Raw genomic sequence first — 144,179 nt, forward strand, 5'->3', positions numbered from 1 at the left:
GACAACACTGGTAGTGTAATCTGTGTTTAACGTATTTTCAGTTTAATCCAATATTTTCTCCACTGTATTTACTAGCAATACAAACTGTGCTGAAATGATCTGAATCATTGTTCTCTGTGCACAACACATACAGCTGGGAAGTGTGACCTTTGGTATAAATATTTCATTTTATAAACTAAAAAAAAAAAAACAAAAAACAACCCAAACCCATGTGTTTCATTACATAGAACCCCCATTCCCCATGGGATGCACTATTTTTTATCCAGTGAGACAAGGCTTTTTCCAATGTCAACTAAGGGAAAAGAATCAGGGTGCCACAGGAAATAAAGTATAGGATCCACAACAGGAGACAGAAGGTTTTCTGACCACGCTTTAATCATCTGACTGACTGGATTGATTCTGACAACTATTAGGATGGTAATATAGGTGCAGGGTGACATCTACTCGAATTGTGTTAATAAAAGAAATTGGTTTGTTAGCTGCCTCAACTCTGCTCCTTCCTGTCTCTTAGTTCCTTCATTTGCCCAACACAGGCGATATATGATAAACATTTTGTGATGTTGCTTCCCTGCCTTCTTCACCTTTATGGCAATGGTAAACACCTATGCCAGGCCCTGGAAGATAGGAGACAAGGGTCTCAGCAGAAGCTTCTTTAAAAATAAAACCATTTTAAATCAATGCTTTTGCTTCCAATGTTTTGTTCCAGCTGTTGAAAAATCCACATTCCTCAAGGTAATCCAGACAGCCTAAGCTCCTTTTTTTGGGGAGTACTGTGATAACCAATAAGACATTGTAAAAACTTGTTTATCCAGCATTCTATTAACCAGAAATGTGTTGACTGCTACTTGGATGCATCTACAGTATAATAATAAGTTGTGTTTATAAAGACAACCTTGAGGAATTGCTATCATCTATGATTCAAAGGCAAGTACTTGAAATGCCTTCTGAATCATCAACAATGATTTTCAATGTAGTCTGTTATCCGTTTGATTTTGATTCTTCTGAAAATTGTAATAATGTATTAGAAATATAAACACTATGACCAGAATACCCCAATCACACCAGATACCAGAGTTTACTTTATGTATTTACATGGTCTATGTATATCACACTGAAGGATCAAGTACAAAAGAGAATTTAGCAGATTTATAGAATTTACAGAACAGTACCTTACTCTTATAAAAAACAAAGTCAGCTTTCAGAAGCTTACCTCTTTTGCTCTTCCTTAAAGAACGGACTATTTAAAAATCAGTGAACTCAAAAACCTCTAAATCTGTGTGGCAAAGTTTAATTTCCTATACTGACTTTTATAGGATCACATTTGGAACGAAACAAGATGGAGTGGGAATTGATGTATACTAATGAAAGAAAAGAGAGTCATTCTAGAGAGAGCATAGAATAGATTATCACTTAGCTCCAAAACCAGGGATGTCCAAGGAAACACTCCAACAAGATCTTGTACATAGGGATTCAAAACAGGATTGTGCTCTTATGGGTTGTGAAAATCATCTGTGATGCAAGTGTCAATCCCTTTTGGCCTAATGAATCAGGGTTTCTAAGCATGAGAGTAATTTTTCCTTTAGCAAAGTTTTTTTTTTTTTTTTTTTTTTTTAAAACAATTTCAAATGTACAAGTGATATAGGTGCAAGGAAATCAGTGCACTGGTGAGGAAAGGGATGAGTTATAATATACTGCTCTACCCTAGCCAACAAATCAGTGTGCAGAGAACACACTAATAATATGAAGAGCTCTGTTATGCAGGCTCAACAATAGTGCAAAAATCAAGCTGGCAGTCCAAGTTTTTCCTATGAGATCCAGTATAACGGAATGTACACTCTCATAAAACAGGTTTAATGGAAATGTTTTAGCCATATTACCAACCTAACTTAGTTGATGTAGTTTTCCTTTCCTTTGGAGGAACATGAAATCTATTCTCTTCCCCTTGAACCTTATTATTTAAGTTGGGACCTTTAACTATCTTTCATTTGCATCCATGAAAAACATCTTGGGAATAGAAAATGTTAAGAAAAAAATGTTATAGTAGCATATCAGTCTGATGGAGTGCACAATAGTGAGGGGGTATTATATATAGGATAGGAAGCATCAAGGCCTATTACCACTATTGGGGAAAATCTCCTCCTGGCCCAGGATTCATCAATAGTACTTTTCTAAACTATCCTTGATTAGGGAAGCCCTTGCTGGAGTGTCTGGGGAAGAAGAGAATCAATTATTTTAGTATTACAATTCTTCAGGTATTTCCACGTAGAAAGAAGTGGCAAGTTGAGGTGATTTATGTTCCAACAGTACAAGACCAGCAGCAGTGGCTCCAAAGAACAACTGCCTCATTAAGATGCTGAATTGAACTGAAAGCCTTGCATTGTTTTATGTCTGCACATTTAAAAACCAAAGCTGGCTTCCAACTATAGTATAAAGTGAGCCCCAGATAACTGCCAAATGGAAGATTTTAGACCTAGACCACACTTTTTGACTAGTGAAATCCTGCCCACTTGGGCTGGAATTTTACTACCAATAATAATACTAGCCAGTACAGGCGGTTCTCAGAAGGATGTGGCCTATCTTGAGGAACTTCTACTTCTCATTTTATTTTCAAATGGAAAAAAGCATTTTCAATGGTATTCTGATTTTCCAATGGGCTAGGCATTTTATATGGTTATAACAGTTCATAATTTGCTCTAATGTTGTCATAGAAATTGTTAGGAAGCATGAGTAGCTGGTAAAAAAAACAAAACAAAACAAAAAAACAACCTGACTTCTCCTAATGGTAACCTAAATCTGTAGTTCCAAAGAGGTAGGCGGGGGAAAAAGAATATGGTATGGGCTTGTGAAAGGCCAGTTTCAGTTGCTTTTATCTCTTTGCCATTCTTATTCAGAAGTCTAGTATATAAAGTTAGTCAAAACCTGAGCGAACAAAGGGATGTATGGTACCAAATTAGTAAAAGCATAACAACAGTCCAAAAAGAAGAGGTGACCCCAGAAACTCATTCTGAGCCAGTTCCATAGATACTTGGAAGCTCACTAATGAGTTAATAAAATGGAAGGAAGGTGGTAGTCTTTAGGTTCTTAACTACCAATTTCAGGATGTAGGGTTATGACTCAAAATTATGGCCATCAGAATCTACTCTTAGGTGTTTTAGGATCAAAGGGACAAGAACTGCGTTCAACTATACCAAAAAAAAAAAAAAAAAAAAAAAAAAAAAGATAACTGATATATGGCAAGTTTATAAACTGAATGGAATACTGGAAGAAACTCAAGAAGCTTCTCAACACCTTATTGGTGCTGACTTTACACCAGATACTGAAAAAGAGGGAAATTCTTCCTTTCCCTCCTTTATTTCCGTCCCCCTATAAAAAGAATGGCCATTCTCAGATACAAAAATGATATAGGGTACAGTCTTAAAAGGACTCAACATCAACTTGTATCAAATTTATCATTACTACACTTAGATTACTAAGCATTCTCAATTTATACAGACAGGATAGCTGTTCAAGAATAATGGTACCTAATTTCTTCAAAGTCCAGAGAAGAGTTTTTCTCTTCAGTAATAGAAAAATATCAACTGTTGCTTTCTGAAGTGCTCTAACATAAATAGGCAAGTTAGTCCCAAGTTTTTCAAAATGATAGCCTTAGCATATAATTGGAGTTAAGGACAATTTCATTCATGATCAGTTTCAAACTTACTCAGTTATTTAGGAAGTGATTGTTTCCAATTTGAATTTCTCCAAATAAGGACATTTTCCAAAATCCTTCCCCTCCCCCCAAAATAGAGCACAATTTTACTAACAACATGAAAACTGTTATTTGCTAACAATGCCTGAACTCTGTGAGTGTAAGGGAGTAAGGAAGAAGCATCTTACATAACTTTTGAATCTGGATATTTAAAATTAGTGAGTTCTGCTTAACATTTAGGGCAAAAACTTAACCAGCGTGACTAAACATTTGAATATGATTTAGTCAATGAGAACTCCCAATAAAATGGACTTTGGTATTTTATAATATTACTGTAGAACACATGGACTATTTGAATAATCTTTCTTGCATAGGAATAATGGAAAGAGCACTCGATTTGGGATCAGGAGATCTGGGTTCTTTTCCTGACTGAGCCACCTAACTATGCAACCAGGGGCAAATTAGTTAAATCTCTCAGAACCTTGGCTTCCACATCTATAAAAGGGGGAGCCATAATATGCTCTACCTACCCTAGAAAGTGCTTCACAAACCTTAAAGCGCTGTACAAATGGGAGTTATTATTGCAAAATTTTATGTAAGGCATCCTAGTGTATGGGGGAAACAAAGCAATGGATGAGAAATCCAGAGACCTGTAGTTTAGACCTAGATATGCCCCTAACTCACTGTATCACTGTATGATCATGAGACAGCAATATCGTGTGTCTCGTTTTTTACATCTGAAAACTGAGAAGGGCTGGAGGAGATGATCTCTAAGAGCCATTTCAGTTCTAAGAATTTATGATTAGCTAAATACACATGGAATGTGTCTTACCAAAAGGTAAAATGTTCCTTAAAGTGAAAAGGAAAAAGTTGTGAATCTGAATACCATATTGGTATAAATTTCATAACCCTAAAAGTAAATTTTTAAGAGGAAAATATATGCATATACATTAAATGATTTTAAATTGTCATACTAAAAATCACCAACCTTTGTGGGAGAAACTTAATTTCTTTTCCCTTAAAAGCAAATAAATAAGTTTTGCCACACAAAAAATGTAAGACAAATCAAAATAGGGATATTTAGAATGGCACATAACCATGGGAAGTGGGACTTTTTAAAGGTGTGATGGACTACCCTAGATGGTCATTTCCCCCTTCCCCATTGACAGCTTCCTTCTTTGATTCTATTCTTAAATCAACCCCTAAACCAGTTGCAAAGCTAGGGCTTTAGCACATCCAACTGCCTTTCCTATTACTTTTCTACTCTCTAATATTAAGCTCCATGGAGTCAGAGGCTTGAGACAAAAAGCAAACTCTTTGGTTAAGACACTGTGACAATCCTCTTCTATCATCTACCCTAAGTAATTCTTTCTGGCCCTGGGTAAAAAGAAAAGGAAGATAATGTGCTTAAGCTTTGAAGTAAAATATTCTCAAGGAATTCAAGGCAGGGTTGCATGATAAAGGAGAAACTTCCAGTTGTTACTTATACTGTAAATAGGTACAGTTGTCGTGAACCTCATTAATATGTTTAGGTCAATGGGGAAGCTGTTGATACAGATTCTTCTGGAAGACCAATGAGATTTAAACTGTCCATGGTACTAACAGCCTAATTTTAGCACACATATAGGTTTTATATAAGCCATAATTTTCCTGTCGAGGTAGGAGGATAGAAAGAAAAGAAATGGCCTGTATTTGGAATACAGAATAGGTTTTTTTCCTTTTTATAAGTATACATCTCTGAAAATTATAATGGAAGTAAGTGGGAAAATAGAATGCAGTAAACAAATTTTCATTTTACCTTTAATGAAGATCTATCGTATAAAGTGAGGCAAGCTGTAGTGGACAGAACAATGTTGCTTCTGATGAGAAATACAGTTCAGGAATCATATCCATAACATTCATATCATATGTAAGCCCGCAATACATGAACTCAAGCAATGGCAGCTTATACAACTAATTAGAAACAAAATATAGTTGACCCTTAAAGAAACTGCAATTTCAGTGCCATTTATTGATTGTGCTTTCTCCCCTTGCCTCTCCTTAGACTAGATGAAAAAATCAGATTGTAGTTTTAGTCAATGGCCCTTAGAGCTCTCCAGGCAGGGGTGGGAGGAACCAAAAACATTAAAAAAAACTAAGTTCTAGTTGTATAACAAATTGACAGTGTCTGACTAGAGCCCTAAATTGACTAGAGTCCTGAAACTGCATGGCTGAGGTCCTCAAGTTTCCCCCTGGGAGGAGGGCAATAAGGCTGGCCCATGCTGCCAAGCACATCTCCAGTCTAGGCAGTGTATAATGAATAAGTGATTAATCATCAGTAAAAGACCCAGGACCCTTAAACATAGCAATGTACCTTTCTCCAAATCTTGTTTTCAGTACTTTCATGGAAGAAGATCCTTCTAAAAAAGAGCATTCTTTAAAGGAACAATTTTGCTGACCTAACTTCACACCCTTGTTCAGGGAAAAACCTGAAAAGTGGCATAATCACTTCCTAGAGTTTTAACTTGTTTTCTCTTCCTAAAAAAAAAAAAAAAAAAAAAAAAAAAAAAAAAAAAAAAAAAAAAAAAAAAAAAAAAGAGGAAAGAAGACCTTCCTAACTAGTATCACTCCAATACTCCCAAACACAATTATAAGTTTATTTTTAAAATGCTAGGGGTAAGGGTAATATAGCAAGTAGTAGTATTACTGGAGTGCATAACAGACCAGAGTAAACCTTTCCCAATTTACCACAGATCATCACTGATCAAAGATAACCATAGAGTTAGTAAGGAAGAAGTTAAAAGACTCCAGTGTTAGGAAAAACTTTAATTCAGGAATCAAAAAATTTTGCCTCCTTTTCCCGAGGTAATGATGCTTTGTTCTTTACATGTCTGATGTGAGGTATGGACTCCAAGGAAGAAAAAGTTAAATTAATTTAGTTACATATTGCATGTACTATACTGGGCAAGTACTGGGAAGAATGACATTACAAAAATATATTAAAGAAAAACAGAATGCTTTTTTTCTTCCTCTCATGTTTCTTTTAGACCTTGTTTCTTTCCAATGGTGACTAAAATAACCCAATTTGCTTTCCTTTTAATTAAAAACAGCATTCCCCTTTCTCTGGTCAAAGACCTAAACCTCCAACTAAAACATTGTGGCCCCTTACAATTCTAGCAATATTCAGCACAATTCTAAATTTCATTAACAGTTGGTATCAAAGCATGAAAAGAAAAAAAAACAAAACATCCAAGAAAGCACTGTGGACTAAAGGTCTTTTAAAAGAGAAAATTCTAATAATCCCCTAGAAAACATATATCTTCAATTAAAAGATGAAAAAACAAGCTTGTGACAGCTAATCAGTGATGGAAGGAAAACTCAGTACTGAACATTTGACTCTAATATTATAGACCTAAGATAATATTCCACTGGGAAAAAAAAAAAGTTGCAAAATAGGAATTCCACTCCTAATAGGATTAGGACAGGTTTGGATGGAGCATGTAGCAGAAAGGTATCGGTCTTCTCTTTACAGGATTAATAACACCTCATTCCTCTGATTCACATTTGTTGAATTCTAATTAGCTTCCCCACTTAAATCTTAAAAGTAAAGGAAAATGTACTCTTCTTTTCTAGGGCAGAATTCTAAGTTCTAATTCCAACCCAAATTCCCTGGCTCTAAATAATATTTTCCTGGAAAGAACAGTTCCCTGAAGTTCTGGATGCCTCAAGTGGGATAAAATGCTATGATAAGACAAACATTTTCAATCTGATTCTTACAAACAAACAGCTCCATCAGTCAGGACAAACGTGAGAGGCAGATGCTAAATAGCAGCACGTGTAAGAACTGGCTCTGGTGATGTTGACTGAATACCCTAGAAAGTCCCAAGAAAGTAAAAGCTCATGGACAGGAAGATGTCCTTCACTCACCAAGGCTGGCACACTGGCCCTGAGAGGCAACGACAGTTGAGTCTCCTAGGAAAGACAACCTAGTGGAGAGTTGGGGGAAAAATCAGAACCCAACAGGATTTTCAAAATGATCTGATCTTCTAGATGAACCTTAGAGACGGAGCTACAAACCCATGTATGGGCCTGAAAGTTTTAAGTCCTTTGTAAAACTTCAAAGAGCTAAACGAACTTTAGCTATTATTACTATAGCGAGCTTTCAGAAAAGTGTGTCAAACTCCTGAACATATTCCTTCCCCAACAGTACATTAGGAAGTTGAAACCAAACAGCATCTCAGGTACCTTAACCACCTGAGCCAAAGAATTGTGTGTGTTGTCTGTGTGTATGAGAGTGTGTGTGTGTGTGTGAGAGAGAGAGAGAGAGAGAGAGAGAGAGAGAGAGAGAGAGAGAGAGAAAGAAAAAGGAAGAGAGAGAGCGACAGAGACAGAGGGAGGGAGAGGAAGAGGGGAAAAAAGGAGAGGGAGACAGAGAAAGGAGAGAGGCAGAGACAGGGAAAATACATCACGATGATAGGTGCAGAGACAGGGAAAATACATCACGATGATAGGTGCAGCAGTGAAAAGGAATCCTCTGGAGGTTTGCAACCTGACAACTGACACACCCAGTTATTGTGTTAATATTCCAAGTGCTAATAAAGAAGGGAAAGGGCATCTTACTCAAAAAGGGACTGAAGGAAACCACTGGCAAAATGATGCCCATGGTTTGCTGACACTGACTAGCAGGGTGGCGATTCTGAGGCCTTAGTGAAGGCATCTGGGCCATATGAGCAAGGAGAGACCACCCCTGCCAGCCACAGGGGCCCTGGTTAGACCTGCCAGCCACAGACACATGATGGAGTAAAGGGGGGAGAGCACAGAGAGGGCCGTGGTTCTGAGCCGGTTGCAGGTGTGAGGCAGGAGCAACGACACCTTGTGGAAACAATTTTAGCAGCCACCTCCCACAGCTGTGGAGGACCCCATTCTCAAGGCATCAGCCTCTTCTCCTGACCCAGTCTCCCCTTCGGATCACAACTACATGTCCAAAGAGACGGGATCCTTTCCCCTAAAACTCCTAGAGGCTGAACCCCTTTGTCCAGTGCCAGAGCCTCGCAGCCACTCCAGTGTTGCGGGCTTCAGGGAAGGTCCCTGACCCCTTACTGAGATGAGACCCGTCCCTGCCCAGGATGGACAAGCCCACCCAGCACCAGAAGAAGTGGGTCTGACTTCTCTCTCTGGTGCAGCACACACACGTTACCTGATTTTTCAATGAGGGCGATTTCCGACAGGCCGCCTCTCCAGCTTCTAGACCCTGCCTACCATCCCCAGCCCCGCTTCTTCCCCTCCCTGCCCGTTGTGTATGTTTGTAACGTCTGAGATGAACCTGTAAACGTGAGAACTCAGTGATCTGAGGTACTTCACAAGAACTCACTCAAGTATCAGTCTTTCATCTGTGTGAAAGCAAGAACACAGGAAAACGAGTCCCTCCTCTCCCTCCCCACCCCGACGCGGGCCTTCCCGCCAGGCTGGCAGTAGCTACCTCTGGACCACGTCACTGATCTCCTGGACGCACGACAGTAAGTTATTAAGGACGGGATGCGTTCCGGGCAGGCCAGCGGCGGCGGAGGACACCTGCAACTCCTGCAGGCTGAGTTCCAGTTTGCTCACAGCTTCCCGGAAAGCGAACTTGTTGCGAGTCTGTGGGATGCAGTCCACGTAGCCTGAGCAGTAATCCAGCAGCTGGTGCCCGGTGTCCACCAGCTGGCTGTTGGGCATGGGCTCCGTAATGGCACTGGACAGCAGGTCTGCGCATTCCAGCAGGGCTTCCTTGCTGATTTTGTCCGCCGAGATCTTCTCGGCCGCCTGCTTGGTCTTCCTCAGCGCCACTTTGGTGCCTGCCGTGCCGTTGGCCATTTTCGCCGGTGACGTGGGACAGGCGGACAGAGGCACTTGAGGTGGAGGCATCGCGGGCCTCCCGGCTTTCGTGCCCACAGGGGCCGTGGCGGCTGCCTTTTTCCCCCCTTCGGGCACTTCCGATCCAGGAGGCCCTCCGGCAGGGGCGTGCTGCTCTTCCAGGAGGTCTGGGCACGGGGGCGGGTGCTGTAAAAGCCTCATCACCGGGGGCGGGGGAGGCGCGCACTTTGGTTTCACGCGCCGGGGCCGGTCCTTGTCGGGGGCTGCCGGGGCCTGATGCTCCGAGAGGAGCTTGAATCTGTTCCCCTGCGAGTCGGTGCCGATGAGCTGCACGTCGGCTGGGGCGTGCTTCAGGGTGGGGGAAATGAGCACTGGCACTTTGTGGTTGTGAGTGGTCGGGAGGCCCGCAGCGGCCTTGGCCGGGGAGGGCCAGCCCGGCCTCTCCGCGTCCTCGGGGAGCCCCGCCATGGCCAGCCTGGCCACACCGTTCTTCTCCTTGCTCTTAGGGAGAGCGCTGGCCCCTGAGCCTGCCGCCTCCCTCTCTGCCGCCGCCCCGTCCCCCGAGGCAGCCCGGAGGGGAGGGGCCGCCGCACTCCTGGGCAGCAGTTTGGCTTTGGGTCGGTCTCGGGAGAGGGCGGTACCTTCCTCCGCCACCTGCCGCCCCGCGCTCTCCTCTGGCTGGGAAGAGGCGGACACCGTCCTTTCCAGCTGGATTTTGGACCTCTGGCAGTTCCTGGGAAGAGTCATGGACATCCTGTCCTGCTCCGGAAGCCCTGAGGACATGGAAGACGTAGAGTTGGATCTTGGAAAAGGCTTGGAAGCCTCGTCTCCAGCGGTGGGCTTCCCCGCTCGTAATCCCAGTGTCTTTTTGATTAACCGAGGTGTGAAGAAGCCGGTAATGCCTGACCACCCACCCCCCGCGCTTCCACTCCCCCCCCCTCCACCTTCTCCTTCACTCCCGTCCTCGCTACACAAAGTCCTCTGGGCAAAACTGCCCCCGGAGCACTTGGGAGGGACCAGGTTTGTCTCTTGTTGGGCAGGAGTGAAAGCAAAGCCATCGGCGTGCTGCAGAGAAGCCCCGGAGGAGAAGTTCCCAGTGAGTTCGTACTTCTTGTGGGGCTGATTCTCCATTTCACGGAAGGAGCTGCTGCGCTTGGGGGGCGTGGGGGCGTTCCTCTTCTTCATGAAGGAACTGAAGAAGCCCCCTTTTCGGTCCCTGGTAAAAGTGGTCTCCTTGGCATCTTCCAAGAGGCTGCTGGGTGATTTGTCTCTCTGTTTGCGGGGCAACGCTGGGGATCCGCTGGGCGGCTGTGCGCTTCTAATGAACCCTGAAGAAAATGGCCGAACAAAAGTAAGCAAGAGCTCGGTCTATACCCTCAGGTATAGGTCAGGTGGGTGACAATACAAAGATGCTACTGTCTGCTTCGGGGGTGCCTGCAGGGTGAAGGCTGTGAAAGTCCGGGGCTGGATTCCCAGAAATGTGAAAGGCCATGGGGAGGAGGAGGAGGAAGGGCTCCTTCTCTATAACATCACTCTCTCATACACATGGACAAAGACCACGCATTTGGCACCACTGGCTGGGCTCGAAGTTACTCTTTCCCCAGAATAAACCAGGGGCTTCTTACTGGACATCTGGAATACTGTGATTAGGCAGACCAAGCTGGGGGAGGGGGATGCTCCTCATGTAGGGGCACCTAAGATGGGCACCATCCTTGCTCAGTGAAGACCCATGCAACCCAGGGACATAAATAAAAGTCCCCTGCCCCAGTCTTATCTGGACTGTGTGCCTCCCTCTTCTACCTGGTGCTGAGCTGGAGGCTGAGGGCTCTGCAGAATCTGAGGTTCCATCTATATTCTCTTTGTTCTCTGCCTGCTTCTTTAGGGTCCTGGTCTTGGAAGGAAGTATGGGTAACCGAGGCAGGTACGGCACGATGGATGAAGAGGAAGCTGTTCTCCCGAGCTCCTCAGCTACCTCTGTGAGAAGACACAAGGGTGGAGGAAAGGCCAACATGAGCAGTGTGCTAAGCAGGGAAAGGGAAAATTGTTTTAGGGAAGGCTGAGGGAGTATTATAGAGAGGAATCCTCTCCTCAAAGTATGATGACTGAATATTTACCCAAAATCAAGTAGGCTGGGTTATAATGAAGAGGGATGATTAAATATACCTTTATAAATGTCAGGAACATGAAGCAAAAGAGAAAAGAACAGAAAGGGACAGGACCAGAAGGAGAGAAACTAATTGAAATGAAAATATGAGGCAGTTAAAAGATTAACTGGTGGTAAACTCTTGGTTCCTACATTTGTGGCCTCATCTCTTGCACAGCCACAGAATTTATAGAATACTCAATCTGGTTTATCACCTTGTAACAATCTCAAAAGTAATTCACTTAGTTCATAGCACATAGCCACCCCCTCCAACTAATTTTTTAGGCTTACACCTGCACACTAAAAAGAAGATGGATACAATCTCTTCCATTTTATGTAAATGAAATAAATTAGGCTCTTAGAAAACTGCTTGCCCTCTCAATTAGTCAGCCACAGCCGATCTTTTGATAGAAAAATGCACTTTAGCAATGCACTTTATAAGATGAAACTTTACTTTTATTGTATACAATCAAAAATACAGAAGCAGCATCATTTGGATGACAGTACAGTCAGCAAGAATTCAACAAAGTGAAATTTTGGAATATTTTTATAATTTATAAATTTTTACATTTTTCATTATTTTTTGAAATATTTCATCAGATGGACCTGGTTCTTTTCAACAATGAGGTGATTTAGGCCAATTCCAATAGACTTGTGATGGAGAGAGCCACCTGCATCCAGAGAGAGAGGACTCTGGGGACTCAATGTGGATCACAACATATTATGTCACCTTTGTTATTGTTTTTTGGTTGCTTGGTTTTTTCCTTTTCATTTTTTCCCCCTTTTTGATCTGATTTTTATTGTACAGAATGAGAAGTGTGAAAATATGTTTCAAAGAACTGCACAACTTAATATTGGATTACTGGCTGTCTGGAGGAAAGGGGAGGTAGGGAGAAAGGAGAAAACTTTGGAACACAAAGTTTTCCAAGGCTGAGTATTAAACTATCTTTGCACATGAGAAGATGCCATTATTATTATTAAAAAGAATACCATGCTGGAGAATTTGATTTGGACTTTTTTTTTTTTGTAATAGCAACTGGGGTTAAATGACTTGCCCAGAGTCACACAATTAGTAAGTATAAAGTGCCTAGGGCCAAATTTGAACTTGGGTCCTTCTGACTCTAGAACTGATTCTCTACTACACCAACTAGAGTTAGCCTTACTTTGGGTAAATTTTTACTGATTTTTTTTACAGCACCTAAATTTGCCCTTGTATCCACTTCTCCTCCCCCACTCCTGAAAGATATTCCATTTAATAACTTCTTTTTTTGAAAGAAAAGAAAAAAAATCTTGATAATATATGTAATGTTCCTCCTCTGCGGACTTGTCACTCCCACAGAGAATTCTGTACTATGCTTGTGCTTTGTAATTTGACAAGCTTTGTGGGTTTTTTCTTTTTTGATCATTTCCGGGTTTTTTTCCTATTGACATGGTGGCAATCATTATATCTATGACTTTTAAAACATTTTAAAAAATTATTTATGTAGTATTTCTCTCAAGCTATATTCAAAAACTTTTTCCCTCCACATTTTAAAAAATAAATTTATTTGGAAAAAAAAAGTAAGAAATAAGAAAAAACAAAAAAGGAAAACAAAACAAAATAAAGCAAAACAAAAGAGAACATTGTCATGTGCCTACTAGAACATCAGGGAGGATTCAAAATATATAACAACAAATTATCAGATCAAGAAAGTGTATATATTATTAGAATAAATTATATTCATGAATGCCCATTTTTTTCTTTACTTCCTTGTAAATTATTATTTGTTTCTCTGCTATGCACTTTATTTATTCTTCCCATTTCTTTCATTCCCTTCCACCAAAGCAAGCTGTAGCTTAAAAGATATATTTATGTACACATATGTAGATATATACATACATACACGTACCCCACCCACACATATACATCTTCCTATTGCTAATGACTCTTATTAAATTCTGCTCCATAATTTGCCTTGCTATTACTTAGCCTCTCTCCAAGAGGATGCCTCCTTTGTCTTCTCTCAGCCTTTGTTTCCCCCGTCCCCATTCCTCCACCTTTATTTCTTTATAGATTTTGGGGGGTGCTATACTCTTCATGGTATATGTGTAGTGTTGCCTATCAAATCCATTCTTGATGTGAGTAGGTTTTCAGAACTATGAGCCCTCCTCCCCGCTCTAATATCTGTGTCTATTCTTCTTCTGCACCTTATTTGTATAATCTGATTATTATTTTTACCTTAATTCTAACAATCTTTCTTTTGAGCTAACTCTATTGTTGATGTACATCTTAAACATAAAGTATACATTTCCCATGTAAAAAAACAAAACAATATGTCCATGTTTAAATAATTTGTCCAGTGGTAAGTTTCTCAAAATTAATCGTTCATATTAACTCATGTTAAATTTTCTGTTAAGTTCAGGTTTTGTTAACAGAAAGATCTGAAAATCTGCAAGTTCATTGAAAAATGCATTTTCCCCTCATTCAATATTATAGATATAGATAGATATATCAATATAGATATAGATTAAAATATGTGATATTTTTGGCCACAGGTCTAGTTTCTTTTGATTGTCCATAGATATGATTCCAGGACCTTCGGTCTTTTATTATAGTTGCTGATAGGTCTTTAACAATTCTAATTGTAGCTCCAGCGTATTTGAATTGTTTTTTCTTGTTTCTTGCAAAATTTTCTCTTTGATCTGGGGATTTCAAAATTTGGCAATAATATTTCTATGTGTTTTCCACAAAGGATCTCTGAGGTAGTGATTGGTGGATTTTTTCTATTTCTATTTTCCCCTCATTTTCTATCACTACAAGACAATTTTCTTGAATTATTTCCTGTATTATTGTGTTAAGATTCTTTTTTTGACCACAATTTTCTGACAGTCCAATTATTCTTATGTTTTCTCTTCTTGATCTGTTCTCCAGATCTGTTGTTTTTCCTTATAATTCACATCCTGCTCTATTTTTTCATTCTTTTTTTTTCTTCTATTTTTTTTTATTTTGAAAAAAATTTCTTTACATTATCCCTTGCACTCACTTCTGTCCCGACTTTTTCCCTCCCTCCCTCCCTCCACCCCCTCCCCCAGATGACAAGCAGTCCTATACATGTTAAATATGTCACAGTATATCCTAGATATAATATATGTGTGCGGAACTGAACAGTTCTCTTGTTGCACAGGAACAATTGGATTCAGAAGGTAGAAATAACCCGGGAAGAAAAAGAAAAATGCAGTTTACATTCATTTCCCAGTGTTCTTTCTTTGGGTGTAACTCCTTCTGTCCATCATTGATCAATTGAAACTGAGTTAGATCTTTGTCGAAGAAATTCACTTCCATCAGAATACATCCTCATACAGTATCGTTGAAGTACATAATGATCTCCTAGTTCTGCTCATTTCACTCAGCATCAGTTCATGTAAGTCTCTCCAAGCCTCTTTGTATTCATCCTGCTGGTCATTTCTTACAGAACAATAATATTCCATAATATTCATATACCACAATTTACCCAACCATTCTCCAATTGATGGGCATCCACTCAGTTTCCAGCTTCTGGCCACTACAAACAGGGTTGCCACAAACATTTTGGCACATATAGGTCCCTTTCCCTTCTTTAGTATCTCTTTGGGGTATAAGCCCAGTAGAAACATTGCTGGATCAAAAGGTATGCACAGTTTGATAACTTTTTGGGCAGAATTCCAGATTGCTCTCTAGAATGGTTGGATTCGTTCACCACTCCACCACCAATGCATCAGTGTCCCAGTTTTCCTGCATCCCCTCCAATATTCATCATTATTTTTTCTTGTCATCTTAGCCAATCTGACAGGTATGTAATGGTATCTCAAGAGTTGTCTTGATTTGCATTTCTTTGATCAATAGTGATTTGGAACACTTTCATATGAGTGGAAATAGTTTCAATTTCATCATCTGAAAATTGTCTATTCATATCCTTTGACCATTTATCAATTGGAGAATGGTTTGATTTCTTATAAATTAGAGTCAATTCTCTATATATTTTGGAAATGAGGCCTTTATCAGAACCTTTAACTGTGAAAATTTTTTCCCAGTTTGTTGCTTCTCCTCTAATCTTGTTTGCATTAGTTTTGTTTGTACAAAGGCTTTTTAATTTGATATAACCAAAATTTTCTATTTTGTGATCGATAACGATCTCTAGTTCATCTTCGGTCACAAATTTCTTCCTCCTCCACAAGTCTGAGAAGTAAACTATTCTATGTTCCTCTAATTTATTTATAATCTCGTTCTTTATGCCTAAATTATGGACCCATTTTGATCTTATCTTGGTATACAGTGTTAAGTGTGGGTCCATGCTATTTTCTCATTCTTTATAGTCTGTTTTGTTATTTCTTGATTTCTCATAGCTTCACTGGCTTCCCCTTGCCTAATTTTCAAATTTTTCTTTTCGAGACTGTACCTTCTTTTCTAGTTGTTAACTTTTTCTTCATAAAATTCTTGTTTTTCTTGGATGATTTTTTAAAAAAGTTTTTCCTGGATGATTTTTAAAAAAAGCTTTTCCTTGATGTCTCTCATTTGATTTTTAAATTCTTTTTTGAGTTCTATAAATTCTCCCTGGGCAGGAAACCATTTCACCTTACTCTTTGGGACAGAAACTTTTTTTTTTTTTTTTTAAACTAAAGTATTATCCTCTGTTTATAAGCCCTGGTCTTCCTTAGTCCCATAATATGTTGCAATGGTGGAGTTCTTTCTTACCTCTAATTGGGGGGGGGGGATAGTGCCCCAATCTTCCCTTCAGTTCTCCACTCTGACCAGGAACCCCAAAATAAGAGCTCCACCCTCTGCAAGTGTCTATAGCCAGCAGCATTCCTGTCCCGCTGCCTCTGTACTTAATGAGTACTGCTTCCTTATGGCTCAGGTTCCAGCTGGGCTTGGTGTTCCTAATCAGCCAAGGTTTTTCCTGGACTCAAAGACTCCACAAACAGTCCAGGAGGCGAAAGTCTCTGTGGTTCCTGCAGAGGCTCCAGCCATATCTAAAGGTCCCTGCTTGATGTTTCTGCAAAGCTAGCCTAAAGGTCTTTTCCCTTCAGACAGATTAATCCCAGGATCTTTCTTTAGATCTTCTCAGGTTACATCAGGAGGACCCCTGTTCTGTCTCAAGAATCCTTGATTTTTTACCTGTCTATGTTGGCCTTGAGGCACAATATTTTTCTATTTGTGGAAAAAATGAGGAGAGCTTGAAATTTACCAATCTTCCCCACCAAATTCCCAGAATCCTCCTTGGTGATGATTTTCTTGGCACTGTTAACTTCACTCTTCATGCTTCTCAGTTATCATGTTCATTATCTAGCACACTATTATCACATCCCATTCATATTCCACAATGGTTTATCTCTTTTCTAATCAGTGGTCATCTACTTGTTTGCAATAAGCTACCACAAAAAGGGCTGTAATATTGTGGCATATATCGACCATTTTAAAAAATGAATTATGTCCTCGAGTAAATGACTTGACCCAGAATGTCTGGGTCAAAGTACATGACATTTTAGTAACTTTATTTGTGCAGTAGATGATTTTTAAAAAGTATTTGTTACAGGGGCAGCTAGACAGTACTATAGTGAGTAGAGCACTGGCTCTGGGGCTGAGGACCCGAGTCCAAATTCAACCTCAGACATTAAAAGTAACACATGCTCATTTCCTTAGCAAAAAAAATTATATATGTGTGTGTGTGTATCTTAAATTGGAAGTTGATTTATGCTAGAGTCCAACTATTTTAGCTTATATTCTAAAACCTGTTATAGACTCAAGAAAATCATAGTACTAAGTCTGAGCCAATTGGAAATGGAAGCACAAGAAGAGAAAAGGTTGAAAAATACATTTAGCAATCAAGGTCCAAAGGACCAATGGTGCTACCTCCAAATGCTGGTCACCTATCTTTGGATAGGATAGGATAAGAGATCTTTGGAAGGAAGGTCCTTTTGTTGATGGCACTTTTCTTTCTCTTATCATTTGAATTATAGTAAGGGAAACAGTCCAAATTCAGTTTTCTTTTCATTACTTTTTATTAGTTCCTTTTGAAGATTTCTTTTGTTGTGTACAACAATGACTATCAGATTAATTGAGAAAATGTTTTTGAAATGTTAATAAGATCTTTATGACTTTATGAATTGTTTCTGCCTCTGGGGTGGTGGCTGATTGGAAGATATTAAATGATATCCTTTTTTCTTTTTGTTCCTGTCCCTTAAATGTTGCCAAATGAAGGAAATTATCAAACTGATTCAAGAAATTACTAAATTAATTTTGCAGTAAAACAACTTTGAAGTTAAAGATCTAAGATTCAAAAAGAAGTGCCTTCTTTTTGCTCCCTCAATAAATAAAAACCATCATCATTAACACAATGGAAAAAGTGCTATCTCAAGTCTACAAAGATCCATTCTTTCTGATGCAACATTTTCCTTACTGGAACCAGAATCCTCACCTTCAGAAATGCTGGAATCATGAAACATAGTTTCAAAAGCTTGATGTGTCTCAGCAAAAGAAGGCCTGTCAGAAGGACTCCACTTCCAGCCTATATCACAGGAAAGAGGATAAAATGTTTAATATTTACTGCAATGACAAAGAAAAACCAGGGCAGGAGTTCTTAATCTATTTTTATGTGCCATAGATCCTCTTTTGGCAGTTTGACAGAGCTTATTTATCCTTCTTAAAATAGTTTGGTTTTTTTTTTTTTTTTTAAATCTTAATGAAAGAAAAGAAATGCCAAATTTCACTTGGAGGTTAGCAAAAATAAAATTTATAGATCCTCTTCTTAAATCTACCTATAGATCCCTGAGAGGAGCTGATATTCATGCGTTTCCCAGGTTAAGAACCTCCTGAACTTGGAGTCTGAAAAACAATGGCACATGTATAAGAAAGGGAAAAATTTCATTCTAAAGGCTTATTTTCCCTGGGGAAAACAGAAATTATTCCAAGTATCTCAGTGCCCTTCATTTTTAGAAATAATTCTATTTCAAGTTCTTAGTAGGATTTCAGCTTAACTAAGAAGGAACTCATAGTTACTACAAGCTAATACAGTAGAATAGGGGATGCCTTTACTTAGTGAGGTAAAAACTTTATGACCTGTGTTAATACAATCACAGCTTAGTTTTTCATCACTAGCCCTCCCACCACTGCTTAGTTTGACTAGGTTCACTTTTTTTCAGAAAAGATGTTAATTACAAATTCTTTCCAATGGCTAGACACACAGTCATGTGGCTGGCTGTTTAAAGCTTTCTCTTTATTTTCATCTTGAAAGCCTAAAGAAAATCTTATCTTTCTGTTGAAAATGTCAACTTTCTTCAGGTTACCTGGGCCACCTGGCATACAACATGTTATGATGACTTATGAATTGATTGGAGAATGGCAAAGGCCTACCAAATAAAGAGACTAAGTAAAGCAACTTAGGCAAAATGCTCTAGATCCCTTCAATCATCTTGAGTTACTGATTTAAATATTTCAAGACAAAACAGGCAAAAGTACTCACATGCCCTCATAAGTTCATAGACTTTTGGTGGACACCCTTCAGGCTGCTCCATTCGATATCCTTTCTCCAACAGATCATAGACCTGAGAAAGGTCAATACCTGGATATGGTGACATCCCATAGGTTGCAATTTCCCATAACAGTACTCCAAAAGCTATATAAGGAATTTAAAGAACAAAATAAGTAGATATACCTATTTCTTGATACACTACTTCTTACAAGTTAACTTGACTGTCACTTTTGGGGGACTGGGAGGAGAGATGTCATATGCTATTGTTGACCTCTTTTATTGTTATCTCACTATTACAGTATTTGCTAAAGCAATTACTACAACTACAGGAGAGAAAACAACTTTTTTCTTCAACTCCCAGGATGAATTTACAATTTTTGTGGAAGGAGAACTGTGTAACGCTGGATTTCTCAAAAAGTATGAGACAGAGAAGATAAGCTATAACACAAGGGGATGGGTCATCATCAAATTACTTTTGGACTACTGCTACTTCATCTATTTCAATATTGATAAGGCATTCACATTCCTTTAAAAATCTGAAGAGTGTCTTTACATTTTGAGTAACAATCCTAGAATTTTCAGTTAATTTTAAAGTTGGAGGTACATTTCAGACAAAGTTCCATTCAGGAGAAGGAGTCTGGTGGTGTGAATCACAGGGATTCTTGAGCTTGAGATCACCCATCAATATCCTATAGCTCTTTCTATAGACAATTTATTCCACAACTTTTTTTTCCCCCAATTAGTTATGCTTCCTAATATAAGGGGGAGGAGGTAAGTCAATTAAGGTATCAAAAACTGTAGCACAGAGAATGAAAATTAATTGGCTACAGGCAGTTGGACCTAAGATAAGAATCTACACTCAAGTTTTTTTTATTTTTAATGTCACTGAATATATTCCTGATGGGATAAGAACTAAATAGAAGTCAGGATCATTATGACTATAAGAAGATACCTTTACAATTTTTTCTGAGACAGAAAAAAAGTGTCAACAAAGTCCTAATAATCAACAATATAAAATAGTAAGGGAAAAAGTTTATTTTTACAGAGGCTCTTTAGAACTCTGATGTAATTACAGAGACTCTGTTGGATAAAGGAAAATGAGAATCTCCAAAAATCCAATGACAGAGAAAGGAATAGGTTATTTATGAAAAACAAGAAAATTATATATTTAGGCCAGAAGAAATATCTTTTATTCTTACCCCAAACATCTGATTTAATTGAGAAAGTATTATAGGCCAGACTTTCTGGTGCTGTCCATTTGATAGGGAATTTCGCTCCAGCATGAGCAGTATAGGTGTCTCCAGTCATTAATCTACTTAAGCCAAAATCAGCAACCTTGACTACATGATTCTCTCCAACTAAGCAATTTCGAGCTGCTAAATCTCTGTAATAGAGAGAATACTGATGTGATTACATTTGCAGGTGAAAAGCCTTTAATACTTAATTCAGAGTCTTCAAAACCAACAACTTTGAGAAGATACTGACAGCAATGTCATTCTTATGAAAAACTATTGTAACACAAAATTATTTATAACCCTAAGAAATTATCAGGTGATTATGCTCTTTGGCGATTCCAGAGTAAGGCTAAATCCCTAAGAATAATTCCCCTAACAAGCACAAAATGTGTTTGCTGTGCATGTATGTTCATTATCAGATACTATTAGTAATATATATTTATCATCGGGCAAGATGACCTGAAAGACATCTATGAACCATCCCACCATAAAAGGTAAGGCTAAACTGCTACATTACACCACCAGGAGGAGCAAATGGACTAAGTATGTAATCAAAGGCCAAGGGAGTTCTAGTTGTTACCAGGCCTTGTCTAATGAATGAATCCTCCTCTGAGGTGTTCTACCCCTTTGGGAGGGGGCTGATCGGCAGGCCTGCCAGCTGACTCACCGGTGGATGAAGTTTTTTTTCTCCAAGTATTCCATGGCCGAGGAGATTTGTGTGGCCATGTACAGCAGCACCACAGCGCTCACCTCCTCCCGGTTGCACTCCCGCAAGTAGTCGAGCAGGTTTCCATATGGCATGTACTCAGTTACTATGTAAAAAGGTGGTTCCAAGGTACACACACCTGATAGGCCAGGAAAAGCCAGGCAAAGTCAAAAGTCAAGAACGTTTTTTAAAGAGGATGGCATAAGGATTGATTTCAAATCATTCCAATCAAGGAAACAACATGTGAACTCCTGGGTTACTTTTCAAACTCACTTCTCGTGTGCCTTTTTCCTCTTCTCACAAGATACTTTTGATCCTGACATGACTAAAAAAAAGGATGTCCTCTTTTGCGTTGTGGAAATTCACTGGTTTTATGGGGCTTACAGAAGCCGGAGCAAAGGCAGATGGGCAGAATGTGACTGGCATTCTTCACATCCTCAAAATAATAAGTGCTTTAAGGTTTGAAAAGGACATTTTAAATGTTATTTCTTTGTGTGGTAGGTATGCAGGGTAAATCAATTGTCCACAACCACACAGTGTTAGAAGGGGAATCAGAACCAAATCCCCAAGACACAAGTCCAGAGCTTTCTCACCACAGGACATTGTTTGCCTCTCAGGTCACTGAGTCTGCCCACCACCCACACACATGGATTCTAACAGAATGCTTCCTAAAAATGGCCGCAATTATTCTACTCTATATTGAATTACAGGCTGTGAGCTCATCCTTAGCAAAAGAACTTTTAAGTATATACGGATATTAATGATGAAACAGACATTTCAGCCTCAAGTCCTTTCTACATAATTTTGGATTGGCAGTCCCTCTCCTTACCCCTCTCTCCTGGAATCTCATTTGTAAAAGACCACTCAATTGCCAAGACTTAGTTCAAGATCTTTTGAATGTTACCTTTGTTGGTTCCCTTTGGTTTGTATATGGTTCTATATGTTTTATATATGCCTACAGATGTACATCTCATCTCTCCTGCTAAAATCTTATCAGGACTTCTCCTGTTAAAAATCATTTTTGTCATTGTATACTTAGCACCTAGCACTCGAGATGCTTCATAAATACTTGCTGATTGATCAAATCCCTGTAGACCAATTTCTTGGGTTTTTTTCTTGAGTGAATTTTCAGTATCACTGAAAAAAATGGAAAGGGCTCAAACAAGATGGGGGTTGTTTTGGATTTTTATTCATTTCACTGGTTGAAACGGTAAAAGCACCCATTACTAAGTGGCCATGATGAGTCTTTCTGTATTTGCACTCATTGTGAAAAAGCAAACAGTCCATTGCTGGGACAGTTCTACCCACATACAAAAAGGGTTAATTTCTGAGGCCATTTCTGTTTGAATTAGGGAGGACAAGAATGATGGAGAGAAATATATCAAATGTATCAAAAAGAGAAATAAATTGAAAATAAGTGGAGAATAACTAACTAAAGGAAAAACGAGAAGGACATAATATAAGTAAAAAACACTCAAGGGGAGATTATTTTGTGTCAGTACAAAGGAGAGAGTCCAGGCTTAGATGACTGGGTGTAGCCCAGTTCCTCAGCTTTGACATCTTACTTTTTCCCAGCTCAGCTCAATTTGATGTTTCTACTGATTCAGGCAAAAATATGCAATGTTGAGTTATTTTTATGAATTATACTAACATCCTTTAAGTCAAGACTATTTTTTAAGTGATTTTTAACAAAACACATAGATTCTATAAGGAAACCTGAATTACTAGCTTTTTTTTGGGAAAAGGACCCATTCTGAAAATTTCCTTTACATTACTTTCAAAGAGACATATTAGAAATTATAAAACAGAGACTAAAGGATTTGGAGCAATCTGGTAAAAAGATAAAAAAAAGCTTACCCAGCAACTGTACTAGATTAGGATGCTTGATTTCCTTCATCACAGCAGCTTCTTTTAGGAATTCCTCCACTTCCATGGTATCTTCCTAAAAAGAAAATGTAGAGGGAAATACCCTTTTTTAGTTTCTAGTGGCCAGCTCATTTCTCTGCCACTTTACCTCCAAACTTATGTAAAAACCAAAATAAGAAATGAATTCTGAAGACATGAATTCCAAATACTTCTTTTAGTTTACTATAGGAAGAACTACTCCTATTGATAAGAAGAAATGGCCTTGAGTCTACCCAACATTAAAATGACCTAAAAAACTCCAATTGATAGATAAGTGAAGGGAAGCAATCATAACCTAAAAATATCCAAATCAAAGGGACTATTGTTTTCCAGCATTCTTTCTCCTTTCTTAAGGAATTCAGCAGCTGGCTTACTGTCTTCTCCTCCTCCCCAATTCCTGTCTTGATACTAGCAGACTTCAGTATTCATAGAAATAGACATTCAAAGTGTGTATCTCTAAATCTCTAATTCCTCAGCTTCTTTAAATTCCATGACTTGCTCCTTTCACTACTACTCACACAATGATTCTCACTATTACCTAAAATATTCTATTTTCCTCCTTTAAAACTTTGACATTTCTCTATATTATGTTAACCTTCCATCATTCCATCTCTCCCAGGTAAACCTGTTTTTCACTCTCACTAAGACCTCTAATTCCACTACTCCTTAGAGTTTTCTCCAGACTTTATTTTCCTCCCTTTCCAACTTCCATGTCAACTCAACATTGCCCCCATCTTCAATTCCTTTATCCCAGTGCCTTACCAACATTCAATCTTTGTCAAACCTCAACACTAGATTATTCCCTTTATTTGCCTCCTCTAATTCGCTCTCAAGTGGTACTAAATGGAGATGGAGGAAACTTCACAGCCATGCTGATTGGGTACTATAAAATTATATTATTCACTTTAACTAGATCCTTACTGCAGCAAAACAATACTGTTATTCCTCCTTAACTGATTCCCAATCTCAATTCCCACAATTGCTATTCCAAGCCTTCTTTCCTCAAGCCTCCACTTTGACCCTTATATCCCAACTAAGGATAATGATTTCTACTTTACTGAGAAAACCAAGATCATCATTTTCTTTTTTTTCACCTCAAAATTCCTTGAGAATTCTTTTTTTTCCCTTTCCTCACTAATGACCAAGAGGCTGTCTTTCTCTTTGCCAAAACTAATTTTTCAACATGTATCCTTGAACCTATCCCCTCCCTTTCTTTCAAAAGATTGCAACCTCAATCGTTCCCTCCAATTTTCAATTTCTCACTACTAGTTTTTCTACTAACCTCTAAAACAGTCAAATCTCCCCACCCCCCCTTTAAAATTTCTTTATCAGACCCTATCTTTTCAAGTTATCATCCTACTTACCTTCCTATCTCAAACTCCTTCAAGAAGGAAATAAGCCTCCATTTTCCTTTTTCTCATTCACTCAGTAGCCCTTTGCAATCTTGCTTTTGATTTCATTACTCAACTGGAATTGTTCTTTTCAAAGTTACCAACTCTATGGGTTTTCTCAATACTAACTTCTTCTAGTTTGTCTCTTATGTGTCTTGAGTTCTCAGTTCCTTTGGCAGGATTATCATCCATACCATGCCTTTTGTGTATTCTCCATGGCTGTACCCTTTTCCTCTACTCAAACTGCCACAGACTTAGCTATTATCTCTATGCAGATAACTCCAGATACATACAATCAGTCCAAGTCTCTCTACAGAGCTTTAGTTCAACATCATCACAGGTTGCCCATTAAATACTTTAAACTCCATGCTCTAGAGATATCCCAAACTCAACATGTCTAAAATTGAACGCATTGGTGAAATGAACAGGACCAGGAGATCATTATATACTTCAACAATACTATATGATGATCAATTCTGATGGATGTGGCTCTCTTCAACAATGAGATGAACCAAATCAGTTCCATTTGTTCAACTCTGGGAAATGAGTGTGAACTACTACATAGCATTTCCAATCCCTCTGTTTTTGTCTGCTTGCATTTTTGATTTCCTTCTCAGGTTAATTTTATATTATTTCAAAGTTCAATTCTTGTGCAGCAAAATAATGTATGGATATGTATACATATATTTTATTTAACATCTATTTTAACATATTTAACATGTATTGGTGTACCTGCCATCTGGGGGAGGGGGTAAGGGGAAAAGTTGGAATAGAAGGTTTTGGAAGAATCAATGCTGAAAAATTACCATGCATATATCTTGTAAATAAAAAGCTACAATAAAAATAAATAAAATTGAACTCACCTAATTTCTTGCCAAACCTTCCCCTCTTTCAAACTTCCCTATTTCTAACAAAGTACCATCATCCTTCCAGGTTCACAACTTTGACATTGTCCTGTACTCCTTCTCCTTCCACAATGCTCATATCCAACCATTTGTCAAATCTTATTGTGTTTCCCTCCCTTTTGCTCAATTCAACCCATAAGTCAAGCTTTTATCACCTTTTTCCTGGACGATCACAGTAATTTCCTGATTGGTCTTCTTACCTCAAATCTCCCTCTACTCTAAACTATCTTGAAAACTATTGCCAAAGTGATTTCTCTTATCCACTGATGCAGTCACCTGATTCTACTGAATCAATTCCAGTGGCTTCATACTGTTTCTATGATACAATGTAAATCCTTAGAAGACACTGTTTCATTGTATTTGTATTCCCAACACCTAGCACAGTGACTACCATATATAGGTAACTTCATCAATGCTTGCTGACTAATCAACATGGACAAAAGTAAGAAAATACAAAATACGTACAAAGTAAATAAAAAGTAATTTTTTGAGGGAAGAACAATAGTAACTGTGGAAACCACCTTCTTATAGAAGGTGGCATCTTTAATGAGCCTTGGAAGAGAGCTATGAATTCTAAGAAACAAAGCTAAGGATGGAGGGCATTGTGGCAATGGGAAACAACCAGGGCAAAGATGCAGACATAGAGGTGGACTCTGGTCCAAGGGAAGAGCAAATAGATCAGTTTGGCTAGAAAGCAGAATGTGGGAAGGAGCATTATTTCCTGAAAGACCAAAAATGCAGATCATGAAGGGCTTTAAAACCAGACAAAGGAATATATATTTTATCTGACAGGCAGTGGGAAGCCACTAAAGTTTCTTAGGAGGATAATGGCATGGTCAGACCTATGTTTCAAGAATAGGAACTTGCCAACTGTGTGGAATTCAATTTAGTTAGAGATTCCTTGTATTATTCATTGAAAATTAGTTTGCCAGCTATGTTGAGTACTGATTGAAAAGAGTAGGCAAGGAAGACCAATTAAGAGGCTAGTGCAATAATCCAGATGTAAGATAATTAAAGGCCTGAACTAGGGTGGTGGTTTTGTGAAAAGAAAATGGGATGATTTTAAAAAATAAAAGATGCTGTGGAAGTAGAATTGGCAAGACTTGGTACTGATTGGGTATGGGGGAAGAATAAAAGAGAATAAAGTTTTGTAGCTCACTCCTGAGTTGCCAACTTAAATGACTGAAGGATAGATAGCTGAACAGGTTTGAAAGAGGTATTGTTTGGAGCAAAGAATGGATATGCTAAGCTTGAGATACCAACAGAACAGAGTAGCCACTTAGAAATGTCCAGTGGACAATTAGACAGTGATTCAGAACTGAAGCTCAGTGCTGGATATAAAGATCCTGAGAGGATATAAAAAGGATATTTGAATCTACAGGTATTGCTGAGGTCACAGACAGAATGTAGTAAGAGATGAAGACCAGGACAGAATCTTGTGGTACACCCACACAAAAAACAGGCTCAGAGATGGTCCACCATAGAAGACAGAAGAGAGGGGCTTTTTTTGTAGGAGATCCAGAAGACAGCAGTTACAAAAATTAAAGGAAAAGACAATATGTAAAATGAAGTGGTGGTCAACAGTGCTACAAGCATGTTTCCTTATTTGTAAAATGGACATCATTACACCTGTATTACTTAAAGCAGAGTTGTAAAGAAAATGCTTTGTAAACTTAACACACACACACACACACACACACTCTCTCTCTCTCTCTCTCTCTCTCTCTCTCTCACACACACACACACACACACACACACACACGTACACACACATGCACACACTCACTCTATGAGATTGGGATGACAGTAGAAACACTGATTTAGCACAAGATTGCAGAGAGAAAAAAATGTGAGGGCAGTAGCAAGAACACAGAATAAAGTATAAACCAGTTCACTAAAGCTAAGTTTTTAATCCGCTTCATCCAAAAACTGCAATTTAACAACACTAGCAGAAACCCTGACTAGAAAGGGGAATGCAAAACATGTTTTCTTGTTTCAAAAGATGAAATTTATTTCTAACTTCCCACTGAGAGCAATAACTCCACAGTCTGACTCTCCCACATATGGGTTTCTCTGCAATGCAGTCAACTGTCTCTACTAAGATAATTTGCAACTACATCTTCAGGAAAGGACCTGAGGTTAACTATCACAATTTGCTTAAGTGTTTGGCATCTGTGGGTGGAAAGCACTCAAAAGGCAAGGAGATGCTGATATTTCTAAGTGAGTAAGCTCAGTTCAAGAAACACAAGAAGCCCAAATAGAGAGATTTTCAGCTATTTACCTTCAGTGTTTTCACAGCAACGGTAAGACTGTATTTCTTCCAGACACCAACATATACCTCGCCATATTGGCCACCCCCAAGTTTGTGCTTCATGGTGATATCAGTTCGTTCCATTTCCCACTTGTCATGGATAGGGGACACTCCATAGACTGTAGGCTTATTGCACTTTGGTGCTGGATAGTGCAAGGTTGTCACCAGCCCATCAGCCACCGTAGAGTGATGATGAACAAGCTCTGCCAAAGTGCTAAATCGGCTTTCTGCTGTCACATACACCTGAGACAAAATAGGGAAAGAGGAGAGTAGTAAATGAAAAACAAAACAAACAAAACCAAACCACCAACTTGAAAACACAAGAGAGTAAAAGTGAATATCTTTATTGAGCTAAAACAGAGAGAGTATTCAATATTCATAGATTATATGAAAAACCTTGATACCAAAGGCAGCATACAACTTCAACTACACTATCCCTGCCTTTGAGAGATGAGGGGAAAGAAAGTCATTCAGAAGCTAATCTCTGTGTAATAAAAATATTTCTATAAAGAAGGACTGAATCATTTGCAAATGATTATATAAGAAGAGTCAAGTACAATTAGACACATCTAATTCATACCAATATCCTATAATGAATGATAAGCAAAGTGCTCAACATGAGCCTCGGGCACATAAATTGCTTACTATTTTCTGAACTGTTTGACAACCTTTCAGAGACACAGAGACAGAGAAGCCTTTTTAAATCAATCTCACATACTGAGCTTTAGCCTATGACATGTACTCTGTTTTAAGATAAAAGGATAATTACAATCTACAAAGATTAGGAGGTGATTATTAAACTTTACAACTATTTATAATAAGGGGAATTTCATCCAAATTATTTAATATATTAAAATTTTTTAAATTAGAAAAATACTGAAATCTTGAAAAACTAATTTTCAGGCAAATAAGGAAGACTGCCCAATAGCAGTCTGGTTTTAATTCCAGATCTATCAAAAATTGTGGTCTAGAAAAAGTAATTTAGCCACTTCAGGCTTTGGTTTTCCATCTTTAACAAGGGAACAGACTAGACAAATATCTAGGGATCCCTCATGCTACAAAATGCTATGATGCTTTATTTACTGAGTACACCAAGTCCTCATCCACTAACATTTCATTTGAATGCTTCACTGTGGTTTGGGAAATGACCTCCACACTCCTGAGACTATGTAAATGAAGCTAACAGAGTGAGGTAATAAACTCTTGCAGATTTTATCAACTTGCAAAGGTTCTTAGCATGGTCCAGGAATAAATTGTAGAGTAAACTATTATCTCTAGTCCAGCCTAAGTTTTGGTTCAGCCTAAATTCATCACCAGAAGGTTGCTCACCAGGTGATAAAATATTTAGTTACAGAAGCTCTTTAATGATCTTCTACTAAGGTATAAGAGATTGCTGGGAATAAATAAGTGCAGGAAATGTTCTTTTTCATGAAATGAGGATCCATGAAATACTACAAGACTCACTTAGGTGAAAACTGAAAAATTGAAAATTGAAAAACTGTTCTAGGTCACATGGTACTAAGGTCAATCTGCCATAATTTATAAAGTCACAAAATTTATCATCTATGATTTTTTTTTTAACCAACTTCTCTTCCTAATAAGTAACAGGACCTTGTACTCAAAGTAAAAAGGATATTTTATCATTTTTCAGAGCTATGACTTCAACAGATAAAAAAAATTATTTACAAGGCTATTTTAAAAGCCTTTGGGAAAAGAAATTATATGCTGAAGAAAAAAATCTAAATAGACCAAATAGCAGTTGCCTTTATTTGCCAAATGTTCAAGATTTTTAATTTTAGCTCTTCTAATACTTCTATATACTATTATCTTTGTAACACTTCACATTTAGAAGATATTTTTGCACATGTTTGATGCTTACAATATTATTACTATTCAGAAACAAATAGGGTTGGTATTATACTCATTTAATAGAAGAAGAAAATCAAGGCTTAGAGGTTAAATACGATTTATTTACTCCAAAATCACACAGTCATCAATTGACTCCAAAAATCTAGATCCCAAACTAGCTCTTCTATGTGCAGGCCTTGTTTTTACAATACCATTCAGCCTCTTAGCTCCCATGAAGTACTCGGGGGCATAGCTTACCTTTCCATCTGTGGTGGTATTGATCCTGTAGTGATATACACGTCCCTCGTACCTAAGCGAGATGGATAGTTGCCCTGGGCTGCTTTCACTCTCCCGCACAAGGAAACTGCCGTTGATAAGGCTGCTAAGCAGATATTCAGCTGCACTTCGGGACACTGGCCCATGGTACCAGGAATGCTTCTCCAGGCTGTTCACTGGGGTGATATAGTTGCTTGGCACCCACCCTTGCCCATTCTTAGAGCGTACCTCACTCCACTCACCATTCTGGTTGTAACCTAGGACTCGGAGCTTTTCACCTGGACAGAAATTAGCAACAAAGGAGGAAGTAAAAAAAAGAGATTTTTAGGGTTTTTGTTCAATTACAGATACAAAACCAAAAACTCATTAACAAAACATCCCGAGAAACAAACATTACTTTTGGGGGTTTCTTAATAAGAAACCATAAAATGAAATTAAAACCATTATCTGATTTATTAACAAATTATACACACTAGAAAGAAAAAGGAATCTAAACATAAAAGAGAAAACTTAAAATCTGAGGACCATAACAGCTGAAAGCACAATCCTTTGACATCATGATAGAATAACTCAGATTAAAAAAAAACAACAAACCCAAAATGTATCAATAGAGCAAAAATCTGCAACTATATGAAACTATTTTGAAAGATCTAAGATTTCACTAGTATGGGTATTTTCCTCTTCCACTAATAGAAATCCTACTTCATTAGTTCATATTATCAAAAAGAATAGTTTGCCTTCTGATTGGCTCTACACTAAGCCAGGCTATTTTTCAGGTGACAGACATGCAGTAGGTCACTGAGTTAGTATTTTCACTAACATTTCATATTATGTTATTATTTCAGATCGGTCCACATATTGTCTACACATCCAGTCATTTTCACTTTGTCTTCCCCATCAGAACATGAGCTCTTTGAGGTAAGGATCATGTTTCCTTTCTTTCCATCTCCAGGGCTTAGCATAGTGCTAAATAGGCACTTCAAAATGATTGCACACTGAATGACACGACTCCCTTGTTTTACAGAAGAAGTAATGGAAGACCAAAGATAGTCTGAGCACAGTGGAGAAAGCCTCTCCTCTAAAACTCTACAGGCTCCAGAGTAAATCAACCTGGGTTCAAACCCTTCCTGCTTAATTGGGCAAGTCCCTACCCTTCCCTGGGCCTCAGTTTACTTAAAGATGAGAGGGTTGAAGGAGATCACCTTGGAGGTCCCTTTAAGCTTTGGACCACTGTGGAACCAAAGGCCAACCATTAAGCCCCTGAGTCTCAGGTAATTCCTAAGACTTCTTTCTAGAAGGGAATCTATGTTTGTGAAGGAATTCCTTCCACTGAGGAAATCACAGATCCTTGCACATAGTGATGAAAACTATCAACTCCTGCTCTTGTGAGGAACATGAAGACATTCTCCTTAAGTAAATGAAAATGTACAAAGAGGTATCAAACTTTTAGCTTGTAAAACTCCAGAGTGAAGCCAAAACACATTGAACTAGAACTGGGAAATGTTTAATAAAATAAACAAAATTACAATATAACATAATGTTATTTGTGATTCCCTAAACCAAAATGTGAGATGAGTTTGCCACCATAGTTACAGTCTCTCTATAGATGATGATGATGATGATAGTTAAGATTTATATAGTATTTTCCTGTGCCAGACACTATGCTAAACACTTCACAATTATTGTGTCATTTGATCCTCACAACAGCTCTGGGAGGTAGGTGCTATTTTTATCCCCTCTTTAGAGATGAAGAAATTGAGGCAAACTAAGGTCTAGTGACTTTCCCAAAAAATCATACAGCTAGTGTTTGAGGCTAAAATTGAGCCTGAATCTTCCTGACACTAGGCCCTATGCTCTAGCTATAATATTCACTAGCTGTTGTGGATGGATATATTATATTTCTTCATCTGGGAATCCCACAATATTGACTTTGTTCCCTTCCTAGTGCCAAACAGTGTGCCAAAAGCTATAGCAAAAGCTGGATGAGGGTTAGAATTCACCTCATATTTTACCTTTAAAATAAAACAAACTACATCCCATTTGAAAAAATGTCAACCCCCCCCCCCCCAAAAAAAAAAAAAAAAAAAAAGCAGCACCTTTTTTCTACCTTTCTCATTATACTACCACTAAGTGATATATATTATTTAGGCAACACAAATTATCTTCTCCAAATTAGAAATCAATAGGGGCGGAAGCATAACTACTGTCATTGCTTTTTTAAAAAAAATTTCTCTGAGGCAAATAGCAGCAGCATCTCATATACAGAGACCATAATGCTGGTTGTTTTATTGTTATTAACAATGCACTATGCATCTGTATACTAGGTTTTGACCATTTAAAAAATGTTCTCACAAATGCTTTATTTACTTTTCAAATCAACTATCTGTGATGTCAGCAAACAGGTGTTATCCTCATTATACTGGTGAGGAATCTATGCTTGAATTAAATAATGGCACAGTTAGAACCAAGACCAGAACTCAGTAAGACACTGGGGAGGAAAAGAAGGTATTCTAAGTGAATCCACCGCTCATTAGCTATGAATCCACCACTCATTAGCTATGTGATCTTTGGCAACTCAAAAGACCACTTTGAACTTTGGTTTTCCTCATCTTTAAAAATAACATGATTTTTAAGGGTTTTTTTTTAGCCCTTAAAAATCTAAGATTCTATGAATTTTAACACATTTTCTACATGAAACTGAAAGGTGTGAAAACTACCCCCATAAATGTACCTTTGGTGATGCTGAGTGTGTTGTCACCACTTGCAACAAAATCATAAAGTGCAACAAAGAGATTGGGGTCACTCTCAGTGGCTCCAAGCAAATTCTCCTTGGAGCTCCATCTGATGGCTTCATTCAGTGCCTGGGATTCAGCTTCACAGCCATACGGACGGTGAAGGGCTTCTGAAAAGACACAAAAAGAAAAAGATATTTAACTTACATGCAATGGCTAGAAATTCATTTGAATTTGTGCACATAATTTCTGCCATTTCTGTGAACTGAGCAAGTTCCGGGGCATGGATTTTAGGGAAGAAGAATCTTGTGTCTTTACCAGTATTTAATAGGTAACCTCTTAACATTTTAGGCATGCAAATTGCTTTTTGCAGTCTGTATATAATACAATGGCCATAGAAAAGAATATAAAAATAAGGTTTCAGCTCTGTTTTCTATTCTTCCCCTAAGACTTCTTGCAGTCATAAATCTAAGCTTTAATTTACCAAAGTTAAAAAAGTTAGTGATATGGAAAATTCACTATTTCTTAAAATAAAACTGTAGAAATTCAAGAAACAAATAATCAAGAATTCTGTTAATCACAATGAATATTTTTTAAAGATTAAAGAATAGGGGTGTGTGTGTGTGTGTGTGTGTGTGTGTGTGTGTGTGTATATATATATAAATGGCTTATTTCAATCAAAAGACAAATCCCAGAAAAATTAGAAGAGAATCTTTAAGGTAAAAAATTATCACAAAGGCACCAAATGGCTCAGATCTTGTATTCTACAGAAAAAAAAAAAAAAAAACAACCTTAATACAAGAATTCCTAAAAATATCTCTATTACAAAGTATCCTGATTCAATATAAGAAATTCATGACATTTCAAGAGTGTAGTCATTTTATATAAGTTGATTAAACACTTATTGATTGCCAGATACCATGATCGGTATCAGGTATGCAAGTATAAAAGAGAACCTTCCTATATCCTGCTGCAAAATAAATAAATATAAAGTACATAAGAAGATATAATGATTTGGGCACAAGGCACAACTAAGAAAATCAGGACAGTCCTCCTAGAGAATGGCCTTGAAGGAAGTGAGGATGAAAACATCATTTATTAACTGCTTATTATATATGCCAGACATTATGTTAAATGTTGAAGATCCAAATAGAAAAGGGTAGACAATTCCTACTGAGTAAGAGCTCATGCTTCTTGAGATAAACAACCCATAAAAGGAAATTCAGCTGCAAGGTGAATGCAAAACCTCAGATTAAGGTAAAAGTTGGCGCTCATAGAGGGTGGGTTACTTTAGTAAAATGGTGACAGTGACATGGGCTTGCAGGAAAGAGAAACAAGGCAGATGATAAGGCCAGATGGTCCTTCACTGCACCAGAAGAAACAGACTTGGTGACTCCTATAGCATTTAAACTATGTCAACAGTAAAGCAGCCCAGAGGAAGGCTGGAAGAAAGGAAGAGAAAGAAGGGAAGCAGAGGAAGCTCAATAGTGATGGCAGGGCTTCTTAGCCCTGGGCCATTCCAGAAGAGTTCTAAGGGGCAGAGAGAAGGAAGGAGAACATTCTAGACAAGAAAGTAGCCTATGAAAAGGAAAAGAAACAGAAGATGGAATATCATGTAAGAGGAATAGTAAGCAGGCCATTTGGCTGAAACAGAGTAGGTGAAAGAAAAGGTGTAATCATCTAAGATTAAAAAGGTTTTAATTGCTAGATGATTTCTAAGCAACTAGCACAATTCTTGGCACTGAAAAGATACAATAAATGCTATAAAAGAGCCAAGAGCAAGCCATGAAGTTTCTTAAATAAGGAACTGACACGGTCAGATCTGTGCTTTATTTAGGAAGACAGGTCCTCCTATTTACTTCCCTCTCTTTCCTCCCCCCTTTGTTTTCAAATCATTCATGGCCTCTTTCCCGTATAGCCAGTCTGCACAGGAAATCCATTCATAAATCATTTTACTTCTCCTAACACTGAACTAGTAAAAATTAAAGGAAATAAGATCCTAAAATTGAGAGAAATTTTAAAATGAACATAAAAAGTACTTCTTAAATTGTACACAGTAAATAACAGGCTTAAAGTTGGAAGGGACCTCAGGAAAAATTGAGGTCCAAGGAAGTTATGATTTGTCTAAAGGTCATTTGCATCTGGAGCAGGACCAAGATTGAAGTCAGTTGACTCCAAATCTAGGGCTTTTTCTCTTAACTCTGGGGTCTGCTCCTCAAATAGGCAGAATTAGGAAGAACTGGAAAATAAGAAGCTAATAAGAAATAAAGAACTTAAGGAATTATGTAGGTAAAGCAAACAAAAGTCATCATATGTCTAAGTCACTTCCTAGAGAACTTAAAAACAAAAAACAAAAACCATAGACATTGGTTGGTTTAAATGTATCCTGCTCAGAAATAAGTGGTTAGATTACATCATTTTTGTCTTATATAAGTTTTTTCTATCAATGATTGTGTTTAAAATAGAAGTTAGATCTCACAGTGAATTATAAATCAGATTTTGTTCTTGTTCTTTCACCTATAGGAAATGGAAGACAAGTTTTGTTACCACATTATTACACACTAAAAATAAAGAAGAGAGAGAAAGAAAAAGAAAGAATGCAAGAAAGAAAAAAAGAGGGAAAAAGAGGAAGGAAGGGGAAGAAAGGAAAAGAGAGAGAGAGAGAGAGAGAGAAAGAGAAAAAGAGAGAGAGAGAGAGAGAGAGAGAGAAAGAAAGAAACAAACTTGTTTTTGGAGTTCTTCTACTGCTACTCTCCAGGAATACAAAAAAGAAAATGAAGATAAAACATATTCTTAAAGAAACACTTGCTTTTGTTAAGGAATTTTTTTCAACATTAAGATAATTACAAAATAAAAGTCAAATTTAAACATAAAATTTGATTTTATTAAATTTTTAAAACCTCTTTTGCCAACTGGTGATGCAGCAACAGTTGTGGTTAATTTAATAATCATCCTCTACTATACTTCCATGAAAGAATTAGAAAAACAAATTTTAAAGACTTTTCATTTAGATATATAATGTTTTAAAAGTCTCAATTACTGACATTTAGGATATTTTTCTCTCTATCAAGTTGGAGGAACTCATAGAACAGTGGTTCTCAAACTTTTGTTTTCAGTATCTTTATCCTATTAAAAATCATTGAGGATCTCTCCAAAGCGGTTTTGTTTATCTGGATTATGTTTATAGACATTTACCATATTGGAAATAAAAACTATTTTTGAATTTGTAGAACCTCTAAAAGGGTTTCAGAGATCCCCAGGATTCTCTAGACCATACTTTGAGAACCACTGCCACAGAATCTATGCTCTAAAAGTGCTTTCCTTCACCATATATTCTTTTAGTCTCTGTTTAGTCATCTCTTGAGAAATGACATATAACAAAGAATCCCTAAAAGACAATGTGCCTTTTAGCCTATTAGTCCCTTAGCATGCAAATTTCCTCCTATCTGAACTATTACCTAGAAATGCTATCCATTTTAATTTTACAAAATACAAAAACAAAGTCAGAAGAACTTCAGAAAAGGTTCCCATTTAAATCAAAAGAAAATATCATAGTGCAAATTGTTCAAAACAGCATTTCATTCTGAGACACTGCCATATTGGCCACCAATCCAATCTACCTTTCCTCCTCCTCCCCAACCTCATGCCCAGTCTTATCCTGGAGTATACCTCTCAAGTTGGGTAAATCAGTTTCGGATGCTTCATTGTACAGGCAGCAAAACAACTTGTCTTGTTCTCTGGCATAACTACTAGAAGGTAACAGGACCGTCCCAAGGATCATACTCTGTTCAAAAGCACAAAAGCCAAGCTTCTGAGCACAAGAGGAAACGTTAAAATCCAACTTCCTGACTAGCAAGGCCACATTCCTTGCAGCAGTTATTCACACACTCCAAAAGCCAGGGAGAACCAATGAAAAGAGAAATACTTAAAATTTCCCAAATGGGTGGAGTGACCTTAAAGAAAATAAATATCCAGTGCCAAACCTCTTGATTAGCTGGAAATTGAGTCAGGATGGAGATGACTTCAAGAGTTCTGAGTTTAAAAGCTATATTTATACACATACATATGAGTAACAGTTTACTGTTAGACATGTTAGGATCAGCATATTGAACATGGGTTTCATTCCAGAGGCATGAGACTGGGGAAGGAGAGTAGGGGAAAGTAAGGTTTCCTTGGAGAAAGCATGTTTACAGTAAAACAATACATACATTTAAAAAAAAATAATAAGAGAAATTGCTCAACAAGATTCATCTTTTACATCATACAAATTTGCTCATGAAACCACAAGCAAAAAGTGAAAAGAATAGTTAAGATCCGATTCATTTATACAAGAGTCAGGAAACTATTAGCACTGTTAAAAAGGTAAGAAACCTACCTAATATTCTGGGTTTATACTTCATATAGATGTTCAATTAAAGTAATTGGAAATTAAATAATCTAACTCAAAAGAATGAGTGGGTCAAATAACAAATCATAGAAACAATCCATTAATTTCATCCAAGAGAATGACAATAATGAGACAATATACCAAAACTTTATAGAATGCAGCCAAAGCAGTTCTTAGGGGAATTTAATATCTGTATGTGCTTACATGAATAAAATAGAGAAAGATGAGAAAAATAAATTGGGCATGCAACTAAAAAAGTTAGAAAAATAACAATTAAAACCCTCAATTAAATACCAAATTGGAAATTCGGAAAATCAAAGGAGATTGAATAAATAAACTAAGAGTTGGTTTTATGGAAGAAAAAAACAAACAACAAAACAGAGACATCTTTCGTTAATTTAATTAGAAAAAGAAAAGAAGAAAACCAAAATACCAGCATCAAAAAAGAAAAAGGGGAACTTACCAATGAAAAAGAAACTAAACCAATAATTAGAAACTATTTTGCCCAATGATATGCCAACAAATCAACAATCTAACTGAAATAGATGACTATTTACAGAATTATAAATTGCTCAGAAGTTAAAATACTTAACCTCATTTTAGAAACAAAAATTTAACAATTCATAAATGAACCCCTTAAGAAAAAGTCTCCAGGGACTAGACGGCATAGTAGATAAAGCACTGGCTCTGAAGTTAGGAGGACCTGAGTTCAAATCCAGTTTCAGATACTTCCTGGCTGTGTGACCCTGGTCAAGTCACTTGACCCCAATTGCCTCAGCAAAAATTAAAAGAAAAAAAATCTCCAGGACCAAATGGATTTACAAGTGAATTCTATCAAACATTCAAGGAACAACTAATTCCAATACTACACAAGCTATTTGGAAAAATAGGCGGAGTCCTGCCAAATTCTTTTTATTACATAAATATGGTGCTGATACTGAAACCAGGAAGAACCAAAACAGAGAAAGAAACTTATAGACCACTCTCCCTAATGAATATTGATGTAAAAAAATTAAATAAAATTAACAAAGAGATTGCAGCAATATACTATGACCAAGTGAGATTTATATCAGTAATGCAGTGCTCGTTCAACATAAGAAAACCTACTGGCATAACTGACCATATCAATAACGAAACAAAAATCATGATAATCTCAATAGATGAAGAAAAAACTTGACAAAATATTGCTATTAAAAATACTAGAAGGCATAAGAATAAATGGAGTTTTCCTTAAAAAAATAAGCAAAATCTACCTAAAACCACCAGCAAACATTATATGTAATGGGGAGAAGCTAGACATATTCCCAGTAAGATCAAGGGTAAAACAAGATGTCCACTATGACCACTATTATTCAATATTGTATTGGAAATATTAGCTTTAGCAATAAGAGAAGAAAAAGGAATGAAAGGAATTAGAGTAGGTAATGAGGAAATCAAATTATCACTCTTTGCAGATAATATGATCATATACTTAAGACAATCAACTAAAAAACTATTAGAAACAATTAACATTTTAGCAAAGTTGTAGGATAATTACAAAAACACTTCTCACACAAATAAAGTCAGATCTAAACAATTGGAAAAATATCAATTTCTCATGACTAGGCCAATCTAATATAATAGAAATGAAAATTTTATCTAGTCTACTTATTCAGTGCCATCCCAAGTAGATTGCCAAAAAATTATTTTATAGAGCTAGAAAAATATAATAACAAAATTCATCTGGAAAAAGAAAAGGTCAAGAATATCAAGGGAATTAGTGGGAAAAAAAAAGGCAAAGGATGGTGGTCTAGCAGTACCAGACCTAAAACTTTATTATAAAATAGCAGTCATCAAAATCATATGGTATTGGCTGAGAAATAGAGGGATTGCTCAATAGAATAGGATTATATTCTATTACAGTTATCTACTGATAATAATCAGTAATTAATGATTATAGTTATCTACTGTTTGATAAATCCAAAGACTCCAGATTCCGAGATAAGAATTTACTAATGCAAAAATTTCTAGGAACATTGGAAAACAGTATGTCACAAACTCAGCATAGACCTATGTCTCATACTCCATATCAAATCAAAGTGGGTATATGATTTAGGTGCAAAGAGTGATACAATAAGCAAATCAGAAAAGTAAGGGATAGTTCATCAGATCTTTGGAAAAAGAAGGCATTTATGGCCAAATAAGAACTAGAAAACACTATGAAATACAAAATGGAAAATTCTGATTACATTATTAAATTTAAAAGATCTTGTACAAACAAAACCAATTCAATCAAGATCAGAAGCCAAGAAGAAAGCAAAAAACTTTGAAAAAACAATTTATAGTCAGTGTTTCTGATAAAGGTCTCATTTCTAAAATATATAGAGAACTGAGTCAAATTTATAAGAATATAAGTCATTCCCAATTAATAAATGATCAAAGGATATGAACAATTTTCAGATGAAGAAATTAAAGCCATCTATAGTCAAATTAAATAATTGCTCTGAAGAACTACTCTGAGATACTACCCTCACATCTATCAAATTGGCAATGAAAAGAAAAGATGATAAATGTTAGAAGGGATATGGGAAAACAGGAACACTAATGTATTGCTGATGGAGTTGTGAACTGATTCAACCACTCTGATGAATAATTTGGAACTATGTCCAAAAGGCTATAAAGCTGTGCATATACCCTTTGCTCCAGCAGTGTTTCCACTGGGCTTGGATCCCAAAGAGATCATAAAGGAGGGGGAATATGTGCAAAAATGTTTGTAGTAGCTTTTTTTGTGATAGCTAAGAATTGGAAAATAAGTACATGTTCATCAATTGGAGAATTGGCTCAATAAGTTAGGGTATATCAAAGTATTGTAACATTACTGTTCTATAAGAAATGATGAATGGGCTGATTTTAGAAAAGTCTGGAAAGATTTACATGAACTGATGTTTAGTGAAGCAAGCAGAATCATGAAAAGATTGTACAAAGCAACAAGATTATGTGATGATCAATTATGATAGACTTCATTCTTCTCAGCAATTCAGTGATCTAAGGCAATCCTGATAAATTTTGGATGAAAAATGCCATCTGCATCCAGAGAGACCTTTAGAGACTAAATGTGGACCAACTCATACTATTTTCACCTTTGTTTTCTTCTTTTTTTTTTCTCTCATGGTTTTTCCCTTTTATTCTGATTTTTCTCTCCCAACATGATTCATATGGAAATATGTGAAAAATGAATGTACATTTTTTATAACCTAAAAAAAAGAAAAACATGGAAATATTTGCATGAAGAGTGAAATGAGCAGAATCAAGAACACTGTATACAGTAACAACAATATTATTTAAATAACTGAACAACTAAGCTATTTTGAGTATTATATGTACACAATTATATACATATATGTTTGTTATGCATGTGTATGTATGTATGTACATGTATATACATATATGCAAATAGATACAAACATAAATATAGGTATATATCAAATGGTGAGTTGGGGAGGAGAAAGAGAAACAATTTAAAACTTAAAATGTAACAAAAATAAAATGGAAAAAAAAAGAAGCAAGTATAAGGCCACTGATTGATAGAAGATGATGACAGGGAAACCAGATCAAGTTAAAAAGTGTTTCTAGGGAAGAATTTAATTAACGGGAAAGTTTAAGTTTCCTAACCCTAGATGTGCTCTCTTTGCATTGAAAAGTTTTTTTTTTTTTAAAGTCATCATTTTCTTAATAATTCTCTCTCCTCACTCAACATTATGTTTTTTTTGTGCTTTTTACAAAGTTGTCAAAAGAAACACATCTACTAACTCATGTCTCTTTCTACAACCATAGATAAACACATGCCTGTCAAGAGAAGAGCACCATATTTCACCTTTGTCCTAGGAAATTAACAGTGGTTATTGAATTCAATTAATCAATCAACAAGTACTTATTAAGTGCTTACTTTGGGAGCAGTTTATAAAACAGGTTGAAGTGGGGAAGGACAGGAGATAGGCAAGAAAACTAATTAGCAGGCTTTTGCAACAATGCAGAGGAGAAGCGATGAGGAGGACATAGTCTAAGATATTAGTCATATGAATAGCAAGAATAGATATGATGAAAGATCCTGATAAGGCAGAAATGGCAAGATGTGGCAATTGACTAGCTAGTGGGGTAAGGGATATGGTTAAGAAGTCAACGATAATGCCGAAGCTGAGATCCAAGGAGAATTGTGATACCTCTGACAGAAATAGGACTGGAAGAAAAGACAATTGAGAAAGATAGTAAGTATTTCAGATATGCTGAGTTTCAAATGTCTCAGATTCATTTTGAATTGTTCAAAAGATAATTGGTATTATGAAGCTGAATCTCAAGGGAGAGGAGGCTGAAAACAAATGGGAGTCATCTCCATTGTTAAAATTCATTGGAACTAATGATGTTACTAAAGTGGAGCATACATAAGAAATTCTTAACTTTTTTGTGTGTGTCATCGATGCCTTGAGCAGTCAGCTGAAACCTCCAGATTCCTTAGAATAATGTTTTTAAATGCATATAATAACATTGTTTTACAAAGAAAACAAAAGATTACTAAAAATAGTGATGCAATTTTTTTTTTTCCCCAATCAAATAAATAGGTCCCTTGAAAAACATACAAATCTTTGGTATCTGAACCCTTGATGTAAAAGGAGAAAAGAAGAACGTATAGAACAAAACTGTAAAGGACACACACAGCTTAAGATATAATGTACATGATGAGACAAAAAATCATGAGAAATTGGAGAAGAAATAGGAGAGAATATTCATGAAAACCCTTAGAAGGAGGAGCAGTATGAAAAAGGTGGATAACAGTGTCAAATGCTGCAAATAAGTTGAGAAAGAGTAGAATGATGAAAAACATTCGAATCTGCCAATTTCTTAATCACTAGTAAGTTTGGAAATACCAATTTCAGTTGAGTGATGAGGCTAGAAGTCAGATGGCAAAGAGATGAAAAGGAAGAAGGAAAGTAGAGGCAACAAATTCAGAAAATTTTTAAAGGAGCTTCACTAAGAAAAGGAAGAGATATGCTAAAGTAAGCATTAGGGGATTTTAGCACTTAAATAGTACAGATTTTTTAAGGAAAAGAACTAGTTGAGCAGCTAAATGTTGCAGTGGATGGAGCACCAGCCATGAGGTCAGAGGACCCAAGTTCAAATATGACCTCAGACATTTGACACTTCCTAGCTGTGTGACCCTGGGTGGATAACACTTAACTCCAATTGCCTCAGGGGGAAAAAAAAAAGAACCAGTTGATAGTGACAGGTTAAAGATTCAGGGGGAAAGAGTGGAAGTTCAGGATGAAATGTGTTCTATAATAGTGTTTTCATTTATGTTTCTGTTGTTATTGGGTAACCCGTTTGGCTTACTTTGTTCTGAATCAGTTTCTTCAAATCTTCTCAAATTTCCCTGAATTTCTTCATAATCATCATTTCTTATGGCACAATAATGTTGTGTTATATCTATATACCACAATTTGTTCAGTCATTTTCCAGTCAATGGAATCTTATTGTTTCCAGTTCTTTGCTGCCACAGAAGGTGCTGCTATAAATAAGTTAGCATTTATTTAGCACTTTAAGGTCTACAAACAGTTTTAAATGTTATCTCATTTGATCCTCACAACTACTCTGGGAGATAGATGCTATTATCATGATCCCTATTTTACACATGAGGAAACTGAGACTGAGAAAGATTAAGTGACTTGCTCAGACTCATACAGCTAAGTATCTGAAGCAGGATTTGATCTCAGATCTTCTTAACAACAATCCAGCACTCTATCATGTCTGGAATCTTTCCTTCTATTGCATTTGGATACATGTCTGGTGGTGATATTGTTAGGTCACTTTTCTACATACCAACACACAAATGGGAACCATGTAAACACAATTACAAAACAGTTTTCATACAAAGACAGATCTAAATAATTGGAGACTTATTAACTGCTCAAGGGTAGGCCAAGCCAATAAGATAAAAATGACAAAAGTACCTAATTAATCTATGAGTTCAGTGCTATTCCAAAGGGCAAAAGGATTACAAAGCTAAGGGAAAAAAAATCCTAACATTCATCTGGAAGAACCCAAAGATTCCAGCTATTCATGATCAAATATAAAATTTAAAAGGTTTTGCATGTACAATATCAATGCAGCCAAAATCAAAAGAAAATCAGGATAAGGGTCAATGCAAAAATTTATTTTTCTTTCTCTGATACTCAATTTTGCTAGTAATATATAGGAAGGCTGATAATTTTATGGCTTTATTTTGAAATTTACTATTATAATTTTTTTTCACAATTTCTGGGAATCTTTGAATAAACCATCAAATTGTCTACAAATAGCAAAAACTATATCTTCATATTTCAAATTTGCTTCTCTATTTTGTTCTTATTCCCCTCTCTAGTTCCCTACTTAAATTAGTCTCATGTCTCTTAAAATCCAACCTTACTTCCAACCAATTTGGCCATATTCTGTTAGGTTGAGTTTCGGGATTTGAAAATTACTGCTGGAATGCCTATAATAATTCTTTATAGAAAATCTCAGTCGTATAGTTTCTGAACAGAAATATACAAATATATAAATGGAAAGAAAAAAAAAGTCAATCTCCTGGGAATGCCCTCAACTATCTACAATTAATTCCTGAAAGAAGAGACTTGCCCTCTCTTAAAAGATTTTACTGAAATTTTCATTTCAGTTCCGACATTGTACAGTCACAACTAGTATATAACTGCCTGCTTGCTACTACAGTGCACCTAGAAAGGAAAATTCTTAAAAAGGAATGGTCAAAGAGAGATTGAACAGTTTTAGGAAAATCAATCTCCAAGGGTATACTTGTTGCAAGTTAAATAAGTATTGTTCATTCAACTATTGTTGAAGGGGAGGGAAAGGAATAAGCCCAGGGTCATATAATACTTAAGGTATCAGAGGTAAAATTTGAATTCAGGTCTTTCTAACTCCAAGCCCATAGCTCTGATCCACCTAGCTGACTTTATGAAGCAATTTTTTTTCCCCCTAAGGCAATTGGGGTTAAATAACTTGCCCGGAGTGCTGCAGTTAGTAAGTGTGTTAAGTGTCTGAGGCCACATTTGAACTCAGGTCCATCCTGACATGAAGCAAAATTTTAATTGGTTGTAACTATGCTTTACCTTATTGGTATTTCTGTAGATTATTTTGATATTACAAATTAGAACCTGAAATGGCTTGTTGGAGATTTTCTACCCAGAATTAGTGTGTTCTCCCTCCCTCTCTGTTCTCTCTCCACAAAGGTTTAGATTAAATTAGATTAATAAAAATTGTTTCTGGTGGGTTTGTGCCAAAAATACATGTATATAATTTTCTTGTACCATCCTAACCTCATTCCCTGAGTCCAATCTCTCCTCTCTCTAATCTATTCTTCACTAAATTGCTAAAATAATGTTCCCAAACCCTAAGCATCAACTTGTCATTACCCTACACAATGAGCTTCAATGGCTCCCAATGCTTTTAGGATAAAATACTCTTCAGACTGGTATTTAAAGTCCTTCAAAATCTGGCGCTAGCCTCTACATTCCAGCTGTCCTGCCTTGTGCCTTTGCATAGGCTGCAACCAGTCTCCTCTTGCCCCCTCCATTCCTTGAGTGAAATCCTTCTTCCTATCTCCCTTAAAAAATCCTCAGCTTCATTCAATATTCAGCTCAGATGTCTGAGAGCAGTGTTTCTCAACTGCCAATTAAAGCTCTTTACTCTTCTCACCTCTAGCCAGGTTTCTTTTTCTCTTTTTTGGCATTAATATAATATATCCTCTCAAAAGAATGGTTAAAATGCTGTCAATAAAAAGTTATAATTTTAAAAAAATGGTTAAAATGAAGGAAGCTCCTTAAGGACATGGTCTACTTTGATTTTTATTCCCCAACACAATATCTTGCCCATGACCAAGAGTGGAATAAATGTTTACTGAAGTAGAGTGAATCCCCTCAATTACAGTTTTAAATATATTCCTTAATGAAAGTAGCTCAGAATAATGCCCAAGATTTTAATCTATATAATAACATGAATAAATTCCCATCTAAGGGTGAACACATGGATTAGCAAAGTAACAGCTGATCAGGATTCCCTGTGTTATATTTGCTTGTGGGCAGATGGTCAACTTCCCCAAAAGGAATCAATATAGATGTTCTGAAACAGCAGCCAGATTTTCTACTGAATAACTGCACAATAAAGAATAAACTGAAGATAGCAAGACATGGACAACAATTAATTTTCCATTTATAAATAAGTAGAAAAAGGGATAGTTGTGGTAATGATAGGTTATTAGGCCACTATATTTAAACTAAAATCATTGTATGACTTAGTCACTGTTTAAAAAAAAAAAAAAAAAAAGAAAAGAAAAAAGTCAAAAGCAGAAAACTCCCACACCAGAAATTAGACAAAGTTCACCAAGGGGAAAAGATATTATTAGTCATTTGGAATAGGCCTGAAGTGTGGGATTTAAAAGTATAGTTTTGTTGGCAATGGAGAAAACTTAGTTGAGATGTGCTAGAAATATAGTATAAAAGTAGAGGGATGGTATTCTCTTTAGTAGCATTATTAAATGTTTTAGAACAACTAAATATAATAAGTAGAGTAAAGACTGTGAAGAATGGTATTAGGAAAAGTAATACAATTCAACTATCCAAATTTATTTGGTACTTACCTAGTCTGTGCTAAAAAAACAAACAAACAAACAAAACCAAAAAAAAAAAAAAAAAAAAAACAAGATAATATCCAGTCAAGGAGAGCTGGGTTCAAGGTCAGACTCTAACACACTGGTTATGTAACCCTAGGCAAATCACTTAATCTGTCAGTGCACCTAAACAACTCCTTAACATTATTTGTTAATCTGCACTAGAAAGCATTTTCTCATTAAAAGTTCCCACTAGCAATGAAATCAATGTATTGGGGCCTAGAAGGACCTGTCACAGAAAAGGATACATTAAAACATCATGAAGAGAGAGGAATTAGAACTGTGACTTTGTTACTATAGGGAATTCCCATTTGTTAAAATTCTATCTACAAGTGCAGAGTGTCCAAGGTCACATAATTTGTTTTAATTAGAGGTTTGTTCTTTATCCATCATTTCATGTTGCCTCTCACAGAATAAATTAAGTCTCAAAATTAACAACAGGACTGCTAAAAAAGGAAATCTAGCATACACCATTTCATTAGCTGCAATTCTACCACTAGAAAAGAGAAAGAAGAGTTTAATTCTTCTGTGGTTAAATTCATCCGTGTCAAACAATCATTTTGGATTCTAGCATTTAAAAATCTTAATAACTCTAAGGAAAAATGATACTATTTACTATTGGGGAATGGCTAAAGAAGCTGCAGTATATGATTGTAATGGAATAATATTATGCTATAAGAAATGACAATCAGAAAAATTTCAGAAAAGCCTGAAAAAATTTACATGAACTGACGCAGAATGAAGTGAGCACAAACAGGAAAACAGTGTACCAGCAATACAGTGCACTGAAGAATTGTGAATGACTTAGCTATTCTCAGCAACCTCAGCGATCTAAGACAATGCCAAAGGACTAATGATAAAGCATACTATCCACCTCAAGAAAAAAACTGATATTGGCTAAATACAAACTGAACCATGCTATTTTTCACTTTCTCTCATTTTTTTTCTGCATTTGAGTCTTCTTGTACAAAATGACTAATATGGAAATATTTTACATAATTGCACACATGTAACCTATATCTGATTGTTTACTGTCTCAGGAAGGAGGGGGGAAGAAGGGGAGGAAAAACGAAGTGAGAATTTGGAATTCAAAACTTCAAATAAAAATATTTTAAAAATTAAAAAAAAATTGAGATGGCCAAAAAAAAGAATAAATCTTTTTTTTTTTGAGCAAGTGATTCAATAGAACAATTTATATCCTCTGTCCTACCATTTCTTAGCCTTCTTGTGTTAAATAAAAGTAAAGAAAAACAGAATATTAGGGCTGGAATGGCATTTATATATCATTTATTTCCACTGCCTCAATGTATAAATGGAGAAGCCAGGTCCAGAGATATGAAATGATTCCCCTAAAGTTATACAACAGACTTCAAGACACTCTTATTAACTGTTTATTAACAACAACAAGAAGCAAAGTGGGGGCAGGTAAGCAGTTCAATGGGTGGTAGAGTACCAGGCTTGAAGAAAGGAAGACATATTCATGAATTCAAATTTGGCTTCAGATACCAGCTGTGTAACCCTGGCCAAATCACTAACCATGTTTGCCTCAGTTTTGTCATCTATGAAATGAGCTGGAGAAAGAAATGGCCAAGTTCTCCAGCATCTCTGACAAGAAAATCCCAAGTGGGGTCACAAAAAGTCAGACATGATTGAAAACAACTGAATAACAGCAGTAACATGCAAAGCACTGTTAGGTACAGATGACAAAAAGAAAAAAGTGAAGAAATCTCCCTGGCCCCAAGGGCCTACATTCTACTAAGCAAGAAAAAGGGGAAGGAAGAGGGTCTACACATAATTCAATAGAATTCAAGGTAGATACTATAAAAATAAGATAAACCCCTCAAACACACTGCTTACTAGACCATACTACAAATTTTGTTATAAGGCTGTGCTAGGTAGGTATAGAAGCTAATATCTGAAACAGATTGTGATACAGCAACAAAAAAGCATCACAGAAACAAGTCTTTGCTAGCATATGGCCTCCTAACAAAATAAAGATCTGAGAGATATCAAAGGTGAAAAGGAAGGAAAATGCCAGAACACTTTAACAGTAATACCCAATCCTAAACCGTTAAGAAAGAAATGGGAGAAGTTCCCTCTTCTCTTACCTTTCTGTGGGCAACCCAGGGTCCTGAGGGAACTGATCTAGTCTCAGCTTCCAGTACATCAGTTTGACTTTTAAAGGCAAGCCAGAAACTCAGGGAGTGAGAGATGGGTTTTTACTCACCATTCAGTTCCATCAAAGAAAACAGGATATTTATATTATTAGCTCTCCAAAGAGTAATCCTAAATACTGTAAGACTTCACACAGCAAAAGATTTTCCAAAAATCTGCACAATTAATGCCAGCAATCAGATCCTGTCCAAAATTAACACCATTTTTCTTTTTTGACTAAACTTTCAATATAAAAGTTGTGACTTTCCCTTTGATTTATTTGTCCTCAAAGGACTGAGAGAGAAGGTGAAATAAATCCTTCCTTTTCCCCAAGGGTAAGTCTGCAAGATGACATTTCTATGTCATGATGATGGTGATGGAAACATGTCTTCTGATTTTGAAATTCTTTGTAATTCTGTTCATTTACCTTTGTGTGTGTTCTATTAAAGCTGATTGAGACAATAGTCCTTTCCTGTGACGATCAGACCCCCAAAGCTGGCACACTTTGTTTTATTCCTGTAGGCTAGTCCACAAGTTTCTAAGAAAGTTGCACGAGTGGGTGTATATGTGTGCATAGACCCTCTCTATACTTAGGTTCTGGCTGCAATGCTATTTCCTGTTGGCTGAACCAAGACATTTCTCATTGGTTTAGTTAAGAGAAAAGGAGCCCCATTCACTATCCAGATCTCAGCAGCTGCTGACTTCTCAAAGTATTAGAAACCCCTCCCCTCCCCCACAGCATGAGTGGACAGAGCGTGGGAGTAAAACATACAGCTACACTTATAAAATCTTTTATTCTATGTCTCTATTTTTGGAGGTGAGGTGACTGATTACAACATACTCAGTTTTCATCCACTGAAAAATCAAATATGGGCACTAAAAAAAAAATCTCCCTTTATTGAGTTATTCAAAGTATTTCTGTATTAAAATTTCACTAGAAAATCTATTCTTGTTTAAAACCTGAAACCAGAGGTTCAAAGTTCTAGAGAGCTTGAAGGCACTTTTTGTTCAGTTGTTTCCAGTTGTATCCAATCTATATGATTCCCTTTAGGGTGTTCTTGGCAGAGATAAATGCTGGTGTGGGTTGCCATTTCCTTCTCTAGTTCATTTTCCAGATGAGGAAACTGAGGTTAAAAAGGGTTGAATAACTTGCGCAGGGTCACACAGCTAGGAAGTATCTGGGGCCACAGGAAAATGAGTCCTCCTGACTCCTCTATGCACTATGGTACCATCTAATAGAAGGCTTTAGAGACCTTCTAATCCAATTCTCTCATTTTATGGTTTAAGAATAAAGCTCAATTCAATCCTATGATGATATATTCTTCCAAGCTAAGCACAAAAAGATGACTGGAAGCTACATAGGGAATATCAACAAAAAAGAATTATCATCCAGAACATATGAATTTGTCTTTGCATAAAATAATTTTCCAATATTTACTATACTTACAGTTGGAATGAAAAACATCCACAATAAAATCCACTGAACTAGTGGCTTAATTTATAACTTGAGGAAAATGACATAGCAACAATAGGATCTTTGGAGAGACAAGTAATAGCAGCAGTAACCTCTGCCAACAATTTAGAGAAGTTTTATGGAATTAAAAAAAAATCCTTTTCTGTGTATTGGAGACAAAACAAACAAGTATAGGTACTTGATAAATAAGCAGCAGAGGAAAGCACAAATCAAAAAAGATAAAGAAAGAAAATGAAAGCCTTTTTAGGAAAAATACCTATTGATTTAGTCTAATCTCATCTACTACTGGGACAATTATACTAATCACTTATTGTTCATACCAGAGTCTACCCTATAGCACATCAAAACAGATGTTTGCAGGTAGTTGGCAGCAAGAATAACTAAGAGCCAAGTTAATGAAGACTCAAGCCAGCAGAAGGTAAAGGAAAAATGCCAAGATCATGTCAATCTTGTGCTATAATTAACAAGAATTTATGTAAAAAATTTTTTAGCTAGAGGAAAAATTACAAGGTCCCAATAGTTTATCAAGTAGAAAGAAAATTTTCTTCTCCTAGCTCTCATGATGTATATGAGGAAAACTAAGGAGTATTCAGGAAACTTTACAATACCATACTTACTAAGTCATATTCATCAGTAAAGAAGTAAAAGAGAGATAAAATTCAAATTTGACTTGTAGGGGGAAAAAAAATCACCAATATTTATTAAGTACTTATCATGTGCTAGGAACCATGTTAAACACTAAAGACAGATAACACACAATATACATACATACATATATGTGAATAGCCAGGAGGTCATTTTCACTAGATCAAAGAGTACATGTTGGAATAAGGTATAAAAAGACTGGAAAGGTAGGAGAAGCCTAAATTATATAGGAATATCAAACAGAGCATTCTGCATTTGATCTTGGAGGCAAGAGGGAGCCATTGGGGTTTACTGAGGGAAGTAGGGGAAGGGTCCAAAGGGATGATTACACCTGCACTTTAGAAAAATCCTTTTAGTGACTGTGTAGAGAATGGACTGGAATGGGGAGAAACTTAATGTACGTAGACCCAGCAATAGGCTATAGAACAATCAGGTATGAGGTGATAAGGGCCTGCACTAGAATGCTGGCAGTCTCAGAGAAGAGAAGAGTCTATATATCAAAAATGTTGCAAAAGTGAAGTCAACAGACATTTGCCAAAAATTGAGTGGGTCAGGAGGGATGGAGTATGTGAGAGGGAGGAGGGAATGGTACTGCTCTCTAAATAATAGGAAAGGTGGGTGAAAGTGGGTAACGGTGGGGAGAGACTGTTTAGGGGAAAAGATGAATTTTGTTTTGGACATACTGAATTTAATATGTCTCCTAGATATACATTTTAAGATGTCTAAAAGGTAGTTGGAGACATGAGATTAGAGATCAGCAGAGTTAGAAAAAAAAAAATTAGCAAATCTGAAAAACACTGACAAACAGATGGTAATTCAATTCATGCAAGCTGATGAGATCACAGAGTAGAGCACTATAGAGATAGAAAAAAAAAAAGGGCCTAGGACAGAATCCTGAGGAAAACTGACATGAAGGGGGTAGGTGATCTTTTGGAGAATCTAGCAAAAGTGACAGAGAAGAAATAAAAGAGGTAGGAGGAGAACCAAGGGAGAATAAGATGTAAATAGAAGACAATATCAAGGGGGAGAGTTATCAACAGTGTCAAAGACTGCCGAGATGTCAAGGAAAATGAGAATTGAGAAAATGACACTGAATTTGGCAACTAAGAGATCATTAATAACTTTGAACAAAGCAGTTTTGTGGTAGAATGATAAGGTTGGGAAACATATTGTAAAGGGTTGGAAAGGGAGTAGGAGGAGAGAAAATGGAGGCACCTATAGTAGATGGCTTTCTCAAAGAATTTAACCATAAGGGCAAAAGAAATATAGGATGACAATTAGCAGAGAATGGAAAGATCAAGCACTTACTTTGTTTTACATTGATACACATATTCAAAAGTTATCATGTTACAAATATGATCCCCTCACCCTAAAGGTAATTTCCACAATCGAAATTTTAGAAAAGTAATAAATTTCAGTGAGACATGACTATAAGGTACTTTTAAGATTAAACATCATTTGAAACAACTACACTAACTTTAAACATAAATAATAAGTATCATTCCCAGCTTGAACAAAACTTTCTTTTTAGAAACCAGACACTCCACTAAAATGCAAAATTCTCAAATATATCATTCTAAGTTTGTTGTACTTCAGTTGAACGACATCATAAAAGTTGTATCATTTAGGCAATAATAAAGAAGTATCTAAAAAATGAAAGCAATGTGCCAATCCTCTTACACTCATGGAATTTCCAAAGTCAGCATAGCCAGCACCTGGTATGATGACTTAAATGCAAGCTCAGAGTTGACATTCCTGGGAAGAGACTAAAAAAGGATCCTTGCTCATTCCTAAAGAGCTACAATGCAATCCTTTATTCAGCTGTCTCATTGAACTTATGCAAGCATGCAACAACTGAACACAGATATACAGATGTGTGTGAATGTGTATGTGTATATACAAATACACACAATGTATAATGTGTGCATATATATTACACATTTGCATAGAGGATGCTGAGAGTCTACACACACACACACACACACACACTTACACTCACACACTCACATACATTCATGTATGAGAAGAATAAGAAACTAAACTAGACAAACTCCAGCTCAGATAGTGCTTATTAATCCAAATCAAAAACATTTAAGAAGTATCTTATATATGAAAGGTACTATGAAATGAAATGAAAAACTGTGCTGGCCTAAAACAGATTACATTTTACTGGGGAACCAGGGATATAACATGGAACCATAACTACTCATTTGAGAAAGAGAACAAGCAGCAGCAAAGAAAGAGAGGACATCACAAAGAAAATAGTAGACAAATGAACCCTTGAATATGCTAAAGATAAGATGAAATAAGGAAAAGGCTATTTAAATCAGCAGTGTGATGTGGCAACTCCTTGGGCTGCATTAGAAGGGGCTAATGTGGAAAAGGAATTATTAAACTTCTATTTGGTTTCAGAAAGCAGAATCAGTTGTAATGAGTGAAAATTATACAGATGTGAATTTAGTTTTGAGAGCAGGAAAAACTCCTAACGAGAGCTGTCCAAAAGTAAAATGAAATGCCAGCAGAGGTGATGACTTTCCCTATTTAGAGATATTAAAGAAGAAGCTGCAGGACCATTTGGTTGGTATATTGTAGTAGAGATTTCTTTTGGTGTATCGGTCATACTAGAGGCTGCTGGGATGACTTCCAACTCTCAAATTCTGTTAAATATATTCTAGGCAAGAGAAATAACATGAACAAAAGCTGAATATTCCAGCTAATTGGAAAGTGAGAGCCAAGATGTAAGAAAACATATCACATTTTAAATAATGATCCAGTCAGTTCATAATTAGTTCTGCTTTTACAATCTATAAAACTGCTTTCTAACCTTTACACTAAGCACTCTGTACATTTTCCAACTTAAGACACAAGGAAATCAAGAGAGGATAATAAGTGGCAGATTCTTAAATGTAAAACTGAATAACAACAAGAACAAATAAGATTGCTAAAGAAGATAGGCTTCAGACCACCCAGAAAAAATGAAACCCTATAATCAGTCAGACTGCAACAACTATTTTTAATTTCAAGTCTTCTATCTTAAAACATATTTGAAGCAAATCGATGTGGGTACCAGTAACAATACACTCTGGTTGGTCAATCCCTGGACTACTGCAACAGTCTGCTGGTTGATCTCCTTGTCTCTAGTGTCTTACTTTTCCAGGTCACCCCTCACTCAGCTGTGTTCTAAAAGCGCTTATCTGACAATGTCTCTGTTACACACCCCCACACCCCCACACACCCCACCCCACCCCCACTAAGACTCCAATAGTTCCCGATCAATCTCCAGGGTCAAATACAAAGTTTTCTGTTTGGTATTTAAATCCCTTCATAACTTCTCCCCATCTTCTTTTGCTATACTCTCTTTCCCCAAAGAATGTGTGATCAGTTACATTGTTATCCTTGCTATTCCTTGAACAAGTTATTCCTTTTCACAAATCCAGGCATTTTCACTGGCTTTCTATATCTTGATGCCTAGGATTCTACCCCTTCTCATCTCCTCCTAATTTCCCAGGTTTCCTTCAAGTACCAGCTAAAATCTTTTTCTATAGGAAGCCTTTCCCAATTCCCCTTAATTCTTTTGATTACTTCAAAGTTATCATGAATAGAACTTGATTGTATATAGTTATTTGCATGCTGCCTAACCCACTAGATGGTTAGCTTCCTTGAGAACAGAAACTATTTTTTATTTTTCTTTGTAAAGCTAGCACTTAGCACAGTGCCTGACATATAGCAGGTATTTAATAATTCAATGACTGATGTAAGTAAAAACTGTTTTGCCTGTTTCTGACAGGAATATGCAAGCTTTGAATGAAAAGGAATTCTTAAGTTACACAAATGGCTAATCTTTAATGTTCATAGCCCAGTAGGAAAAAGACATTTTTCAATACACCCCCAAGTCACAGTCATAAATCATTTAATTTGCCTCTATTCCTTCTTGAACCTCTTTTACCTGATGCACTTTTTGGGAATGCCTAGGTTTTCTGGAAATAAGAGAAAACAGTGTATACCACTAAACAGTACTTCCTCTTGGTTCAATCACTGAGATTGCCAGCATCTAACAGAGTGCTTTGTTATTTAGTAGACACTTAATACATGTCTTTTGAATTATTGAATTAATTTTTCAAGTTTTCAAACTAAAATTTTTGTACTTCAGTGAGTTCCCATTACTATTCTTAGAAATTAAAGACTATTAATAAGCAATTGTGAAATTCTATTACACAGACCAAACAGCAAATCCAAGTCACACTGCTAGTTAATGCATTTCTTTACTTATAAGTCTCTTGGAATCAAGATGTTTTCCCATAAGAACTAAAGATGCTATTAGAGGCTAATTTCATCAAGAAGCTAACCTGACCTTTAAGGAGAAGGAAACACTTGGTATACTCAGAAACAGGAGATTCTGTAAAGGGCAGGAACTTTGGAGAAATACATTTAAGGCTCAGTATGATTGATTTAAACAAGGTGTTAACTCAGTGGAATTGATAAGACAATGGTTATCTAGTTTTAGCATATGAGTTCCCTAGTGATATGATTGCCTTAGTGATATAATGATTGGTTTATACTCAGTATACTGTAATGATGTAATTGTGATAGAGCATATAAACTGGGACAAACTCAGCCAGAGACAGACTTAGAGAAGACAGAGGACAGGAGGCTGGAGCTCAAGCTCTCAGATTCGGAGGGACTTCAAGACAGACCGTCGTGATGGCTCTCCTGCTTTCTCCCCTGAGAACAAGGCTTGTCTGAAGGCCCTCCAGAAAGCTAGCCAGGCCCCAAGTGAAGGAGACAGATTGTGAAAGGAGATAATAAAGAATTTGGACTTTATCCTTGGCTATTCTCATGGTGATTATTCCGCTGAAACGAAGACTGGTTCCAAGACCTCCAGAAAGCAAACTAGAACCTTACAAGATCCCAATCCTAGTGCTGGAGTTTCAAAGCCTTCTTCTCCCTTTTTTGCTTACTGCAAAATTTTCAAAAAGTTAATACCTCTGAAAAAGAACACTCCTGAGCCAGAAATTCCCAATGTCAAGGAAAACCAAACCAAAACAGTTAAGTCCAAAGAGTGTTTCTATCACAAAATGATTGACACTACTTAATCAATCCCCTTCAAGTGCCATCACAGTACTACTGGCAATAGCATCAAGATTGATAAGTGTACAACGCTTTAAACAGCCTCCCAAACACTGAACTAGTTCTGGCAATGGATGTGTCAATCTCATTATCAATGTGGCTGGAAAGTATGCCACATATGCTAACATATAGTAAAGTAAGTAAACTTATCCACAACATTCAAAAGGTCTCCATTTGTACATTTAGATGGTGTGGTGCTAGTTGATGGAGGACTTCTATTTTTATTGTTATTTTAAAATTTTATTAAAGCTTTATATTTACAAAACATATGCATGGGTAATTTTTCAACATTGATCCTTACAAAACTTTCTGTTCCAAATTTTTCCCTCCTTCCCCCCCAAGCCTAAATAGCAGATAGTCCAATACATGTTAAATATGTTAAAATATAAGTTAAATCCAATATATGTATACATATTTATACAGTTATCTTGCTACACAAGAAAAATCCAATCTAGAAAGAAAAAAAAAAAACCTGAGAAAAAAAACAAAATGCAAGCAAACATCAACAGAAAGCGTGAAAATGCTATGTTGTGGTGCACACTCAGTTTCCATAGGACTCTCTCTGGGTTTATATATGGCTTTCTTCATCACTGAACAATTGGAACTGGTATGAATCATCTCATTGTTGAAGAGAGTTACATCCATCAGAATTGATCATCATATAGTCTTGTTGTTGCAATATACAATGATCTCCTGGTTCTGCTCATTTCACTCAGCATCAGTTCATGTAAGTCTCTCCAGGCCTCTCTGAAACCATCCTGTTGGTTGTTTCTTACAGAACAATAATATTATATGTAATATAATTATGTTATGTTAATATGATAATATTAATAACAATAATATTCATATACCATAATTTATTAAGCCATTCTCCAAATGGCCACTCAGTTTCCAGTTTCTTGCCACTACAGAAAGGACTGCTATAAACATTTTTGCATAGATAGGTCCCTTTCCCTTTTGAAAAATCTCTTTGGGATACAAGCCCTTCAAAAACAGTGCTGTATCAAAGGGTATGCACAGTTTGATAACTTTTTGAGCATAGTTCCAAACTGCTCATCCAGAATGGTTGGATCTGTTCACAGTTCCACCAACAATGTACCAGTATCCCAGTTTTCTACATCCCCTTCAACATTCATCATTAACTGACAGACCCTAAAACTAATGTTTTAAATGCATAAAGTAAAATATATAAGATTACAAAAGAAAGTAAATGTATTGAAATATTCTAACTAATTATTAAAAAACAATTTATAGATCTCAGATTAAAAATCAATGATTAAATAAATAGTATACTTAAATTATATCTATTATCAAGAAGTATTCCCACTGAAAGGTCATATAGGAAATATATTTAGAAGAATTGCATACATTTACTCTATAGTGGATTGCTTACTGCCTATGGGAAGAGGGAGGGGGAAGGGGAGGATGGAGGGAGAAAAAATTAGAACACAAGTTTTGGCAAAGGTGAATGTTAAAAACAATCTTTGCCTTATTTGGAAAAATAAAAAAAAAACTATTTTTAAAATAGGCAAACACTAAAAAAAAAAAAAAAAGAAAAGAAAGATCACATAAATATCTACAACAAATTTATTTTTGGAAAGGTAAGAAGAGTGTCCCAATATACTGTTATAAAAATAAATTCAAAATTTTTTCCTCTTTCCTTCTATCACTAGGTATAGATCATTTAATTTTAATAGGCTTTAATTTTCTCTTCTTTAAAATGAGGGACTGAACTAGACTCCTAGGGAATAAAGTAAAAGTTTAAGCATTTACATAGTGTCTATTATGGGCTAGGTACTATGCTAAGAGCTTTTTTATAACTATTACCTCATTTGATCCTCATAACAACTCTGTAAAGTATATTCTGTTTTTATTCCCCATTTTACCAGGTGAGGAAACTGAGACATACAGTGTAATTTATTCAAGCTTACAGAGCTAGTAAATATCTAAGTTCTCATTTGAACTCAGGTCTTCCTGATTCCAAGCCCAATGTTCTCTCTACCTGCTGCAGTACTCCACTGACATATAATATTAGTGTCTATAATTCATTCATCTTTTTCTAAATATCTAGAAACACTTTATTTAGATCAAAAAACATTTATGAAGCACTTACTATGTGCTAGTCATTGTGTTAAAGACTAAGGATACAGAGGCAAAAGACAGATTCTGCCCTCAAGGAACTCAATCTAGTGGGAAAGACATGCCACAAAAAAAAAAAAAAAAAAAGGTGCAAAAAGTCTATATACAAGATAAATAGGAAATAATCCAGAGATAGAAGACACTAGAATTGAGGGGGATGGTGTGGGGAAAATTTCCTATAGAAAAAGAGATTTTTAGTTGGGATTTGGTAAGAGTGCCTGACAGAGTTTAAGTTAATAAGAATATTAAGACCATGGAGAGCAAACGTTTTTGCTTAGCCCTCACAACACACATTTTCCACAACCTAAAAAGTATATCACTGAATTCTGATTGGAAAAGTCAAGAAAGAGTCACAGGGAGTCATTTTTCCAGCCAAAGATAGTTTGGAAGGTAGTTCTTCAGGAAGTCAGAAACCCAGTATTGGTGTCTGCAGTGGCAACTCCAATGGCAGGAACAATAGTATTCCAATGTTCAGGAATGGAAGAGGAACCAACATAAACAGGAAGCACTGGGGCAGAAAATCCCATGGAACTCCTGGATTAGGACTAAGAGAAGGAAGGGATGGCATATGATAGTTCTGTCACCCAGTTCCAATTCAGATCCAGGATGGAGAGTAGAGTACAGGGCCCTGGCTGACTACTAAGCACAAAACAAATTTCAGAAACTTAGCTGTGTGGCTCTGAGCACAGAAGTAGGACAGCAATGCAGTTCGAATCTTAAGTCCAGAAGATGAGTCTATAATAGAAAATCCAGACCAAAGGGAAACTAGCACTTCATTTGCTTTGAATCTACATCTTCTTCTAATAAGCTAATGGTGAGTCCAGCAACAGTCTATACCCAAACCTTATCAATTCTTGAAGAGTTCAAACCAAGAGAACTGAGACATTGGTGTCATGAAAACCCAGAGAAGAGGGAGAGGTCAATAGTATTAAAGACTGCAGAGAAGTCAAGTAAGAGAAAAATTGAGGAAAGGCCATAAAATCTGGCAATTAAAAGATCTGGTAACTTTGGAAAAAAAAGCAGTTTCCTTTAAACAATGAGGCGGGGAAGCCAGGTTACAAAGGGTTAAAAAGAAAAAAAGAGGAAGTGAACAACCTTTCTCTAGCTAACAAGACAAGGAGAGCTGTGGACAACAGGTGCAGCAGCAAAGAAGCCAGAAGACAGGGAGAGACTGAAGATTTGGGGGCAGGGGATAGTGAGGACAATAGTGGTGGCAAGCTGTCAGTATGAGAAGGGATAGGATTAGTGTTACAGGAGGAAAGAAAGTCACTAGTCATGAGAAGATAACAGAATAAAAAGGAAACAGGGAACTTAAGTCTAGGAGTTAGTTCTAAGGTAAAGAGAAAGGAAAAAGAATGAGCTTTTAGCAACTGGCTTCAATTTCCTCTATAATATGAGCTGAAATCCTTAGCTGAAATGAGCTGTTCTGCTGCAATTTAGTCTAACAACATACTGTCCATTCTATGAGGAATTAAAAAAAATCCATTTATCATATTCTTCCTATGTGGTTTTGAAAAACAACCACTACCACTGCTACCACAACTGTGCTAGGTATTGGGGAATACAAGGACCAAAGAATCACTCCCTACTCTGCTGTAATCACCACCTCCATCAATTTGAGTTTCCGTAAGTTACAAGACATCAATGGCAGTTTTCACTCCAATAATAATAGAAAACTGAAAGTTCTTTAGAGAGAAGGGAGAATCCACACAATTGAATGAAAATAGAGGAACTGAACTAGGATGCTCTAGCATCCTGAAATTGTTACCTAGAGATCCAAGACAATTCCAATAAATTTGGGAATAGAAAATGCCATCCACATCCAGAGAGAATTATGGAGGTTACATATGGAAAGTACACTATTTTCATTTTTTTTTTTTTTGCTTTTTCTTTCATGTGGTTTTTCCCCTTTTGTTCTGATTTTTCTTTCATAAAATAACAAATATGAAAACATGTTTAAAATGATTGTACATGTATAATCTGTATCAGATTGCTGTCTTGGGGAGAGGGGGAAGTAAGGGAGAAAGGGAATAAAAATTTGGAACTCAAAAATCTTACAAAAGTGAATCCTGAAAAACTATTTTACATGTAACTGAAAAATTAAAATAATATTGGGGAGAGGAGAAATTGGCTGTTCAATACACATCAATTATGATCAGAAGCCACAGTCCCTTAAAGCCCCTAGAATTTTTCTGTTCTCAGATCTCTATTCAGCTCTTATTTCTCTCCTGAGTTTCAATCCCACATCAGTAACAAAATCTATCTAGATTATCTTCACTATCCTGGTGTGTGTCACATACACATTTCAAAATCAATATTACTAAAAATAAAACTCATTTTCCTCCCTTATCCCATCCCATCCCCAAGTCCCTGTTTCTATTAAGGGAAAGACCATATTCCAATCATCCAGGTTTGTGAGTTAGGAGTTAACCATATCAATCTCTACCTATCAAAGAGCATTGGAATTGAAGTCAGAGGACTTGGGTTCAAATCCCTTTTTTAACTTACCTGTGTGAACTTGGACAAAACCAAAGATCTTCCTGAACCTGTTTCTGCATCTGTAAAATGAGGGGGGGTGGACTAGGTAACCTTTGAGTCCTTTCCCACTCTAAGATCTAAGATGATCATCTCTCTACTCATACTATACACCACCCCTCCCTAATCTCTAGTTCAGGCTCTGGTGTCTTCATGGGCCTCACCAGATTAATTGGTCTCTTCATATCCAATCTCTCTCCTCTTCAATTACCTTCTCTGTAGCTGCCAAATTGATAGTACTAAAGCATAGGCCTTAGTCTATTATTTCAGGGGCTTTAGGATCTCGAGCAAAATACAAATGCCTTCACACATGTGTGCACCCGCTAGTTAAAAAACCCACATTCTGTCCTTTATCTTCATGTCTTTGCAAATGTTCAATCTGGCATCCACTGCTTTTTAGAATACTAGCTCCCTTCAAAGGCTTAGCTCAAGAGATATTTCCTATAGTAGGAGTTCTTAACTTTGTGTCACAAACTCTTTTCAGTTTAGTATTTTTAAATGCACAAAATAAAATAAGAAGGATTACAAAGGAAACCAACTAAATTATTGAATTATACTCTGTACTAAGTAAGATCTGTGATCATATGTAATCCAATTATCAATCAAATAACCATGATAATTTTGTAACAGTAATGAATATACATGAATGAAGTGAATTATGAAAACTAACTCACAAGTTGGAGACAATGTTCTAAAGACTGAGTGAAGGCCGGCTGTGCCCCAGGGCCAGGTTTCTTTCTCCGGAGATCACCTTGTTTACAAGGAATGGGACCTTTCCTTTGTGAGACTAAATTAGGACCATCTCGGACCTGAAACTCCCACATAAGGTAATTTAGTCATCCTAAAGATGGGGTTGGGTTAGAAGTTTTTCCTCATTTATGACTTAGAATGTGAGGCCATTTGTCCTGACTAATAAGGGCAAAGCCCCAGGCCCATATATAACTCTTGTCTATTAACTGGGCCTTACCTCTCTTTATCTGACTGCTTGTTGGGAGGGAGAAGCCTTTTCTCATGAGACGGTAATAAAAATCCTTTCTGCTTTTACCTTGAGAAATTTCCTTGATTTATTTGAGCCAGTGGTTCTTGTCCCACAAAGTTTATGGGGGCTCATCCGGGATCACATGACCTAGTGAATGGGCACAGTCTCAAGAGATAGTAGAATGACGCCCTGACTTTCTTTAGGCAGCCTGTGACTTTCTAGGACCTGCCCAGCTTCCAAGGTCAAGTGACCCGAAAGGGAGACACAAGGCAAAATCAAAGTCAGTAAATCCTCTGTGAATCCTGAGTGATTGAAATAGGATGGCAGTCAGTCAGGCAACTTTTGTGCACGAACACCAACAGGTAAGTGACCTGTGAAACCCTTGAATAGAGGGTTATAGACTCTGGAGGGGTGCTCTGAACAGGCTAGGTCTTTTGGGTTAACTGGGGCTGGAGGTAACCCCATGGAATTGGATGTGGGAGAGGGAAAGGTCTCACCAAATATTCAAAATAGGAGGGCTCAGCCAAAAGCCTCCCTCCATGGAAAAGATATAGAAGGGCAAAAAGTAAAATGATTAAATATTGTTGCTCTGTATGGAGAGGATGCTCCCAGAGCTAATTGAGCTAATTAAATCTGTCTGTAAAATAGATTTTTGTGTGTGTTTCTGTGATTTCTGTGCATGTGTCTGTTTTGCATTGTGTTCTGTTTTTAAATTAGCAAGATGAGTGAGAGTTTAGGAATCAGCCTCTGTTGCCAGTTTGGAAAAGATCAGGCTGAGTTGGAAAGATAAGGTCTTTAACTGATGTATAAAAGTTAGTGAGAAAGTTTAAGTATGTATGAATGAGAAGACCATAGAATGAAAAGATTGGAGAGTTTGAAAACTTTTGGGAAAATGGAAAAGTAGTATTCTACTTTTAAAAAAATGAATGAAATGAAAAATGACATTTCTGTGGATTAGAACTGGCTAATCTGAGTCTGCAGAAACAGTGAAACTATAGAACAGTTAAAAACATTTTAGCAGATTCTGAGATTTTTGAAAATAAGTTTTAAGTTGCTTGGCACTATCAGCTAAATTGAGTTAATCTACTGTGTTTTAAGCAGGGGTAATTTACATGATTAAAAGTTTCCCCTTCTGAGGGAAACTGCCTAAGGGGGGAAAAAGCACACAAACTGCTCTCTTTGGGCCAAGCTTTCCAGATTTGTGGCATCTATCTTGGCTAAGGAGGTGTCCCTGGCTGACCTGAATTTTTCTGGGGTTTGCACCTGTACCCCAACATCTTTGACATGGACCCCTCCCCAGCATTTCTGGCATAAAGAGTGAGACAGCCACTGGGCCACAGACTGTAGCTGGACACCTAGGTCCAAATTTCAATGGGTAATTTTTCCAACACTGACCCTTGCAAAACCTTTTGTTCTAAATTTTTCCCTCCTTCTCCCAGCCTCTCTCCTAGCAGGCAGGTAGTTCAATATATTTTAAATCTGATATATGTATACATATTTATACAATTATCTTGTTGCACAAGAAAAATCAGATCAAGAAGGAAGAAAAAGAAAAACTGAATAAGAAAACAAAATGTAAGCAAATAAGACACACACAGAGAGAATGCTATGTTGTGTTCCACTCTCTGTTCCCATGGTTCTCTCTCTGGATGTAGATGGCTCTCTTCATCACTGCACAAGTGGAATTGGTTTGAATCATCTCATTGTTAAAGAGAGCCACGTCCATCAGAACTGATCATCATATAGTCTGCTTGTTGCCATGTATAGTGATCTCCTGGTTCTGCTCATTTCACTTAGCATCAGTTTATGTAGGTCTCTCCAGGCCTCTCTGAAATCATCCTGCTGGTCATTTCTTACAGAAAAATAGTATTCCATAGCATTCATATACCATAATTTATTCAGCCATTCTCCAATCGATGGGCATCCACTCAGTTTCCAGTTTCTTGCCCCTACAATGAGGGCTGTGTGGTCAGACTTGAAAGGGCAGTCTTCTGCTACTTTAAGCTTTGAGATTGTGTGTGTTTACATTGGAATTCTGATTCGGAAATTGTAGGGCTAATTACCATTAACTTGTGTGTGCTAAAATTGTGAACCTGTTTATCCTGGGCATAAGAAATTAGAAATATGTACAGTGATATTGAAGTATTGTTACTAGAAATTTAGATCTGTATTTGATTTGATTTTAAGTGAAAATTTTTGGTTTTCTGATAACTTACCTAAAGAGGTCACATGTTTGTATTTCCTAATTAGATGAAATATATTTAAGCTACTACGCTGTTCACTAAGTTGTATATTGGGTAATTTGTAAAAATTGTATGAGCTGTGTTTTAACAGCTGAATATGTGACATAAATTTTGTGAAATTTGATCCAAGGCTATTTAGAATATTAATCTTGAGATTTGTCTTGCTTTCTCCCTTTAACAAAGAAGTAAAAGCAAGAAAATCTGGCATATGGGGATGTGTGTAGTTGCAGAACAAATTGTATCTGAAAGATATGTAACATGTCTAAAGATAAATAAGAAGGTTAGTGAGAAAGTGTCCCTCCACAAGAAGGGAGCCTGGCAGCAAAATATATAGGTTAGATTTTAATGAAATGACAACAGTGGGAAAACATATAGGGAGATGGATGGAAGCTTTCCTCTGAGCTCTGCTGCTTTAAGAGAGGCGAGTGGAATAATATTGGAACAAATTTTACCTAAGTATGGATTGGTAGAGATTATTGACTCTGATAAAGGAACATATTTTACTTTTAAAGTTTCATAAGAAATAATGGGCAGGGATTGCAAATTGAGTGGCAATTCCATACATCTGGGCATCTGCCCTCATCTGGGAGAGTGGAAAGAATGAATCAAGATTCTTAAGAAACTGGTTACTAAATCTGTTAGAGACTAAATTGCCTTGGACCAAATGTTTACTTAGTGCTTTGTTAAAGAATTAGAACAGTTCCCAGAAGTGACCTGGGATTTTCCTCACATTAGATTAGTGTATTTTATGTGGTAGGAGAAAAAGAAAGACCCTCTTTTGAAACAAAGGATAAGTTTTTAAGGAATTATATACTGGCAGCCTCCTTATCCCCTTTTAGCTCTTAGGAAACAAGGATTGCTGACCCAGACAACACCTTTGGAGTTTGCAGGAGAGTGGGTACTTACTAAGTTCTGGAAGAAACAGAGTGGGAAAGATCTTACCAGACATTACAGATGACTGAGACTGAAGCCTGGAGGCTGAAGAACACAAGGCTTACAGGACCTGTGGAGGACCTCAAGAATGGACTATTAAGGACAATTTATAATCTCTAAAACTGACTTTGCAATTAGGAATGTTTTGGTGGGAGATGGGAACATTTGTGCTTAGAGGAATTTTAATAATATTAATGTTGTACTTATTATTTATATTTCCAAAGAAAGTTTAAAGGGACTCCTCAATTGGAGAAAGTTGAATCAACATTTTTCTTTAGAATGAAGAAATCATTAATGCTAATTCTAATAAGGTTCTTTTATGTGAAATTAGGATATTCTATATTCTGTATGAGTTTTAATTGGCTATATTGACACATCTTAAAGTTGTATCCATTATTTAAAGGGATTCTGAGAATAATAGTTTTTGCCTTTGTCCCTTTGAACATGTTTCTGTTATGAACAATATGCAATTTAGAATTTTTTTATGTATTGAACATTTTAAAATCAAAATGATTTGTGTAATGTTGAACTTAAAGCCATCTGTTTAGATATTAAAGATAAGCTGTGAACTTTCTAGGATGAATCTCTTACTGATATCAATGTAAGGTGATAGTCAATACCTATTTAGAATATGTAATCCTTGAGAGCTAAATTCACCTGAAGCTTTGAGTGATGAGATTTGCTCTTGGAGATAAAATCTCTTGGGACGGTAGCTGATATTATTTGGAGTTTTAAATTCAGATATGACCATCTTATAGGTCATCAAGCCAGTAATTGATCCACCATCTGAAAGAAATATGCTACAAGCTACTCAGAAGAATGTGAAACTGAATTGTTAATAGGTGGAAGTGGGCATGAGTTATGAGGACGACCTTGGCCTCTGTCAAGGTGAGTCCTTTGACTCAGTTTCCCCATGGTGTTCTTATGAATAAAAAGCCATCTAATAATTCCTGAGTTTGGCTTAAGGTGACATTGTTACTATCATGTATGTGCTCTCAGATCAAGGACTGAAGGACCTGTTTTGATGCTATTATTATTATCGTGTCCCTGCTTTTTGTTCCCTCTTATGGCAAGTTTTGATAATCAGAGCAAATGGTCAATAGAAGCCACGAGCACAATTCAAAAAAAAAAGGGGGGGGGGGTTTCATTATCTCTAAAGTAGGTGAGTATTTGGCCTAGTTATCTATCTGTTGCTAGGTACATATGTTTGTCTATTTATTTTAACATTATTATTATTGCTGTTATTGCTGAGTTTTGTGGTAGCCATCTTTATTTGTGAAAGGTTACTTCAGTCACAGAGCACATAACTGGTTGGGATGATAGGTAGCCTTGATACCTGAGCCCAAGAAGAAAACTCCAATCAAGAAGATATTTCTGGAAGGCTCTCCTCATAGCACTTGGTGGGATGCTCCTATTCCCAATCTGTATTATCCAACATGACTAGAATAAAGTGCAAGGAAGAGAGGAAACTGCATGATTTCACAGTTAATATTCCCATGAGAAAAGACTATTTCCAGGAGAAAATACTATTGCCTTAGTAAAAGATTACCAGAGACACCAGAAAATTAATGAGTTTTGATTTAAACTTGGACCTCCCCTTTTAACTCCTCTTGATGATCACTGGTTTGGAGAAGCTGGTTAGAGACAGACTTTAGAGTTCCTCCTAAAAGCCCTCAGTGGAATAAAGTCTCCCTTGTATAATGCAATTTACTACCAATATGATTCAGAAAACCCTGCAAAATCATTAAGACAGAAGGTAGTCATAGGATTATCACGACTGATAGTGCTCAAGAGACAAGGGTGAGAACCAGATCCTGGGAAGATATGTTAGACCCCGAAAATGAGGCTAATCAGGAAGTTGAAGAAATATATAAATTTTGGTGTGAAAAGCTTTCAACTGATGGGGGGGGGAGGGGGGAAGTGAATGAAGTGAACTCTGAAAGCTGTCTCACAAGATGGAGACAGTATTGTAAAGACTGAGTGAGGGTTGGCTGTGCCCCAAGGCCAGGTTTCTTTCTCCAGAGATCACCTGGTTTACAAGGTGTGGAATTTTTTCTTTGTCAGACTAAATTGGGGCTGCCTTGGCACTGAAACTCCGATATGAGGTAAAGATGTAGTTGGGTTAAGTTTTTCCACATTTATGACTTAGAATGTAAGGCAATTTGTCCTGGTTAATTAGGGCAAAGGTCCAGCCTATAGGGACTGTTAGCCCAGGTCCTTATATAACTCTTGTCTATTAAGTGGGCCTTACCTCTCCTTGTCTGACTGCTTATTGTCTGACACCCTTTCTCATGAGATGGTAATAAATTCCTTTCTGCTTTTATCTTGAGAAATCTCCTTGATTTATTTGAGCCGGTGGTCTTATCCCACACATAAATAATATTTCAAGATAAAGTAGGGAAAATAAATAAGCATTTATTAAAGGCCTACTATGTGCCCAGCATTACTATAATGCTGTAATGAGATCTAAAAATCTGTACTTTCCATAGATGATAATTTCACAGGCATTGCTAATAATGCTACAGTTTGTTGTCTACACTTATAATAGAAAGAGGTTCTGCTAGAGGTAAGTGAAAATAATGATGCAATTTTTCTCATTCAAGTTTGCAGAACTCTTGAAACATATTCACAGTTAAGGAGTTTATAGAACCTAGATTAAGAACTCCCAATCGACAGGAAGTTTTTCCTGATAACTTCCAAAACACTTGTGTTGTGTCCTCCTCAAATATTTGTTAAATTAAACTTACTCTTACTTTGTAAGGCAATTCATTTCCTTTTTTGAGTAAACATTTTAAGAAATGCTTCCTGGTATTAAGCCTTATAACTGCCATTAAATTTAACCCTTTCATTACCACACACACTCTACCCTAAAAACCTTCTACACCTTATGTGTAGCCTATTCAAAGGTTCCGTACCACATACCTATTGAGCATAAGCAGAATAACTGCTTTTTTTTAGAGAGTTCAGGACAACTGGCTGGGTCAAATAATTTGGTCACTGTAAAGAGATATGCTGGAGAGAGAGACAGTGACAAACTACTCAACAGATAAGGTAAAACACTTTTTTGAAACCAGAGGGTATTTTCTAAGTAGCTCTAGAAGTACAAGATTGCTAAGAAAATAATCAATTACCAACCTATGGGAATGGGAGTAAAATTGTGCCATGAAATCCAGCACAGGACGACTGGAACCCTTCAGCCCCATCTAATTGTAAAACATTAGCTAAAACTCTAACCTCACACAGGCATACCTCAGATATCCTGCAATTTTAGTCCCAGACTACTGCAATAAAACGAATATCACAATAAAGCGAGTAACACAAATTTCTTATTCTTAGTGCATATAAAAAAATTTATACTACACTGTAGTTATTAAGTCTGCAACACTATTTTATCTAATGTAAGGGTCCTTTAAATGGGCGACCAAGTGTAACAGGAGATTTGAGTGGCCTGGAAGTAATCTCTGTGAGTATAGAACTGCCCATATTGAGTGGGATCCTGTCCATATCAAGATAGCTTAATGGGAGAAAGCTCTCTCTCTCTGATTGGCTGTGTGTGTGTGACCTCACAGACCCTCTATAAGCCCACTGTGGGCAGAATAATAATAAAAAATTTGAAATACCAAAATGTAACATAAACACACAATGGGAGCACATGCTGTTGGAAAAATGGTGCCAACTGACTTGCTTGATGCAGGGTTGCCACAGATGTGCAAAAAATGCAGCCTCTGTGAAGCACAATGAAGTGACCTATATTTGTATATGAAAACGAGGGGCTACAGGACACTGGCAGTCACACTGACACATAGGAGTCTAAATGGGCCCATTATATCAGTGCACTTTCCAAGAGGAGTTACAGGGGGCAGACCACCGAGAGAAGGGATATCAAAAGCTCTTGGGAGCATCTATATGTACCTTTTGGCAAGCTCTATGAAGGTAATTGTGAGTAGAGCCAACTGAAAACCCTAGGAACTGCCTAACCAATGAGTCCAAAGAGGGGTGTTTCCTCTGGTTATAAAACGAAGAGAACGGTACACAAAAAGAGAACACGTTTTTATTAAATGCTTACTATGTGCCAGACACAGTGCACAATTTACAAATATTTCATTTGATCATCACAGCCACCCTGGGAAATAAGTATTGTTATCACCCCTATGACATCACCTAAAATTGTATCAGTAAGTGACTTGCCTCAACTACTAAGTGTTGTAGATGGAATTTGAACTCAGGACTTCCTGAATCCAAGTGCTCTGTCCACCGTGCTATCAAACTGCTGGAGTAGTCTCTCAACTAGTGACCTCATCAGCCACTATGAGGTCAACAAATTCTATAGGAAGACAGTCTACTCTACTCAATTATGGTCCCATCCCAACAACACTTCAAATTCAGCACATCAACAACAGACCTCATCACCCTCTACCCCTAATCCTTTCCCTAGCTTCCTTGTTTCTTCTGAGGTTAACACCATCCTTTCAGTCACTGTGTTTGAAACTCTGGAGTCATCCATGTCTCTCATGCTCATGAAGCTGCCAAGTTTTGTCAACCTTTTCTCCTTTCATTTTTGTCCTTTCTCTTCATTTATAGGGTCATGATCCTAGTCCTCATCACCTCCCACCTAGACTACAACAACAGCCTTCTACTTAGGTTCCTTTTCAAATCTCTCCATAAATTTGGCTTAAAACACTTGATAATTTGGCTTTAATCTACCTTTCCAGGTTTAGTGTACATCACTCTCCTTCTGGCACTCTACTATTTCCCATACTGGGTAGAATTAATATAATCCCTCCCCTCCACCCAATCTTTGCACAGATTCTATTGCTTCTCTTCCTGGAAAACTGTACTAGTTCTTTATCTCATCTAAAGAACCAAGTTCCCCAAGGGCCAGGTTTGCTTTTTTTTTTTTTTTTACTCTTCTACAATGCTTGGGTCTTAAGCACTTAAGTAATAACTGCTAAATGAATTTATTTGAAGACAGCAATCATGTTCCTCATACACCAAGTTTTTCTTCTCCAGGTCAAATGTTCTCATTAAACCATCCACATATCACAGGATTTAAATGACCCCTTTGCCATCCTTTTTATCCTTCAGACATTCTCCAGCTTTTTAATGAACTTCCTAAAATGTGGCATCTAGAAACAAATACATTATAGATGTGATCTGACTAGTACAATGATATTATTACCAACTTGTCCAGGCCAGTCACTATACAAGACTTTGAGGAATATGTATGCTAAGCTCAGTAAACACTACTGGAATTTTCATTTTAAGATTGATTTCCTGAAGTTACAATTAATTTAATAATTAACAGTACTACTAGTAGTAATAGTAGTAATTAATGATTAAGCCTTCTGATTCCCCAGCTGTCACTGACCCCTTACTTTGACTATGTAATTCTTGTGTGTATGTATTCTGACTTAAGAGATAGGAAAGACCTGGATATGAATTCTATTTCTGACACTGACTATCTAGTAACTACAAACAAATCATTTCAATTACCTTCTCTGTAAAATGGAGTCAATAATTTTAAGTATTTATCCGTGAGGATCAAATGAGATAATATATATAATGTTTTATAAGTATTAAAATATTTAATCAATATGTCAACATGCCAGTCACACACACTAAAAAGAGATAATAATCTCTGCTTTCAGGAAGTCTACATTTTATTATGGGAAACAATATATACACATATAGTATGTTTATACACAGACACACACAAATGTCTATCTCAAATATAAGGTAATTTTGCAAAACATACTTTCAGCTGGGGAAAGGGAAGGAATTCAGAAAAAGCCTAAAGAAGGTAAAGTTTGAACTGAATTTTGAAGTAATTTGGGGATCCTAAGAAAGATAAGATAACATTCTAGGCAGGGGAGGCAGTCTATGCCAAGGCACCAAGACAAGAGTTTTAACGTGATATACCGACAATAGTAAATGAGATGGTTTAGCAGGAAGATAGAATGTATAAAGAATAACATGCACTAAGTCCAGAAAGCTAGATTGGACTTTAAATGCCCAAACAGATGACTCTATAAACATTTCCTATTAGTTTATTAACTATGTCATTATAATCACAAAAATATGAAATCGATTTTGGAGAGCATATAATTAGCAAGGAAAGAGATCTAACAATTAACAATTAAAAAGATAAGTTCCAGAACTCACAATCAACCAGGAAAAAGGATCCCCCAAAAGGGATTCAGCAAAGATGGCATAAACCATGGGTACATTTATAGGGAAAATTTAACCTCAGGGATCTGCTTTCTGATTGGATACAGTAAGATGGGGCTACCCAAGACCTCTGCAGGGGGTGGAATTGTAAAGTTGAACTGATCCCCACAGTGTCCTTCCCTGTTAGCCTCAGGGAGTAATTTTATCAGTACTTCAGACTCTATCTCTGCCAACCCCACTTAGTTAAGGACCTCATGAGAACTATCATATAATATGGTAGTTTGGCTAAAATAGATAGGAAGAGAATTAATAAGAATAATTAATTATGTAATTATTATAAAATTATAATAATAATTAATAAATTGAAAAAATTAAACTAAGAAAAGGAAATGTAGCATCAAATGTACAAAGCTTTTAAGACAGGATAGTTTGACTCTTATTTAGGAGGTATTAGGAAACAACTGAAGATTTTTTGAGCAGAGCTACAATAGTCAAAACTATGTAAAAGATTATATTGGTAATAATATGAAAAATGAATTCAAAAGTTGATGATGACTATAGCTAAAATTCAGCAGTTTTTAGCCTTGAGTCCTTGAAATTGCTATGAAAAGTACTTTGATAACTACATTTTTACATTATTAGTCTCTTATGTAATCTTATATATTTTATTGTATGTACTTAAAAACATTCTGAGAAGTCTACAGTTTTCACCAGACTGCCAAAAGGATCCGTGATACATTAAGGTTAAAAAACAAAACAAAACACTGGTACATTTTAAGGCATAAATAGAGGTAACCTGGAGCCAGACTATAAATTTAGATGGTTTCAGTGGGAATGAAAAAAGAATACCAATTCAAGATATTGTTTCATAGAAGAAATCAATGCAACCCAGTTATTAAATGATTAGGTATTTTAACAAGATGCTATAAATATGGACTAACATGGTATTATGGGAAGATTAGAAAGATGAATGAGTTTGAAGAAAAAAGATCATGAACTCAGTCTGATCCGTGAAGAATTTGTATTGCAGGTAGGATTTTAAATAGGGGCATAGTTGGAAAGAATAAAATTTTAGTGAAAAAAAATCATTTACTAAATTTATCATTTACTAAAATAGAACACCAAGTAATATATGTTTTTCATTAAAACCAGATAAAATCCTCAAGTTTTCCTATCCCAAAATTCCCACTTTTTTCTTACAATTTTAAATTGTAGGTCTATCTTACCCTTGTCCCACCCCCAAGCAGCAAAAAGAAAAATAAATTTTACTAAAATTATGAGAAAGGAAAATAAAGACATAGCTATCAAATTTTATTACAAAGTGCTACAGCATCCCCTAGTGGAATGCTGAGGCACTGTTTGTTGGCTTATCACAACGGAATCTCTCCCAGACCTTTTATCTTAGGATCTTTACAACTTCATAAGTTCAGGCTATCATCTTATTTCTTTAAATCTAAAAACTCAGTTTTCCTGGTTATACTAAGTTTCCATTAGAAAGTTTCTGATTCAGGAGAATAGGAAAAAAGTAATCTCCCAATGACAAATTGGATTAGGTTACTATTCAAAAACAGTAAACTAATTCCAGAAATGTCATTCTACAATGAAAACAAAACGAGGGTAATTCAAACCAATGTTTTAAAATATCATAATTCAGAGAAAATAAACACTTTCCAAGACAAAAGGCATGTGCTACAAAAAATACACTTGTCCTTTTAAAAATGTTATATAGTACAAAGACAAGCACATTTTGAAGTCAAATTTTTAAAATGAAAAGGAATTTTTAACTGATTAATATTACTTTTGATGAAATGATATACAATAAATGAAATATGCGCAACGAGTAAAAACAGAATCAACAGCCAACCAAATTATAGAGCTTTTGTATAACTATATAATATAAAATTGCTGATCTAAGGAAATATGATCTCTTTAATTAGACTTTATACGTAAAATATAATGTCAGGAGCAAAAGGATTAGGCATCCTTCAAACTAAAGTTGGAGTGAAATGAGCTGGGTTGAAATACTCTGCTACCATATAACCTTGTTTCTTTATCCCTCTGGACTTTAGTTTTCTCCTCTATATAATCAAGGGGATGGATTAAATAATAATATACATTTACCACTAAAGTTCAACGATGAACAAACTAACATTATAATCTATGTTGAATTCTGTTTTCTCTCTGTATGGGGTCTGTGATAGCATCAAAACAGTGTTTGTTGAGGCTAAATGTTCTGGCAGCAAGAAGCCAAAAAGACCTGAATTCAAAGCCACTTTCTAGGTCTGCTGTGAGAATCAAACCAGATAATATATATAAAGCACCTTGCAACTCTTAAAGTACTCTATCAGCTATTATGATGACAATCATATCTATAAGCTAATCATATTACTACCATAAAGTAATTACTAATTGCTATTCATATAGCATGTATGGCTTTAAAAATGCTTTATGCTCATTATCTCATTTGATTTAAAATTCTTAGGATAGAACTTTTTTTTTTTTTTAAAATAGTGACCAATCTTCATTGAAGTTGCCAAACAGAGTCAATTTCAAATAGCAAGATTTATCTTGAAAAGGGATGTGTGTGTGTGTGTGTGTGTGTGTGTGTGTGTGTAAATTAATTTAGGAACCAAGAAAGGACCACACTAAACAAATCAGTTATTTTGGGGTGAAGGGATGGAGAAGTGGTAAAAAGGTGGAGAGGGTTACAGTACAAAAATGGCATTACAAATATTAACAACCTCAATTGTGTCAGAAAACAAATATTTCTGAGAATCTTGCACTAGAGATGTGAGATGGTAAGGGTTAAATATAAATAAGTCAGGATAAGAAATTAATTGTGTTCAGGAAAGGACAGGTGAAAAAAGATCTTGAGGAAACTTGTCAAGATTATCAAGTAACAGACAATTGTGTTGGTATGTTCCATGTGCTAGAAGAAGCTAGAGGTCAAATTAGCCTCTCCACACACTACTATTCACAAGATCTCCTGATACTACTTTATTCTCCCCCATTCCCCACCCCCAAAAATATTTTTTACCTTCTAAAGCCTGAAATCTTTTGACTAGGAAAAAGGCTTTGTGTGGCAGTTAAAGATAAAATGCTCTAAAACCACAAAGCCTGCTAGAAAACTTCAAAGTGAAAGAATTTCAGTTAATTCAGTTTAATCAGTGAATAAACAAGTAGAAAGAAGTAGTTATCATACGTTCTCCAGTTTTTAATAGAAAAGAGAGTAATGAAAGCAGCAATAGGTCCTACAGAGATAAAGGAATTATGCATTGAAAAAAAGAAGCCAATTCTTTTCAACATGAGGTGATTCAAACCAGTGCCATTTGTTCAGTGATGAAGAGAGCCATCTACACCCAGAGAGAGGACCATGAAAACTGAGTATGCCCCACAACATAGCATTCTCACTCTGTTTGCTTTCATTTTTGTTTTCTTTCTCAGTTTTTTCTTCCTTCTTGATCTGATTTTTCTTGTGCAGCAATATAACTATATAAATATGTATACATATATTGGATTTAACATATATTTTAACATATTTAACATGTACTGGACTACCTGCCAGCTAGGGAAGGGGGTGGAGGGAAGGAGGGGAAAATCTGAAACAAAAGGTTTTGCAAGGGTCAATGTTGAAAAATTACCCATGCATATGGTTTTGTAGATAAAAAGCTTTAATGAACAACAACAACAACAACAACAACAACAACAACAACAAAAAAAAACCAATGACCAAGAAAAACTTGTGGAGACTTTCTCAGTTTTGCCTTAGGTTCAAATGGGCCAGAAAAATATGTGCAAAATTCAGATCCTTTTCTTCTCTAGCATAGCAATATCCTCTTATTTGGCCTTTCTGCCTGAAAAGCATCCCCTATTCCAAACTATCCTCTACATAGTCACTAAAGTGATTTCTCTACAGCTCAAGTTCAACTTATATTTCTTTACCCATTCAGTAAACTCCAGTGGCTCTCAATTACTCATAGAATCAAATATAAATGTCTATACTTCATTTATCAGATCTAATTTCTTAAATCTATTCATCACCTCCACTTCATATTCATAAGGGGCTTTATTTAGGTCATACCTATATGGTCTGGTTTTCCTTCTTTTCTTCAACTTAAGTCTGAATTTTGCAATAAGTTCAGCATCTGAGCCACAGTCAGCTCCAGATATTGTTTTAACTGATTGTATAAAGTTCCTTCCCTTTTGGTTGTAAAGTATATAAGCAATCCGATTTCTATATTAACCATCTGATGATGTCCAAGTGCAGAATTGCCTTTTAGGTTGTTGAAAAAGAGTGTTTGCTATGACTAATAATTTATCTAGACAAAAATCTCTATTCTGCTTCATTCAGCACTCCAAGGCCAAACTTATCCATTATTCTAATTAGCTTGTGATTTCCTGTTTTGGCATTCCCATCCCCTATAATGAATGTGACATTTTGGGGGTTGTTATTTCTAGAAGATGTGTAGGTCTTCATAGAAATGATCAACTTTGGCCTCTTCAGCATCTGATTGGAGCATAGATTTCTATTACTGTGATGCTGAACAGTTTGCCTTGTATTCAAACAGATATCATTCCATCATGTTTGACATTATACCCCAGTACTGCTGTTCTCGCTCTTTTATTGACTATGGCTGGTCCATTTCTTTTAAGGGATTCTTGCCCACAATAGCATATATAGTGCTCATCTGAATTAAATCCACCCATTCTTGTCCATTTAAATTCACTGACACCCAAGATGTGGATGTTTAATCTTTCTATTTGACCATGTTTAGCTTATCTTTGTTTATAGATCTTAACATTCCTGATTTCTATGCAATTTAGATCTTTATAGTATTAGACTTCCTTTATTTACTGGAAGGTGAAATACTGAAGCAAAAGCAAATACTTTGGCCATATAATAAGAAGACAGGACTCGCTGGATATGACCTTAATTTGGGAAAATTGAAGGCAAAGAAAAAGGGGACAACAGAGGACATGATGGATAGATGTCAAAACCTGGCCTCTCCTTAGTTTTCCAGTCCTTTTATACATTTTCACCTTGGATTGTGGGAATCCTTGGTTTCTTCTAAGACACAGTTCAAGCACCACCTCCCACAAGAAGTCTATCCTAAGTGTCCAAACTATCTAGTCTTTGGTTAGGTATACATTTATATAAACTGAGTAGCCTTCCTCTTTAGAATTTACATCCTTTGGGGGCAAGAATTAGCCTCCTATATTTTGGAATCTCTGTTCTTTCCCTTTCCCCACTATCGGTTTTGTAGTAGACAAATAATAAATATTGGTTGATTGATTGATTTTTGTTATACAGATAGAAAATTCAAATTGAAAAAATACTAAGTGTCTCTGCAAAACATTGGGAAAAATTTTTTTTAGCTAAAATAACCCTGTCTTCATGACATAGTCTAGTGATGGTGATAATAATAGCTAGCACTTAATATTTTAAGGTTTGCAAGGTATGTTACATACATTGTGTCCCTTGATCTCCACAACAACCCTGTGAGGTAAATATCATTATATCCATTCTATATATAAGGAAACAAAGAGAGAAATGAAGTGACTTGCCCAGAATCATACTATTAAGTACATAGTAGTATTCCTGTTTAAGTCCAGCACTCTATACACCCGCCATCTACGACACATGTAAGTAATTTTTAATTCAAACATTCATCATTTTTAGAGTAAGAAAACCTCTCCTGACAAACTTGGGAAACATCATTTATTAATTGCTGTGACAAGACAAACAAATATACAGGTCTCCGTCACTCACTGATCAGCCTTCTGATGGTGATAATTTCACAAAAGTCAGACACATGATCCCTGAACCACAAGAATGTGTTTCTTCACAAAACCTACACTGCCTGGTAGGACACTACAAAGCCAACATGTAATCAGCAAAATCTTCAAGAAGCCATGAAAAATAAGACATGCACAATGTATGTAAGAAAGGTGCAAAGAAAATGGAAGTTTTGAGGGAATGATTTATGAGAATTTTGTTGTTTTTCCACCTTCCCAAGGGTTTTGGTTAATTTAGGTAAAAATATAGTAGAGAGCTCATGAAGACATCTAGTAAGTCTAAATGTAAAGATGATTTCCCCCCCAAGGTTACATCTATATGTATCCCCAAAGCAAAGAAATTCCACTGTTTTACATGCAAATTCTAAAGATTTCTGAACAGAAAAATCTGAGCTGAACAAGTGGAAAGATTCATTTTAGTTTCTAGTTACCACTGATTGGATAATCTTTTCCACTCTGTAACATCCCACTTGGAAATGACAAAAGACTATCCTCAATTACCACTGAGTACAATGAAAAGAATATGGAAGCCAAAGGAGTTGCCTCCTCACTAGGCAAGTTGCTGAGCTGTTCCAGGCTTTACTGTTGGCACCAGTAAGATGGGCGGTTGGATTAAAAGGTCCCTTTCACCTCAGTCTCTGACTTTATGACCTTACTTCACCAAGTCTGACTTTATGTACTTATCTCTTTCTACACGGAACTTCCAAATTTCCTAAGGTGTTATGTTTGAACTCTCACAGCTGTCTTTCATCCAAAATAAAATACTTGTAGTCTTCTGAATGAAAACACAACCACTAGGGTATAAACATAACACCTCAAAATATTTGGAAGGTCCACATAGAAAAAGACGACACACAGAGGACTCAAAATATACATCTCCCAGAATGAGAAGGCGCTTCCCTCCACTTCTTTGGCTTCTTGAAACTGCCTCAACCTCTTTACAGCCTAGTACTTCGCTAGAGATGTACTCATCTATAAAATATCTGGTCTGAGAGAGATGAGGGAGAGTTGAACTAAAAATAAGATATTCTCTATAAAGACTAGGCTCTACAATTCCATCACTACTTAATTTTAAGTTACTTGCCAGTGTCATAGAAATGAAACAACAAACTCACTTGGCATGTCAACCTCAGTGTCCATTCTCTGAGAATAAATGTGCTTTCTTTTTTTTAACAGATTAATCCACAAACATTTATGAAGTGTTTACTACGTGAAGGGCACTTTACTGAAAGATACAAACATAAAACAAAGCAATAAGGAATGCACGTCAATGAAGCCATCAGGGTTAAGTGACTTGCCCAGGGTCACACAACCACAAAGTATTACATGTCTGAGGCCAGATTTGAACTCAGATCCTCCTGACTTCAGAGCTGGTGCTCTATCCACTGGGCCTCCTAGCTGCCCCTAATTAAAAGAGCAAGATTCCAGTTACTCAACAACTATTAATAACTTATTATGTGCCAGGCACTGTGCTACAAAGAAAAGTAAAACAAGTCTTTGCACTCAAGGAGCTTATATTCTAATAGGAGAAATAACTTGTAAATAATTAGGGATATATAGTACTATAAACATAGTAAATGGAAGGTAATCTGAGTGACGAAAACCCTAGCAGCTGAGGATACCAGAAAAGGCTTTTTGAAGAAAGTGGTAACATTTTTTTTTAGCTATGCTATCCCCAACCAGCTTTTCTTCATTTTTCTTCTAATTAACACCTAAAGACTAGTTTTTAATTATGCTAGTGGCTCTAGACAAATGGTGAAATCATTTTTTACCACTACAAATATAGTTCGTGAGGCTTGGCTGTCCTGGCTACTATGTTTTTTCTAATACAATCACCTAAGGGCACTATATCACCAGCCCTTACTTCCCTTGGAGCTCTTCCAGCCTCCAAAAGTTGTAAGGTTAAGGATGCCTTGTGTGCAAGAAAGGAGAAAAAATAATAAGAGAATTCTCGATGAAGAATCCAAAGCAACCTCAGAGGTCACCTGGTTCAATCCTCTATTTTAGATTTGAGGAAACTGATCCAGAGAGTTAAAGCAGGGCAACCAAGAAATTCATGCTGTTACCCTCACACTATACTTCTTCCCCCTCCTGTTCAAAAGTATAAATAAAACTAATATGGGAACCAAATGCACATACTGCATTTACTTCCCTCCCCCCCCCCCACCTTGTTCTATTATTACTCCTACTTCTTGATTCTTAATTATCTTTCCTCACTTTCTAGAGGGGCTGACTTGTAATCATATTAGTATCTGAACACAAACTCAGTTTCTCAAATAGTTCTAAGATACAGAAAAATTGCTGTTCCCATTTACTGCAGACTAGAAAATTTTACCTTTTATTTTTTTTAACCAACTTATTTTGATTCTCATGTCAGTCATAACTAAAACCATAAATAACATCCACCTACTGAATGGCTCCATGGAGATGGAGAGTTGATAAGACCATGCCTGGTAACTACTTCCAGAATTAAAAAAGGATCCACTATCCATTAATAGTGAATTTGAAAAATCAAATTCTTACACCATGAGTAGGGAAGCAGTTGATAACAGGAATTAGTTGATGAGATAATTGGGAAGGTTGGTAAATAAGATGCTAAACTTGAAGCTGATAAGACCTAAATTCAAATCTAGCCTCAGATACTTACCAACTCTGTGACTTTCAACACAATCTATTTGCTTCAGTAAACTCATTTGTAAAAGGGGATAATTGTACTTCCTTGGGTTGTTGTGAAGATAAAATTAGATAATATTTGTAAAGCACTTTGGCAGCCTTAAAGGACTCCATACATACTAGCTATTACTATTTTCAGTTCAACTAACATTTCTTGACACAAAACAGATGGGCCTATGCTGGCCCTAAAGGAGATATAAAATTAACACAATATTTTTTTTGCCTTCAAAAAGCTTATAACTGACTGAAGCCTTCAAAAAGCTTATAAATGATTGAAGACATGTAAGCAAACGATTCAAAAAAGTATGAGTGAGGTTTAGAGAAGGGGAATATCTAGGAATGAAAAGGAGAATATTTATAGAACTGAATTTGACCTGACCTTGAAGGATGCATTAAACAGAGATGCTGTAATGAAAATTTACATTCTGGGTATAAACAGTTAAAAAAAATTATTAAACACTTACAATATGAACCTACCACATACATATCAGGCAGGCACTGTACTATGAACTAGAGATGCAAAGAAAGACAAAAGATAGTTCTGATCTCAAGGAACTCCCAGTCTGAGGGATGAGACAATAGGTAAACAAATAAGTACCAACACAAGTTAGGATAGATTAGCCCTAATCAACAAAAAAGACCAGGCTTCCTGTTGAGTGTAAAATAAATTGTTAAGTGAAGGCAAAAATAGAAAAAACATGACTTATTTTGGTGAACTGCTACTAGATCACCTCCAATTCTTGTTTTCTTCAACATATTTTGATTCCTTTCCACTGCTACCTGCTATCATTGAATACTGTTTCATCCAATTTACCCAATTGCCTTCAAGACTTATCTAATGTCTATGGTCATTTAATCCTACTGATAACCTTAAACGAAGTTTTGTAAGGATTGAATATAGACCAAAGTTAATTCAAGAATGCTACACAAACAAAATTTGTGTCAATTTAATACTATGTTGGCTAATCTACATCTCCCATAAAAATGTCAATTCTTTGGTCCAAACAAAAATTAAAATACTTCCTTACTACTATTTTCCTTTTTTCAGTTCTACCAGATTGCTGCATGTTACTGGTTAAAGGAAGATACTTATGCTCTCCAAACTAACTATTACTCTGTGGGAGTGCTATTCTTTTACAAACTAGACAGTAAAACCCACGCTTCCTTCTGCTAAGTGGAAGCTAAAAACTCGTGACATTTTAAAAGGAATGGAGGATAACCTTGTTGTCCTCCTCCACATTTCATCTTTTGGTAGAATTTACAATATTCAAAGCTGTCTTTACCCACCTTTCAGGAGGGTTGGGAAAAAAATATTTCCTTTTAGCCTAAAGTAGTTAAAAATATTTAAAATACATACACAAGTTTACAAATGTTCATTATTATTTTTGTGTCATTCAGTCATTTTCAGGGATGTCTTCTTTGTGACTCCATTTGGAGTTTTCTTGGCAAAGGTACTGTGAAGATCTGCCATTTTTTCTCTAGCTTTTTAATTTTTTTTACAGATAGGAAACTAAGGCAAACAGAATCAAGTAAATTGCTGGAGGTCTAACCAGCTAATGTCTGAGGCTGGATTTGAACTTAGGTCTTCCTGATTCCAAGTCTGGTATTCTATAAGCTATGCCATCTAGCTGCCCATTTTTACTTATTTATGAAATGCTCACTAACGTCCTAGGCATTGTTCTGGGAAACAATTCTTCTGAGAAAAAAAAATGTTTAAAAAAAAAGAGAGAAAGAGAGAAAAACCACTTCTAGGGAACAAGGTATCAAAAGAGTAATCATAAAAGGCTTTCTGAAGGAGACAGCACTTGAGTTGAGCCTTGAAACCAGGAATGCTATAAGGCAGCACTAAGGAGGAAGAGATTTCCAGACTTGAAGTACTGATAGCCCATTCAAAGCAGAGATTGAAATGAGCAGAGATGAAATAGCGTGTGTGTATGTGTGTGTGTTTGTGTGCACGCGCATGCATGCATAAAAGTATGTGCACAAGTAGGGTCAGTTTGGCTGGTTATGTAAAGGGAAGTAGTGTTAAAGAAACCTGGGAAAATAGGCTGAAGATTTTTAAATACCAAACTTATTTCATAGTAAAGACAAGAGGGAAACAAATGTAAGCAAGGAAATAAATTGTCAGATCTATTTATTAGAACTAACACTTCAACAGCAGAGTTACTTAAGAGATTATATCAAATCCAGGAAATATGTGGTCTAATTTGTGGTGTTAGTGGAGATGAAGGGATATAGATGTTCAAGACAATTGTAGAACTCAAAAATAGAATCAACGTTTCATCAAATGACTCGATATAAAGAGTGAAGGAAAGGGAAAAGTTAAGGAGGACCCCAAATAATAGATCTAGATGTCTGGAAGGGTATTGGTGTCCTCATAGGAAGATTAGGAAGAAAGTAGTTTTGGGGGTGTAAGTGATAATCACTTTTGACTGTAAACGTTAAGTTTGAAATACATGGAAAAAGCAGTTATTACTTTTTAACAGCTATATTGTAAATAAAGCAAAGTTACAAAAGTTCATAAAAATAGCATATTTCAAACTCAAAGGGTTCTTAGATCTAATCCAACTTCATTTTACAGATGATAAAAAAAAATTGGAGTCTCAAAAGGCTTAGATATGCCCTATGGTTATAGAAGTAGTCAGTGCAAAATCAGTATTTGAGCCTAAATCCTTAGGCTCCAAGCTGAAGCATGGCAGAGTATCATTGGTGATATCACACATTAGCGACTCAAGAGAACTATAGAGATGAAAGGGTCAAGGTGGGAGAAAGAGGAAAGACTGGCCTGGGAGAAAACTGAGGATTCAAGGGATTGGAGATCACAATGTAGAGAAAAAGTAATTTTATAAGGGGAAGGAAGAGATGGAAATCTTTATGGTCAGATAAGGGAATTTCAGAATTCTTAAACATAGATGTAATATATTTATAGATAATGGTAAAATCAAGGGCATACCCATCATTGTGAATGTTTTAGAGTAGAGGAATAGGTTTGGGAAATAAATAGGCTATAGTGTTTGAGGGAGACTCAATATGAATATCAAAATTCCCTAGTATGAAGGCAGGGAATTCATACTAGGGAGGGAAGAGAAAAGTGGTAAGTCAGATATCATATTCATTGAGGAAGGAAGCAGATTTGCCTGAAGGTCTACAGACAATGGCTACTGGGATTCTGACTGTGTAATAAATATAAATTACATGAACCTCAAAAAAGATCGATCCTGTAAGTCATAATGAGGAACAAAGAGTTTCCAAGCTCCCCCACCTCAATCACTGAGCCAAAGGGAATGGGGGAAGGTACAGCCAGTACAGAAAAGAGTAGCCAGGAAGACTATGTCAATAGGGAGGGGTCAAGTTTCAGTAATAATTAGAAGACAGAATGAGTGGGAGTGAGAAAAAAATTAGGATGAAGGGAAGTTTGTTACTTATGGAACAGGCATTCCAGAAGGCACAAAGAGGACACATAAATTTGAGAAATTCTTAAGGAAAGGGTAGGTGGCATTTAGTTGGAATTTTAGGATGGAAGGGTTGAATGGAGTTCAGAATCACTGGAATATGTTATAGGGTATGACCAGAAATGAGAATGCTCATCAGTGAATGGAAAACACTTTTCAGAAAAGGCTGGAGGTCAAGCTAGAAGACATATAGTCTGATAAGAAGTGCCATTTCACTATTCATCTTCCCTTTGAAGGTTAGAAATTAGGAAATAACAAAGTGAAAGACAGAAGATGAATCTACACAGGAGGAGATGGAAGGCCTGAGGCAAAAAAAAGGTTGCTCTTTTTTGCACTGGACATTCTCCATACCCAGATTGGGACTGGAAATAGGAGGCAGAAATTGTCTTGTGCTAATACATTTTTAAGTCACCCAGCTGCTTCCACAAGTCTTCCCTCAGGGCATAGGCATACAGGCGATGAAAAGTCAGGAGTCAAAGGAATCAAATAAGGGAAGCAGAGTATCTAAACTCTTACAAGTATATTTTTTAAATTATAAAATTGATTATTACAAAAGAAAAAAAATTCTTCTATTAGATCTATCCCATTATTCAAGTATACAGAGATACTAAGGTATCCTAATTTTGCTGTCCCTACTATATATCATGTAATATACAAAACTGTTATGTCACCAAAGTCTTTATCCAAGTAACTAAGGAAAATAAAATAGGTCAAAAGACATACTCTGCAGCATGACATGAACCCACTATTCAATAACATTTTGGGGAAATCAGGTGTTCAGTCAGTTCTGAATCTACCTATTATTACCCAGCCCACATCTTTCTATCCTTGTCTACAAAGACATCTTAAGAAACCCATTAAATGCATTGCTGAAATTCAGTCATGCCCTATGTACATTTCCTGATTTACAAGTCTAACAAAGTCCAAAAAGAGAATATGATTAATAATCGCTCATTTATATATTATCTTATGATTTACAAAAAAACCCTATAAGGGAGGTAACTGCAAATGTTATAATTCCCTTTTTACAAAGGAGGAAACAGAGTCTCAAAGAAGTTGTGATTTACTCAGACTTGTATAACTAGGATGTCAGTTCTGGAAAACACCAAAGTGCTCTAATCCCACCCAAGTGTAATTCCCACCACACCACATTGTCCCCATCAAGTGACTTGGGCTTCATTAGCTTGACATGATTTTCACTTATTCAGACATTTATTAAGTATCTCCTGTGTGGAAAGTCCGCTGCAAAGTCCTAATGATGCACAGTTTAAAAAAACACACACAATGCCGTAAAAATAAAAACAGGTCCTCAGATGACAAGAAGTACAATGCTAAGCAAAGTACTAACACTTGGGGGATCCTGAAAGGAATCTCATCAAAAGGAGCACATGAAAGAGCCTTGGAAGCTAAGCATTCTAGGAACAATGGGAGTTTATTTGAGGTAAAGAGGATAATCTATATGGAAGCAGGAAGGTAGAATATAGAATACAATTTCAGGATCTGAAAATAGGACAGTTTGACTAAAATATACATTTAGGATAAAGGACAAACTTCATTTTAGCATATAAGGGCCTCTACAATTTGTAACATTTCTTTTGGCCTCATTTCATATACTTTCTCTCCACATAATCCACTTATACTCAAACTATTGCTCTTCCTCAAATCATCCTTCCAACTCTCACCTTCATACCTCTACATATGAGATCTAGATATCATTATTGATCACAAAACAGAAAATTTTGATTATATCAAATTAAAAAGCTTTTGTATAAACAAAACTAATGCAGACAAGATTAGAAGGGATACAATAAACCGGGAAAACATTTTTACAATCAAAGATTCTGATAAAGGCCTCATTTCCAAAATATATAGAGAACTGACTCTAATTTACAAGAAATCAAGCCATTCTCCAATTGATAAATGGTCAAAGGATATGAACAATTTTCAGATAAGGAAATTGAAACTATTTCTAGCCATATGAAAAGATGCTCCAAGTCATTATTAATCAAAGAAATACAAATTAAGACAACTCTAAGATACCACTGCACACCTCTCAGATTGGCTAGGATGACAGGAAAAGATAATGCAGAATGTTGGAGGGGATGTGGGAAAACTGGGACACCGACATATTGTTGGTAGAAATGTGAATACATCCAGCTATTCTGGAGAGCAATTTGGAACTATGCTCAAAAAATTATCAAACTGTGCATACCCTTTGAACCAGCAGCATCACTACTGGGCTTATATCCCAAAGAGATCTTAAAGAAGGGAAAGGACCCCCCTGTATGTGCACGAATGTTTGTGGCAGCCCTTTTTGAAATGGCTAGAAACTGGAAATTGAATGGATGTCCATCAATTGGAGAATGGTTGGGTAAATTGTGGTATATGAATATTATGGAATATTATTGTTCTGTAAGAAATGACCAGCAGGATGACTACAGAGAGGCTTAGAGAGACTTACATGAACTGATGCTAAGTGAAATGAACAGAACCAGGAGATCATTATATACGTCAACAACGATACTGTATGAAGATATATTCTGATGGAAGTTGATTTCTTTGACAAAGAGACCTAATTCAATTTTAATTGATCAATGATGGACAGAAGCAGCTACACCCAAAGAAAGAACACTGGGAAATGAATGTAAACTGCATTTTTGTTTTTCTTCCCGGGTTATTTTTACCTTCTGAATCCAATTCTTCCTGAGCAACAAGAGAACTGTTTGGTTCTAAACACATATATTGTATCTAGGATATACTGTGACATATTCAGCATATATAGGACTGCTTGCCATCTAGGAGAGGGGGTGGAGGGAGAGAGGGGAAAAACTGGAACAGAAGTGAGTGCAAGGGATAATGTTGTAAAAAATTACCCTGGCATGGGATCTGTCAATAAAAAGTTATTATAATAATAAACAAACAAACAAACAAACAAAACCAGAAACGACCAGCAGGATGATTTCAGAAAGGCCTGGAGAGACTTACATGAATTATGCTGAGTGAAATGAGTAGGACAAAGAGATCATTATATACTTCAACAACAATCCTATATGATGATCAATTCTGATGGAAGTGGCTCTCTTCAACAATGAGATGAACCAAATCAATTCCATTTGTTCAATAATTAAGAGAACCAGCTACACCCAGCAAAAGAACTATGGGAAATGAGTGTGAACCACTACCTAGCATTTCCAATCCCTCTGTTTTTGTTCGCTTGCATTTTTCATTTCCTTTCCAGGTTAATTTTACCTATTTCTAAGATCGATTCTTCTTGTGCAGCAAAATAACAGTATGGACATGTATACATAATATTGTATTTAACATATACAACATGTACTGGTCTACCAGGGGGAAGGGTGGAGGAGGGAGGGGAAAAGTTGGAATAGAAGGTTTTGCCCATGTATAGATCTTGTAAATAAAAAGCTATTTTAAAAAAGAGAGAGAGAAAAGAGCCATTCATCAACTGAAAAATGGTCAGACATAAACAATTCTCCTGTGAAGATATTTAGCTATATATAGCCCTATGATAAAGTGCTTCAAGTCATTAGTAATTGGAAAAATTTAAATTAAAACAATTCTAAGGTCCCACCTCACACCCATCAGATGGCAAAGTAAACAAACAAACAAAAAAGGAAAATGATAAATGTGGGAGAGGTCAAAGGAAAATAGTTAAATGGGTATACTTACTATTGGGACTTTAATGTGAGTAAGCCACTCTGTACCTAAAAAGTTACTAAACTGTACATAATTGTGTACAACCATTGACTCATTAATATCATGACTAGATCTATACATTCCAAAGAAATTTGAGAAAGAAAAGGATGACATGTCCAAAAATACTTATAGTACTTTTTTTTTGTAGTGATAAAGAAACGGAAACTAAAGAAAATAAAAAATTAATAAGAAATGATGAATAGGTGGTTTTAGAGAAACCTGGAAAGATTTGTATGTTTTAACTCACAGTGAAATGAACAGAATCAGAAACCAAGTTCAACTATTATTAATGATGTAAAAGGAATAATTTTGAAAGACTTTACAAATTCTGATCAGCAAAATAATCAATCAAGATTCCAGAGGACAAAAGATAAAGAAATATTACCCCTCCTGACAAAAGGATGATAGACTAAATGAGATACACATTTTTGGACACAGACAAGGTGGAATTTGTTTTTCTTGACATGTATATTATAAGAGTCTTGGTGGGAGGGTTTTTATGGGGAGGAGAAAAAAATAAATGCTTCATAATAAAGGGAATTTTAAAAAATAAAATTAAATAAAACTTTCAATTTCAACTATGAAACTCAAGCCACAAGAATTCATCAAGCTACCTATCAAATACCAGGCACAGTCTCAAATGCTGGAAATACAAGGGGGAAAGACTGAAACAATTTCCACTTACAGGTAGTTTACATTTGAATGGAAGAGACAAGTACATATATATAGACAGATACATACATACACACACACATATATATGTGTGTATTATAATATACATGTATAGCACAAATATAATAATAATAACATTCCCCCAAATACATTCCAGCCATCCTGAGAAGCAACCCCAGTGAAGAGACAGCTTGGGAATTGGAAATGCAGAAGCTCTAGCTACTGAAGACCCAGATAAGAAAGTTTTTGCCACCAAAGTCCTTGGTACTATCAAATGGTTAACATCAAAAAAGGGTGGAGATGACATTAAAGAAGAGGTGTTGCCATCTGTTTTATGGATGCATCTTAAAGACCACAAGACCTCTTCATCAGATTTTCAGCAAAAACCTTTCATGTGTTGTCTCCTCTATTAGAATGGGAGCTTCTGAAATACTGGGGCTAACTTACTTTTCTCTCTGTATCCCTGGCACTTAGTACAGTTCTCTGCACATAATAATCACTTAACAAATGTTGTATTCATTCCCAAACCATTGCTTAAAACACAGATTAAAAGAAACCAAAAGTTCATAATTATAATGACCAAGATAGGCCTCAAAGAAATAATCAAATGCACCTCCTTCCTTTTTTGGATATATAGTTGGTATAAAGCACTGCATATATATTACCAAACTCTTGTTTGTCTGATTCCCCCCTCCTTTATTTTTTTATTCTTTCCTTTCTCCTGACTGTTAATGCCCTTCTGCATTACCTTCATACACTCTGTATATACCTTATATAAACCTAAATATTATAATTCTGTCTCCCCCATTGGAATATGCCATCCTTGAAAGCAAGAACTGTCTTTGGAGGATGCTTTTTTCTTTTTTGCCTTTCTTTTTACCTGCAGTGTTTAAGATAGTACCAGTTCTAGCACCAGCCCTGAAGTCAGGAGGACCTGAATTCAAATGTGACCCTGGGCAAGTCACTTAACCCCATTGCCTCAGGGAGGAAAAAGATAGTCCTAGTTCTGAGAAATCTTCAGATAAAAGCAATCCATAGCTAAGTAGAAAAGATCCAAAATCTCCAAAATCATTTATAATCTGGAACCTAGCACTCTGCACCCTCAAACCACCAGCTAAGCAGGATAATACTGACTGGTTCTACTATTAAGTCTGTTATCTAATCTCAATTAAACCCTGATTTCATAAAGGTAATCCTTTAACTCTTCCATAACCAATTCTCTATTATAATCCTCATAGGTGCTATTCCAAACCTTCCCTCAAGTTTTCACATCATTTTTATCTTCTCAGTAGAACTCTACTCAAGTTCCTAAGAAGCAATTCTTCTATAAATTCTTTCTCCTGTATATCTCAAACCCTTTCACCCATTTCTATAACTCATTCATCATTTCTTCCTCCTGTACTCTTTCAGTCTCTGATTTAAAGGTGGGTCCTTCTCCATCAAAGCCAACTTTCCTATTTGTACTATTCATTCCATCCCCAATTATCCCCTCTGTCCATCTATTGATTCATTCCCTGATGGCTACAAGTTATCCATAAAAAAATATCCTCATTTGGTCTCTTTCATCCTGTCCCCTCCCTCTCCCGATCCCAAGTTATCTTCCTATATCTCTTTTTCAGAGCCAAACTCCTATAATAAGCTGCCTATACTCATTGCCTCCATGACTCTCTTCTCACTTCTCTTTAAACTTCTGCAATCTAATCTTACTTCTCAACTAAAGCTACTCTTCTCCAATATTGCAATGATCTCTTAATTATTAAGTCTAATGATCTTTTCTCAAACTCCATACTTAACTTTTGTTCAGCATTTTAAAACTATTGATCAACCTTTCCTTCTGGATATTCTCTTCTCTGTAGTTTTGTGACTCTGTTCTTTATTCTGTCTGTCTGAGTCTTCAGTCTCCTTTATCGAATCATCAATCACATCACTTGAGATCCTACAGCCATCTGAAATTCAACATGTCCAAAATATCAGTCATTATCTTTCCCTCTCCAAACCACCCCCTTCCAAACTTTCCTATTTCTATTGAGATTACCAAAAACTTTCCAGTTACAACTCATCCTTGACTCCTCACTTTCTCTCACTCTACACTGATCAAGTTTCATCAATTCTACATCTCCAACACTACATTTTTTCTCCCATCCATACCTTCCTTTCCACTCAAACAATAAGTCAACTTCATTCTAACCTTCATACCTGTCAAATGCTTTCCCTGTCACCTGTGTCTCTCCTCTTACCAAGCCATCTTCCACACAGCTGCCAAAGAGATATTCTTTAAGCACAATTCTAACCATGTCACTTCCCTGATCAATAAATTCCAACGTTTCCCTATTACTTCTAGGATTAAATTCATCCTCCTGACATTTAATGCTCTTCACAACTTGGTTCCAAAGAATCTTTCCAGCTTTATTCTCCTTCACCTTAATAAGGAGGCCATTTGGACTGAATCTTAATTTTTATACACAAAATCCTATTTCCCATATCTCTGCCTATAGTAAGACTAACTTCATGTATTCCTGAAATACAATACCTCCTAGGCCTTAGCATCCTGAGATCTCTGCAAAGCCTCATTCCTCAAATTATCTCCTACTTACTTTGTATATATTTTGCATATACTTCTACATGTACACATTGTTTCCCTGAGACTTTCACTTTTGTCTTTGTATCTCCTGCATACAATATGCATTTTAAATGCTCCCGTTAAAAGATCTAATTTATACTCATAATTATAAATAATAGTAAAGAAGCCTCTTTCTATTAAAGTTCTAATTTTAAAATGGAAAAAAAAGTATACTTTCCCTTAATTACTCCATAGAACTATCAATACTTTCAGCACTTCAGAAGTTTGTAACCTAACAGTGACTTGATCAAATAATTATGCAATAATATCCTTAGTGCATGTTAACCCCACCTGACCATAAAGTCATAAAAACTAACATTACTAATCTTATCATACAAAATAGATCAGTGATCATATTCCAGATACAATCTCAGTCGCAACAGTCAATTGTGGTCTGCTTATCATTATCATATTACTTATGTCAAAGCTAAAATAATGTTCTTATGGCACTGTTCCCTTCAATATTTTATCTAACATAACATCACTTTTTCAACCAATTAACAATACCAGGTGGAATATACCTATACAAATAAATGTGCTTGTATTACTATAATAACCTAAATTTTAAGGTAAATAAAATAATCACCTATATTGGTCAATGTTCTTTCTTCCTAAAAATATGTTAAGATGGTTGAATATAAAATTTAGTGATAACTAAGAATATTTTACAACAATAAATGCCAAGAAGCATTCCCTAACATTAATATCACTTTCATATTATTCAACATTTGACTTTTTGAACTTGGACTTACAGTAAGTTAATGAGCTGTCAGCAATATTATAAGTACATATTGATCTAAAAGCTGAACACAAGTGTATTGTACTCTAGAGAGAATGTGGTCAAGCATCAGCTCTAGGTCTTGGAAGAAACTGTTGATCAAGGACATCAGGCTCTTCCTCCCCCTACAACTACTTCCACCTGCGCCTGGATTCCCCTAGTAACACAATTATATAGGGTTAAAATTAGTTCTTGTACCAATGCATAAAAAAAGTTTATACTTACCAAAATCTATCTTCACACTTTTAGTTAAATGGACTTAAATCTAATTTTAAATCAATGATGTAGATCTTCATCACAAAGCTAAGTAAGAGCCCTAAATCCATCAATGTCAAGGCAATACCCATACAAAGGCTAAAGCTTCTATTAGAGATTCACAAACTGTTTAAGATCATATAATCCAAAGCCCTCATTTTATAGATGAGGAAACTGAAGTCCAAAGACATGAACTGCCTCTGACCCACCCAGCTTAGTAGTAGCAAAACTAAACTCTTGTTTTACTGAGCTACACTCATGACTCTCACTCCTATGGTTCTTTCATATAACTAGCTTCTTAAACTTTTCAGTAACCAAGACAAATAATACAAATCAGTTTAAATCATACATACATTTATCCTTTAGAAAAACAAATAATGACTTTTCCTTTACTGCATCCTAACTCAAAATGTGTTGAAAATTATTAAAAAATTTTCAGCTTCAAAATATCGTATTCAAATACATCAGCTATATTTCTTTATTGAATTTACATGTGAGTCACAAGCACTAAGAAGTAGTAGAGAACAGTAAGTGAATAAATAAGTACTGGTCACAATTATTAATAGTTAAAACTTAAAATGTTTTTTTTTTTTTTTTTTTTTTTTTTTTTACTATTATTTAATAGCCTTTTATTTACAGGTTATATGTATGGGTAACTTTACAGCATTGACAATTGCCAAACCTCTTGTTCCAATTTTTCCCCTCTTACCCCCCACCCCCTCCCCCAGATGGCAGGATGACCAGTAGATGTTAAATATATTAAAATATAAATTAGATACACAATAAGTATTCATGACCAAACCGTTATTTTGCTGTACAAATAGAATCAGACTCTGAAATATTGTACAATTAGCATGTGAATGAAATAAAAAATGCAGGTGGGCATAAATATAGGGATTGGGAATTCAATGTAATGGTTTTTAGTCATCTCCCAGAGTTCTTTCTCTGGGCGTAGCTGGTTCAGTTCATTACTGCTCCATTGGAAATGATTTGGTTGATCTCATTGCTGAGGATGGCCAGGTCCATCAGAACTGGTCATCATCTAGTATTATTGTTGAAGTATATAACGATCTCTTGGCCCTGCTCGTTGCACTCAGCATCAGTTTGTGTAAGTCTCTCCAGGCCTTTCTGAAATCATCCTGTTGGTCATTTCTAACAGAACAATAATATTCCATAATATTCATATACCACAATTTATTCAGCCATTCTCCAACTGATGGGCATCCATTCAGTTTCCATTTTCTAGCCATTACAAAAAGGGCTGCCACAAACATTATTGCACATACAGTTCCCTTTCCCTTCTTTATGATCTCTTTAGGATATAAGCCCAGTAGTAACACGGCTGGATCAAAGGGTATGCACAGTTTGATAACTTTTTGAGCATAGTTCCAAATTGCTCTCCAAAATGGTTGGATGTATTCACAGTAAAACTTAAAATGTAAGGATAAATAAAATGTCTCATCCTCAATTTGATACTAAGAAACTGCAAGCAAAATAAGTAGTGATAGCAGTCACTGTTCTTAGATCAATTTGCACATTCATCCTTTATTTTGGAATTTTTTTTAAAGATCTCAGGCTTAAGTAAATAAAAACCTTGACAGAAAATAACTCCAACAAACCAACAAGAACTTTAGACATCAACTCTGTTCTTCATAAGGTACAAATGATTAGACCAATTATACTTATTGTGTTTCTAATGCTAGCTTTTGTTATTTTTTTTAGAAAAATATTTACTCGATTTGTTTTGTGATCACAAAATGCTAAAGATAAAATTAATCTTCATTCATTCCAGTTTGCTAGACTTGACGTATTAAAGAGCTAGTTAACAAAAATGCATTTGTATATACATTGTATTAAGCCTCAGAATGTTTTTGCTTGACCTTGACACACAAAGTAGAAGGTTCCTAAACTCCTCCTCCTTGGAAAGCAAACCAGGAACACAAGTAGCCTGGTCCTGCTGAGCTTTGTGTTCTGCTGGATCAAAAGCCAATATACTGGCATCACTCACTATGGAGGCGACTGCAGCACCACAGCAGACTCAGCACTATTTCTGCAGGAACTGTAAGAAGAACAAAGTCTGAAGAATCTCCAAATTGAGATTTTTTAAATCCCTAAATCTGGCAAAGCATTACATTTGAGAATGAGTTCTCTATGCATTTATTGAGATGGCCAATTTAATCTAACAGAGTAGAGAAATATGTTCTAATTAGCTCATTGTTGGCAATTAACATTCACAGAATACAAAGATTCAGTGACTAGTAAACTAAAGGTTATCAAAAGAATCATTGATAATTTACATGCAAACATAAAATTTTAATAGCAAACACGAAAACTCAAAAGATTGGTTCTCAAAAAGAAAAAGATTGGTTCTCTACCTGAAAAATTAACATGCTCATCAAAATCTGATTAGCAAAAACCAAACTATAATATCCATCTATCAAATATAAGTAACAAATTATACAAACTACAAAGGCAAATAACATATGTAACAACTCAGAATAAACATTAAAGAAAGTCTAGAACTTTTGAAATGTTGCAATTAAAATCCTTATAAAATTACTTATCATCCACCCAAACAAAAAGATCACCTACAATTTCAGGTGATGCTTAAACTACTTTAAAAGCTCTTAGACAACCTTTTTTTAAAGTGCATCAATTTCTACCACTACCACCATTATCTTTAAATGTTGCCAAACTTTATCTTCAAAAGAAAACCCAACCCAACTAATAACCTCTTGCACACTTGGTGAGGACAGTTAAGAACAGATAAACATTTGATTAGTTGATCATATATTAATCATTACTGATTACCATTTTGTGTAAAGATGTCTTTACAATTATAGCTGTGATAAAAACATTCAATCTTCAATATCAAATTTATCAAAGCTACATTGAATATTTTAAAAAAGCTAACAGTCATTCAACAAATATTTATAACTTTCTAGCATGTGCCAAGGATGGTAATAGCTAAATGTTCTGGGGAACACAAGAATATGTATAAACTAAAGCTCCAATACTTCAGGAGTTTGCAACCTAATAAAGGAGAGAAGACATTAGAGAAAGAAACCATACCATCAATTATATGAATAACTATCAGCATGGAGATTTCTAAAACGATTCCATGGATTTAATTAGACAAGCCAACTATTTATATTTTTAAAACACTATAATAAAAAAAAAATTATTCTGGAAGCATGGATTAATGCAATGATTTCAATGCACTAAGATTATATTGTCTTTATTAAGAATTCTCAATGTTATTCCTAAAATAATGACAAGTGTGTGACCTACCAATGAAAATGAAACTACTTAAATGTTTTGCAATAAATATTTAGAGAAGCACTGGTTCAGAACAAAACCCACTAATTAATTGAATTTATAAATGAAGATTTAGCTAGTAACCATTTGATATCTCAATCTAAACACAATGCCTCTGATGCCAAGGTTCAATCTTCTGACAAAGAAAGAACAGACTCACCCTGGATTATGATAACGGACTTAAGAAGTACATCAGTAGTAGGCCTCTAAGAGTCTTGATTCCTCCAGCAGTAGAACTCCAGCTTCACACGAAGGAGACGCTAATATATTTTTATCCCACTTCTCAGTACAAGTCACTTAAAACACATGCATAGATAATTTTCAACATTCACCTTTGCAAAACTTACAAGTCACTTTAAAGAAAGACAGAGAGGGGCAGAGGCCAGAGGCGGGAAGGGCAGTGAGGGGGAGCACATAAAGAGTGGGAAACACATAGGACACAGAGATAGAGAAAGACAGAAGCAGAGAAAAAATAGAAAAAGAAACATATAAAAGGAGGGACTGGCAGGGATGGGCACAGAGACAGAGAGACAAAGAATCTGGTTTCCCTTTGGAAGCAACTGAAGAAGCCTGATTATAAATTCAAGAGCTTCTCTTTCTATGCCCTTTCTTCATCCTCTTTTCATACTTATCCCTTAATTTCATACTCATAAAACAAACAAAACAAATTCCCCATTTGCCTCCTCATGGCTGAATGGGACAAGTGAAGATTTCTCAGAAAACTGTAAGGTAAAAAAGGTCAGACTCTAGATCTAAGTTTCAGGTAGTCACGTGATCCCCAGGAAGTACAAATTGATGTTATCCATTGGTCAATACCAACTTCCTTATTCCAGAACCAATGAATTTAAAAATCAATAGCAAGAGGGGTGGACCGTCTTTTCTGCTATATAACCCAGTTTCTGCTTCTGTACTGTGCCATATACCACGCTGGACTGCCCACTTGATGTGCTGGCCCACTTCTTGCAAGAACCAAATAAGTGCCTTCTATTTGTATCTGGAGATGCCTCCAAGTAGTCAATTTGGGTAAGGGGGAGGGGAGGGTTTAGCACCCCATCCCATACATGGCTGAAAAGCTTTTCCCTCTAACAATTGTATATAAAAGACCACAAGCATCAATGGAGATAACATGCTTACAAAAATCATTCTACTTAATTTAGAGGTCATCAATCTAACATAAATTAAACATAACTCAAATTCAGTCTCAGATACTTCCTAGCTGTGTGACCTTGGGCAAATCACTTAACCTTGTTTGCCTTAACTCCTCATCAGTGAAATGAGCTGGAGAAGGAAATGGCAAACCATCCCAGCATCTCAGCCAAGAAAACCCCAAACAGAGGCATGCATAGTTAGACAAGACTGAAAAACGATATAATGCCATAAAACTAGACATGCAAATGAATCTTAATCATGACTCATGAAATTTTTTTGTTTTTAAATAAAGAAACCTAGCTGAGGTTTCAGAGAAATACAGAGAATACAGAGAAAGTTAGCTTCTTAAAAAGATACATGTATTCCTTGAGGTATTACACAGGACATTATAACTGAAACTACCCAAAAATATTATTTCATTTGTTTTGAGAACAATGTGACACAGTGCATAGTGCTTGAAAATGGGAAAATCTAGGTTCAAGTCCTATTGCTGACCCACACTGATCATGTGAGGCTAGAAAAATCACTTTTCAGTCTCAATTTCCAGTAATTGGAGTCAATAAATGGGAATAATAATAATAATAGTATTCGTCCACCAGGGTTGTTCTGAAAATCATATAAGACAATATATGTAAAATATCTTGCAAATCTTAATGAGCTACCAAAACATTTGCTATAACTGGCAAGAACAATTTTCCATTCAAACACTCCATCTTTCATTCAAAAGAGTGTAAAGATAAAAACTGGATCAAGGCTCCAAAAGAAGAAAAACAACTGTGATTCAACAGGAAGTTTACTATGACGACTTTGACTTTAAAAAATTTATTGATTTTTAAATTTAATTTTATTATGTTTTAACCTATATCTACCATAAATAGTGAAAAGAAGGGGTTAACAGGAACATGTATAATGGAAGTTGAAGCTAAATTATGGATGTTCAATATTATGCTCAATATAACTTTAGATTTAGGGACAGGAGCTGTGATTTCATTGGAATGATGAACTCTCAGGCCAGGAAATTATTCTACCAATACAGATCAGTACCTCTGCTGCAACTTCTCAATCTAAAAGAGCTACCTCGACAGCTCAGTGACCAGGCCAAGATCACACAGGTAATATGTGTCAGGAACCGGGCATGAAAAACAGAACCTCCTAACTCTTGAAGCCAGCTTTCTGTCCCCAAAATACTCCCTTTCAAATGAAAGAAACAAGAAACTATGCTACTCTACAGATTTGAGCACAAAATTGGAGTCTACAAAACTTCATTGATCATCAAATATCAGAAAAGTCACATTCTTACCTCTTAAATAGCAAAAATGCTTCACAACATAGATGTTCACAGAAGACGCTGACAGGGCAAATGACAAGCAACAAAGCAGAGGTTTAGTTGTAGCTATACCATCAACTAGCTAAAGACCCTGTAAGAGACTGGAGTAGATGAAGTCTATGTTCCAACTTTTAAATTATTTGTTCTGGTCTAAGTATTATCTAGTCCACATTAAAAGAATTATCATTTTGCATGAGAAGAACACTCAATGACTTCAAATCCCTGCAATTCATTCACAAGTGCAGATCATTAACCCCCTTGCCACCCCACCCTACCTCCCCCCCTTCTGAGATGATGGTTGAAATGTACTGTGCCCAAAAAGAGGTACTGCCTTAGTGCCGATTTAAGATAATGAGCCTACAAAAATTTAGCTAAATTGGAAAAGAGATACATAATCTATTATAGGCTCCAAATTCCAAGACTTTTTGGCTTGGCAGCATCTGCCAGACCTTAATTTCTACTGTCATAGCGTTCAAGAACCCAGAGAATACCAAGTCACAATGAAGCAGAGGATTGTTAATGCAAAGGAATCCACCATAATAACAATGCCATATGGTATGTGAAACATACAAAATAAAGAAACATGAAATGGTAATTAGCTATCATTATCACTGCCATACACAGTCAATTTTTTCTAGTTTCTATCTGGTTAACTCAATAAACTACGATCTAACTACTACTTTTAAAGTGCTATCTATGTGTCTGTGTGTATACAAACATGCAGATAGATGTATATGTATGCACATATAGCATGTACTTATATATTATATATAAATTTTATACATGTATAACTTGGAGTAGTCAGAGAAGGTAATAGTTTAGTCAGCCTCTGAAGGAGATTAAAAGGAAGAGGGAAAAGGGAAAGCATAAGGGCAAGTGTTGTGAGAGACAGGATGAATCTAGTATTTGTGGGACAATGGGGAGGAGTGTCTGAGTGTGGTGAAGGGTTTGGGTGTTATTAGAGAATGCAGATGATTAAGATTGTTATCTCAGATATGATAGTTAGAATGATGTTAGATAAATGACTTATATCTATATAGTTCTGACTCTAAATAGAAATTCAATAATAGTTTCAGAATTTTCCATTGTATATTCCAGGTCTATAAATTAAATGTTAACTAATATTTCACTATTTTTCTTAAGGTATCAGGAAATATCACAGATTAATTCAGCACTTAACATGAACTCATGAATGGTTCAAGTTTCTAATAAAGGCTCATTCCATCTTTATTTTCTTCTATGTCTGCCTACTCTTTGAGTAACCAATTACCACAAAACACTTTTTTTCTCTTTAAAAAGAGGCAACATGTATAAAGCACTTACTTTAGCACAGAATCTGGTATATAGTAGGTGTTTAATAAATGCTTTTTTCTTTTCTCCCTTCCCCCAAGAATCAACTTGCAACCTATAAGATAGTTGGTATCTCTCCATTCTCAGATGTTACATACCACTACAGAAAAACAGCTCTCATGCACTTATCACAGTCTATTTTCTGTTAAAGTTATTTATAAATTTCTTTTCTCCCCTACTGTATTATAGAGTCCTTGAAGGCAGAGATGTTTTACAAGTCTTTGTACAAATCCCTTAGTGCTGAACTTCATACCTCTCACAAACTGGTGCTTAGCATTAAATGCTTGTTAAAGCACTTGGATTTGAGAATGGCAACACAATTCTCCTAGTCACTAAGACTTTTACAATCAGTTTTGATTGATGCTTATTTTCATTTTCTATAGGCAACTACCAGACTTCCTTGAGGAATCTTTCATCCTCCTTCCCTTCCATCTCACTGCCACCAAGCCAAGGCAAGGCAATATCAGTCATTTTGTGCTTAGATTACTGCAACAATCTTCTGACTCCATCAACTCATCTCCTTAATTCCAATCCATTCTGTACAAGGCTATCAAACTAATCTTCTTTAATATTTTATGATCAATAAGATTTTTGCTCTTTCTACCTCAATAAAGTTGTCAGGAAGGAGCTTTGTAAACTGTAAAGTACTATGTAGTTCTGAGGTACTATTTTATTTGTGAGAGGATCCCAACCTTTCTAAGCTAATAAATTATGCTACAGGATCCTACACATCTATACCTTGTAAAAACTGACACTCCAAAAAAAATAAAAAATAAAAAATCTGAGGTTATTTTCTAAATATATAATAACCTTTCTTTTCTCTGTCACAAATTCTAAGAGAATGTTTACTGCCATTGCATCACCCATCACCTTCCTTCAGAGTCCGGGGGTCCTCAAACATTTTAAATAGGGAGCCAGTTCACTGTCCCTCAGACTGTAGGAGGGCCAGACTATAGTAAAAACAAAAACTTTGTTTTGTGGGCCTTAAAATAAAGAAACTTCATAGCCCTAGGTGAGGAGGATAAACGTCCTCAGCTGCTGCATCTGGCCCCCAGGCCGCAGTTTGAGGACCCCTGCTTCAGACCCTGGAGAGATTTTGTGCTAAAAAGACTTGGTAAATAGCTGTGACCCCCAGATCATAACCTTTCTTCTAAGCTAGCTCTTGCAGCCATCACCCAGGGAATTAATTTATACAGAAAGGTTACCTGGCAATTGCTTCTGCAGGTCTTGAAATCACAACTATAGACAACTCAGAAAGGAGAATTCTCCCCAATGTCCTTGGAATTGTCAAATGGCTCCACATCAAAAATACATAAAGTTTTATCAATAGAAATGAATTTAAGGAAGATTTATGACCACCTTCTTCACTGCTGAGCCCTAAGGACCACAAGGCCTTTCCAACTTACTCCTAAATATGCTTTCCCTTTATTTCAATAAGTACTTCTTGAGTGCATCTATGGCATTAACTTTATATTTCTCTTCACCTGTATTAAGACCTACGTGTTTTTGAGTCATTCATCGTCATATTAGTTCTCTCCTAAATTTTCAAATGTTCTTTGCTACCAAATCAAGTCAAAACTCCTTCAACCTGGCTGTCAGGACCTTGAATTATATTTGTATGCTAGCTAATCATCTGTATACTGCATTAACACCCAAACTCTTCACCCTCGGTGTCCCACACACAACATTTATTCTATAAGTCTTTGCCCTCCCCCTTTATAATCATCTAAAATGTCTTCTTCCCTTTTCCTTCCTCCTTTCCATCCCCTTCAAAGCCCAACCAAAATCCCACCTTCTGACTACTCTAAGCACTTACAGATATCTACCATCTCTTAAAAAAAAAAAAAATTAATCTATAACTGTTTCACATGTGTTGGTAGTCTCCCCAGCTAATAGAATATGCAAACAAGATAAACCTATCCAACAATCATTCATCAAGTACCTGAAACATGCTACATACTGCATAAATAAAAACATACAATAAATAGCAAATAATATGGGCACCTATACTTGGGGGAAGGAAACAAATGATCATGAAAGGCTTCCTGAAAGTGATGACACTTGAAGTAAATATTAAATGGATCTGCTTAGGGATTCTAAGAAGCAGAGGTAAAAAGAAGTATATTAATTACAGGAATGAGGGATAATCAGTGCCAAAGCTAATAAAATGTTACGCACAATGTATATGTAACAAAGAAGCCTTTTTGGCTAGAATGTAGAGTGTATAAAGGAGAACAATGTGTAGGAAGTTAGTTAAGATAGATTGGGGCCAGATGAAGAGCTTTAGATGTCAGAGATTATATTTTGTCCTAGAGGAAATAGGGAGCCATTGGAACTTATTAAAATAGGTAGTGACATGGTCTAACTTGTGTTTGGAAAATCACTTTGGCAGGTGTGTGGGGCATGAATTGGAAACACCAATGAGAAAAACCGTAGCAGTAGTCTAGGCAAGAAGCTAAGTTATAGTGTTTGTAGTATTAGTGTGAAGGGGTTGCATGTGAAGAAAACTGAAAAGATGAAAGAAAAACTGACAAAACTTGACAAAACTTGTCAACTAATTGAATGGGGTGGAGGGGAAGGGAGAAATAAAGAGAAAACAATAAATCTAAGGTTGTGAATCTGGATGCGGTGGAAGGATGATGGTACCCTACATAAAAGTAAGGAAGTTGGGTAAAGGACATATTTTGATTTTTTTTTTTTTTTAATAAAAAGATTGTTGCACAGCCCTCCATTTCTTAGTGCTTCCCTCCAAAAATTACCTCGGATATATTTTGTATATATGTATTCATAAATACGTTGCACATTGTATTCTCCTGTAAAGTGAAAGCTTCTTGGGACTGTCTTGATTTTGTCTTTCTTTCCAGTTCCTAGCACACAGCAGGTGCTCAATAAATGCTTCCCCACTAATGTGTAGATTTTAAGATGCCTTCAAAATACCCCGTGGAAAATATCCAGTGGTCAGTTGGTAATGCATGCCTGGAGCTCAGGAGAGAAACTAGGATTGGATTTATAAGCCTAGACATAATCATGGAAGCCCAGGGAGCTAACGGGATCATTGTGGGAGAAAAGTGCCCAGGCAGAAGCTTAAGGCACACTAGCCAAAGTACTTGTGAAAAATATTTTCCTGGAAATCGTTTTACCCATATTTTCCTCCAACCAACAGAAATTAGCTCCTATGCACCTCTATCCCCTGTTCACTCTGGAAAGATCTGTATATAGCAGCACATACATGAATAAAGCGTGTAGTAGTACCAGATAGAAGTCTATTCCAAAATCCATCATAATCCCTAGGCATTGACAGCAGCTTCTTTAGAGAAGCCCCACCTCGTTTCCCTGCCCCTCCAAACATAGTCCCCCACTTCTCAGTCCCTCCAGCATCCAGGAGCCTCTCATGGGACTCACACGGCTCCAGTCCCCCTTTTTCGCGGCTCCATTTGCCAGCCACACACAGTGGGGCTTCAGCGCCTACTACGTGCTGAGCCCTCGGAGCCAGGAGACAACAACCCGAGTCCTGCTCTCCAGGAGCTCGGGAGTGAGGCCAGCGGGATAAAGGCAGAGTGGATCGGGGGGGGTTCCCAGAGGCTGAAGGACTTTGCCGGACTTGGGGCTGCGGCTCCCCCTCCCGCACCCCTCACTCACGCTCCTGACACCAACGCCGGGTTCCTTTGCCGACCTCGTTAGTGTCCCTCCGTCGGTGCTCGGGGCTGCGCCCCCGCGCCCCCCCTCCCCCCGGGAGGCCCACGCCCGGGGTCCCGGCCCCGGTCCCCGCGCGCCCCCGCCCGCGCGCGCGCCCCCTCCCTCACTCACCATGCTGGGTGAAGATATTGAAGCCGGCCTCGTCCGCGCGCCCGGCCGCGTCCCGCCTGCGGCCGGCCGGCCTGGAGGCGCCGCTCCCGCGGCTCCCGCGGGCTTGCGGCGGCGGGAGCCCCGGAGCCTCCCCGACGCGGCCCACCTGCTGCCCCATCCCCGCGCTCGCGTACTCCCGAGCCCCCGCCGACCCCCGGTCACATTCCTCCCTCCTCGGCTCCGGCCTCGGCGCTCCCCGCCCGGCGCTCTCTGGCTCGCTCGCGGCGGCGGCCGGCCCGGCCGAGCGGCCTCCGCGCGCGGGGTCTCGGCCGCCGCCTCCGCTGGGCTGCCGACGACTCACGGGCTCCGGCGCTCCCTCCCCCTCCGGCGGCCCCGCGCCCCCGCCGCTGCCGCCGCCGCCGCCGCCGCCGCCGCCGCCATCTTAACCACTGAGCACGGGCGGAGCGTGGGACAGAGCGTCTCCCGCCCCCCGCCCGGCACCTCCGCTGCAGGGGCGGGGCCTCCCCGATGGCCCCGCCCACTCCCCGCCTTCCCCGGCTCTGCCGGCAACCCTCTCCACCTGGGAGCCTCTGCTCCCGCATCCTCTCTTCCAGCCAGCCCCACGGCCCCTCCCACGCGCTCCTCCTCGACTCCCCCCTCCCCCGCCTCGCCGCCTCCTCCGAGAGTGGCCGGCTCTGCTCTCCGCCCCGCCAAGGTGGGCAAGCAACGGGCTTTTACTGAGGCCAGGGGTCCCAACATCTATTCTTAAATCAGGAAAAGCCGAGCTGGGATGTGACTCTAGGCAAGGCGGCTGAGCTCTCTGAGCCTCTGGGGTAATAAAATCCCCTACTTCCCAGGTCCTGCAGTCCTAAAGTGAATACAAATAACCGTTATCGTCAGTCAGTAAGCATTTATTAAGTAAGCCTGCTATGCACCCGGCACTGAGCTCAGTGCCGCGGACAGATACAAAGAGAGGTACAAGCCCTCTGCCCTCAAGGAATGCGTAGTCTGATGGAGGCAACGGGCAGACCTCTGTATCCGAGCAAGTGGTACACACAGGACAGATGGGATAATCAGCCCGGGAAGAGATTCGTGTTAAGGGGAACTGGCAAAGGCTTCTTATACAAGTGGGAGTGAAGCGGAGATTGAAAAAAAGCTAGGAGGTGGAGATGAGGAGAAAGAGAATTCCAGGCATAAAGGCAGCCGCTGAAAATATAGGAGGAGTGAGCAGAAGCTCTTGCAGGAATAGCAAGGAAGCCCGCGTCACTGCATCACTTCAACGTTTGTAAGAAGATCCAGTGTATACTAGATCTGAAATCCGACTGAAGATACAGAACACAAAGAAAATGCTTGTTGATAAAAAGTAACAGATTAAAATAGTCAAGGGAATACATTATTATGTATTCATTCAAGGGAATACAGTTATACTTCTACAGGTCTCAAACCCTAACCCCAGTTCCAAAATAGTTACTGTGCCTCTGGAACTAATCACCCTTTAGCGGGAGATGAACCACTGAGCCAGCCTGGACCTTTGAAGAGAGATCAATCCACCAACCAAAGAACAGGTATTCATAAAGCACCTAATAGGTGTTTGGCACTGTGTAGGCACAGTGGATACAAAACCAAAAAAAATGAAACAGTCCCTAGAAGAACTTACATTCTCTGGGGAATGAGGGGGAAGAGAGGAGGGCTAGATTTATGATTTCATTGGTATAAATGCCTTTCAGATAAGAAAACTCCCTCCACCAATATAATCTGCACCTTTTCTACAATTTATAAGTGGATTTTGAGAGAACAAGTTACTTGCTCAGGGTCCCACAGCCAGTATGTGTAAGAGGAGGGATTAGAATACAGGCTTTCCTGGTTCTGATGCTAAATTTCTTTTACCATTCTGATTGTGATATATATATATATATATATATGTATATATATATACACACACACAAATATGACATGCGTGTACATGCACATAGATATATACATGTCTGTGTCAATACAGTGTGTAAGTGCACGTATTTGTTGCCTAGGCTTGTTTGCATGCATATATGTATGTGTGCATATACATGTGCGTATAAACCTATGTGTATGCTGTACACAAAATGAAAATATCACCCGCAGATGGGGAGAGTCACAAAGGCTTCATGTAGAAGATGACCCTTGAGGTGAGATTTATAAGAAATTGAGGCTTCTAAGAGGCAGAGGTGAGGAAGGAGTGAATTCTAGGCAGGGCAACAGATAACCCATGCCAGAGCAGAGACAGATGGAATGTTTTTGCCTTTCTTTGTATTCTCAGCACTTAGCCCAGTGCCTGGCATAGTAAGAATGTTTAATAACTGCTTGTTGATTGATTGATTGCTCTGTTTGAGGAACAGCTAAAAAGCCCGCTTGTCTCGATCAAAGAGCACTTGAAAAGAAGTAAGATCGACTAACTATGGAAAGGTCCATTGGAACCAGGTTATAAAGAGTTTCAAATGCCCAACAAAGAAGAAGAGATAAAACTATAGCTATCCTAACCAAAACCTCAGCTTGGAAAATTAGAGCATGTCAATCTGCTAACAGAACTTTTAAGGAACCCAGGATAACTTTCACAAAACTATTAAGATTTTAGTTGAGAAAGAATAAAAATGATCTCACTATAACATAGATCTGTAATTTCATTTTTGCAAGTACTCTCTCTACTAATTCAGAACAAAATTGTGATCATGTAACAGGAACTTTGGCCTCAGTTTCCCTGGACAAAGCCAGCTACATGTCCCCTTTAGAGTTCTGAAAACAGCACTGAGGGATTGTAGTGTCTTTTCCATTATAGGCGTGAGCTCTCATTCCAATAGGATCTTCTTCCTGTTGTAAACTGTCAATTATTAATATTTCACGTTTTTTTAAATGAATTAATATTAATTAACTTTTTCAAAGGGATATTTACTTCAAAGAAATACCAAGACAGATATACAAACATTTCCTTTCTATATTTGGGGGCAACCCTCTTTCCTGTACTACCTTTATCTCTGGGGAAAGCAGACTCAGACAACACAATTTCTGTATAACATTTGTCCCACCACCACCAAGTTTATGTCCATATGTGACACCATTCCTGATTGAGCCCTTGTTTTATTGGGATGGATCCTACCAGTCCTGCATTGAGGTCATTCCGTAAGGCTCCTCAGGCCAAAGCAACACTAGCTAAGTGGAAAACCTGATACAGATTTTGCTCTTGAACCTCTGGTGATACTTTCTCTTGACCTTTCAAAGGACACAGTATTGCAGTCACCTCCTTCACCTAAAATGAAAGAACAAACACTTTGGCAAGAATGAGGTCCTTCTTCAAAGGCCTGAGGCCTCTTCCTTTACAGTATTGTCTCTCACCAGAATGCTGCCAGATTGAAAAAAGTCAATCCAAGATTCAAAGGGTGAGGTGGACTGGTACTTTTTAAATGTTCCAAGTTTTGAAGTTTGTCCAAGCCAATGCAAGAAACTCCTGCTCACCAAGTGGTCAGGAGCACAGAACCACTTAGAAAATAGCTATGCTTGTGCCAATGTCTCCATGGGACTGAAAAAGTCAAGCACTCTGCAATGCTCATAAGGACAGGGAAATATGATCTTTTGACTTGCCCATGTACTCTTGGCTTTATGCTGACTCAAGATGAGAGGAAGCTAGTCCCTCATTCTAGCACTAAAACTAATATAATCTATGTATGATAAATACTTGTTGAATGAATGAAAGAATAGTGTTTTTACTGTATTCTCCTAAAGCAAGTGAATTATTATTTGGAATAGCATTATTTCCTTCCAATCCACCAGGGAATCATAATATAATTAGCTGATAACCTCCTGAAATACTTTGCTGTTCAATCTGTTAACTACCCAAACCATGACCTTTTTTCAGTCCTTCCTAGCTCCTTTGTAGTATTAGATATTTGTCAATCTCTTCCTCCTAGATATTCTCTTTTCTGGTTCTCCTTCTGCATGGTCAATCCTTCTCAGCCTGTATCCAACTCCTCCACACACAGATGATCAGGAGGCCATCATAAGCCCTTTTTGCAGGCTATTTTATTAACAGGTTTTGCTCAAGTAACAATTCCTATAGGAAACCTGTCCAAATCTCCATTTCCTTTGTTGCTAGTGCCCCCCTCCCAATATTATCATGTATTTATTTCTTATTTAATTTTCTAGGTCCATACTTTTATCTTGATAAAATGTAAATTCCAATGAAAATAAGTTTAACATGATTATACATTTATAGATTATGCTAGATTGCTTGCTGTTTTGGGGAAGGGAAAGGGAAGGGAAGAAAGAAGAAAATTTGGAATTCAAAATCTTACAAAAATGAAGGTTGAAAACTCTCTTTACATATAATTGGAAATAATAAAATAATATTAAAGGATATGAAATGTGGTGATATATATCACCATAAGTGAAAATAGATGATATAAATAATATTAAATAATAAAATATGTATTCCCTTCTGATTTTTCTTATGCAGCATGACAAACATGGAAATATATTTAAAAGAATTGGACATGTTTAACCTATATTGGATTGTTTGCTGTATTGGTAGGAAGGGAGGAGGAGAGAGGATGAAAAATTTGGAACACAAGTGAATGTTGAAAATTATCTTTGTGTGTATTTGGAAAAAAATAAAATCCTATTTTAAAAATATAAATTCCTTGAGAGCAGGGATTATTTAATTTTTCTCTTTGATTCTTCAGCTCTTAGCACACAGTGCCTGGCACATTGAAGATACTATATAAAAGCAAGCTGAATAAATGTTGAACTATGCATACATTTATTCCTGTAAGTCCCACAGTGCAAAATCAATGTTCCCTTCCCTGCCAAAGCATTTCATATACTCTTCATCCCAGGGTTACATCGTCAGTAAATATTCTTTGATGACAAAGGAAAACGAGTATCTCCCTATGCCATGGGAATCTGAGTCAGTTCTTACTCATCCTTAGCCTGTTTACCCAAAAGAGTGACTCAGACAGAAGTGAAAAATGTACTAACTTACTTCATATTTTTACATTTAAACAAATGTTACCTCCTCCACACATTCACTCCCTTTTCCCACACTGTTACCAGTCAATGTCGATCCTATAGCCTGTCTCCAAGTTGTTCTTTCTTTGGCCTTGTTTGCTTTATGATTACTGGCTGCCAAAGATCCCTTATTGAAGGACCCACTAGCAAAGTGCCAAGTAAGCAGGGATTGTCCAAGAACCAAGGCTGAAGCCTTGCAAACCATGGGTCAATTGTATTGAGACTTAAGATTGAAGGAGCAGGTCAGCAAATGAGTAGAAACAACCACTGCCTTTATGTGTATGTTTTTTTTTTTTTTTCATAAAACCAGGCAGGTTGGAGGAGAATATAGAGCAGTAGACAAAGAGTTTGGTTGTTTTCCTAATGCTTCTGAGCGGCTGTCCTATCCAATAAAGAGAAACTCACAGTGAGCACCAATTTATTTTGGCGATCCTTTTCTATGACTCAACATTTCCATTCACCTGTTTGCATATACAGTATTTCAAAGGTTCATGTCACATGTGGTGTTGTTGACTCCTCAAGGCAGATTAAGCTCAGTGTGAGTCAACAGTCATTTTGTAGCCAAGAGGCCTTAGGTTATTTCAAGGGAGACATAAGATCCAGAGCTAGAATGGTGATGAAACTGGCCAAATCACATCGAAAATTTTGTGTCCCTTTTTCTGGTCACTTCACTTTGAGGAGAGTCATTAATAACTGGGAGTCCCTGGGAAAGCAACCAGCCTGGAAAAGGGTCTTAGTTCCATGCCATATGAAGACCCAAGAGAGTGATGTTCAGCCTGAATAAGAAAAGACTTGGTATGAATGTTTTAGATAGTTTCAAATTTTTGAAGGACTGTCCTTTGGGAGAGGAATTACACATGTTCTCTTTGGCTCCAAAGGCCAAAACTAAGAATAATGGATAGAAGTTGCAAATAAGTAAATTTTGGCTTAAAGTGAGGGAAAGCTTCCTTACAATTGGAACTATCCCAAAGGGGAATGAGCTCCCTGTGGAGTTTTTAGAGGTCTTCAAGCTGCATATATATATAAAATTCTATGATTCTTTGATATCTGTCCCATTTGGTGCCAAACACCATTCTTCATGTAAGTAGATGCTTTCAAAGTGTTTCTGAGATATTAATACATGCACATATATACACACATACACACGAATGATGCTGATTCAATTCTTTCTTTAATAGTTCTTGTTACTTTAATTTTTTAAAATATTGCTTCCATTTACAAATATATTTCAACAAGCCATCCCTTGTAATAAAGATTTTTTTAAAAGGAGGAAAGGAGTTGAAAGCAGTTCAGCAAAACTAACCAACATATAAACTAAACCTAACAGTATATACTATGTTCTACCCCTACGGTCATCCCAGTTACGCACCTTTGCAAAAGAAAGAAAGGAAGCTTTGCTTTCTTGCCTCTTTGATGATCATTCAGTTCTATTTTGAATGGTTCATTTTATTCTCCCTGTAGGCAGGAGGTAATGATTAAATGAGTTTTCAATATCTTTCAGCTGTAAGAGTCCTATGACTTAATATTTATTTGACTTTAAAACTTTATAAATTATTAAGAAACTATTTCAAGTGATTGGCAAAGTACTACATAAATGTTAGTGGCACTAATAACATTTATTCATTTCATTAATAAATAAGCATTCACTTCCTCTCCAATAGTAATAATGGAATAACTGACTATTCAATTCATCAATTAAACAAGCATTTATTAAATGCCTACTATGTGCATATTATTACTCTTGCCACCGAGGGAGATACAAAGAAAAACAAGTTATAATCTTTGCTTTCAAGGAGTTGACAGCCTAATGGGAGATGTAATATTATTTACAAATATATATATATATATATATATATATATATATATATAATACACACACATATATGCATATACATATGACTATAATACAAAACAGAAAAATTAGAAGTACTTGGGAACAAAATATCGTGAAAGTTCTGAGGAAAGAGAGAACCCATATAATCAGTGATCAACTGGATTTTCAGCTTGGTCTTTGTAGAATGGGCAGATTTATAGAATGCAGCTGTGAGAGAAGAAGGCATGCCAAGCAGAAGGAATATCCATAGTAATGGCATAGAAATAAAAAATTGTGAATTGATGAATAATTTAATCTTTCTGGAGCATAAATTTAGGGGAAAAAACCTCACAAGTCATATGGTCTAACAACTCATTTTATAGATAAAGAAACAAAATAAGGCCAGACAGGTTCCAATTTGTTCAAGGAAAACACATAGTAAATGGTAGAGCCATTATTCAAGTCCAAATCTTCTGACTCTGACTCTTTCCATGGAGAAATGTGATATAGAGCTGAAAACATAAATTAGAGTCATATTCTGGAACAACTTTTTTATACTACACTAAGGAATTTGGATTTTTATGTGTGAGCAATAGAGAGCCATAAGAGTTTTTTTTTTTTGTTTTGTTTTTTAAATCAATGGAGAGATGTGACTAAATGTATACATTAAGAAAGATTAATACGATACCTGTCATTATAGGGAAGGGACATGTTTCAAATATTTAATGGTAGAGTTGTCTACTTTCCCCAACTCTGTGAGACACAGAAAAAAAAGACATTTCCATAATGATTCCTCTGGAAGAATGAAGACAAGATCTCAAGCTAAAAGGCACTGGAGAAAGCCATAGGGAACAAGAATAGGATCCAATACTTTCAAGAATAACCATGTCCTTTGTTATAATTTCCCTGGATTTACCCAGGTTTAAAAAAAAATCTTCCATGGAAATTATGGTGGTCTTCTAAGGTGCAATATTATGAAATAGGCAATATCAAGTTCATCAAAAAAGAGGAGTAGATGAATACTTAGCCTTTAACAATGGAGAATGAACAAAGCTTGCATCTAAGGTGACATTCAGTATCCAATTTCAACAACCATTTAGCAAGCATCTACAATGTGCAAGGTACCCACTGTATTAGTTGATGGGTATAGAAAGACAAAACAAAATACAAAATAGTTCTAACCTCAAAAAGTTTGCATATACCACAGAGAAGCAACACTGGAAACAGTGGGATCCAAAGATGAAAACGATATCAACAATCCAAGATTAAATCAACAGTCAGTAAATTCCTTAAGGAAGCAGGGAAAGGGAATACTTGACCTGGGCAAAATCTTAGCACATAATTATGAATTTTTTGCTGGGCAGATTTAGGAGCTTTCAAATGACAAATATTTACAATGTACTTACTATATACAGGCACTGTGATATACACTAGAGATACAAAAAGAGAGGAAAGAGTTCCTGTGCTCAAGGAACTTACATTCTAAAGGGGGAAACAACAACTAAACAAATCTATATAAAGCAAGTTATATATAATATTTTCAATGTGACTTTGCACATAATCCATCAACCAACAAATAGATTCACAACTCTTGCCATTGATGGTGTACCCAAGTTCATGATGGATCCTAGCACAAGATTTACTGGGTAATGAACTGTTGCTGATCAACAACACAGTTATCAAAAGGGTTTTTAGAACCAAGAAAGATGAAACAATCCAAATAAAGTTGATACCTGTGTCTTTCTTTGCTAGAACTCAGTAACAATAAGCTAGATCAGAATCTACTTCAGCCAATTTTAACAGTCTTGTTAGAGCCCATATCTTTGTTAATCAATGTGCAGTTAGAGCAATACACCTAAGAGAAACCCTTCAAATATTTAAAGAAATTTATCATGTCACTCGACTTCTCTTCTAAGAGAATCATCTCTGATTGAGATAATTTTATTGGTTCAAAGGGGCAGAAACAAAGATAATTGTGTGTAAAACACTGAGAAAAAAAAAAAAACAGCTTCACAGAGAAAAAAAAAAAGACTTCCAGTATAAAGATGATCACTGTCCTGTTTTCCAGCATCTGGTTTATTTAAGACTGACATAAGGAGTTGAATCTTAAAAGCTGGGAAATCCTGAAACTTAAAACTGTTTGGTAACCATGGTATGACTGCCTATTGCCTTGCGGTGTGTGATTGACCGGGGTTTGGTTTCTCTCCATTTTCTCTGAGAGAGTTGAAGATTGGGTCTGCTTGGGGAATCATGTCTCTTGAGTGGTTGGTTAGGTCATATGAAGACCTCAAGGCTTACACTGCCATCTGCTGCTGTCAGAGCACAGTGGAGCAAAAGCTTTTTTTCTTTTGAAAGAGCTGATTGCAGGAAAAACTTTGCTAATATTTAGATTTCTATCTCTTCCCATCCTTGTGCTGTCTGAGAGCTAGAAAACCAGTGGAGCCCAGCCAAGGAAACAGATCTGGGAATGGCTCTGCATTGCCCAGGCTGAATGTTTCTATGAAAGGCTAAGCACTGCAAGAAAATAGAAAAGAAGAATTAAAGTACCAGGAAGTCACAGTCAGGATCCCACATGATTTAGCAGCCACTACTATCAGTGACTGGAGGACTTGGAATAAAATATTCTAGAAGGTAAAAGACATGAACTTGCTCAAGAATAATTTACTCAGCAATACAAAACAGAATCCTACAAGGGGGAAAATGACCTTTAGTGAAATAAAGCAAGAATATCCTATAAGACAGTTTTGTAGAAATGTTGAAGTTCAAATGCACGTGCAAAGAAAAATAAAAATGAATGAATAGTTATAATTGTCCAGATAAGGATAAACTGCTTACACTCAATTATGGATAGATGACACACATGTTCCTTTTAAAACTCACCATCATCAAAGGTCATAGAGCGAATTTAATTAGACAAGGCCTGGGAGTGATTCTGATATATTTTGATGATTTTTAAGAGAACAGAAAAAAAGAGAGGAATAGAAATATACTGGCAAAGGAGAGGGAAAGGAAGGTTAGGGAAAATTATCTTGCATAATTAGGATCCACAAATAAACATTTGTAAAACCTAGAAGGATTGAACAGGGAGAGTAGCTGACTCTTCACTTCACTTTCAAATGAATTAGTTAAAGGAAAGAAGAATATACATATTCTTCATACATATACATACACACAGAGAATTGGATTCAGAAATATATTTCATTCAACAAGAAATTCTACAGGAAAGGAGAGAAGGGAAAAAGGAGAATTGGAGGGAGAATAAATTAATGAAGGAATTGATTTTAAACAAAGCTAACTCTAAGGATGTATAAAAGTATTATAGTTCTTTTGAAATGGCAAAAAATAGGAATCTGAGGGAGTACCCATAAATTGGGGAATTGATGAACAATATATGATGTATAAATGGGATTAAATATTATTGTATTGTAAGACATAATTAAGGGGATGACTTTAGGGGAACTTGAAAAGACTTATATGTATGATCTGATGGTCAGTGATGTAAATGGAATCAGGAGAGCAGTTAATATAATGACAGAAATATGGTAAATGCAAACAACTTTGAAATAATTAGGAACTATTATCAGCATAATGTCCAATCATGATTCCAGAGGACTAATGATAAAATATGCTATTCATCTCCTGATAGAGACATGAAGGCCTCAAAGTACAAAATGAAACAAATATATATTTTTAAAACATGGTCAATGTGGAAATTTGTTTTGATTGATTATACATCTTTGTAATGGGTTTTGTTTTTCTTCAGATCTGAAGGAGGGAAGAGTTAGAAGGCAAAATTTTGCCAATTAAAAACATATATATATATACACACAATTTAAAAAAAGAAAATCAAAGAAGAGGTTAATAAAATTTAAAGTAACAATTAAATTGATAGGATCTATTTAAAAATTAATTTGATTTTTTTGAAAAAGAACAGGGGAAAACAAATTAGCAGTTTCAAAAATGAAATAGAATTCACAACAAATAGAAAGTATTTCATATTATTAGAAAATATTTTGCCCAAATATATCTCAATAAAATCAGCAAATTTAAGGAAATAGATTTTTTATGTAAAGTGCCCAGATTAACAGACTAAGAATTAAAGAATTGAAATAACCCAATTTTAGAAAAAAAGAAATTGAACAAGTCATAAATAAATTACCAAAGAAGTAAAACATCCCAAGATCAGATGGATTTACAAACAAATTCTAAAAAACCTTCAAAGAACAATTAATTCCAATATTATTTTCAAAACTATTTTCAAAAATAGGGAAAAAAGAATTGTACCAAATTCTTTCTAATTTATTAATCTAGTCTTAATATTTAGGCAAAGAGAGTCAAATCGGAGAAAAACTATAGATTGCTATGCCTAATGAATGCAAAACTTTTAAACAAAATATTAGTAGAGTTTATAGCAACATTTCCCAAAAACTATACACTAGAATCACATTAGGTTTATACTAGGAATGTAGCACTAGTTCATTAGGAAAACTACATATGAAATTGACCATATTAACAAGAAGAAAAACAAAAATCATTTGACTATGTCAATAGATGCAGAAACAATATTTTTGAGAAAATAAAACATTCATTTCTATTTTTAAAAACACACACAAAATAGAAATAAATAGACCTTTCCTTAACTTGGTAAATAGTACACAACTAAAACTAAGAGCAAGCATTATATAAATTAGAGACCTTTTCAATAAAATAAGAGATAAAGGAAGTATGTTCATTGTCACCATTGCTATATATGATATATTGCAATGAGACAAGAAAAACACATTGAGGCATAGACAAAAAAAAAAGAAAGAAAACTGCAGATAATATGATAGTGTATTTAAAGAGCCATGTTGCCTTAATTAAAATGAATTGAAATAACTTCAACAAAATTGCAAGATATAAAATAAATTCACATAAATCATCAGCATTTGTGATATTTTGAACAAAACTCAGCAGGAAAAAATAAAGATAAAAATTCCATTTAAAATAATTATATAATATGTGAAAATCAAGAGACACAGAGAAACTATATGAATGCAACTATAAAATATTTATAGTGAATAAAATATTTATAATAATAAAGACCTAAATGATTAGAGAAATATTGTTTGTGAATAGGCTAAACCAATATAATAAAAATGAAACTACAACCTTAATGAATATTCTTATTCATAACCATATCAATCAAGTTACCAAATGATTACTTTGCAGAACTAAAACCAAAGTAATAATTTAAAAGTTCATCTGAAGGGGTAAAAAAGTCAATAATCTCAAATGAAATAATTTTTCAAAAGTAAGACCATCTAGCAGCACTCTATTTTTAACTATATTACAAAGCAGTGGTGTTAGTTGGTTAAAGATAGAGAGGTTGATTGTGGAATAGTTTAGCTATACAAAACTGATGATGAATATAATAGAAAAGTAATACACCTAAAGAAATGAAAAAAAGTTTCACAGGTCACTGGGAGAACCTGTTTGAACTGATACAAAATAAAGCGAGCAGAATCACGAGGACTATTCATACAATGAAAATAATATCATAAAGAAAAAAACAACCTTGAGAAACTTTAGAACTGTAATCAAATTACAATTCTAGGAGACCAAAGATGAGATGCACTACCAACCTACTGGGAGAGGTGAAGGATTTTAAAATAAAATGAGATTAGATATGGTCAGTGAGAGAATTTGCTTCACTTGACTATGCACATTATTATAAGCATTTTCTCATTTTTTTTCTTTCATTCAATAAAGGGAAAAGGGAATAGGAAGAATGAAAATAAATTATTGTTAAAAGTTATTTTAACATTTTAAAAAAGGTTTATGTTGTCTATAGAGAGCCAAAATGGTGGGCTTGAGGCAGCCACCCAAGCTGAACTCTCCCAACAATTCTTTCCAAACAACTTTAAAATAACTCATCAAATTATATTTTGGAGTGACATTGCCAACAACAGGGGAATGTAAGACATTTTTCCAGGCTAAAACAACTTAGGAGGTAGGGAGTGGGTCCAAAATATGGCCACTGCACTAGCCATGGGCCATGGAAGTAGCTGCAACAGTGAAAGCAGCAGCAGCAACAGTAGCTTCAGGAACTCTCAACCCAGAGATGGTAAGGGGATTAGATGACTAGTCAGAAACAGATTACAGAGGACCCTTTGTAGGAAGGGTATAGATGGCACTGATTGGTAACTCTTATTACTTATACCTAGTTCTGGGTCACAGTTTCAGGGTAGATAACAGTGCTTATGGTTGGCTACAAGGGAGGAGGAATCTTGGTAGCAATTCCAAAATAGAGAGTGTCTGCAGAAGAAAAGCTCTGGTCACTAACACTGTACCTGCAAGGCAGCAGGAGAAAGAACAGAGCACTAAAACCTTGCACTTCTAAAACTAGTTGTAAAAATAGCAGCATGAGAAAATCTGAAATTTGAGAAGTGCCTCCCCACCTGAAAGTGAGCAGAGCCCAAATCAACATATAACATATTATGCAAAGTTGAGAAATAGACTCAGAAAATGAGCAAACAAAATTAACAACATGAAAAAGAACATGACCATGAAAAGTTGGTGGCTGGAGGGGGGGAGGGTAGGAAGGGACAAGATGTAAACTTGGAAGAAGATAATAATGTGAAAACAGCTACCAGCAAAGCTTCAAAGACAAATGCTAATAGGACCCAAGCACAGCAAAAATTCTCAAAAGACTTAAAGAAAGAAATGAGTGATAGAGGAAAAATTGGGAAACAAAAATGAAAGTAGTACAAAAAAAATATGAAAAGAGAATTAACAGTATTATAAAAGGGGTACAAAAATATTGAAAAAAATATCTTAACAGAATTAGAAAAAAATAATGTTTAAAACATATAAACCAGAATTGGCCTAATGGCAAAAGAGGCACAGAATTATACTGAGGAAAAGAACTCCTTAAAAAGCAGCCTAGGGCAAATGGAAAAAAAAGAACAAAAATTCACTGAAAAAAAGAACTCCTTAAAAAGCAGAATTAGCCAAATGGTAAAGGTTGTTTTTTTTTTTAAGTTCACTGAAGAAAATAATCCCTTAAAAATTATCATTGGGTAAGTGAACGCTATTAAGCCCACAATACATCAAGAAACAATAAAACAAAGTCAAAAATAAATGAAAAAATAGAAATGTGAAATATCTCATTGGAAAAACACCTGACCTAGAAAATAGGTCAAATAGAGATAAGAATTATCGGATTACCCAAAAGCCACAATAAAACAAACAAACAAGCAAACAAAAACCCTGACAACTTCAAGAGGGCAAAATAGAAATGGAAAGAATCCACTATCACTATTTCAAAGGGAATTTAAAATAAAAACATCAGGGACATCAGAGCCAAAATCCAGAGTTCTCAGATCAAAGAGAAAGTATTGCAGGTCACCAAAAGAAACAATTCAAATACTGTGGAACTATGGTCAGGAAGGTATTTGGCAGCTTCCACATTATGATGGAATTAAAGGACTTGGTATATTATATATCAGAAAACAAAAGAGTTAGGATTACAACCAAAAATCACCTACCCACTAAAACTGGACATAATCTTTTAGAGAAAAAAAATGGATATTTAATGAAATAGAAGACTTTCAAGCATTTCCAATTAAAGACCAGAGATGAATAAAAAAATTTGACCTTCAAATACAAAATTCAAGCAAAACATAAAAGGGTAAAAATTAAACAAGAGAAAAATTAAGAAATTCAATAAGGTTAAATTCTTTATGTTTATATATGACAAGATAATATTTGGAAATCTTAACTTTATTACTATAAAAGCAATTAGAAAGAGTACACATAGACAGAGAGTATGGATGTAAGATGATTGTAATGGGATGATGTCCCCCTCTCCCCAAAAAATAAAGGAATGAGAAAGAAAATTGCACTAGAAGAAGAAGAGGTGAGATTGAATGGGATAATTTATCCCACATAAAAGAGGCATGAAAGATCTATTTTAATAAAAGGAAATATGGGGGAGGGGCGGTGCAGACAAAGCTTAGACCTTACTCTCATCATATTTGGCTCAAAGATGGAATAATAAACATTCTCAGATAAACAAATCTAACTTACCCTTTAGGGAAGTAAAAGGGAATGGGAATAATAAAAGGGGGATGGGGGACTGAAAAAAAGGAGAATATGTTAGGAAAGGGGAAAGTAAAACACTTGTGAGGAGGAAAAGGGGGAGGTGTAAGAGAAAGGAGGGATAAATAAATGAAAATAGCAGGCAGGGAAATACACAGTTATCATAATTATAAATGTGAATGGAATCAACTGATCCATAAAACAGAAGTAGATAGCAGAATGAATTAAAAACCAGAAGTCTACAATATGTTGTTTACAAGAAACACATGTGAAGCAAAGAGATACACACATGCTAAAGGTCCTTTCATTACTCCTTTTTACCAGCTTTGCTGGTAGCTGTTTTCACATTATCTTCTTCTGAGTTTATGCCTTGTCCCCCCCCCCACCCCCCCCAGCCACCAACATTTTTTGGTCATGTTCTTTTTCATGTTGTTATTTTTGTTTGCTCATTTTCTGAGTCTATTTCTCAACTTTGCATAAAGGTTTTAGGGATGAGAGCAGAATCTTATGCTTCAACTGAAGAAGAAAGCAGGGGTAGCGATCATGATCTCAGACAAAGAAAAAAGAGATAAAGAAACCATATCTTTTTTTTTTTAATAGCCTTTTATTTACAGGATATATACATGGGTAACTTTACAGCATTAACAATTGCCAAACCTCTTGTTCCAATTTTTCACCTCTTACCCCCCCACCCCCTCCCCTAAATGGCAGGATGACCAGTAGATGTTAAATATATTAAAATATAACTTAGATACACAATAAGTATACATGACCAAAACGTTATTTTGCTGTACAAAAAGAATCAGACTCTGAATTATTGTACAATTAGCTTGTGAAGGAAATCAAAAATGCAGGTGTGCATAAATATAGGGATTGGGAATTCAATGTAATGGTTTTTAGTCATCTCCCAGAGTTCTTTTTCTGGGTATAGCTAGTTCAGTTCATTACTGCTCCATTAGAAATGATTTGGTTGATCTCGTTGCTGAGGATGGCCTGATCCATCAGAACTGGTCATCATCTAGTATTGTTGTTGAAGTATATAATGATCTCCTGGTCCTGCTCATTTCACTCAGCATCAGTTCATGTAAGTCTCTCCAGGCCTTTCTGAAATCATCCTGTTGGTCATTTCTTACAGAACAGTAATATTCCATAATTTTCATATACCACAATTTATTCAGCCATTCTCCAACTGATGGACATCCATTCAGAAGAAACCATATCTTGCTGAAAGATACCACAGACAAAGAAGTCATATTAATATTAAACATATATGCATCGAATGGTATGGCATCTATATTTTTGAAGGAAAAGTTGAGTGACTTACAGGAGGAAATAGATAATAAAACTACAGTAATGGGGGACCTCAACTTTCCCCTCTCAGAACCAGATAAATCTAACTTAAAAATAAGAAGAAATTAAAGAGATGAATAAAATTCTGGAAAAGTTAGATATGATAGGACTCTGGAGAAAATCGAATGGCAAAACAGAATCTTGAGAAGGGAGAGGATAAAAAGAGAAAAAGATAAAGATAAACAAAAGAAAATAGGATAGAGGGAAATATACAGTAATCATAACTGAATGTAAATGAGATGGTCTGTAAGTTTCCTGCTATTCACCACTCTCATGAGTCCAAACCAGATTAAGATATAATTGGGAAACTGTTTAACAAGGTTAAAATATTATAAAACATAACAATTATATTTTAAAACTGGGTTAGAAAGACAGTTGGACAGCTTGATGGCACAGTGGATAGAGCAGCAGTCCAGAAATCAGGAATACCTAAGTTCAAGCCCAGCCTCAACATTTACTAGCCATGTGACCCAAGACAAGTCACTTAACCCCAACTGCCTCCAAAAACAAACAAATAAAAATCCCTAAATATGTGGCCTTCAGGGAATCCTTATGTAACAACAAGTAGTGCCCATTTCTGCTATAAGAGATTCTACAGCAAAAATATTAGACCAAAAAAAAAAAAAAAAAAAAAAGATTCCCTCTGGGTTCAGTGCTTTCTAACCATTTGAACTAGATTTGGATTAGTTACATGAGGTCTTCACTTGAATGTTTCTGATCTATTATCTGGATGAAGTATCTTTCAATTAGAGGCTGCTAAGATGAGAGTCTTAAACTTAACTTGTCTTTCAGGGAGACTAAGTCACCAATGGCAATAATAATTTTGACATATTATCTTTCCAGATCCCGAGGCTTTGGAACTATTCTGTAAATAGTAAAGTTGCCTCTTTAACTGAATATGGAGCAACTTTCCAATGGTCTGTTCTGTCCTATGAACACCAAGATTTCTCAGTAGAACTTGCTGAAGAATGTAACAATGAAATGGATATCTTATTGTTGTTTACTTTTTTCAGAATTGTAAACAAAATTGGTCTAGCAGTGTCAAATCTCACATTATACTTTGAAGCACTTATTCTCAAAACTATTTGATACCGATTAAAAAAGAGCAAGAGTAGTGGAACAGATTGGGTACACAAAGTTCAGAAGCACATTCATCTAGTACCTTTTTATTCAGTAAACACATAGACCCCAATTGCTGAGATAAGCTCACTATTTGACAAAAACTGCTGGAAAATTGGGCAGCAGTATGGGAAAAAGTAGATTTAGACTAATTCTTAACACTTTATACTAGGATAATCTCCAAATGGATATGTGACATAGATATAAAAGGTCATAAACAAATTAGAGAAACACGAAGGAAAGAAGTACTTATTATGGATAGAAGAAAAATTTGTGACCAAATAAAGGTCGGAAAGGATTACAGATTACTTAAAATTACACACACACACACACACACACACACGTGTATGTGTGTATATATACATATATGTATATATAATAGTTAAAATTAAAATGATTAATAAAGAAATACAGATGAAAAAGAAAATACTTAACTGAGAAAAATCTTTTTAAGGTTTCTTTGATGAGGGCTTCATTTCTAAGACATATAAGGAATTAATGCAAATTTATAAGAATAAGGATCATTTCCCAATTGACAAATGGTCTAAAGATAGGAATGAGTAATTCTCAAGGGAAGAAATAGTGACTATTTATAGCCATATTTTAAAATTCTCAAAATCACTACTAATTAGAGAAGTGATTTATATGCTATATGAGCAAAGAGAAGCAAAACTTGCATTCCAATTTCAGGAGAAAAGTGGAAGAGGTTTCTCAATTCTTGGCAGAAGAATAGTGGTGGTGGGACTTGGGATAGAAAGCACCATCTGCATGGAGAAAGAGAACTGTGGAGATTAAATGTGGATCAAAGCATAGTATTTTCACTTTTTTGTTGTTGTTTTTTGTTTTTTTTTTCTCTTTCTCATGGTTTTCTCCCTTTTGATCTGATTTTTTTTTTTGCACAACATAGCAAATATGGCAATAAATTTAGAAGAATTGCACATATTTAGCTTATATTGGATTACTTGCTGTCTAGGCAAGAGGAGTGGGGGAAAAGCAGGGAGAAAAATTTGGAAGACAAAGTTTTGTAAGGGTGAATGTTGAAAACAAACTATCTTTGCATGTATTTTGGGGAGAAGCTATTAATTTTTTTAAAAAAGAAGAATTGCACACATTTAACCTATATCAAATTGTTTGCGGTATTGGTGGGGGGGAGAAGAGAGAGAGGGAGAAATCTTTGGAAAACAAGGTTTTGCAAAGGTGAATGCTGAAAATTATCTTTGTATGTATTTGAAAAAATAAAATACTATTGGAAAAAAGAAAAAAACTAAATTAAATATTGCCCATAAACACTGTTATGTCTTATTTTAGACATGCTGAAAAGGAAAGGTGCCTACATTTAGATAGATTTGGGGAAGGGGTGGTATATTCTTTTGAAGAACAGAACTGGGACTGAGTGAAAGCCTTTTACACTTAATTTGATCATCATGGATGTTGGGTTATATTAATTGAGGCCAAAGCCCTAGAAACATTTCAGAACTTAACTAGTGATGCTTTTCTTGTTCTAGATCTATTTATCATTTTTTACTTTGATGACATTTTGATTTTTCAAGGGAAAAAAATGCAAACTCTTTGACATTTAAAGCTCTTCACAGCTTGGCTCCAACCCTCCTCTCCAGACTCATTATGCTTTACTGTTTTTCATGTACTTTATATTTCAATCAGTTTGGCCTACTTGCTGTACCTTAAACTCAATATTTTCTCTCTCTGATTTTTTACCTTTGCATAGACTGAGCCCATATCTGGAATATGTTCCAAAGTCACCTCCACCTCTTAGAATACTTAGCTTCTCTCAGGACTCATCCTATGGAAAGTCTTTCCTGATCCCCTAATTGCTAATATTCTCTCCTTTCTTGCTCTTGATTGTATGATGGTTAACTATGAGACTTGGCTCTTCTCAGCAATTCGGTGATCCAAGACCATTCTAACAAACTTTGTGTGGAAAATACCATCTTCATCCAGAGAAAGAACTATGAAAACTGAATGTGATTTGAAGCATACTATTCTCATCTTTTTTTTCTTATTCCTTTTTTTCTTTCTTGTGATTTTCCCTTTTTGTTCTGATTTTCTCTCTCAACTTGATTCATATGGAAATAAATTTAAATAAATGTACATACATAACCCAAAAAGAAATTTAAAAAAAATCTTGCTTTTGTTTATGTCTACATTTTGTAGTCCCCTTTCACTCCATCCTCATCTTCAAAAAAAATGTAAACTCTTCGAAGACAGGAACAATTTTTCATTTTGTCTTATCTTCATTGTCTAGCACAGTATTTCTCACATCCTAAGTGCCTAATAAATTATGTGTTGAATCCTAATTGGAGCATGGGAAACAATTTTCCTTGGTATTGGTATGGGTGTGACAATTTAATATTCTATGACTAGCAAATTCTCTTCTCTCCAAATTAGGATTCCATTCCTCTACTACTATTCCATCTTTTTCACCTCCATCTTCCTCAGTACTACCTGTCAGATGTCCTGATCTCAATCTGTTCCCCCCTTCCATTGTGCCCACCAGAGCACCATTCTATTATTGATAAAGTGGCCTTCACATTAGACATCTTCCTCTCAGTATTTCTATGACCTTACAAACATAGAAACTTGGATTTCTCCCCCACAGTACACACTCTATCTCTATAGAGAAAATACCTCTCTGGCCTAATTCCCAGTTTCAATCCTAGTGGCATTTATTCATCGGTGTTCTGATCAATCTCTGTTCTTTTTCAAGGAGTTCAGTACCTTGCTTGCACTCTTCCTCTCAATTTCAACCTTTATATTTATATTTAGGGATATTAAATACATATTAATATCTTCCCAAACACATTAGCTTCCAAATTCATTAATTTCTTAAACTTCCTTGATTTTCACATTCACTTCCCTTCAGCCACACAGAGTATGGTTCCATTTCCCTGATACAAAATTGAAATTCCTCTATTTGGCTATACATTACTGCTTTTTACATTTCTTTTCATGTTTCCTCCCCTATAAAAATTTTTTTTTGTCCCATTTATAACTAACATTGCTTCCAGTTTTTTTGGCCCTGGTTTTTCTTCCTCTTGGAATCTTAATGCTATAGTCAATTTTGTACAGTCATTTACCCTCAGATCCCTTGTTCCTTTCTTTTATTATTTCTCATTCCTCTCCAAAACTCAACCTTGGATCATCCCCATCATTTGTTTTCTTACTTCTACTTGAAAGCTACTAAATGTTTCTAGAGAGAGTCACACATTTATGTTGATTAGGTCCATTGCAAATTTATATTAAGTAATGTCAGTTGGGCACGTATTGCTGCAAGGTAATTTCTTTTTACTATTCTGTGACTATCATAATCCCCACTCTGCTTGTCACACCTTCTTCTTTCTAGCCCCCAACATCATCTCCTTCTTTCTTCTTAGCAAAGGAATTTGAATCATACTTTGCAGAGAAAATTGAGGCAATTCATTGTAAATTCCTTCTTTTTCAATCATATTATCTCAGATGTCCTCAGTATTATTACAAATTTCTGTCCTATTTTGTTCTAATCTTTAATAAAAAGGTGACCCTTGTCTTTGCCAAAGCTAACTATTCTACTTGTATCCTTATTTCTATCCCATTTTATTTCCTTAGCAGCTTCCCACCAGGGAAGCCTTTGCCTGTGTTTCTATTTTTCAATCTCTCTCTATCTACTGGCACATTCCTTGTTACCAACAACAACAACAAATCCAAGTTCCCCATAATTAAAAAAAAATTCCACCCTTCCTTTCCTTATCCAATCCAATCACTTGCCATATTTGAACTTTAACACTTACAGCATCTCCAGCATCTGTCCCTTTCTTTATTCACAAAGCTCCCACCCAAAGGAATGCCTCTCATCATCTCTCGCCTGAACTATAAATCAGCTCCTATTTTGTCTCTTTTTTCTCCAATCCATCTTAAATTTCATTGCTGGAGATATTCTTAAAACACAGGTTTGACCATAGATAAGAAGTTCTAGTTGCTCGAGATCAACCAAATCATTTCCAATGGAGCAGTAATGAACTGAACCAGCTATGCCCAGAGAAAGAACTCTGGGAGATGACTAAAAACCATTACATTGAATTCCCAATCCCTATATTTATGCCCACATGCATTTTTGATTTCCTTCACAAGCTAATTGTACAATATTTCAGAGTTTGATTCTTTTTGTACAGCAAAATAATGTTTTGGTCATGTATACTTATTGTGTATCTAATTTATATTTTAATGTACTTAACATCTACTGGTCATCCTGCCATCTGGGGGAGGGGGTGGGCGGTAAGAGGTGAAAAATTGGAACAAGAGGTTTGGCAGTTGTTAATGCTGTAAAGTTACCCATGCATATATCCTGTAAATAAAAGGCTATTAAATTAAAAAAAAAAAAGAAGTTCTAGTTGCTCCCCACCTTGTCTAAAATAATAATAGCCAGCATTTGTATAGCACTTCAGGGCAGCTAGGTGGAACAGTGGACAGAATGCCAGGCCTAGGGTCAGGAAGACCTGAGTTCAAATATGACCTCAGATTCTTACTAGATACTTATTTATTTGGCAAGTCACTTAGCCCTATTTGCCTCAGTTTCTTCAACTGTAAAATGAATTGGAGAAGGAAATAGGAAACCACTCCAGTCCCTCTGCCAAGAAAATCCTAGATGGAATCACAAAGAGTCATATATGACTGAGTTGACTGAACAACAAAACTGGAACAATTAACTTTTTTGTCTCTTGTAGTCTTCATTTATGATTTCTTGAAACATAACTCTGATAAACCAGGCATTGATAAAGAACACTGAGATTCAAATGAAGCTACCTGACTATGCCATTAAATCCAAATCACTCTGGCCAAGAATAGATGGTTTCAGAAGTCTGCCATGTGATGGTCACTCTACATGCTCTACTCCTCTACTCAAAAAACTTTCCTAGTCCCTCACTTCTTGAAGAATAAACTCTTGATTCTAGCCTTCTACACTCTCTCTCCAACTTTCTAGTCAAGTCTTAACTCATACTTTCCTTCATGTATTTTATGTCCCAATTATATTGAAGTACTTCCTATCTCCCCCCCCCATTCTTATCCTGCCCCCTGAATCAGACAGACAACTCCCTTAATACTCCTTCTGTCTTGCTTTCTAATCCTGTTTCTGCTCCTATATTGAATCTCTTTTATGGCAACTAGTTTCCTTTTAATCTTAGCCACTCATGTTTTGCTGCTCAATTCAAATCAAGAAATATTTGTTATACACCTATTATTGTACTGTATCAGGTGTCTGGCATACAAAAAGAGTTATGACATTATGTTCTATTTACAAACAGTTTACAACTAATTTGAGGAGAGAATAGCATATAAATAGCTATGACAAGAGAGATAGTCAAAAAAGTTCAAAGGTAACATCCAAAGGGATTATTACGGGAGAGGATTTCCATGCCTTTGATCATACTGTTTTCATGCTGGAACACATTCCTCTCACCCCAACCCCACCCTCCATACTCACAATCCCCCATGTCCCCTCATCTCTGCCTACTGAAGACCTTTTTCCCCATCAAGGACCACCTCATATATTTCCTCTTACATTCATCCTTTCCTTACTCATTCACCATCCTCTCCCATAACACACACCAAATGAAAGTGACCATTTTCTCCTAAAATTGGTCATATCTCTTTGACTGGATGTCACCTTTGAACTTTTTTGACTGTCTCTTGTGTTATAGCTATTTATATGCTTATCTCTCCCCTCTCCTCAAATTAGTTGTAAACCCTTTGTAAACAGGGTTACAAAACTTTTTTGTATGCCAGACACCTGATACAGTACAATAATAGGTGCATAACAAATATTTCCTTATTTGAATTGAGAAGCAAAATCTAAATAGCTGAGATTAAAGGGAAAGTTGCCATAAAAGAGTTTCAATCCAGGAGCAGAAACAGGATAAGAAAGCAAGACAGAAGGAGTATCAAGGGAGTTGTCTGTCTGACTCAACCTGTTTCCCCAAAGCATCAATTTTTTATGATGGTTGCCTGCTTTTTCCCATACATCATTTGTTGACATTCTAGCTAAGTCAGTGGCTGGGTCTGCCATGCCCTCTCCTGACTAAGCTCCTCAGCATGTTTGTGGGCTAGGAGAGATACAGCTGAGTCTTTTGATTTAAATGACTTTGCTTCTAGACCTTCAGTTACCAAGATATTACTATTGCAGATTGCCCCACACAGATTAAAAGCTGCCATGGAAGACCCTCATCACAGTTCTTTCAAGGGTTTGCCCCTTGTTCCAATTCTAAGTCAGGGTCAGAAGGAAGAATGTACATTAGGTATTCTCCAAATTAAATATGTGTTATTGAGTTTTTGATCCTGTGATCTATGAACTTAAAACTAATCTCATTAAATTTCATCTTGCTTATTTTGGTCCATCTTTCCAGTCTGCCAAGACATTTTAAAAATCTTGATTTGTCAAGCTCCTTGTAAGAGCAAAATCCCATCTTTTCAATATAAACATTTTTCTTTTTAGTGTTACTCTAAGGCCCAGCTTCTAAAACTTTGATCTGTGACTCCATATGGGATCTAATAACTGAATGTGGAGGTCAAAAAATTATGACTTATTATCAATAAATCTATATTATATACCTCTATACTCAGAGTTGGGTAAAAATTTCCCAAGCAAAAAAGGATTGCAAGTGGAAAAAGTTTAAGAAGTCTTGTTCTAAAGGCATCGATTGCCTTTGAAGAATGAGAACCACCAAAGGACAAAAGAAAGATACCTTGTAGGTGTAAGCAGTCCACAACATATGAGGAACTCTGAAGAACAAAAGTAAAGGAAATCATCAAAGAACTATATGATACAGAGAGTATGGACTGGTCAGGTGATGACAGAGAGGAATGGGGGATGGACAGTTAGATGGCTTCCCCAGTTAGATGGACAATTAGACAGTTAGATGTCTTAGGACATTAAAAGTAAAAGCTACTGATATGGTGGAGGGAGAAATCCTTTTTAATAAACTTGTAGAAGGACATGGAAAAGGGTCACTCAAAGAAGAGAGAGGTATGGATCACTGAGAGAAACTCTCAAATAAATGAGGTCACAGATCTTTTTTGGAGTGCATAGGAGATTTAGGTATCATCCAACCTCATCATTATCGCACTCAGATTTATGCCTTCAAAATTTTTACTAAACACACCTTCAATGTCTTTACCCAAGTCATTCACAAGTCATAAACATTTACCTGAAAAGAACCAAGAAAATGTTCTTTCCTTGGCTACTCCAGATTTCTTTTCAGCTTAACATGGGTCTGTTAATAGCCTTATCGTACAATTATTCAAGTAGTTATACATCCGCTTAACCCTGTTAGGATACATACGTCTACATTTATATCAAAAGATCATTCTTTATAATTCTTCAAAAACTATCATCAACAGGGAATAATTCTTTAAAGACTAGAGATTAAGCACAATTTTCATAGGGCTTAGGTTTTCTTACCTGTAAAATAAAAGGAATGAACTACTCATTCTCTAAGGTCTATTCTAGATTTGAAATTCTGTTCATTTGAAATGGTATTTATCTTGATAGAATTTATAGCTAATCAGCAGTAAATAGTGTTTCCAGAGTCATTTCAAGATAGTTTACACCACAACAAATATCCCCTAGATGTCCTCCTTGTACAGAGAATAATTGACTCTCATTGAAATGGCAGAGACATTTCAACATGATGCATTACTACATTAAGAACTGGCCAGAGCAGTCACTTATGAATAAACTTCACTGTTTGTCTCCTAAAGCTAAATAAATACTTCTGAATTGCAAACTGAGCAGAAATAAACAGTGAACTATAGAATTTTACCCAGCAACATTAATTTAACCTCTATTTACTTCAGTTTCCTCCCCTATAAAATGGGTATAATAATATCATATACTCTCATCTCAAGCTATTGTGAAGACCAAGTGAAATAATTATAAAACATTTAGCATAGTGCCTGAAACATAGAAAGTGCTATATAAACATTAACAAGTATTATTAACTTGATTGTAAATTCATTAAGTGTGGCCATTCCTAGCATGCTTTAGCACACTAGCCTTACCTCTGAATTCAGAGAGCACTAATTATATGATCTCCTGAGTGTGGAAGGACATTCACAAATCACAGGATTGACTTATTCCTAGGTTTTGAACTTGAGAAGATAAGATGCTCTGTCATCTCCTTTCTTTTCAAGAAACCGTCTAAATGATTAATTCTAAACACAATGGAATGTTATATGAATATCTTCAAAGTTTATCAGTCCCCAAAAAGATAAAATAAATTTCAAAAATCCATATATACAAAAATATTTATAGCAGCTTTCTTGTTGTAGCCAGAACTGGAAATAAAGGGAGTACTCATCAATTAGGGAATGGCTGAATAATTGATAACATAATGGAATACTGTGAAGATGGAAGCTTCAGAGAAACTTAGAAAGCTCTGTATGAACTGATGCAGAGTAAAGTAAGCATAACAAAGAGAATAATTTATGAAATTATAGCAATGTAAAGAAACAACTTTGAAAAATTTGAAAACTTTGATCAATATAATGTCCAATCACAATTCCAGGGTTCTGTTGATGAAGCATATTACTATCCACCTCTGATAGAAGAGGGATGAACTAAACATGCAGAGTGAGACTTATTTTTACACATGGCAAATTTGTAGATTTGTTTTTACTTGACTCTATTCTATATGGTATTCCTGCAAAGGTAGCCAACTGGCTCCTTTTAAAAATACCTATGCTCATAAGCTCAAAATAGGTAACTCTATTATTTATAAATTAATGCCAACAGAAGGGACTCATAATCAAGCCCTCGGAAAATCAAGACACAATCTTTCCCTCATTACAGTGCACCAAAGTACCCTTTAGTAACTTTTATAGCCTCCATGTTTAAGGCACTACCCTGGTTGGGAATGAAGTGATGGCCAAAATATATTCTTCTGATAAGTGTTTTCTCTCTGAGAACCCTCTAGGTGTACTGCTTGGTCTTGCAGTTCTCTTCAGACCTCACCATTTGTTGCTATCTATTGCTTTCCTTTCTCCATGTTCTTTAGCTTCCCACAGCAACCAGCAGCTGGTGATCTTTCCTTATAGGCTCCACTTCCTTTTCTCTTTTCTCTATAGTTCAGTCCCTTTGCTAGCTTTTTACATTCTTATCACTCTCCAGCAAATGATGCTCATCATCTTCTTTCAGCCGCAAATTCCTAACAGCCAGCTCAGAGATATAACTCTAGAGTCTCAGCTAAAATGATTACAGTGCAATTCACAGGTCTGGATCAGAATGCTTTAATACCTTTCTTCCTATTCCAAGAAAACTCTCAGAGTATTCTGTGAATTCTTCCTTACATTTCTTAAATAAATTTCTCTTTTCTACTTCTGTTTAACTATAATGAAAATATTTAACACATTTCTCATTTTAAGATTCGTGAAGCACTTTATTTTAATTCTATCCTCACAATTATCCTGTGGAATCACAGTAGTAATGAGGTATATTGTGGAAGCAGCTACAGATAAGGATACCTCATTACTTCTGTGGCCTTGCTGCAAGTCTGAAAATGTGCCTGCTATTTTATCTCAATTTGGAGAAATACTCATTGTTGTTCAGTCGTTTTTCAGTCATGTTCAACTCTTCATGACTCCATTTGGGGTTTTCTCAGCAAAGATTCCAAAATGGTTTGGCATTTCCTTAAACCAGCATAGATTTAATATTTACTTCCATGTGTGTCTAAATTTCTTAAATCTATAAATGTACTCAAGCCACTTGAGGTTACTGTTCTATTTTGTTGTTGCTGTTCAGTCCTGTGTGATTTTTGGTCATCATCTTTAGGGTTTTCTTAGCAAATGGTTTTCCATTCCTTCTCCAGTTCATGTTACAGATGAGGAAACTGAGGAAAATAGAGTTAAGTGACTTGTCTGGATTATAGGACTGGCTGTTAATCCAATGTGCCACCTAGCTGCCTAGAGAAAGAGTAGGAGTGATAAATAACATCTGGATTAGGTTGACATCTAGTCAAGTGTTCGTGATTTGCACCTGATCCTTGATCTACAGTCCACATTTAGCCTCTCTCACAGTCCATCCCTAAAAGACATCTTTCACAATTCTAAAAAAAAAGAGAGAGAGAGAGAGAAAAAACACAATCCTACAGTGCATTCCAGCTATATATTACCAGGATTCTAAAGCCGGGGAACCAAAAAGATTAGCTCTGACTACTTAGGGCCATCTAGAGACTGATTATGTCTCTTTATCCATGTTACCTTCAATAATAGCTAGATGGTACAGTGGATAGAGTATTGGATCTAGAGGTAGGAAAAACGTGAGTTCAAATCTAGCCTCAGACACTTCCTAGCTGTGTGACATGGGCAAGTCACTTAATCTTGCTTGTCTCAGTTTCTTCATTTGTAAAATGGACATAATAAGAACACTCAATTCCCATGGTGATTGTGAGAATAAAATGAAAAAAAGTGTCTGTAAAGCATATAGCAAAGTAACTGGCACATAGTAGGTATTTAATAAATACTCTTCCCCCCTTTCTAAACAGCCTATGGAAGCAACTAATTATGAGCATGCTCTTTATTTCAGATCATGGGAATCCTTTGAACCCAACAGCTTGGACCAAGATAATTAATGTCAGACATGGGATTCCTCATCATTTTCCAAGATCATTGGCAACAGGAGCAAGATTCCTCTTCACTTCTTTACGGAGCTATTTAAAGGCTTGCAAAGAGGGGAGATAAATTGTAAGGAAGAATTTCTGTTGACCCAATATCAAGAGGTGTAAAGTGACAGGGCCTAAATATTAGTCTAATTCATCAGTGTATTGAAATAAAGAAGAACATCCTGTAATTCCAATTGAATTTAGGAAAAAGCTTGTGCAGGACTAGAAGAAATGTTACAGGCCCAGAGGAACATGTCCTTCCTCTTAAAAGAGGAGCAATTAGCAGTATTTGGACTCCTTGCATTCACTATCCATCTAAGACAACACCGTTATCATTCATTTCTGCAATATCTTCTATCCTTCAACAAACTCACCAGAATATAGCAGTGGAAAATATTTCCTACATTACTCTTCACTTAGAAAGTATTAGCTGCTAAATATTGCAGTATGGGTAGGAGAGCCTGCTCACATCCCCTACATTTGTAGTTAGTCTCATGAACCTAGAATTACCTTGTACATACAAAAAAAATTGGGAATAGAACGGAGAACTCAGGAAGTTTTCACCTCATGCATAGTCAAACAGGAGATAGAATGTTATCAAAGGAGAGCTCTGAAGTTTTGCTGCCTTGATGAAAACCCTCAAGTTTCACCAGATGGTACTGCTGCTTTCTAGTGTGTGGATTTCAATCCTCCTCTATTGCCATCAAACTTTCAGACACTTCCAAAGGTCTGCTTGGAAAGTAATCTGCTTGAGAGGGAGTTGATATTATTTTCATTACTTTATAATTATTCATAGCAATTCCAGAAGGGAGATGATTATTTCTCTCTTGTGTTAATTACTAATTATTGAATCAGAACCAAGGTTTTTTCCTCTTTTCTATTTTCTAATCCAGAAATCAAACAGTGTGGGAAATTTTGGGCAGAGACTTAACCTGGTTAAGATCTAATCAGATAGTAAAAGAATTTTAGAATCCTAAGTTTAAACTAATGGGTGCATTTCTACTCATTGTGTTTGTTCAGAGAGGTCAGTGAAAATGTTGATCCCTTTGGACAGACAGGTGACATGGAAACTGATGTATCTTTAATTAAGATTTTGGTAATCTGAGTCATGTTTCAGTGCCTCAAGATCCTCATTGTAATATAGCCCAGCTTCTCATCATAATATTCATTTTCTCATTATTGGTTAACCAATCAGAGTTGATTGCCATCCTCAGGAGCTCTTCCAAGAGCATATTAATGGTGTGCTACCACCAGAAGTAGTCTTTGGTTTAAGAGAGATAACTAAATGACCATTCTTCAATTAATAATCATATTGGCATATAATAATGATGATTAAATAAAAATAATTAAATTACCCAGAAACTGTGTCTCTGAACTTTTTAAATGCCACATTCACTTCCCCGTTTATTTAACTGGGATGAGATACAACAAATGTCTCAGGCACTCTATCCCCTACTGAGATATCTCCTTTAGAACTAGGCTGTAATAAGGCAATAGCTTATTCATTAACCATTGGATTCCCAAGAGATAATGTGGGGATGGGGATGGAGCGGGATGGAGAGAAGTCATATTTCCTCTTCAAGCCAGATATATTTTTTTTTAGCTAGGGCAGCTAGGAAGTTCACAGTAGATAAGAGTACCATACCCTGAGTCAGGAACATCTGAGTTCAAATCCTACCTCAGACACTCACTAATTGTGTGATCCTGAAACAGTCAATTTCTACCAGGTTCAATTTCCTCATCTGTGAAATGAGGATAATTATAGCACCTACCTCCCAGGGTTGTTGTGAGGACAGAAAGAGATAAAGTTTATGAAGCATTTTGCAAACCTTAAAAAACTACATGAACATATGATAGCTATAATATATATAAAAGTTTTTTTATATATGCATGCATAGATATACATGAAAGCTCTATAAAACTATTACCACCATTGTTTGATGCATTTTGGGATGCATTAGACATTTTGTTGTTGTTCAATCATGTTTGACTCTGAACCACATTTAGGTTTTCTTGACAAGGACACTGGAGTGGTTTGCTATTTCCTTCTCCAGCTCATTTTATAGATCAGGTAAATTGAGGCAAATTATGTTAAGTGACTTCCTCAGGATTACAGTGTTCAAGGTTAGATTTGTACTTGAGTTTTCCTGACTCCAAGCCTTACATTTCATGCACTAGCTGCCCCTATATTGGATTATAGTGGTTCCTCTACCACTAGTGATAGTCCTGTTTTGATCATGGAACCTTTTTTGTCTTAGTTTTCTTATGTGACTGATATCTTATGAATAGAATTCTTCCTTAAGTAAGTCCACTCCTCTGAGCAGGGAATAGATGAATAGGCTCAATAAAGCCTTCCTTTAGTGAATATAATTTGTTTTTACTTTAGTCCCCACGTATTTCTGTTGGGACTCCCTCAACAGACTTTAGTCATACTTTTTGTTCAATCTTTCCCAAATTTCTAAGTAATTCCTTTTTTGGGCTTCTGTTTCCTCCTTCCAGGGCTATATGAACCCTGAAGAGCTGAATGGGTTTAGCTTTTAAACATGTAGAGAGCTACATTATACCTTTTTTACTTGAATTCTGCTGAGGAAGACCAAATTGCAGCTTTGTGTTGAGTATATGCCTTAGTCAATAATTTGGAAACTTTACATGTTCAAACATGATTATAACTCCATATCACCTTATATTTGTTATTTTTAAAAATAGGGTTTCAAGCTTTTTTGACATAAATATATAATTACCAAATATTACTAAGATTCAAATCTGTGACTTGGTCAGGGCAAAGGAGCACAGAAATTTAGACAATGTTGACAGAATATATACTTTCCCATAATTACAAACAATTGAGTTTAGTTAGCATCTAATTAAGAAGAGTTTATTAAAATAGTCCCAAAATACATCCCAGAAGCCCAAATAAGTTCTTCTTTAGATTGATTTTGCCCTATTTGCACTCCTCTATCCCAACTCTGATCTTGGGGGAGAGGTAGGATCTTCTAGAAAGAGCCTCCTGTTTCTAATCCACTATTTTCCCTCTAGGCTGTTATACATCTAAATCAGTGGTTCTCAGTCTTTTTGGCCTCAGGATTACATTCTTTATAATTATTGAAGATCTCCTCCGAAGATATTTTGTTTTTGTGGATTACATCCATTGATATTTATTTTATTAGAAATTTAAAAACTTCTAAGTATTGTGAAAATAGTTTGGACTTCATAGATCTCCTGAAAGGATTTTGGGTTCTCTCACAGATCTCCAAACCATACTTTGAGAAAGTAGTGATCAAAAATCATTCAAGTTGAATATTCTCTTATACCTAAAGTCCTTCTCCAAAGTGTATTCCATAATGTTTCTCAGTTGCTCATTTTAGTGGTTATTAGAATCATAGATTCAGAGCAGGAAAAGGCATTGGATAGAGTACTGGTTTTGGAGTCAGGAAGAAGTAAATTCAAATCCCTTACTAGATACAGGACCCTAGGCAATTGTTTCTCTATCTGTAAAATCCTTCTCTTCCTTCTCCTCCTCTTCCTCCTCTTCTTCCTCTTTCTCCTCTTTCTTCTTCTTCCTTCTTTTCATGTAAGGTTAGAGTCGGTGATCTCCAAGGTCACTTCCACCTCAAATCTATGAATCAAGGGGTATACTGCAACCAGCTGAAATGGGCTCTTAACAGCATATTATTAAGTTTTCAGGGTAACCATTTAGGTAAGGTAAATGTAACAAATCAACACTTGATTTATCATATTGTTTACTGTCTAGACTTAAGAAAACAATAGAGAAAATGTTAAGAATGCAGTTTGAATTTTAAAATGTGTCATTGCTACACATTAACCAGCTTATGCTATATGAATTCATGATCCTATAATCCTATTTCTCATTTTACAGATAAGGAAGATGACATATCAAGGTCATAAAATTAGTGGCAGAGGCAAGATTCAAACCCAAGGTCTCTGACTTCAAATCCACTATTTCTTCTTCTTAGGACTTATTTTACTAAATAATGAGTTACCTGCAAATTGACTCATTCATTTTCTTTAAAAGGATATGACATAAATTAAGGAGACTATTAAAGGGCAGGGGAGTTCAATTTCTCCTCACAGTTGGGCAAAATATAAACAGTTTCAGCAGATGACATTTTTTTTTTTTTTTGCTGAGGCATTTGGGGGTGACTTGCCCAGGGTCACACAGCTAGGAAGTGTTAAGTGTCTGAGGCCAAATTTGAACTCAGGTCTTCCTGACTACAGGGCTGGTGCTTTATCCACTGCACCACCTAGCTGCCCCATCAGCAGATGACATTTTAGATTTTTTTTTTCCTGTAGTAAAAGTGGGCATATATGAGTTGACTTTCTGGGTTTTAGATCAAAACTAGTCCCTAGGCAGACTTTTCTAGGTGAGAAAAATAGGGCAGACTTAAGCTGATTAGTACAGGGTCTGATCTTTAGAATGACCTCTCCCTTTCTAGACTTCTATATGTGAAACCGGGAGTTTTCACAATAGAGGGACAGTATTGAATAAATCCACGTACAGGACGAGTCCAGTTCAGGTATTACTTGAGACCTTCTCTCTGTAAGGGCAAGCAATTCAAAGCATTGGCTCACCACCTTCTTTAACAATGAATGAAATCCATGCTCCAGATAAATTTAGGATAATCTTGATAAAAAATGCATGTGACAGAAACAAGGCAACACTTTTTTTTTTTTTTTGGCTTTTTACTGCTCTGTTTTGATAAATACCTTGTCATTGATAGTTACTGTTATATATGATGCCATTATGATAGATACCTTGTTATTAATGGCTACTGTTATTTATGACCCTATTATGATAGATACCTTGTATTTAATGCTACTGTTATTTCCGATCCTGTAATGATAGATACCTTGTTATTGCTAGTTAAGATCAAACTGAAGTATGTCTATACATTAATCCTGGAATGTACATAGTGCCACCTGGAGGTAGCTGGTGTTAATGCAACACTAGCTTAAAGAGTATATAAACTCTGGCTCTTAGATTAATAAACGAGAATTGCAAGGCAAATTTTCCACCTGGCTCGTGCATATTCAACTCACACTCACTTTCTAGATATTCACTGGAGCTGGATTCCAACACGGGAGGCCCAGTCTCAAAAAAGAGACAACTCTTTACCCGCAGATTCTAGCCCATCATAGAGTAGACCCACATCTCCTAATTGCTTGAGCAAACCTAGGTCTTAGTATATTTAGAAACTGGAACGATCTAAAATGAGAATAATTTATATTTGTTTAACATTTTGAAATTTAATAGCTATCTAGTATTTATATAGAACCTTAAAGAATGCAAAGCACTTAAGAAAAGCAGGGGAAAGGAGTAAGGTTTTTATATAACATTTACTATGTTGGCAGACACTATTACAGATATATTCTCATTCTGTTCTCACAACCCTGTGAGGGAGGTGCTGCTATTATACTCATTTTACAATTGAGGAAACTGAGACAGACCACAGATAAGTGACTTGCTCAGGGTTACACAGCTAAATGTCTGAGGTTGATTTTGAACTCAGATCTTTCCCTAAGTCCAGAGCTCTAGCCATAGAGACATCTAGTTTCCTTTAAAAGCACTTTCCTCCAAACAATCCTGTTATCTAAGTTTTAAAAAAAGTAATAGCAAGAGTTCACTAGAGATAAGTTTTAGGTATAGTGTACGTGAGAGGAAAAACAGTTATTTGTCTACTGGCATTCCATACTGTGTTGACCAAAAAATTCTTTTTCAAGTAGAAATAAGGAAAGTGGCTAAGCAGTCAAAATAAATTAAAATGTTTTGTTCTCTTTTTCTATTTGAGAGAAAAAATATTCTGAAGAACTGGATTCTATCCTGTCAAACTTTCTTTTCTCTCCAAACTCTCCTTCCTCCCATATTATATTACTTTTCAATTTCTTTTTAAAAATTCTGATAGTGGGGCAGCTAGTTGGTGCAGTGCATAAAGCACCAGCCCTGAAGTCAGGAGAACCTGCGTTCAAACCTGACCTCAGACACTTAACATTTCCTAGTTGGGTGACTCTAGGTCAGTCACTTAACCTAATTGCCACAGCAAAAAAAATTATGGTGATTGAGAGAAGATGAGCTTTTTAGAATGGAAAGTGACACAGGTTCCTATTATTTATAGCGAATAGCATCAGTACCAGAGAAATGTCATTATACATTTAAGAGAAGCAGAGGTTAGATCTGATCTGATCCCAAATCACCTTTTCCATTTTTTCCTAGACTTTAGCTTCCTTTGAAAAGTTATATACTGATTGTATATCTGAACCCAATTCAGTAATTACTTCCTCTCAGTTGTCTCTCAAAAGTACTTATTGAAAAGATGATACATCGTGTCTCCAGTAAAGCACCAGGAATTTAGATGTGGTGAATTTTTTCTGCCCACAAATAATATCCAACCTTTCTTCAAAAACATTATTCAGGGAATGATAAAGAATTGATATGTTTATAGAGCTTTGTGATTTGCAAAACATTTCTCTTACAACTGCCCTATGAGGTAGCTAATAAAAAAGTAATTGGGAGAAACAGAAAAGATGATGGAATTCTGAGATTCAACTTGGCAGATGTTATTTTAAATTTATTTAAGAAAATTGTATGAATAACCTTTTCTACCACAATCACTTTATCATATATCTCTCTATTATTTTTTGGTTTATATTTTAATTTTATTATTTACTTATTTTAAATCTTTAATTTAAAAATATTTTGAGTTCTGAATTTTTTGCCTTTCTCCCACTCTTTGTTCATCCATTGAGAAGTCAAGAAGCATATCTGCTAACTTCACTTTGTATTAATTCATAAGTTTTCATCATAATTTCTTATAGCACAATAGTATTCTATTATAGTCATACATCACAACTTATTCTTTTATGAGCATTTCTTCAGTTTCTAATTGTTTGCCATCACAAAGGAGTTGCTATAAATATTTTTGTATTTCCTATGGATCTCTTTGGGATACAGACCTAGTAGTGATACTGCTTGGTAGAAATGATATGTACAGTTTTATATCCCTTTGGACATAGTTCCAAATTATTTACCCCAATAGTTGGACCAGTTCACAACTCCATCAACAATGCTCCACATGCCCTCTAGCATTTGTCATTTTCCTTTTCTGTTATGCTAATCTATCTGATAGGCGTGAATGATGTGAGGAATAAGGCAAAGCTTTTTTATTTTGCATTTTTCTAATCAACAGTGATTTAGAGCATTTTCTATATGACTATTGGTAGCTTTGATACAATTCACATTTTTCTCTTAGACTTTGCTTGTAGTTATTTTGACACTGATGTCTTCTTCTGACTTTATGTCTCAATCTATCCTGTTATGTAGTTTTTATGGTCAGATTATTTTTTTGTTGTTTGCTCGGTTTTCCAGCATGGAATATATTTCTATTTTTCTTGACTTTTAAATTTATGTTAAAGTTGAATTTTGCTCCCAAGGTAGAAGGAACACCATCCCAAGTTTCAGGTTATTCATAGTAATATTTTCAGAGCTATTTCTGGGGGCCTGGTAGTATGATTTAAGGAGAGTGTAGTCACTGCTTACTGACCTGTGCTCTGGTATTTAACTAGGCAGGAAATTATGTTCTTCTGCAGTCACAAGTATGAGCCCTCAGCTTTACTGGATCACAAATTGCTTCTTTGTAAGCAACTGAAAGCCCCCTTCTCTGTCCTGTAACTGCGACCACAATTTTTGCTCTCTGAGGCTACAAGTTTTAGTGCTTCTTTTGATCCTAGATCACTGTTGATTAGAAAAATGCAAAATAAAAAAGCTTTGCCTTACTACCTCACACCATTCACATGTAACCCAGAATCACATATGGTAATGCAACAGGGTCTTGCACCTCATGTCAGCAAAAGAGTCCCCTGTGATCACTTTCTGTTTCGTTATCTGATCTTTTTGCCATCTGTGGGTTAAGAGCTCTGGAAGCTGCTGCTGCTGCTGCTACTGCTGCTCTGCTGCTACCACTTCTAAGACCCAATGCTGTTGTTGTAGCAGCCTGGATTGTACCTGATGACCCCACCCTAATATCATAGACCTCTCCTACTTACCTCTTAAATTGTTTTGGATTGTAAAAAATATCTCCTCCTAACTTTTTGTTGGCTGTGCCACTGCAGATTTTAGTTTAAAACATTATTGTAAAGTTGTTTGGAGGGGAACATTGGGAGCATTGAGCTCTATTACTATCTATACTCTACTATCTTGGCTTTACCATCATCTCCAGAACCACCCCCTCCTCACAATGGACTTGTAACAAAGAAAAACTATTAAGCAAAACTGATACCCCCAGTGGGTGTATCCAACAATGTATACAACATATCCCAGTCAATTTTTATTTGCTTTTATTGTTTGTTGACTAGAAACTTGCTGAGTAAAATAATAACCCTAATATATATAGGTCATTAGGGTCATTCCAAGTCCACCCTAAAATGAAATGTACCTAATCTTATTTTCATAATAGGCACTCAATACAGCCAGGTCCCAATTAATATGAAAGATGAATCCTGTGTAGTCATATATTTTGATATTTACTCTATTCAAAAGAATAATTATTCAAAAGGGGGTAATTGGCTCCAGCCCAATAGAAATATGTAATGTGGAATCAAATACTGTTACCAGTTTGAGAGAGGAGGTCGGATTCATTATTCACATTAATTGAACCCTAGTTATAAATTCCAGTTAGTTTATTTTTTCAGTTGACATAAATTAGAATCATTAATATATAAATACTTAAATGGATCTGTGATCTCATTGATTTGAATGTGCTCATTTGATGATTCTGATCATAATTCATTCATACATCCTGTATAACTCTTATCTATACATTTGCCATAGAGAGGTTATATAACGAAAAGCCTTTTATTTTCTCGCAACACTCTGAAGGTCTCAATAGAGTTCTCAGGTCATCCAACCATTTTCCTTTCTCCATATCATACATTTCCTTGATGATAATTTTTTCTTCTCGTTTTCTTAGAAGTTTCTCATTACTTATGCATTGGAACCTGTTCACACTCACTATGCACCTCCTTTCATCGAGCAACACTGGAGAGCCTCCACAGCTGTGGATCATAACATCTGAAGGACTTGCAGGGCAGCCTTTGCTGACACAGGTGTTGTGGACTGGGAATGAGATAAATTGGGAGCACAGGGAAGAGGAGAGAGGTCAGACAATGCAACGGTCTCTTAATCAGAGAGGTCAGAAAACAACTGCCTCTCGGTCTCCTTGTATCATCCTCAAAAGAGGAGATCCATTTTGGATTGTATCTCCAAGCAGCCACTGTTAGATGGCTCCCATGTATTTCAGCAGCTCTCCCGTGTATTCCAACAAAAGATTGGCTTTTGTTTTTAAGAGAAGTGTGGGGGTCATTAAAAGAATTTTGCAGCCTCTAATATATAATTGGATGCATGGGTGAACCTAACACTATAATAACAATTATTACATTATGTTTTTATGTAAAGTCATGTCAGGAAAACAATACTTGGTGAATGAATTGCGCATTCTGGTACATTATATCATGTACCAATTGCATGGTCATGTTCTCATTCATGTGCTTGATTTGAAAGAATGAATTTAAGAGATCAGATATATTAGCTCTACTCCTTTACTAAAATTAATAACAAATGATTCATTACTGATACTTAGTCATTTTAAAACAGTGTTGTCAAAGTAATTCAACCTACAAAGAATTGATCATAAAGAACTGGAAATCAAAGGGGTGCCCAACAATTAGGGGATGGCTGAACACATTATGCTATAGAGTATAATGGAATATTATTGCACTATAAAAATGATAGAAGGACTGGTTTCACAGAAAACTAGAAAAATGTGTGAACTGATACAAAGTGAAATGAATAAAACCAGAACATTTTAGGTAGTTAAAAACAACTTTGAAAAGAAAAATAACTGAAAGACTTAACTCTGGATCAACCACAATTCTAGAAGAGATTCATGATGAAATCAGCTCCCCCATCTGACTGACAGAGAAGTATTAGTACAGAATGAAACATGCATTTTCAGTTAGTGACAGTGTAGGAATCTGGTTTGTTTGACTATGCATTTCTTTTCTTTTTAAATTATAGCTTTTTATTTACAAGATATATGCATGGGTAATTTTTCAGCATTGACAATTGCAAAACCTTTTGTTCCAATTTTTCCTCTCCTTCCTCCTACCCCTTCCCCCAGATGGCAGATTGATCAATACGTGTTAAATATGTTAAAGTATATGTTAAATACAATATATGTATATATGTCTATACAGTTCTTTTACTGTACAAAAAGAATCAGACTTTGAAATAGTGTATAATCAACCTGTGAAGGAAATCAAAAATGCAGGCGGACAAGGGTAGAGGGATTGGGAATTCTATGTAGTGGTTCATACTCATCTCCCAGAGTTCTTTAGCTGGGTGTAGCTGGTTCAATTCATTACTTCTCTATTGGAACTGATTTGGTTCATCTCATTGTTAAAGAGGGCCATGTCCATCAAAATTGATCATCATATAGTATTGTTTTTGAAGTATATAATGATCTCCTGGTCATGACTATGCATGTTTCTTACAAAGTTTTTTCCCCTTTTACAATGGGAATAGATAGGAAGAAAAGAAGACTAGAATTTGGACTGCCAAAAGAGAAAGAAAGTAAGAAAGAAGGGAGGGAGAAAAGGGGAAAGGAAAGAAAGAAGGAAGAAAGAGAGGGAGGGAGGAGAGGAAGGAAGGAGGGAAAAAAGGGAGGGAGGGAGGAAAGAAGGGCCGGCAGAGGGAGGAGAAGAGGAAAGAAGGGCCATTGAAGCATTTATTAAAAAAAAATACACACAAGATTAAAAAAAAAAGGCCCTAAGAAAACACAGACGAGCAAGACAACTTTGAAAACTATACGTTTAACTTATATACTTACAAAGAAAAGGCAACTATATATATATTATAGATTTATATTTTCTTGTACAATCTTCTTCTGTTCTGCTTCATACATGGAAATGCATATTGATGTTCATTAAGATTAGAATTTCTAAAAATAAGATTTAGACAAAGAGAACTGCTCCTAATGATAGTATTGGGAAGAAAGGAAAGGAAAAATTTCTGAACCTTTTGTAAAAGTGTGCTCTCTCTGTCATTTGGATCTTAATTTGATGACCGAAGGTGCTTAGTCCTCTGAACATGGAAGGACAGGTGCTGTTAGACTGATTACGTGTAAAAATGCTGTGCTCCTAACTCAAATGCAATATTTTATTCTTCAGTTATTTCTGACTTTTTGTGACCCCGTGGGAAAAAAACATATCTTCCACTTATATCCTCCACTGTCTTTCAAGTCTGTCCAAGTTCATGTTTGTCATTTCCATGACACTATCCATTCATGTCATCTTCTATTAATCTCTTTGCCTTTTGCCTTCTATCTTTCTCAATCAGAATCTTTTCTGATGAGTCTCATCTTCTCGTTATGTAGCCAAAGTAGTTAAGCCTTAGCTTCAGTATTTGACCCTCCGATGAATAGTCTGAACTAATTTTTTTAACTACTGACTGATTTGCCCTCTTTGCTATTCAATGGATTCTCAAAAATTTTCTGCAGCACGACAATTCAAAAGTGTCACTTCTGTGGCACCTGGTTTTTCTTTTGGTATAATTCTCACAATCATGTATTGCTATTGGAAAAACCATATCTTTGACTATATGGACCTTTATCAGCAAGGTGATGTCTTTGATTTTTAGTTTACTCTCCAAATTTGCCATAGCTTTCCTTCCAAGGAGCAAGCATCCTTTAATTTTATGGCTGCAATCACCATACAGTGAATTCTTTTGCCCAAGAATATAAAATCTGACATTGCTTCCATTTTTTTCTCCCTCTACTTGCCACAAACTGATGGGACCAGTTGCCAAGATCTTAGGGTTTTTTTTTAATATTAAACTTCAAGCCAGCTTTTATATTCTGCTTTTTCACCCTTATCAAGAGACTTCTTAATTGCTCTTTTCTTTCTTGCCATCAGAGAAATATCATCTGTATATCGGAGATTGTTGATATTTCTCTTATCTTGTTTTTTTATTTATCCATCCTGGCATTTCACATGATGTACTCTATATATAAGTTAAATAAGGTGACAACATACAGCCTTACCATACTTCTTTCCAATCTTAAACTAATCAGTTGTTCCATGTTCTGTTCTAAGTGGTGCTTCTTGGCCTGTATACAGGTTCCGCAGAAAGCAAGTAAGATGATCTGGCACTCCCATCTCTTTGAGGACTTGCCACATTTTGCTGTGATCCACAATCAAAGGCTTTAGTGCAGGCAATGAAGCAGAATTGGATATTTTTCTTGAATTCCCTTGCTTTCTCCACAGTTCAATGTAACAGAGGCAATAAAGTTCTAGGCATGTTCCCCTTATTAGCAAAGCCAGCATTTGCTAATAAAAAGAGTCAATGGCTCCTCAATAACCTCAAGTTGAGGATTTTGGGGTCTTTTATAGTAATTAATAAGATGATAGAACAAAATCTCCAACAACGTAGGTGTTTCTTCTTCTGATTGGTTAGATGTTACAATAAGGAGTGGGGATAAGTGTCATTTCGGCATCTCCCCATTACATCATTGGGAAGCGAGATCTGTTATCAGAAGACAGGAGTTGAACTCAAGTAATGGGATTAATCTTCAGGCTTTGGTGTTGCTACAAAAGTTTAGATTGATGAGACTGACCTTTATACAAGTTTCTTCATAATGTGGGTGGTGGGTGAAGTTAGAAGGTACAGGGAACAGCTAGACTATAGGTGACTGACTCAGGCATTAGAGCCCCAGGTCTGGAGGGAGACCCTAATTAGCTATGTGACCCTGGATAAGCTATTTAATCTTATTTGTCTCCATTTGTAAAAAATGAGCTAGTGAAGGAAATAGCAAACTACTCCAGTATCTTTACCAAGAAAACACCAAATGAGATAATGGAGAAACAAACAGGACTAAACAACAACACAAGTCACAGGAATAGCATCTTGATTCAAAAGATCTGAGCATATTTGAGGTGGTAAGGGATTTAGATTCACATAGGGAAGGAGAATGTTAGATCCCTGGCCCTAGGGTTAGGAGAATTTGAGTTCAAATTTGGCTTCCCATGATTATGTGACCTTGGACAAATCACAACTGCTATTGCTTCCCCCCAAAATGTAGCATTATTTAAAAACAGTATTCCATTCATAGACTTCAATGGAATGCTGAAGAGATCCATGGCACAAAAACCATTAAGAACCCCTTGTTTAGAGTGTGGTGGTAATACATAACTCAAATGAGATGCCAAAGTGAGAAGCCCAAATGAAGATCAAGGAAGAAAGAAAAAACAAACTACATGCAACAGTGGTTTTAAGAGAAATCAATTTTATTATAGTTAAGAAACAATATATTTCTACCTTAAGCATGGTGCTTTTCTAATCCTTACACAATAATTCAATAAGCAAAAATACATCAGAGAATGGTCTGGGCGACCAAAAGAAATTTGAACTGAAATATGGTTTGCCCAAAATGCTGTGTTTATACATTTTTTTTTTAAGGAAATGAATGATTGATTTTTAAAAGCATAACAGCGAACTTGTTGAAATTAATTTAAAAGTCAATCTAAATGACTGTCTATGCTTCATCAGCCTATAATATTATCTATCACAAGATATCACAAATTAAACACAAATTCATTAAAGCAATATTAAATATTAAAACTATTAAAATAGTTACTATGAGGAAAAATTCCACATATTTTAAATAAGAGAATATTATGATGACAGTCTACTTTGTCAGCATACATACCATTGTATACATGGATTCCCTAAGGGGGCCCAACACACTTTTAAAAAATGTGGACCTAGTATTCTACTTCTTATAAGCAAAGTATAATGAACACCATTTAGCATTTGTCAGGAAAAAAAAAAAGAAGCAACTTTCTAAGACTAACTTGCCAAGTAGCTGATTGGAATCAGCAGAGACATTTCCAGAATGAGTGTCCTATGTCCAGACCTGGACCAAAAAGCAAACAAAGCCCTACAAAGCTGGACAAATATTTAACAGGTACATTATGCTAGAAGTCATGATTATGTTCCACAAGTAATAGTTCAAAGATAAACATTTATTAAACATATACTATATGCCAGGCACTACACTGAATGCACAAACAAAAGACAATCCCTGACCTTGGAATTATAATCTAATGTTAATAATAATATAAATAATAACCTATTGTACATTAACATAATATAACCTATAATGATAGTATCCCCATTTTATAGATAAGGAAATCCAGGCTTTAAAAGATTGTGATTTATCAGTAGTATTTTATTTTTCCAAATATATGTAAAGATAGTTTCCAACATCTATTTTTTAAAACTTAGTATTCTAAATTCTTCTCCTTCCCCAAGACAGTAAGCAATCTGATATATGTTAATTATGTGCAATCCTTTTAAACATGTTTCCATATTTGTCATGCTGTAAAAGAAAAATCAGACCAAAAGGGGGAAAAAATCATGAGAAAGAAAAACAAGTAAAAAAGTAAAAATACTTCTATCCATATTCAATCTCTGCATCTACATTCTGGATATGGATGTCATTTTCCACCCTAAGTCTACTGGAATTGCCTTGAATCATTATTATTTAGAAAAGCTAAGATGACAGTTGATCATCACATAATCTTCTTGTTAGTGTGTATGATGTTTTCCTAGTTCTTCTCAGATCAAGTGTCTAATCCAGTTAGTATATGAGGCAGAATTTGAACCCAGGTCTTCACAAAATTATACCAGTTTTTTTAAAGTGAAAGGTTCCACATTATATCGCTTTGATTTATCAGTCAACAACCATTTGTAGTCTTCTTGTGTCCAATTATCTCCAGGTGTTTTGAGTTATGAGTCTGCTACTTATATGGGCAGCTAATTGGCACAGAATATAGAGCAGCAGGTCAGGATCTAGGAAAACCTGAATTTAAATCAGATACATGCCATGTGATCCTGGGCAAGTCACTTAACACTCTTTGCCTCAGATTCCACATCTGTAAAATGAGAAGGAGGAACATCTAGATGGTGGAGGTGGATAGAACACTGACTCTTAATTCAGAAGAACCTGAGCTCTGATACCTCAGACACCTAACACTTCCTAGCTGTGTGATCCTGGGCAAGTCACTTAACCCCAATTGACTCACATATGCAAAATTAATTTTTTAAAAATGAGAATGAAATAGTAAAGTTTTTCCAAAAGACAAATCTATTTTTCCCTTAACAAGATGTAGTTTCCTTCCTTATTTCTTTTAATTAGATCTGTTTTTACTTTTGCTTTATCTGAGATCAGAATTGCTATCCCTGATT

At 36.2% G+C, this 144,179-nt stretch overlaps 2 protein-coding genes across 4 annotated transcripts in view; one reads left to right on the forward strand and one right to left on the reverse strand.

The window, feature by feature from the left end:
* Positions 1-190, forward strand: part of TOR3A (torsin family 3 member A) — a gene marked incomplete at its 5' end in the record, with an annotated part of 19,331 nt that extends 19,141 nt beyond the window's left edge. Inside the window, one exon of the mRNA XM_031968571.1 lies at positions 1-190. This exon is cut by the window's left edge and continues 3,016 nt beyond it.
* Positions 191-6,478: 6,288 nt separating this feature from the next.
* On the reverse strand, positions 6,479-101,228 carry ABL2 (ABL proto-oncogene 2, non-receptor tyrosine kinase). 3 transcript variants are annotated; one of them, XM_031936958.1, is made up of 12 exons: positions 100,844-101,228; positions 32,459-32,629; positions 29,710-30,005; positions 27,574-27,846; positions 22,949-23,033; positions 21,053-21,230; positions 20,350-20,534; positions 19,142-19,294; positions 18,098-18,187; positions 11,321-11,494; positions 10,629-10,848; positions 9,886-10,293 (listed from the first exon to the last, which is right to left on the reverse strand). In XM_031936958.1, exons 1-12 carry the CDS (start codon positions 100,998-101,000, stop codon positions 10,023-10,025), a joined length of 2,253 nt encoding a protein of 750 aa, XP_031792818.1. In that variant the 5' UTR covers positions 101,001-101,228; the 3' UTR covers positions 9,886-10,022. The 3 variants fall into 3 exon arrangements, with proteins under 3 accessions (XP_031792817.1, XP_023357570.2, XP_031792818.1); XM_031936957.1 differs by having other exon boundaries at positions 6,479-10,848; XM_023501802.2 differs by lacking the exon at positions 100,844-101,228 and adding an exon at positions 36,129-36,524 and having other exon boundaries at positions 6,479-10,848.
* Positions 101,229-144,179: the final 42,951 nt, after the last annotated feature.

The sequence above is a fragment of the Sarcophilus harrisii genome, chromosome 4, assembly GCF_902635505.1.
Source record: "Sarcophilus harrisii chromosome 4, mSarHar1.11, whole genome shotgun sequence".
Lineage (NCBI taxonomy): Eukaryota > Metazoa > Chordata > Mammalia > Dasyuromorphia > Dasyuridae > Sarcophilus > Sarcophilus harrisii.

Bases quoted from the DNA above. Each gene is read 5' to 3' on its own strand.
- ABL2 (XM_031936957.1), bottom strand. From the start codon at position 101,000: ATGGGGCAGCAGGTGGGCCGCGTCGGGGAGGCTCCGGGGCTCCCGCCG. The intron at 20,535-21,052 runs GTGAGTCAGCTG...TCTCTATTACAG, and splicing joins AAAAAAAACTTCATCCACCG to AGATTTAGCAGCTCGAAATT. The intron at 11,495-18,097 runs GTGAGGATTCTG...GTCTTCTCACAG, and splicing joins TGATTCCAGCATTTCTGAAG to AGGTAGCTGAGGAGCTCGGG.